The sequence below is a fragment of the Paramisgurnus dabryanus genome, chromosome 5, assembly GCF_030506205.2.
Source record: "Paramisgurnus dabryanus chromosome 5, PD_genome_1.1, whole genome shotgun sequence".
Classification (NCBI taxonomy): domain Eukaryota; kingdom Metazoa; phylum Chordata; class Actinopteri; order Cypriniformes; family Cobitidae; genus Paramisgurnus; species Paramisgurnus dabryanus.
The window spans coordinates 46,015,590-46,159,768 of NC_133341.1; the positions used below are offsets into that span (position 1 = coordinate 46,015,590).

At 37.4% G+C, this 144,179-nt stretch overlaps 7 protein-coding genes across 8 annotated transcripts; 6 read left to right on the top strand and 1 right to left on the bottom strand.

The window, feature by feature from the left end:
* Positions 1 to 7,791: 7,791 nt before the first annotated feature.
* Positions 7,792 to 48,427, top strand: LOC135774378 (voltage-gated potassium channel subunit beta-2). 2 transcript variants are annotated; one of them, XM_065284437.1, is made up of 14 exons: positions 7,792 to 8,931; positions 22,809 to 22,852; positions 24,407 to 24,444; positions 24,566 to 24,645; positions 28,124 to 28,168; positions 28,825 to 28,869; positions 36,420 to 36,463; positions 36,540 to 36,626; positions 36,717 to 36,802; positions 36,888 to 37,008; positions 39,962 to 40,056; positions 40,131 to 40,251; positions 41,622 to 41,710; positions 43,337 to 48,427. In XM_065284437.1, exons 1-14 carry the CDS (start codon positions 8,669 to 8,671, stop codon positions 43,424 to 43,426), a joined length of 1,248 nt encoding a protein of 415 aa, XP_065140509.1. In that variant the 5' UTR covers positions 7,792 to 8,668; the 3' UTR covers positions 43,427 to 48,427. The 2 variants fall into 2 exon arrangements, with proteins under 2 accessions (XP_065140509.1, XP_065140508.1); XM_065284436.1 differs by having other exon boundaries at positions 36,540 to 36,802.
* Positions 48,428 to 50,669: 2,242 nt separating this feature from the next.
* On the top strand, positions 50,670 to 58,466 carry slc25a11 (solute carrier family 25 member 11). The gene is made up of 8 exons (XM_065284438.1): positions 50,670 to 50,880; positions 52,579 to 52,731; positions 52,932 to 53,138; positions 53,274 to 53,364; positions 54,536 to 54,626; positions 54,776 to 54,875; positions 55,044 to 55,095; positions 57,570 to 58,466. The coding sequence occupies exons 1-8, from the start codon at positions 50,804 to 50,806 to the stop codon at positions 57,723 to 57,725; spliced, it is 927 nt and encodes a 308-aa protein (XP_065140510.1). The 5' UTR covers positions 50,670 to 50,803; the 3' UTR covers positions 57,726 to 58,466.
* A 709-nt stretch (positions 58,467 to 59,175) lies between these two features.
* On the top strand, positions 59,176 to 65,652 carry spag7 (sperm associated antigen 7). Its single transcript, XM_065284439.2, has 7 exons — positions 59,176 to 59,312; positions 61,285 to 61,352; positions 61,995 to 62,083; positions 64,422 to 64,506; positions 64,634 to 64,723; positions 64,827 to 64,983; positions 65,077 to 65,652. Exons 1-7 carry the CDS (start codon positions 59,228 to 59,230, stop codon positions 65,193 to 65,195), a joined length of 693 nt encoding a protein of 230 aa, XP_065140511.1. The 5' UTR covers positions 59,176 to 59,227; the 3' UTR covers positions 65,196 to 65,652.
* Positions 65,653 to 65,966: 314 nt separating this feature from the next.
* On the top strand, positions 65,967 to 77,911 carry rnf167 (ring finger protein 167). The gene is made up of 10 exons (XM_065284441.2): positions 65,967 to 66,217; positions 70,231 to 70,343; positions 70,635 to 70,712; positions 70,816 to 70,956; positions 71,144 to 71,231; positions 73,211 to 73,301; positions 74,021 to 74,126; positions 74,635 to 74,728; positions 76,130 to 76,210; positions 76,320 to 77,911. The coding sequence occupies exons 2-10, from the start codon at positions 70,254 to 70,256 to the stop codon at positions 76,748 to 76,750; spliced, it is 1,200 nt and encodes a 399-aa protein (XP_065140513.1). The 5' UTR covers positions 65,967 to 66,217; positions 70,231 to 70,253; the 3' UTR covers positions 76,751 to 77,911.
* Positions 77,912 to 80,759: 2,848 nt separating this feature from the next.
* On the top strand, positions 80,760 to 95,014 carry wasf3a (WASP family member 3a). The gene is made up of 8 exons (XM_065284682.1): positions 80,760 to 80,899; positions 88,939 to 89,073; positions 89,288 to 89,441; positions 89,536 to 89,653; positions 91,938 to 92,107; positions 92,246 to 92,500; positions 92,685 to 92,941; positions 94,138 to 95,014. Exons 1-8 carry the CDS (start codon positions 80,767 to 80,769, stop codon positions 94,293 to 94,295), a joined length of 1,380 nt encoding a protein of 459 aa, XP_065140754.1. The 5' UTR covers positions 80,760 to 80,766; the 3' UTR covers positions 94,296 to 95,014.
* Positions 95,015 to 113,574: 18,560 nt separating this feature from the next.
* Positions 113,575 to 119,968, top strand: gtf3aa (general transcription factor IIIAa). The gene is made up of 9 exons (XM_065284442.2): positions 113,575 to 113,784; positions 114,130 to 114,230; positions 114,313 to 114,409; positions 115,646 to 115,734; positions 115,839 to 115,912; positions 115,997 to 116,077; positions 116,169 to 116,398; positions 119,511 to 119,561; positions 119,645 to 119,968. Exons 1-9 carry the CDS (start codon positions 113,647 to 113,649, stop codon positions 119,966 to 119,968), a joined length of 1,185 nt encoding a protein of 394 aa, XP_065140514.1. The 5' UTR covers positions 113,575 to 113,646.
* A 92-nt stretch (positions 119,969 to 120,060) lies between these two features.
* mtif3 (mitochondrial translational initiation factor 3) lies at positions 120,061 to 122,436 on the bottom strand. The gene is made up of 4 exons (XM_065284443.2): positions 122,263 to 122,436; positions 121,089 to 121,537; positions 120,653 to 120,801; positions 120,061 to 120,276 (listed from the first exon to the last, which is right to left on the bottom strand). Exons 2-4 carry the CDS (start codon positions 121,534 to 121,536, stop codon positions 120,061 to 120,063), a joined length of 813 nt encoding a protein of 270 aa, XP_065140515.1. The 5' UTR covers position 121,537; positions 122,263 to 122,436.
* Positions 122,437 to 144,179: the final 21,743 nt, after the last annotated feature.

A 144,179-nucleotide genomic window follows, 5' to 3' on the forward strand; every position in this document is an offset into this window, starting at 1 on the left:
TTTCATCCAAGGTTTTTTAATAATCAGGTCCAATCCAAGCTGTTTATGCATTAATCCAAGTGTGTATGTGTGTGTATTTTAATCCAAGTGACATCATTGCAAATCCCTTGCTGTCTGTCATTCCAAGAGAAATCGACAGGGAGAAGAAAGGAAATTTTTAATAAAATTTTGGATTTCAGTTTTGTCCGGGCCGTACGATTATCTCAGATAACTTCTTCAAACATTGTGTTTGTGTTTTTATTTTTTTTTTGACATGTGCAGATTTTTTCAGCATTGATAAAAGTAACCTTTTTTCTTTCTTCTATATTTCAGTGCTTATTTTGCTCTCTAAATGACATATTTTTGTTCTTACCTGCATTAGGTTTATTTTTATTTTCTTTTAATCTTTTTATTTTTAGTCTTGTCAGTTGAAGCGTCTCTAAACACTCTCAATTGGGAGCGCAAATCGAAGACACGTTATCTGCAGCAGACCAAGTCGTGTTGGTTCTCAATAATGGCCATGTTTGGGGGTCGCGGGGGGAAGGGGGGTAAATTCTCTGTGGAGGATCTGTATGGGATCAACAAGAAGCCTAAAGCCTCATCAGGGGCAGGGGGCAACTTGGGGAACCGAGGGGTTGTGCAGGGCCGTGGGAAGGCACAGAAACAAGAAACGGATGCCCTGGCCTCGCAGATTTTAGAGGCGGCACACCGATTGGTCGAGCGACGGCGACTCGAGCTTTACCTGAGAGAGTATGGCCTCAGCATCAATGACTGTCAGTCAGAGAAACAAGCCATGCTATACCGGTGAGTGCGAGTATGCATAGTGCATTTTTCATACAATCAAAAAATACACAAGACATTACTTTATTCACACACATTTGGCAGACACTCATTTAAAGTGAAAGTGCGTTGATGCTATACATTTTTATGCATATGTGCAATTCCTATGAATTAAACACATGAACTTGGTGTTGCGAGTGCATGTAATCTGTACATAATCTCATGGCCTTCTTATCTCAGAAATAAAATGTTTTTAACCAAGATTTTGCAGTTTAATCAAATAGCAATGGAAAAAATAGATGTTAAAATCAGAGTTTGATGTTGCTTTTTGGTTCCTTCATCACCCTGGAGGGCCGAATCGGGCACAATGCATAATGGGATGTATAGTAGCTCACAGAATGCTGTGGTTATATACTCCATATACTATTGGCAAATGTAGTTGGTCATCTGTTTACTAAAATACCGCTGGATTAGCATTACACTAAATGATCTTTGTGTGTAATGAGCATCACCAAAGGTATGGTACATAAATATAGGCAATTTTTATGTTTGTTACACTTTCAGATCTAAAACTGTTATAATTTCACAATAGTTCCCATAAGGACCAGGTGTCCCCAGGTAAATCTATTCATGCAGGTTGCTATGGGAACTGCTGGCCGTGCTTGAGGTTCACTGACTTAAGGGCTGCAATGTCCTCATGTAGCCCGAAAGAACTGTGTGTGTGTGAGGTCCTCTATGACTTTGCTGGTGTCAGGTGTGAAAGATTTTTGACAACTTATTTTAGTAGGCTACAGATAAGTGCAGATATACTTTCTTTAAAAAAAGATTCTTTGTCAGACTGTATGGTACCAAAAAAGATCCTTTAAAGGAGCTGTATGTAGGTTTTTGACTGTACAAAATAAAAAACTTTATTTAGAGCACCAATTATCCACTTGATGATTTTACATTTCCTTTGGTGTGTGAGTATTCATACATGTTAACACACATCAAAAGGTACAAACCCCAAAGTAAACAATCATGCGAGTTATCGTCTTCAACGTAAATCTCTTTTCTTGGTACTACAACAACACACGGATTTTAGGCAAGAGTTTAGATTGATGATGTAGACCGACATTATCATAATACCTCGCCCTTGGACTCAGTTCGTAAGTTAACTCCTGTTAGCACTGCATTATGAGCGAATCTTTCAAACATGGTAAGGAGCGTCACAGTTCCGGCTGACATCAGAGGTTTTCAGGCCAATCACAACATACAGATTATCTGGCCAATCAGGGACACCGATATTTTCACAGATAGTTAAAGGAAGAGATTGATATCTGGAGCTACAAAAATGTACGGTATGTGGAAAATATTTTTTTTTACCATAAATCACGCAAAAACACTGTATTTTACCGAATACACAAAAAAAACTTGTTTTGTAGCAATGAAATAGGTGCACTTTAATTGTAGATTTTTTAAAAAACATACTAATTTCACGTATCCGTTTTTCTGAAAACAATGCTGTTGCCGGTCAGGATTGACTGTTTTTGTTTTGATCTGTGTGATCCTGCCCACTGGCAATTTACCCAATAGTGTATTTTTGACAGCTCGGTTGCCAGTTACCTGATTGCTTAAAGGTGCCAAAGAATGCATTGAAATAAATTGTTCTTTAATATTTACATAGAAGTTATGTAACTTTATTAACATGTACTAATACACATCAAAGTGAATCAAAAATATGTGAACCACTTTTTCTTTGGGCAAAATTCAAATTTCAGCTTAAAATTGTATCAGTTTTGATATTTCTCATTATTTCAGTTTATAACTGTGTTGCCGTTGGTGTGCGACTCATACTGCATTGTTTCTGCTACAGATAGGAATGATGTAAAATCTATGTAATGTGAGATTTCTTACTTAAACTCTAGAGATCAGTGAGCCATTAAAAAAATCTAAAAATAAAACGTAAAAGTTCCTGCACTCTTAGAAAAAAGGTACAAGAAGGTATAAAAGTTGTCACTGGGGCGGTACCCTTTCAAAATTTACACTTTTGTACCTAAAAGGTATAAAGACATAAAGACATTAGGACCTTTTTCCAAGGTACCAAATCAGAGACATTTTTTTTACCTTTTTTCTGAAAGTGTTATAAAATGAGAAATGATAAAAGGATAAATAAGCATAAATTACTTTACATCTAAAATCCTTAAAGACTCAGCCGGTTCAAACTTTTTAATTCCCATGACTCTTAAAAGGATAGTTTACCCAAAAATGAAATTTCTGTCATCATTTACTCATTATTTGATAAATAATGGTAAGCACACAGTTGACGGTCCCTATTGGCTTCCATATTATTTGTTTTTCCCGCTATGGAAGTCAATGGGTATCAAAGAATGTGTAGTAATTTTTGTAAAATGTCTAACTCAACTACTGTACACTCCTAAAAATAAAGGTGCTAAAAAGGTTCTTTACAGCGATGCCACAGAAGAACTTTTTTTGGTTGAACAAAGAACCATTTAGTCAAAGGTTCTTTAAAGAACCATTTCTATTAGAAATTTTTGTAATCTGAAGAACTATTTTCACCTTAAAGAACCTTTGGGAAACAGAAACATTATTCAGATGTTAAAGGTGCTTAAAGAACCATTTAGACAGAAAAGCTTCTTCGATGGCATCGTGAAGCACCTTTATTTTTAAGAGTGTAAATACCAAACAATGTGCAGTTTTATTATGAATAAAGTTATGTTGAGTGTTTTACGTACATTTGTCCATCTATTCCTTTGTCTATCTCTAATCTTCTAAATAAGATTTTGTCTATGCATTTCATGTGGACCCGTGTGAATGTGCTCCTTTGAATTATGGGACATTTTCAGAGCTGCTCTGGATATTATAACAAATAAGAGTAAATGAATACACAGTGCGAATTACTGAGCTCATTTAAGATGGACAAAGGAGTCCATGTACAGTGATTTGAAGAAAAATAAATGTCCACAGACTATTTCAAACGAATACTGTAGGAACAAAAGACACTCTTTAGTTTTGTCTGAATACTACTGTAAGAGCGACTGTGTGGACGTGTGCATGTGCTTTTATTGCGTTTTCTCCAGATGGAGGCACTTAAAAGCTTTGTCTCTCCAGGGGGAGGACAGATCTGTTTCCAGGTTTCCTCTGTTGAAATACATATCCTTACTTCTATAAATAATTAAGCTGCAGTTCTCATTCTGAACACTAGAGGCAGTGCAACCGATCTACTGCAAGCAAATGTGAAATTAAATGTTTTCCAATCTCTTGAATCTTAATGAAATTAGAACAGGGCTTCTATTGTGCTCGGATAAATCCCTAAACGCTATCTTTCCAGACCTACTTTATACGTTTTTCATCAATGAATTAATTTCTGCGCTTATGACTCAATTATGCGTTTAGTAGGACACACCTTTCAGGCAAATAAGAGGGCAGACTCTCTTTTTAACCGCCTTTAACCGCCATATGGCCTAAATCAAAAACCAGGTGGTTCATGATCTGATTCTACATAACACACATTCAAGCTAAACACGCTGTACATTCAATCTGATAAAACTAGAGTAGAAGAAATGAATCGCTTTCACTTGAGAAGATTATTTTTAAAGGGACACGCCATTTTTTTGAAAATAGGCTCTTTTTCCACCTTCCCTAGAGGTAAACATTAGAATTTTACCGTTGTAGAATCCATTCTGGCGTAATAATCAAGGACTTTGCTGCTGTACCATGGCTGCAGCAGGCGCAATGATATTACCCAGTGCCCTTTGGTTACTTTCAATAGCAGGGGACTATTTTCAGGCACTGCGTAATATCATTGCGCCTGCTGCAACCATGGGACGGCAACAAAGTTCTTGATTATTACGCCCGAATGAGAATATAGTTCCTAGCCATATCAGCCTAGAAAATCGCAACTATAAATTGTTCGTCGGTCTTCTTAGTACACGATGTAACTACAGAAGAGTCAAGTTTTAAATCGGAAAAATATTGAAAATCTTTGGTTATTTTTAAGTGCAATGCTAATGGTCTAATCAGATTCAATGGATTATGCTAAGCTATGCTAAAAGTGGTACCGGAGATAAGCGGAGTGTCCCTTTAATGGATTGTGTAGCTTAATTGGTAGAGCATTGCGTCAGGTCATTGGTTCGATCCCAGAGAACACTCATACTGATAAAAAATGTATACCTTAAATGCACAGGAAGTTACTTTGGATAAAAGCAGCTTAAACATTTTGCTTACCCCCGAGAATGTTTCACTTACGCTAGGAATGTAAAAATTCCTTTGACATCATGATTTATTTATATAGTATTTATCACCTTATTATATGGTTCCCTTGTGCACAGAAGCATAAATGCAACCATTTTCAAGATCAACAACCTTGTGGATTCTCTTGGACAACATTCAAATCAACCAGCTGGGTATCAGGGTTATAAACTACATTTCCCAAAATCCATATTTATAATTTCCTGTTCAGGGCTTACGTTTACTTATATAAGGAAGGAGTCGTTAAACTCATAAATGTGCTTATAATATATTTTTTAAATAATTTATGAAAATCTGGTAACATTAAAGAAAACTTAAAAATATTTATTCCATTTTACTTTTCTTTGTATAGCACTTACAATACAAAATACAGGTTTAACATTTATGTATTTGGCAGACGCTTTAAAAGTCCAGTGTGGGTTTTTAACAGCGAGATTGGGAATTGCAACCAATGTCAATTTCAATACACAAAGAGAAGCTACGGTAGCCACCACATGACAAACACGGCATCGTCTGACACAACGTTGGGATGAAGTGCATTTTTAGAACAGTTTATCTGTTTAGTGCTACTGAAGAAACATGACGTGACTTCCATGTAAGGGGACCTGCGGTCGTGTATGTAGATAAAAATGGCTAATTTTAAGATAATAAAACAATACAGTTCAATATGTTAGGTATTTATTCACCTCTGATTATATAGTTATGTATATTATATTGTATTTCTTTCAAAAGATCCTTCAAAACTTATTGCACCTTTACTGTAACCTATACATTTTCAGTATGCGTGTCCTAGGAGTAGAGTAAACAAACAAGTCGAACGGCTCGTCTAACTGTAAGGCGGGACTTACTTTCCCAGCTCTGATATTTTCCATTGGCATGACTGTATGAAAATAGGAGATTGGCTCTTGTAATCATATTGACGGTATATGGTATCATCTTATGGTGTGCTGTGTCAAGGCTTATTGAGTCTCATACAGTTTAATTTATGCTGACCAGCGATTCTTTTAATGCTTTCAGCACCATGGACAGCAATCATTGTATTTATATGCATTTCATCTCTCTCTCTCTCTCTCTCTCTCTCTCTCTCTCTCTCTCTCTCTCTCTCTCTCTCTCTCTCTCTCTCTCTCTCTCTCTCTCTCTCTCTGGCTCGGTATTGTGTACAGATGTTCTCTGATGAGAGCAGATTTGTTCATTCCCCCCCATGTTCACCACACAGCAAGGCTGCACCGTCACTGGCTGCCTCCTCTGCATTGCCTCGTTCTGATTGGCTGGCTGTAGTCTCTGTGCACCCTGATGCATCCAGTACAGCTTGGAAAAATATGTTAGCTGCATGACAGCGTACAAATGCAAGTCCACTTCCAGTGTGAGTCAATTAGGTATCATTTGTCATCGAAACGATTCAAAATGTAGAAAGACTTACAAGTTATATTATGCAGTGAGTAAAGCTCTTCGTTCTGAAACAACTGATGCTGTGCATATGTTTACATTAGGAATAAATAAGCGGCATAAACGAGGATGTTTAAAGTGTTCACTAAATAGTATTTTGTGTTTTTGCTTTAGACGGTTTCATAAACAACTGGCTTTTGTGGATTAAACGCAACTTCCGGTAGACCTGCACATAGAGTCCTTTTACAGTATTTTTTTTTTTTTATAAAAATTGAGTAAATTACCGTCGGTCATATGTCATATATAATGCCTATCAACTATTACACTGATCTAATGTTGCTGTGTAAAATTAATGTATACAATATTAGCTACAGGTCCTTGAATTCTTGCCTGGCAAACCAAAACATTTTATTTTTGAAGTTATTTGTTTCAGGGATCAGTTTAGCCACTAGCCAGACCAATAAATAAACGCAGACCGGAAGTTCATTCGGTTCAGCAGCGTAACCGCGGCAACACACGTGTATCAGATGAAACAGTCTATAGGACTTTAGTACAGAGGTTACAGCAGAAGCACAACTTTGGCGTTAACATGTGGTTTTTGATTGACATAGCAAAAATGTCTTGCAGTTTGGTGTGTCTTGGATATTGCATGTTTGTGTGTTAGATACAGCAGGGCCCCGTTGCGAGAAACCCCTTTGAAGGGATAGTAACCAAAAAATGAAAATCCTGTCATCATTTACTAACCCTCAAGTTGTTTTAAACCTGTATAAATTGTTTTGCTGAACACAAATAAAGATATTTTGTATATTTTGTTAGGTATTAAGATATTTAATAACTAAAAAGATTTGGGGCACCATTCACTTCCATATATTTATTTATATAAAATGATATAAAATATGTTCATTTGTATTCAGAAGATCAAAGAAGGTTAGTAACAACTTGAGGGTGAGTAATTTTTGAGGATGACAGAATTTCCATTTTCAGTGAACTATCCCTTTAAGTTACGAAAACCTATTGTTCTAATTGGCATAGTATTTTTGCTGAATGTTTTGTATGTTAAAGGGGTTTCTTGCAACCATCTAATTGGATTAAAAATTCAAAAACGGATTCTTAAGGATCCTTTTTAGAGCATCCACAACCTTTGAAATTACAGGAATCTCTATCATTGCACAGCATGCTAAGTACCGCAAATGTGGTCTAGATGAAGTCACATACCCAATGTACAAAACATATTTTATAATAAAAAAATCTGCAACGTAATTATTCCGCAGTGGTCCTGCTCAATTCACACATTAATCACAATGGAAATTCGAGAGAGAGAGAGAGAGAGAGAGAGAGAGAGAGAGGGAGAGAGCGAGATAGAGAGAGAGGGTGGGTGGGGGTTCACATTAGGTTTCATTGGGTTTTGAGTTGGCAGCATTTCGTTTGATGGCTCTGTCGCACTGACAGGATTCTCTCTTAAACTTCGCATTTCCATCGACGGCATGTCGTCGTGGACGCGTAAAAATATGCGACATTTTGCCAACTGCATGTAATGTGACCCAACCCACACAGCGTGACTATGGAATATGGGCGATGCGGAGCTGTCAAACTCTTCTTTGATCGCCTGCGATGGTCACCATGGCAATAATTACGCGTCAGGAGAACAGCGCCTTGTGGAGATCGCGTAAAAGCGCACTGTCTGTCAGATAGTGACCGTTTGCAGAACAGGTGCGTGCATGTGTGTGTATCGCTCTCAGTCCGGCTATAGACCGACGGGGATGGCACGGCGCGGGTGAACGCTAGATCGCCCGGCTCGGGTGTTATTTGGTGAAGCGGCACCGGCTGTTGCGCATCACGTTGGTGGAAACCCGGCGTGGATGGGTGGTGGTTCCGCATCGCAAGGAGATCCCCCCGCCTCGCGCAGAGAGACCACCCGGATTCTGCAGAGGAATGCCGCGACGCGCCGAGAGCGAGCGTCTTCACATTGCGTCCATCAGGGTATTGGAGAAGTACAGTGGGCGAAGGCATAGGCTGACTCTGCGCGCAACAAACCGCGGCCAGTCGTGACTTTCACCTGGCGACACAAACACGGACCCTATCGCGTTTGGACGCGTGCCCTCAGCGCAACAGCTGCGCGTTAATGCCAGCAGGTGCAAGACCTGACTTTAGTGCTGGTTTGCCCTGTGCATCACTCTACCTATCTATCTATCTGTTACATTCTCTTGGCATTCCTGGCATTCATTGTGATAAACTCAAGCACACAGTGGCAGCAGTTGTGTGAACACTGGTCAGGATGCAGGTATCATTTGCCTGTACAGAGCACAATCTAAAGAGCCGCAGCGAGGATCGGCTGTGTGGCCTGCGAACTGCCCCTCCACCAGGGGGCAGCAGCAGTGGAGGGGGCGGAGGGGAAAGAGGGAGCGGACAAGGAGGAAACGGCAACTATGGCCCTCAGAGCTCCGTCAAATTACGGGATACGATGGGGCCCCGCCCTTTACCTCATGGCCATGCCCACATGAAAGAGGCTATTGGACGACACAGTAGCATGAAATACAGGTAAGGAGGAAGGGCGGGGCTAGACAGATGGAGGTGTGTGAGGTTATGCGGTGTTGCAAAATTATTTAAAGGGACTTTTATTTTTTTTATAATCAATCCAGATAGATAATACATATACAAGTCATTAATTTGTGTATTTGGTGTAATGCAATGTGTTTACTCGGTTTAAGGTTCAAAAAATATTATTTTCCACACACGGTGCATTATTGTTTTGCTGCTGCTCTATGCCCCACCTTTAAACGCATCAATATTTACAAAGCTCAGCAATTGATTGACCAGCTATCCAGTGGGTTGTGATTGGCGAATATCTCAACCATGCGACGGAAATGTGAGCGCATACTACATCAAGAATAAAAGTTGCGCTTTCTTTCTTTGCGTATATATTTGTGCGGTGTTATGCAAATCTTCCTACACAGTGATGTAGATATCTGGGGGGGTGTGAATGAAGCGTTTTAGGAAGGCGTGGATGAGCTTTCACTTTAGAAAGAATATCTTTTTGGGTTTGAGATTTTACAGATCTTCTATATGCACAAACAGCTTTTAACACTCCAGAGACAAAGGAAACATGAAATCACATCATATGACCCCTTTAAAGATTCATAAGGGCCCACTGACAGCCACTTAAAAAAACTGAGTGTGTGTGCATTTGATGCGAGTTGAATGTGTGTCAAACGGGATCTTAAGAGAGGCAGACCGTGAATCAGCTCCTTTGAGGATACTGTATCTGTATGCGTGTTTGCTCGCAACTCTGCCTGGTTCACATTATTGCCCTAATGGCAGGTATGCTTTATATATTATAAACACATATGATACAGTAGCTGTCATTCTGTTCCATGTGGATTTATTTCTTACCGGCAAACACTGATCATGCTAGCTTAATTTATTTGACAGCATTATTCTCCACTGAAATATTTTTGTTAGGTTCAATACTTTCTCATGTCCCAAGACAACTATAATTCATAGGTGGACTGTCTGAAGATGCTGGAGGGGTTGAAATTGTATATATATATATATATATATATATATATATATATATATATATATGTGTGTGTGTGTGTGTGTGTGTGTGTGTGTGTATATATATATATATATACAGTATATATATATATATATATATATATATATATATATATATATACACACACACACATACACACAAGTGGCAGGTTTATTCTGCGGACTGCGATTATGTAACACACATAATGCCTGTTGTCCATTAATGTTTAAACACTGTGACTAATGGACCCAATGTCTATTAGTCTTTAAAGGTCATATTTTACTGTCCAAGAGCTGTTATTTTGAAAACATTGCTCATTGCACACTTTAGCAATTAAAACATTTGTATACATTTTGTGTGGATGTGTGTGTGTGGATGTTGTACTAGTCTAATTTACAGACAACAACAGATTTAGGATATTTCCCACTTCAAACCGGAAATAATGCCTGGATCCAGTGCTCTTTAAATGTTACTTACTAAATGTTTTAATGTTACTTAATTAATTAAGAGTTGACTGGAACGCAGCATGACTTCATTTTTTTCTACTTAGTGTTAACATTCTGTTTAAAACAGATTTATATCAGCCATCATATTGCTTTTTAACCATAATGAAAAAAAAAATCTTTTCACATCGGTACATCCTTACGTATTCACATATCAGAGAGATGTGAGAGAAGTAACATTCAGATGGAGTGGAAAACTCAAGGCAAGTTTAATAGTAGTTTAAAGGTCACGTTCTTTCTGGTCCCATTTTCTAAACCCTAGTTAGTGTGTAATGTTGCTATAATAGCATAAATAATACCTGTAAAATAGTAAAGCTTAAAGTTCACTGCCAGGCGATATATTTTCTTTAACAGAATTCGCTTTTCAAAGCCTACAGCGAACGGCCGGTTTGGACTACAGCCCTCTACTTCCTGCTTTAATGACGTCAGTAGAACAGTTTTTTGACAAAACTCCGCCCACAGGAATACACCAGTCGCCCGCTAAGCTAACGGCAAGCTGAGCTGCTATCGAATCACAACCAAGCGTGCCGCACAAGCCAAGAAAAGTGAATCCAAAATGTCTCGATCGCCCCCCAGTGACTGGTCCCAGTATAGGTCATAAACCCCGCCTCCCCATGTTATTCAATGTGACTTGAGACCAACAAAAAAATTTAATTACACTTCAATTATCTTTTTTATGAAGCTGGTTTCTGCCATTTACTGTAGTTTGTATCACGCTGATGTAAATTCAAATGTTTGTTTTAAAAATAAGTTTGTGTTTAGTTAGTTATTTAATGATACAAAAACGGTGGTGTCACGTCATGATTGACAGCTGTGATATCGTGTGATATGCGCATTCTGCGAGAGCGAGGGCGGGGTCTTGATTTCAGGGCTTTAATTCCTGCTCACTACTGCGCAGGACTGGTCCCAAAATCTCTACTGCGCAGACTCAAGACCCAAGATGTCAGCACCGTATCGGGACACTGGCGGCTTCACTTTTCACCAATGGAAGAGAGCGAACAGGCGTGGTCCATCTTTTTTTACAGTCTATGATCACAACACACTAAACAAACTACACAATCAGAACTTGATACGCATTTCTGAAGGAGGGACTTCATAGAACAAGGAAGACATCAGCCCGTTTTGAGGACAGTGGAAACAGCGCTATACAGAGTAAAGTAAATTGTGTGAAAAAACAGGCGTTTTTTACATGTGAAACATGAACACATTTTATATTGTGCACTGTAAACACAATCAAAGCTTCAAAAACACAGAACGAACGGGACCTTTAACAGTATGTAATGATATACCGTTGTGTGGTAGTGTGATATACTGTTGTCCTAGGACCTCATTATCAGCAATGACATTTAGTTAAAGAAAAAAATATCTATTTTAGTGTATTTAACATTTGTTCAATTTTTGAAAATAGTTTGAAAAGGGAAGAGACAAAAATCTCAAGAACAAGATACAAATGTTAAAAAATGTCTTAATTTTTAAATCCTAAAATGTTACTTTAGGACTTAACTGTAAATGTCATTATCTTACTTTTCAATTTTTTCCCTCCAAAAATAAAAAGGTTATTAATATGGCAGCTCATTACGATGTACAGTTGCGTGTTAGGAATAAGCGCCCTCTAGAGGCCAGCAGCTTATCCAACCTGTGGTTATGTTTCAAGAGTGTTTGCCTTATTCGTCAGATTAGACAAATTAAATTGTATGCATTTGTAAAAGTAGAAATAAACATTTACAGGTTAAAGATATTTTAGCGCATCTAACCCCACCCCTACCCTTTGCTCAACCACTTCAACCATATAAAATGCAAATAAAAATACAGTCACATGTTTTCATTAGGGCTGGGTATCGATTCAGATGTTCCAGATCGATTCGATTTCGATTCACAAGCTATCAAATCGATTCGATTCCGATTCTCGATAAAATTTTAGATTCCGGTTCTCAGGTAGGTTTTTGTACTCGATTCTCGATTCAACTCAATGAATATAGATATAATACACATACTATATTAATAAAAAAGAACAGTGAACAGCAGTTAACAAGTGGGTAATTAATAAAAAGAAATTAAAAGCCACAACATGTCTTGCTTGCGAAATCTAAAATGCTTCCATTCCTCCGTTCAATGTTTGCGGAAATAAATATGAAAAAAAAAATCGATTCTGCTCTTTGAGAATTGATTTTTAATCGACCACGTTTTAAAAAACGATTAATCAAAAAATGCCCAGCCCTAGTTTTCATTGCATAAATTTAGCAATAAACAACAGTATAACAAGTATTACAAACAACTTGCGTTGCAATCCTTGCAAAATGATGTATTTTTGTAGGCAAAACCCTGGAAGCAAGTTTGCATTTTAGCACCTTTGGTTCCATGGTCCCGAACCTGATGGTTTTTTATATATATAATGGGGTTTTGGTTAAATTTCTTAAATAGGATTCTGGGTTAACACAATCACATATGAAATAAAAAACACACCAGTAACACACGCCCACTTATGCCTTTTTAAAGCTTGAATGTGTCTCAAAAAGGGTGGTTGCTAACATGTTGCTACATGGGATACAGACTTTGTCGGGGACTTTAAAGGTGACATAGAATGATTGAACAGGGTATTTATCCTTGTTCTGTGATGTGACATATAGACAAAAACATTTTTGCTTGGGTCTGTAATGCCTTAGAAGCTTCCTAAAAACCTCTCTCAGATAGCTCTATTAGGGTGGGGGATTTTAAACAAGTGGTTTTGAACCTATTTGGCTCCCCCTACTGGCTTAACTTGCAATCTCATTACTGATTGGCTGACTTTGCTGCCACTCAAAAATGTAGCCAATTATTTTAAAGTGGAGGGGCAGTGAGATGCCTGTGATGTCATAAGCATCAGTTTTTCAGATTGGGCCGTTTTCTGGCTGACATTTCAAATAGAGGAATTTCTATGAGACTGAGATGTTTAGCATGTCTAGCACTTTTTGTATGTTCGTAAATGTGGGTAGACTACCATTATTCAACAAAGACAAGGTAAAAATGTTTTTTCATTCTCTGTCCCCTTTAAACATCATCACACATGAAAATCTCAAAAGCAATGCAACATGGGCACAATACCCAACAAATATTCATCCACAGAGTATTTCCTAATCAGTGAACATGTTTTGAAATGAGTTTAATAAAGTTTGAAATAGCTGTCAGAAGCTTGGTGGTGATAACGTTGATGTGGAGAGACCGTGGTTTAGTTCGCTTATAGCCTATAGGGTTAGCTTTATATTTCTAGTAAACGCATTTAGACTTCAAAATTCATAAGAGTTGTGTTCATATGTGAAGCAAAAATCCCAAAGATTAATGGCTTTTTTGTCAAGGGAACCAGTGTCCCGCTAACTTCCGGGTCAGCCTACAAAAATATGTCATCCCTGTGGCACTCTATGGATAAACAGTTGTATGGGTTGGAGGATAGGTTGAACTGAAGGTGTTAAACTGATGTCACTGATATTGATTCTGCTTTATTTTTCACACATTGCACTGCAGGATTCACTGTTAGGAACCAAGTTCTCCTACGGCATAGAGACAAGTCACATACTGTTCTCAATATACTTACTGTGCTGCAGTAGTTGTCTGTTTTGTGTGTGTACTGCAGTCTCACTAATGAGAAAAGGCTATAAACACACACACTCAAATTCAGTTTTTCATATGTAATGCATGTATACACACCCACAGGAGCACACTTACTGTGTAACAGCACTCAGAATAGCAACATAATGACAATGATAATGATGTTAATGATTCTTAATTGTCATGTTTTAATAACTGCTACTTCTTTCCTATGCATTATTAAAGAGGCTATTAGGAAACATATGCATGTAATGTTTCATCATCCGTGAATGTGGCAGTTGTGCTTGTCATAGACAGAGGTTACACAGCTACGTCCTTTCAAATTTGCCTAAATATGCCAGATAATTATTCATACACCATATGTTAGATCAGTTTCAGGAACTGTTTATGGAGGTTTGCGCACGTTCGTCAGTGTTTTGAATGAGGGTAAATGTAACTGATGTGGCTGTACAAATGTAAGATAAATTGCATTTTCATATTTTTATTCACTTTGAGCTGAACTTGAAATATTTTTGTTAAGTTGACTTGTCGTGCATTGTGCAAAATTATGAATAATATAAATAATGACCAGGCACAAAACTTAACAAACATGCATTTAAATATATTTCAACCTCTTTAAAATCCCACATGTAAAATAAGAGAGTGAAACGGTGCATTTTAAGCAAGAGTAAGCAAACGTTTGAAAGCCAACGTCACATTGTATTTTGGGATTGACATTGGTGAGGAAAATAACATCAAAGCTAAAGATCTGAGGTAAAAAGTATAAAAAATTAATACCTGTAAGATACTTGAATGCATTAAGATTCATCACAAATGCTTCTATATGCTCTTCTATACAGTGGCAGCCAATTACTTCTTTTTTTTTGAGGGCGCTCGATGCGAAGTTCGTCACAACATGTATGTATCCCTTCATGTGTGTGGTTCATTTTTTCAAAAATGTGTTCTGCACTTCAAGAGATCTTGTGTGCAAAATAAGTGCCTGCTGTAGATGCGTCTAAAGGGTTTATGATAAAAGAGACGCTCGCGTTTGCCAGATTCTCGCATAATCTCATGCGTAATCAGAGTTTACTGTTAAGGGAGTGTCTTGCGTGTATTTTGTGAACGTGAGCATCTCTTTTATCATAAATGGTTTTGATGCGTGTGCAACAGGCGCTTATTTTAACAAAACACGTGATGCACACGGTTCACATGACGCAACAAATACATATTTTGAAAACGCAAGCAACACACACGACACTCCGAACACTTATTTTGAATTAGCGCCCCTCGGATGAGCAGTCACGAGCCGCCACTGCTTCCATAGTGTGGTGGTTATGGGCGTCTTTCATAAGGTTGAGCTCATACCACAAATATGCATTTTCAGCAGTATTTGCGCATACGATAAACTTCCTGCTGCATCTCATATCTGATTTTATTGCTGATTTGAAATATGTTATTATAAAATGCGAGTTTGGCAAGCAGTTACTCAACATCGTCATAAACAGCCAGTGGTCCAGACCAGGTCGGGCTGAGAGCCAATAATAAATCGACTGGGTCAGAGAGACTGGCGTTCTGCTCCTACTCATGCTGCTTAAATAAGATTAACATTAAACCTTGAACACTTATCCAAGACAACTGAATCGTTTGGCCAACATGTCTGAATTCTAGATGATTAAAGAAAACAGAGAGAGAGAAAGCTGGATAGCAAGCCGTTTGTATGTTAATGCATTCTTCTGTACAGATACTATTAGAAGTAGGGATTTATTTGGGTTTATTTATGAAAGTATACACTGTGACTTTAGATTCAATTTTGGTTTGTGTTGCTGTATGAAGTAGTTTTAGGGAATTAAAGCTTCTTGGATTTTTCCCTGAAGCAATGGAAATGTTATCTTAAAGCAACCCTGTATCACAAAATGTACCTATAGTCACGTAAATTTGTGAATTTTTTTTTTTGTGACACTGACACGTTTTTCTGCCTTTGTACGTGAATGTATCACATATTTCTGTTTAGGTGTGATTGTCACATATTTGTTACTCAACTGTTTTGTCCTATTTTCAAACCATTGATTCCTCGGTTTAGGGTTAGATTTGGTGTTTGCATTAGGATGTCACATTAAGTATTGGTTTATACCTTTTTTCATGATTTATTTTTTATATTTTAAACCATTGTTGCCTGGCATTAGGGTTAGAGTTGGCTTTGGGTAAGGATGTCATTTTATGTAAATCTTATGTAATATGTTTGTTTTACAAATATTAAAATGTGTTCTTTTTGTTATGTGTTATGGGTTGAAATCCTGTAGAAACACATAAGCCTCCAGTGAGAGTCAACATCACAGTTAGTCATCCATTACTGATGTATCATCGCAGTAGAAATGCCATTATTAACTGGGTTAACCATGTGAGTGTTATACTGTACAAGTGTACTGACATACATGTCACAGTAAGATACACAGATCAAAATCATGAAGAGAAAGCAGTTAATGGTATGGTTCCTAAAAAAACACTGTTTACTCTTTCTTTCTTTCTTTCTTTTAGACTATACATTTTGGAGCCTTTTGGGATATTTGGATAAATAAATTAAAAGTAAAGGGGGTTTGGAACAACATCAAGTGGTCAGGTAGTTGACAAGCATTAATGATACTTTTTCACAAAATTCTAATGTTTTGAAAGATCTCAAAATTGATTTGTATGATGTCATTTGAAATTATGCAAAATAGTACGTGAAGAGTAATTTCTAACTGTATGCTTCTTATTTTGTTACTCTTACTTTGCATTTTTATATCAAAATGTTTCATGACACCTCATAAGTCTAATTTCGCAAGAATCACCCTACTCTACTGTTATTAAGATATAAGACTATACAGTACAAATCTTTTTATGTCAGTGGGGAAATTCAGTCCCTAATGCAGACAGGCCAAGTGTGAATGATATCTAGCCTAGATAATACGAATGAAGGACATTTACATTTGCAGTTTCACACTCATAGTCCACTGGGTAAAACTACATTTAGCAATTCTGTATCTCTCTTTTTCTCTGGTTATGATCAGAATAAAAGACTAACATACATTTACTAGAAGTATGCTACACTGCTGTCATTGAATCAATACCCTGTAGACAACAATAATGCTAAAATGTGTTTATGAACTTTAAAAGAGACACGTGTGAGATTACTGGGATGATATTTATCAGGAGAAAAAAGTAAAAAGCATGACACTTAAGCAAAAGTCTTCATTTAATATGACTGCTGAGTAGGATATTAAAAAGATCATAACAGAGATATTTCCTCAATTTTATGAGTTCACCTGTTCATAAAATGTTTGAGTGTAATAAAGGGAAGCAGATTTGGCTTTGCTGTCTGAGATAGAGGGTTGAGCTCTAAACACCCTGCTGGGACACTTAGTAATAAAGTTAGTAAGAAATGAGTCGAAATCAAAGTACGGAGTCGGGCTGGCGGTGGGATGCTGGAGGATTTGTCATGGTTGTTGGGTAAACAGCTGTTGTAAAGTCTTTCCTTTAGGCTACAGTAGAAAAGCTTAGACCTTTATTTTGTACTTTATTTTGTAAATCTTATAATATTATTACAAAAAAGCTATAATTAAGCTCTACCGTAAGCAAAACGTCACAGGGTAAAGCCAGCCTGATCTCACAAGAATTCATACATATTTTACGGGGCTAATTTGTAGAAATTCGTACAAAGTGAATCGTACATTTAGGCGTAATAATCCAAGGACTTTGCTGCCGTAACATGGCTGCAGGAGGCGCAATGATACTACGCAGCAGCCAAAAATAGTCCCCTTAGTATGTTTCAATAGTGGGGGACTATTTTCTGGCACTACGTAATATCATTGCGCCTTCTGCAGCCATGTTACGGCAGCAAAGTCCTTGATTATTACGCCTAAATGAGAGTATAGTTCCTAACAATATCTGCCTAGAAAATCGCAACTTTTAATTTTCCGTCGGTCTTAGTACACGATGTAACTACAGAAGAGTCAATTTAGAATTAGGAAAAATATCAAAACTCTTTGGTTATTTTTAGCGCGATTCTAATGGTCTAATCAGATTCAATGGATTGTGCTAAGCTATGCTAAAAGTGCTAGCGCCAGACCCGGAGATCAGCTGAATGGATTCCAAAACAGTAAAAATCAAATGTTTAACTCTAGGGGAGCTGGGAAATTAGAATATTTTCGAAAAAACCGTGTAGTGTCCCTTTAATACAAATTAGTTACGTCGTTAAATACATTGCATTGTGTTAGCAAAAGACTAATGAAATTATACTAAATCATATGCATTAGCCAGCTTGTAAAATACATAAATTGCCATGAGATTGCATTGGCAAAAGCAGATTGTACTAAAACAAAGGATTGTGAGTGAACGAAATCATACGAATAAGCTAGCTTGTAAATTACATACTAATTGCCATGAGATTGCATTGGCAAAAGCAGATTGCACTTAAAGGTGCCAAAAAATGCATTGAATTAATATGTTAAATTGTTCTTTGATTTTCCATAGAAGGTATGTAACTTTATTTAAGTGCAAAAATTATCCAGAAACATTTTACATCCCTATTTTTTGTCCTTTGAATGAAATGCAAAATGTTACTGTAAAGTCAATAGTAGAACTTCAGCATATAGCATTAATTAGCATGTAGCTAACTTTGTTTTTCGTTTTTTTTACAACATTGTAATTAATTTAATGTGTAATTTAATGTTAAGGGTGCACACCTTGACTGTCACGTCACAGTCGGTGTTATGTTGAGATTGGCCTGTTTTTCAGCAGTCTTTTGCGTGCACAAGGTTTACATAAAAATAGGGAAACAAATGCGTTTGAGGCACACGATATGACATTACCATGTACAGAGCTCTTATTTTTCATCTATTCCTAAATACAGTTTTTTATTCTATGGCACCTTTTAACAGACTAATGACATGAGAGTACAAAGTTAGCCACCTCATAATTTAGTTACGAATTACTGTGTCACATTGTCACGTGTTTAAATATGTGTAGTTGTATAAATATGATCATGAGGCATGATGTCAATGTTGCTATTATTTCAGCTTCATTAAAATGAAAGGTCAAGTCAAAGGTTGCATTGCATTGTAGGATCAAGTAATGCATATGACACTAGCTCATCTGGTTACTCCCACCCCAAGGGACTCGAACCAACGATCGGTCCCTAATGAGAGCCGGACGCTCTATCAAGGAGGCTAAAGGCCATGACCTTTAGCATCTGTCGCACCTCTTAAGGTGGAGTGAGGTTTACTTACTGCACAGCTCTCACTCACTGGCCTCCGTTACACATGCATATTTGCAAAGTACTACTATACCTGCTGCAAGAATAGTACTGTACATAAATAGAATTAGTATGATCGATTACCATTTCAAACATAACTCTCGCCCCTCCTTGCTCTTTTTTTACTCTCTCAGCATGTGCAGTAATTGTCTGTACAAACTCATTATAAAGTACATTAATCAGAATGGGCTTTTAAAAGCCCACAGACAGACACACTGTAGAGATATGCGCTGATCTCGGTCATCATTTTGTTCTCTCTCGCTATTCAATATTGTTCTTTCTTTCTTCACATTTCCCTCTTTGTTCTTCTTCTGTTTGTTTTCTCAATTTCTTCTGTGGTTGTCATTATTTTGTTCTGGTTCTATATCTGTCTTGAATCAAATTTCCACATCTCTCTCTCTTTCTCTCTATCTCGCTCTCTCTCTCTCTCTCCACCCTGTTGTGGTGCACTGCAGTATTCTGAGAGCGGTGTCTCTGGATGGTGTTGTGCTCTGCATTTCTGAATTTTTTTAATCTGTGCTGATCATATATTTATCTCAAACTGCATTATGATAGAAACCGATCAGTATCATTATTATTATCACTATGCACAGTTAAAAAATGTTCTGTATATAGTGAGGATCATTAGAGACAAGAGCTCTGTACCAAAATCCAGTGAGCTCCCTACATAGGGTGCTGCCTTCTAAGGCAACATGCTGACTGTCATTGAAAGGGATAGTTCACCAAAATGAAAAAACATTTCATCATTTACTCACCCTCAAGTTGTTCCAAACCTGTATAAATGTCTTTGTTTTGCTAAATACAAATAAATAAACTTTGAAAAATGTCTGATCTGGGGCACCATTGACTTACATAGTAGAAAAAATTATACTATGAAAGTGAATGGTGCCCCAGATCTGTTTTTTTTTTCAAAATATCCTCTTTTGTGTTAAGCAAAACAAAGACATTTACACAAGTTTGGAACAACTTGACAGTGAGTAAATTATGACAGAATTTTCATTTTTTTGGTGAACTATCCCTTGAACTTCAGCAAGTGTCTGATTTTGAATATTCTACCTAAACATCAAATCTGTGTGTTACACAACACACGAGACTCACAACTGATTTTAATACAATTTTAGGTCAGTGTTGCCAAGGTAACAGCCTGATGCTGAAATAAAGCACACAAATATTGTTGGTTATGTTTAGCTAAATATGATTATATTTACATTTCTGTCAAATCATCTTAGATTTTTGATTTGTTTTCATTGATCTACAATACATTCTTTGATTGCCATCTCTAGGAAGTAGTTACACATCTTAGAATTTGTCTTAAACAAAGAACCTGGAGGCAACATCGTTAAATTATAAAAAATAGTGCTGGGAAAAGATTAATCGCGATTAATCGCCTACAAAATAAAAGTGATTTTTTTGCATAATATATGAGTCTGTGCTGTGTGTAATTATTATGTATATATAAATTTACACACACACATGCATGTATGTATTTAAGAAATTATTGTATGTGTGTGTGGTTGAATATACATAATAATTACACTCAGTACACACAAACATATTGTGCAAAAAAATCACTTTTATTTTGAATGCGATTAATCGCGATTAATCTATTCCCAGCACTAATAAAAAATGATCCCACTGTAGACAGTTCACTAGGTTTCGATGTGTGTTCCCTGCAGTAATATTTTGAGGTTGCTCAAATTGAGTCGTACTCATTTATTTCTCATTACTCATCAATTCGCAAATATTTTAAGAGTTGGTTAATTTGTATGAAATCGTACAAAGTTAATCGTGTAAAATTGTACAAGGTCAAGGCAAATCGTACAAAAATTTACGAATTTGGTCGTACAAATTAAACAAATTAGCCACCTCGTAAAATACGTACAAATTGCCATGAGATAATATAAAAAATAAAAATGCACTTAGCGGGTTTTGTACCTGAACTCTTCAAATATAAAAGATATGACAAATTGTTTAAATACAATTAATAAAATACAAAAATAAACAATAATAAAACATTACACAGTACAATGAATCATATATGGATTTCATTCGCATGGAAATTTGTAAACATGAAGCAGCAATATTCATGTTGAGCTTTGAAGCAGCATCTCATTGATTCATATGAGTACACAATTCAGAGCTGTAATGCAGTAGATGGCAAAAGATTAAAATGAAAGATGACTGAGAAAGTGAAGAAAATATTTGTGTGTCAGCAAGGATGAGCTTTGCTTTTTTGCTTTGCTTTGCTCTGTCTCTCTCTCTCTCTCTCTCTCTCTCTCTCTCTCTCTATGATATATAGATTTTTGCTCTGCTTTTTTAGATAACATGAATGATTCATGGCTGTAATTTAACAAATCTTCATGGTTTTGGCTCGTAATATGTCTATGTCAGTGTAATAAGTAGCCCGTTCCACATCTTCACACATCGCACACACATACCGGACACAAACAAATGCACAGTTGCATTGCTAAAAATAGACCGGCTGGGCACACAGAAATAGATGTGGAGAAGAAACAGCGCGGCAAAGATTCACAGATCTAAAGATGCTGACAATCCACCTCATTGTCACAGTTTGGGTTGGACACATACAGTAGTAGTTGTTCAGATGAGTCTTTGCTGTATAAACCTGTAAACCTTTATAAATCTTTTTGGCTTTTATCATATTTTTAGTTATTATTAGCCATAAGTTTAGGTTAGAAGTGATGATGGAGTCACTTGCATAAATGTAGGATATGATCATTAAAAAAAAGTCAGTTAAGTAACATATTATAAACTATTCAGGGTACCTTGGCAACCACACACAGTAGCAACACCCTAGCAACCGTATCGCATTCTCTGGTTACCCTCAACATCAGAGCATCATGGTGATGACAAGTCATTATTTGTGTCTTTTATCATATTGCTGCTGTGCTTGTTTCAAGACGATAAAGCTCTTAAATATGCCCGTGAGTGAAATAACCGTAACACACATCCAATTATTGCTGCTTCATTGTCTTGTTGGTTCGTGGATGAAGCTGAAATGGGATTCAGTGGATTACTTGGACTTGATGACCTTGGTAGATGTTGTAGTGGGATATCATCAGAAAGCTGTTTTTATTTAAAGTGAATAAATGTAGGAGTTGGTACAACACGAGCATGATGTGCTGCCTGCCAGTCAGTGGTGAGCGATGTGGGCAAAAAGCTACTAAGTGCGCGATGAGTCATTAAGATTTTTATCCGTTTTCCTCTAAGAGAAAAAATGCGTACGTCTTCTATAAGTTAATTTTGTTAACATGTGAGTGCAGTCGTATATTGATTAACTTAAATCTTACAGACGTGAACTAAAAGCTCCTGTAAAAATCAATCATTTTAATTTAATGGGGTTATTAAACTGATTAAAGTGAGAGCTTTAGCTCGGTTTGGTGGCACCGGTGACAATTAGGATGAATGACTGTGCGGGTGAACAGAGCAGAACAAATATACTTAGTATTGTTATCAGTAAATATGAAAAAAAATTCACTGCACTTTCTTTCTCTCTCTTTCTCAGAAACCTTGGGAAATCAGGTTTGCGTGTTTCCTGCTTGGGTCTCGGTGAGTAATTCGATCATCTCTGTCTTATAATACCAGAGGATTACATTAAAGCTCAAATATTTCATAGCTCACCTGATGGAAGTTCTCAGTTATGTTTCATTTTCTATAAGCTTTGTCTCCGATCTTTCTCCTTCAATATCCTGGGATGAATACAAAGAGAAACACAACTATATTGTTGACATACTTTTATAGAGCTAAAAAGTGGTCCTTAGCTGTCACTGGAGCGGTACCCTTACAAAAAGTAAAGAGTTCATATTAGTACTCAAATGTAGTACATAGGCTATTGATACCAAATGTATTTCTAACTGTACCTAAATGGTACATATTAGGGGCTTTTTAAAGGGTAGTGCCCTAGTGAGAGATAGGGAGCATGTTTACACCATTTTTCATCATGTAGTAATTTAGTCTTTACATAGAATTGACATTTGATTGCAGATTATTGGTATTGGCTTAGCCTTCGTTATATTGATTAAAGTAATTTAATTTTACATACATACACATTGGCATTGTAGGCTGTATTAACGTATCACGCTTTTAAGCTATTAAGAATTGAAAAACAAGTTGTTATTTTGGCGGAAAGGTTGTTCTATTTTTACCTGATGATAAACGTTGTTCAATGGCTGACTGTGTGTTGTCAACATTGCCACCTGCAGGCCGGAACATATACTGTATCAGGGTTGCCAAGTCCTTTTGGGATACTTTAAAACTGTTGGTTGGCGAGTCGAAGCGACACAATAATAATGTGATATTTAGCCCTTGAAATGCGAATTTTAGCAGATTAACTCAAAAACGCAGAAGTTGACATGAACGTAGATTTTACCCACGAAACAACGTGATTTTTACAGGTGAACTCCCCTGAAACGCGATTGGGATAGTTTTAGGTATAGCAAGTGGGCGGGTTTACTGTGAAAACCTGGCAACCCTGGACTGTTTAACAACTCAATACGTAACGACGAGCTTCCAGCGAGCTGCACATCTTCGTTTAGCTGAATAAATCACGCGTAAAGTAAGCGCTAATCTAATCTATCGCTAACAGACGGAAAGTGTGTGATAGAAAAACAAATTAGAAGTAATAATGAAAACGCTTAAATTTGTGAACTAAACTTTTCAAATCCTCAGAAGATCAGGAGCTTTTGACAAAACATAAGGGACTCAAGCTCAGAAGTTTTTGACCGAATGGTTCTTTGAGGAAACAAAATGTTTCTTCTATCACTGTGAAGAACATTTAACCCTCCTGTTATGTTTGGGGTAAAATTGACCCCAAGCTATTTTGACATCTCTGAAAAATATGCTAATTGTATTTTTAAACCTACTTTTTGACTTTTACTTGATACTTTTTGACTTATATATAAAAAATTCCTACAATTTTATTTTAAATTTCAAGTTATTTAGCATATATTAAACAATTTAAGGTCAATTTGACCCCAAACATTAAAAGTGTTGCTAAAATTTGAACATAACAGGAGGGTTAAGCGTCTTTATTTTATAAAAGTGTATGTTTTCACCTGATTTCTTCATCCACCAGTTTACAGCATAACCTTTTTCTGTTTACAGGCACCTGGGTGACATTTGGCTCTCAGATCTCTGATGAGGTGAACTGTTGATTTGACATTGTTGCTTTACAATACATGATTGTTTCATTCTCTGTCATTTCACAATGAAGATCTTAGCTGTCATCTTATGCATGCGTGTCTTTGTGTATGCTTGTTTCAGATGGCAGAGAGTTTAATGACGATAGCATATGAGAATGGAGTGAATCTGTTTGACACAGCAGAAGTATATGCTTCAGGCAGGTAGGAATCCCATCGCTTGTACTTTTTTACATTTTACAGTTGTAAAATAATAAGTTGTCACAAGCCTCTACAATGTTCTTTCTTTCATAAAACACAAAATACAAAGGCTTTCAGACAACAACTTTATAACAAAAATGCTATACGTTTTATAGCTGTAAAACCATAATAATGCTACGATTAAATGTTGCTTCAGCATCTATTTAACCCTTATGGGCTGCTGAGGCCATTTTTGTTTTTTTATGTCTTAATTTGGCCACAACTTTCTCTGCGTTTCAGCAAATGGAATGATTTTTGTTGACAAATCTTATGTTGACACATATTTTGAGAAAATGCTTTGAAAAAAAAAAAATCATAAATCTGTTAATCACCCTCAGTACTGATCAAAACTACCAAATGCTTACAAAATGTCCATGATTTTTACTCTGTAATGGCCAAATTCATAAGTGGTGTCACTGATTTGATGAAAAAACACACACAAAATGACAAAACGTGATAAAAAGTGATTGTGGACTGGATTTTTAAAACCTTTTTCACAGTGTTTGGCTTGTCAAAGATGGGTAAAAACATTGCTTTGATGCATTTTTAGTTTTTGTGCAGCATCAGTTTTTTTTCTCCCTAATAAGTTGTTAGTGGCTTTTTTTGCCAAATTGACGTCCATTATCACAACATTTTTTGATTGCAAAGCTATGACACCTTATTATCATGCATTCTTGATTGCTGGTGTTCATTTTTATTTGGTGATATGTTGTTATACTTCATATAACTCAATGTACAAGCCAGAAATTAAGCTCTGTTTTTTGCACAGGCCTACTAAAGGGTTAATGGTGCCACATGGTGATCAACAGTAAAAATGACAAATTTTACCTCTTTGCAAAAGGAAAAACCACAAAGAATCAAGAATGCATGATGATAAGGTGTCATGGCTTTGCAATCAAAAAATGTTGTTATAATGGAAGTCAATAGGGCAAAAAAGCCACTTGCAACCAATTAGGGAGAAAAAAATAAAAACTGATGCTGCACAAAAATTTAAAATGCATTAAAGCCAGTGTTTTTACCCATCTCTGGCATGCCCAAGAAAAATCCAGTCTACAATCACTTTTTGGGCTCTATCTTACACCCGGCGCAATGCGCAAGTGTCTTTTTCTAGTTTCCACCCTGCGCAATTATAATTTTCACGTTTAGCGCCATGTTGTTTAAATAGCAAATGCATTTGCGCCCCCTTTTGCGCCCATGGGCGTTCTGGTCTGAAAACGAGGTGTGTTCAGGCGCATTGTTGGCGCGTTGCTATTTTGAGGCAACTAAAATAGACTACGCCATTGACCAACAAAAACCTGGTCTAAAGTCTAAAGTCAATGGCGCAATATGTTTTTTGTTATTTAAAGAGCGCATTAGTAATATGCGCCTATAAACGGGACGACAATGCAGGTTTGCTTATCACACATGGATGCGCAGCAGCACAAAACACTTTTAAATATGAAAGATTAAAGGATTGAATGTAAAAGATTATTTTTGAGTCTCTTGGACATAAATGAGGACTAATTATGAGATGTTAGAAGAGCTGCTTCACCCGCAGCCTAGTAAGTAAATAAATCCTTTGCTTTAAACAAATGCATCTGTTTATAAATGTTTTTTTTTTATGTAACCTCACGGATTTATTGTATATGATGACTCTGTACCTGTGGATATGATGAGATGAAAAATATTTGTAAGTAATGTAAAAAAAAAATGACGCTGTCCAAGTGCTGAAATGTGCGGAGAGCCGTTTGTAAATTCTTTATCTCCTGTTTGTTACAAATACAGTATTTTTAGAGTACAAACCTTTTCTTACATACTTGTAAATTATTTTTTGGTGATTTTGGATAGCCATACATTTAAAGCAATTAAAAGGCTGCTTTTTTACTTCCATGACTAAAAGATAACGGGTTTTAAAGGTTTTAATAAAAAAAAAAATTCAATATAAGTAAAAAACAACACAATTATTTAACATTAATCTTAGACTGTGGGTCTTCTTTCTCCACTTAGTTTTTCAGTTTACAAAGTCCGTCATCTAAATAGGGATTAGACATAGCACCAGCGCAACTGGCTTTTAAAGGGGATGAGAGCTGAGACTCTCATTGGTTTATTGCAAGTTACGCCCAAAATACTCCCATTACTCATTAAAAAAATAGGACCAACCCTTTTCGACCATGCGCTCGGTGCACAAACCATTTTTCCCGTCCCTAAATTAGCAAAAGTGGATTCGGACACACCCATTTAGACGTTGCGCTGTGCGCTTTAGGCAATGCGCTCAGATCATTAAAATAGGGCCCATTGTATTGAAAATCTGTTAATTTATGTGTTTTTTCCCAAATCAGTGACATCACTTATGAACTTGGCAATTAAATCATGGAAATTTTGTAAACATTTGGTAGTTTTGATCAGTACTGAGGGTGATCAACAGATTTATGAAAAAAATAAGAAAAAAATATTAATCTGATAGATTTTTACAGCCGTTTAATTCAGTGGCCTTTTTTGTACACGAACAACCCGAAAGGGTAGTGAATTGGAACAACCCACAAGGGTTAAACATTTTTTTGAATAACGTATTAATACCATGTATTAACAGTGAGACCAGGCTGCCTTAGCGAAACATGAAGACAATAAAGTCATCTCAATAAAAGGTCACAATAAATGTGACTTAATGACAACATGAATAAATGTAGGCATCAAGAGCCATCCCAAGAGCTCAGATCAGTCTGATTTCAGCCGTTATGTCTGTCATAGCTGTCTTCATTAATGTCTTCAGTGAGATGGGGCTTGTTGTAATTCGAGATGAGCGATAACTTCACTCATGCCATTGTTTGCCCCCTACAGGGTATTTATTTTCATGCTGTTGCCCTTCTCTTATGCTGCACTCTCAGGTTTCTCTCTCCTCATTTTACTTGCATTAAACGTGTTGCAATCTAAGTGAGGTTTGCTGAACAAACTAACAATGCACCGAGACAGGGTCTTTCACTTTTTTCAATAAGTGGTCAGTGAAATGAGGTGCTGGAAATCCCATCTAATCCTCTAATTACCCTGAAGAGTACATAAGCATCCACTTGCATCACCATGCTGTCAATCATTGCAGCATCCCTCAACCTCCTTAACCTTTTAATGATTATTAACTGTTACCTTTGAAAAGCACTTTATAATGTGTATCTGTGTAAACGACAGTTCAGCACAAAATTGTACACGTCTTCTCAGAATCACACCTTGCACGAGTTACAGTACGGCCTTTTTTGCAAACATAGCCATGGTTTTCATTTTTTTTATTGTTGTGGAACTACAAAGAAAATTATCAAAAAAAATTGACTTCAAAATAAAACATTCATTTAGGTGTGGATTCATTTCATTTCGACTTTACAGATATAACTGGACAGAAATATAGAGATGTTAATTAACACAATGACTTTTGTACTAATTAAATAAACTGATTTTATGTCTTTATGTCCCGTAGGGCTGAAATCACTCTGGGGAACATCATTAAAAAGAAAGGCTGGAGGTGACCTGTTTTTATTCTAATGTCTTACTTTATGAGAAATCAATTTTAATATATGAAGGAATTATTCAGCTGCCTACACATTTACCTAATTTTCAGTCTGATGAATGATTGCACATTCAATAGTAGTTATTTAGTCGTTTTTTCTTTATTAACATTAACAGTAGGCCTGTACACTATGTGGAGGTTACATTCAGTTTTGCAGGGGCTTTCTCAAAGTTCTTAAAGCTTAGTAAGGGGTCCATCAAATAATTTGTTATAAATTATTTAATTGTGCTGTATTATTAAGAACTATATATTTGCATATAGGGATCATCAAAGAGCCATGTCAGTCTTGCTACTGTTAATTTTATGAAAGCTTTTAAGATAATTGAAATGTCCAAATGTCATTTGAACAAAACAACCCTACTAAAAAGGGTAAATTGAATTAACATGATTTAGAAGAGAATGTGTATTTGTTTATCACTGGAGAAAATGCAAAATCATGCTTTAAGGTAAGAGTATGCTTAGTAACTGTTCGAATTTTAAGGGGGTCCTTGGATATTTTTCTCCCTTGTAAGGCCACAAAAAAAGTTTAAAACTCCCTGCAGTAGTGAATAAAAGAGGATCAAACTTGTCCTCTGTATAATAACCAGTCTTTCTCAAAATATGTGTTCCAGGCGGTCCAGTTTCGTTGTAACGACTAAGATCTACTGGGGTGGACAGTGAGTATGCAGTAATAATGTGCAAAACATTCAGACAAAACAACAAATTAATCTGTCAGTGTCAAAAGAAACTATTTCTGATTTAAAGATTTAAATGTACAGTTGTGAAAAAAAAGTAAATATGGTAAATATAAAATAAATTCACAATGTTTCTCCTTTTGAGCTTCAATTAAAAATGTATTGATGAAAAATTTAAGAGTAGGGGGGAGCCACATCTTTTTTTCTCAAATACATGTTGGCCACAATTATTGGCACCGTTCATTTTATACTCTTTGAATATTCTTTTATAATGTCTGATGAGGTTAAATAATTCATGGCAGATGATCTTAGATTATTCCTCCATACAGAATTTCTCCAGACCCTTCATCATTTTCTGTATGGTTCAGGTTAGGGAACTGAGATGGCTCTGGCAAAACCTTGATTTTGTGCTTAGTGAATTAAATTTTTGTTGAATTTGATGTTTGTTTTGAACCAATGTCTTGATAAGATTTCTAGCAGAGCAAGTCAGGTTTTGACTTTTTTATCTGTTGGTATTTGATATAATCCTTGACGCCATGTATCTTAATAAGATGTTTAGGACCTCTATAAAAATAGGTTCACGACAATAAAGATTAGGAGACATGGAGCACTTTTTAATCCCTGTGTGCACCAAAGCCATTCTGTGTTCCTGCTTCCAAAAAACTATTTTTCGTTTCATATTGCCGCAGAACCCAGTCCTGTTTAAAGTTCCAGTACGGCAAATTAATATGCTGGAATTTGTTTTTGCATGAGAGCAGAGGATTTGTTTCTTAAAGGGGCCATGGCATGAAAATCGGACTTTTTCCATGTTTAAGTGCTATAATTGGGTTCCCGGTGCTTCTATCAACCTAGAAAATGTGAAGCAGATCAACCCAGTAACTAAGAGGCTGTTTACACTTTGTATTAACATGTGTTTTCATCGATCGGCTCACAAGTGGACGACGTTAATGCCAGGTGTAAACGGTGTTCAAAACGTTTTAAGCTCGTCCACTTTCGACCACTTTCAACCACATTCAGAGGTAGTCGAAACCCCTTTCGATCGGATCGCTTTTGTAGTGTAAACGCACATGTGGTTGAATGTGTTCGAACAGCCACACGCGACCGCCTTCCCTCCGCCCATTTATCTAATCTGAGGTACTAAACACAAGTTTTACGTCTTTTCTGACTTCTGGCGTGAACAGACGGTGAACAGCGCTATTTTAGCCTTTCATTGATAAAACTACTGCGGGTGATCTCCGTAGTTTCATTTTGAAAGCGTGTGAAAGTTGCGCGATCCTATTTCATCAATTGCGCTGAAAATTCAGGGAAAGCTCCAACATATTAACGTACAAAACACTGTGCAGCATGTATACTTGCTAAACAAGCAGCGGACTCCGACATAATATTAGTTCGCGACTTCGCGTCCATATAAACTCATAATTACTCCCGCTCGCATTTGAATGACAGCAGAGAGACTCGCCCACCGTCTCACGGACCGTCCCCTCACAGTATTCAGGACAGAAGCGGTCGAAAGTGGACAAAAGAGACGGATTTAAATACCAGGTGTAAACGTGATGTGTTTCTCTTGTCCACTTGTGATCCGATCGATGAAAACACATCTTAATACCAAGTGTAAACAGCCACTTAGTTTTGGTAAACCATTCTCTGCAAGCACGTAAAAAATTAGGTAATTGAAATTTGGCTCTCGTTATGATGTCATAAGGAGATCCTATTATAATAATACCGCCCCTTAATCTGCACTATCCAACCACAGCACAGCCATTTAGTGCAGAGAGAAAGAGAGAGAAAGAAAATAATTGAAAGCACAATTGAGTTTGAATTTCAACAAACAACCATCATTGTGATCAGTGTTTGCACTTAATCCGCTCATTTGCATTTTAAAGGACACACCCAAAACGGCACATTTTTGAACACACCTACAAAGTGGCAATTTTAATATGTTATAATAAATGATGAATATGGTATTTTGAGTTTAAACTTTAGATGTGTGCTCTGGGGACACAAAAGATTTATTTAACATCTTAAAAAAATAATGTGACATGGCCCCTTTAAACTGTCTCTCAAACAACTTGTGCGTATGGTGGTGCTATTTCCCTTTAGTTTTTTAAAGTCGCCATGAAATGGAAGTATCAATTGCCTAATTTTCCCCGTGGTGACGTGTATCCGAGTAAAACCCGCCTCTGAAATGAAATAAGGCAGGGCTGGATTTGAATTTGTCCATCGAGATCTGATTGGATCATTTGAAGTTGGGTCATGTTGCTAATTGCTAATCGCAGCGATATTCTCCCGAACCCCGCCCACCTGCCATACATTATGACCGGAAGTAAAGAGAGATCGTTTTTAGGAGGGGAGGAGATTTGCATTTTTGATTAAAGATTATGAGGGCACATGAATTTTTTTAAATTAATAAAACTCACAGATAAATAATTTGTAAAAAAAATACCACAATATTACAAAACAAATTACAGGTTTTTTTTTTTACTTTCATTGCGACTTTAAGATTTCTGACCCCATGAGTCAACTGATTTCTGAAGTTCTCCATCTGTGATCCTTGGAGAGTCTTTGGCCACTCAAATTATTCTCCTTGCTTAGCATTAAGACGATATAGAAACACATCCTCTTTCAGCAGATTTGCAACATCTCCAGTCGATTAAATCGTCTACATTATTGCCCTAATTGTGGAAATCGATTTTTTCTTTATGGTTTTAACTATTTCTCCTGACCTTGAAGCCAGTCTACTTTGTGTAGCTGAACAATCTTTAGCTGACCATCAGAACTATAGTCTTTAGGTTTACTCATTGTGATGAATGTATAAGGGGATTTAGGTTTTGTGTTACTTAATATTTATATTCCTCTGAAAATTTTAATATCAGTGGAAATATACTTCAGAGATATTTTACTCATAAAAATGTCTAGAGGTCCCAATATTTGTGTCCAGAGACAAAAAACATTATTTAATAATGTAACCCCCCCCCATTCCAATTGTTTAACTTCAATAAAACATTGTATTCTTTGCTTATATTTAAATCTCAAAAAGAAAAACATTGTAGATGCATAGTGCTCATATTTACTAAGGGTGCAAATATTTTTGTCCACAAATGTATGTGTAAATCAAAACATTTCAGAAAAGTGTCAAAATACCCCCACACACAGCACACAAACACATTCTCTATAAATGGCTGGGTTATTTTTGACCCATAATGGGTTAATATTGGACAGAACATGTGCTGGGTTAAAAATTCCCTCATCCTGGGTTAAAAATGCCCCAAATGTTGGGTTGTTGTTATGCAACCATGGGGTTAACAACCCAGCAGTTGGGTCAATTTTTAACCCAGCACGTGTTCTGTCCAATATTTACCCATTATGGGTCAAAAATAACCCAGCCATTTTTAGAGTGCACATATTCAGATCACAGATTTAACATTGCATGCATTCCAGACATTTCTGGAATTATCCTGGAATGCTTTTGAAACAGGAATTTTTAACTGTTAACTGGTTAATTTTCATAAGGGATTGTTGAGTGTTTATATCAATTATTTTAATATTAAAGGCGCTCTAAGCGAATTGACGCGTTTTAGACCATAAAACATTTTTTGTTACATACCGGAAACATCTCCTCACTATCTGCTTGCTGCCTGTCCGCTGATCAAACTGTAAAAAAAACTTGATCTCTGTAGACAGCCCAGGCTTCACAAACGGCAATATCAACATAGTGGCCAAACCTAGCATCACAAAACAAAGTATTCCAGCCAATAAACGACAAAAAGGATTTGGAGGTGGGGGTTGGGCGCGTTCATGAAAGCACGGAAGGGAGGGGGAGGAGTTAGCTACGCTCCGTTTGTTTGAAAACAGTTCAAACGTCAACAATAACTGTCTCGCAGATTCGCTTAGAGAGCCTTTAAACATGAGCTTTTAGATCATGTGAATTTGTAGTTTTTTTTAATACACAAGACAGTGTTCAGACTCCATCATTAAAGGGCATTCATAATGCAAAATCCACTTTTGTTTGGACATAAATGTGTGTTGGCAGTGTGTGAACACAACAATCCTCCAATTTAAAATTTCCTCCTATAAAACCTAAGCAAATTCTCTTGTTAATGTGATGTCACCAGTGGCGGCTCGTGACTGCTTTTCGAGGGGCGCAAATTCAAAATATGTGTTCGGAGTGTCATGTGTGTTGCTCGTGTTTTCAAAATATGTGTTTGTTGTGTCATGTGAACCATGTGCATCACGTGTTTTGTCAAAATAATTCAATTCAATTCAATTCAATTTTATTTATATAGCGCTTTTCACAAAAGTCAATTGTTTCAAAGCAGCTTTACATAAATAGAAGCAGTGAAAAGCACAGAAAACGACAGATAGCACAACAGAATACATGATAGCATGAGCAGTTAAATTTGCTGCGGCTATGACTCAATATTATAATTGCACGTATTACTAAAGCAACGTATTGAAGAGGAAGCTAGGTAAAGCCCAAAAAGGCTGCCTCCCCGGGGTGAAAAACCCCCTAGGAGAAAAAAAACCCCGGGCTTTTATCCGAGGAAAAATAAGTCCTAGGAGGGAAAAACCCTTGGGAGAACGGAAATGGAGATTTAGCGGAGATTAAGCGGTTCTGCCGGTGATCGTTGGTCAGGTATCAGCTGGGCATAACGTTGAAGGACGGCCAGTAGATCAGAGGTGTGCCGACTTTCACATCTACCGGGACTGGGTCTGTTTGTCTCGTCCTCGGGTCGAGGACGAGACAGGGAGAGAAAAACAAAATCGTATTAGCGTAGCAGCCGTTCATATGTATTGAAGTGTCACACAGTGATGTGGTTTAACTCAGCTTAGTTCCAGACAGACTAAATATTGCGGCATAATTATGTTATCCACAGTTGAGGATTTAGCAAATTGGGGGCCCAATGCGAGGGTATATATGGTAAATAAGGGTCACCTTCCGATCTTTAAGAGAAAATGAAACCTGACGACCCGTTTGACTAAGGCCTAAAGCCCCACTGTCGTCGTTAATGCAGGTTCAGTGGCAAACGGGTCTATATTGTATACCATTTACAGGACCAGGAGAAGACGCCAAAAAAAACATCGCAACCCGACCATACGTGTTAACCCGTTTGACTAAGGCCAGAAGCCCCACTGTCGTCGTTAATGCAGGTTCAGTGGCAAACGGGTCTGTATGGCATACTATTCATAAGACTTACGATAGCGCCAAAATCGCAACCCGACCATACGTGCCAACCCGTTTGACTAAGGCTGGAGGCCCCACTGTCGTCGTTAATGCAGGTTCAGTGGCAAACGGGTCTGTATGGCATACTATTCACAAGACACACGAAAGCGCGAAAAACGCAACCCGACCATACATACCAACCCGTTTGACTAAGGCTGGAGGCCCCACTGTCGTCGTTAATGCAGGTTCAGTGGCAAACGGGTCTGTATGGCATACTATTCATAAGACTTACGATAGCGCCAAAATCGCAACCCGACCATACGTGCCAACCCGTTTGACTAAGGCTGGAGGCCCCACTGTCGTCGTTAATGCAGGTTCAGTGGCAAACGGGTCTGTATGGCATACTATTCACAAGACACACGAAAGCGCGAAAAACGCAACCCGACCATACATACCAACCCGTTTGACTAAGGCTGGAGGCCCCACTGTCGTCGTTAATGCAGGTTCAGTGGCAAACGGGTCTGTATGGCATACTATTCATAAGACTTACGATAGCGCCAAAATCGCAACCCGACCATACGTGCCAACCCGTTTGACTAAGGCTGGAGGCCCCACTGTCGTCGTTAATGCAGGTTCAGTGGCAAACGGGTATGTATGGCATACTATTCACAAGACACACGAAAGCGCGAAAAACGCAACCCGACCATACATACCAACCCGTTTGACTAAGGCTGGAGGCCCCACTGTCGTCGTTAATGCAGGTTCAGTGGCAAACGGGTCTGTATGGCATACTATTCACAAGACACACGAAAGCACCAAAATCGCAACCCGACCATACGTGCCAAACCGTTTGACTAAGGCCGAAAGCCCCACTGTCGTCGTTAATGCAGGTTCAGTGGCAAACGGTGGCAAACTATTTAATGCAATTCATTTTAAGTGTTCATGTAGAAAAGGTTTTTATTTATTTATTTGGTTGGTCTGTGTTATGACCGTGAGTGCTTTGTTCCGTGAAAATAACTATTGCGAGTTAAGAACCTTTACTAGACAAATTATGCGAATGCTTTGTTGAAGAGAAAAGTTTTAAGTCTAGATTTAAAATGATCGACTGTGTCTGATTCTCGGACATCGGTTGGTAAATCATTCCAGAGCTTAGGGGCTAAGTAGGAAAAGGATCTTCCACTTTTAGACACTTTTGATAGTCTAGGGATAATCAATAGACCAGCATTTTGCGACCGTAGTGTGCGTGATGGAATGTATTCTGATAGTAATTCTCTAAGATATGAGGGTGCTAAGCCATTTAAAGCTTTGTAGGTGATTAATGATATTTTAAATTGGATGCGATATTTAACTGGTAGCCAGTGTAAAGATGCCAGAATTGGGCTTATGTGGTCATACTTCTTAGATCGAGTAAGTACCCTTGCAGAAGCGTTTTGAACTAGCTGAAGCTTGTTGACCTGATTTGAATGGCATCCCCCGAGTAGCGAGTTACAATAGTCTATTCTAGAGGTCATAAAAGCATGAATAAGCTTCTCTGCGTCAGATGTAGACAGTATATGGCGTATTTTTGAGATATTTCTAAGATGGAAGAATGCTGTGCGGCAGACGTTGGCGATATGACTATCAAAGGATAAGTTGCTGTCGAACATCACACCTAAGTTCCTAACCGTGGAAGATGGCACCACAGTACAGCCATCTATGTGCAATTTGTAATCTGACATATTATGTTTGTAGCGATTTGGTTCAATAATAAGTACCTCTGTCTTATTGGAGTTGAGCTTAAGAAAGTTATGTGCCATCCAGTCACTAACATCGCTAATGCAGTCTTTTAGCTTAGAAAACGTGTGTGTTTCGCTGGGATGCGAGGAGATGTAAAGCTGGGTATCATCCGCATAGCAGTGAAAACTTATGTTGTGTTTCCTGATAATGTCTCCTAGGGGTAACATGTAATAAGCGCTTGCTGAAAAAGCCCTGCCCACAGCCACTAACCGACTGGGTAATTTCACCCAAAAGCTTTTCTAGATGTGTTTGTTAGCACCATGTAACGCTAATGCGGCTAAAGATACTATCATCTCAGACTGTATTCACAGGAATCAGATCTATTTTTAACAGAAAGCGCTCACTGTCTTTTGTTAAGGGAGTTAGGAGCTGTAGCTCATTTGCATTTAAAGGTACACACATTAAAACAGCGCTTTTTGCTCCCACCCAAATAGGATCATTTTTGACATGCTATAATAAATTATCAGTGGGGTATTTTAAGCTAAAACTTCACAGACACATTCTAGGCACACATGAGACTTATATTGCATCTTTTAAAAATGGGCATAATATGTGACCTTTAACCCTATATGGCATTTCTACTGATAATCCATAGGGCGGAGACAGAAAGAGGCCTGTCAAGAAAACACATCATAGAAGGTAAAGTGCTGTGTTATATCTCAATACGACTCTGACAGTATTCAATATGCTGATGGTGACAGTGATGTATCCGCAGGGCTACGAGGTTCTCTGTCTCGACTGCAGCTGGATTACGTGGATATTGTCTTTGCTAATCGAAGTGATGTAAACAGTCCCATGGAAGGTCTTTCATTTCTTTCATGCCCGTTGTTACAGTACGAATGCAAAATGCGTTTCACATGCCTCATTGAGAGAATTATTGTGTGTTTCACAGAAGTGGTACGGGCAATGACATTTGTTATAAACCAGGGTATGGCCATGTACTGGGGTACGTCACGCTGGAGTGCCATGGAGATAATGGTGCGTTTGACTTAAAAATTCTAATGTGTCTAAGTTTTACGATTTTCATCCATTTGAATATGTGTTTGTGTTTTGGTGTGATTAGGAGGCGTACTCTGTAGCGAGACAGTTTAACCTGATCCCACCCGTATGCGAGCAGGCCGAGTATCATTACTTTCAGAGGGATAAAGTAGAGGTCCAGCTTCCGGAGCTTTACCACAAGATCGGTAAGTAAACAAAGTAACTCAAAGTTGAAAGATTGTTGGCTGTATTTAAAGCAGTGTGGTGCACTTATTAGCACTTTTTAGCTGCCTCGCTGTCTCATAGCAGCTAAATTGAAATGCATCACTGAACTTAAAGGCTCTACATGGGCAGCAATCCAAATACCTCACCTCGGTTGATTCCAGCGGCTTTGTTTTTTAGATACTTTTCATATTGAATGAATAGAGTCATAAGAAGATTTCTATAAACCCGTTGCATCATCTTGTTTAAACATGTGTATGGAGTTCAGTTCAATGCATTTTGGGATGGATGTGAACAGAATAAGTTACATATACACTGATCAGCCATAACACTAGGACCACCTGCCTAATATTGTGTAGGTCCCCCTTTTACCACAAAAACAGCCCTGACCCTTCGAGGCTTGTGTAGGACAAGTGTAGTTTATGTGTTAGATCGAAGCGACTTTGACAAGGGCCAGTTTGTGATGGCTAGACGACTGGGTCAGAGCATCTCCAAAACTGCAGGTCCTGTGGGGTGTTCCCGGTCTGCAGTGGTCAGTACCTATCAAAAGTGGTCCAAGAAAGTAAAAGCGCTGAACCAGCGACAGGGTCATGGGCGGCCAAGGCTCATTGATGCATGTGGGGAGCAAAGGCTGGCCCATGTGGTCCGATACAAAAGATGAGCTTCTGTAGCTGAAATTGCTTATAGAAAGGTCTAGTGGAGTCCATACCTCACAGGGCTGTTTTGGTGGCAAAGGGGGACATACACAATATAAGGCAGGTGGTCATAATGTTATGGCTGATCTTGTGATCATATATGGTGGATTATTTATTAAAATCAGTCAGTCTAGCATGCTTCTTAAGTTATTTTAGGAGTGTCTAAAACACCCAAAAGTTAAAAGTTTCTCTGTGGTGAAAATCAAGTTTTTATTGTTGTTTATATGTCTATGTCGGGTTTTTAATATGCTTTAAAGGTATAGCGAAAGATTTTCCCGAATTTATAAAAAAATGCACATGCGCAACACTATACCTCTCCCGAGAGGGAACGCCTATTAACTCTTTCACCGCCAGCGTTTTTAAAAAAAGTTGCCAGCCAGCGCCAGCTTTTTTCATGATTTTCACCAAAGTTTAATGCCTTCCAGAAAATGTTCTTCTTTAAATATATAAACATACATATACCAAATGAAAGAACAGACCCTCTGCTTTCAAAAAAAAAAAACGTTTCATCTTACCTTCAGTGGTTCTTTTGTAATCAGCTTTTAAATATGGGTAGGTTTCTGCAAAAACACCACATTTTGAGCAAAAAGAAGAGATAATTCCATTTTTGTGATGGACTTTTCATAGAGATCCCATTCAGAGCGATCTTTAAAACAGACACGGACATGCAGCCGCTTGCCATAGGGCAAAACTGCCGGATTTAAAAAGTTACGGAATCCACCTGGTGGATAATAGCGGTATTGCGGAAAGATCTCGTCATTGACGGGGAAGCGTTTTCTCTTAATTGACGAGATATCTCGTCAATGGCGGTGAAAGAGATAAACGTTTGCACAAGCCTAGTTCATCTCTTTGCTCTGTTTACAAGTTGTTGCCAGCATGGTTCATACATTGAGATGTTTACCGTGTCTGCGCGGTTCTTGACTAGTGCCAAGGCTAGCATAGCTAATCATAACTTACCTCAACTTTTACTAGAAGTAATTTTAAATGGATTTCTCCAAATCGCAAACTTTACCTGTCAAGTAGAAACTTTGCGACTGAGACATCAGCGCACGCCAGTGTGTGAAATATTCTCCCAAAAACACTCTGGTCTTGTTTCTTTCTTTAGAGGCCTTTCTCTTCTTGTCATACAATTTGTAGACACTTTTTATCTTGCGACCCTCAGACATTTTGAAAAATCACAGTGAGAATGCGAGCTTCAATGAACGGCTAAAACCGTATCCCACCACACATATACACCTGAAAGTTAGGGTGACCATTCGTGTCAGTTCCGCCGGACATGTCCCAAACATGTCCCGGAAGTCGCGTTGGTTGACCGCATACGTCATCAAGGTTCTCACATTTCAGTTAAAATACATTAAAAAAATTACGATTTATTTATTTTAAGATATACAATCATTGTAGTTTAATTCTTACCTTGAAATGTAACGGTTGCTTTTCTGAAAGTGAACCAGAAACATTAAACCTTGATGACGTATGCGGTCGACCAACGTGACTTCCGGAGAACGCACCCAAAAACCAGTTCGGGACATGTCCGGCGGAACTGGCATGAATGGCCACCCTACTGAAAGTGCGCATGCGCAGAAAGCGAACTTAGGGATGAGCACGTACGAAGGCCTTACGTAAACATATCACTAGAATGATTGACAACTGGGATGACCAATAGTCTTGATGATCCACCTGGAAAAAGAAAATCTTCCGCTATACCTTTAAGAAAGACCATGTGCAAATTCATCATTCAACACCACAGCTGAGTATGTCCTCCATAAAATTGTCTCCGTTTCAAAACTGCGATTTGAAATCGGCTCGGTTGTCCTACGTCACAAACTTGCAAACTTCACAAACTACTCACAAACTTCACGTATGCATTGCCTAAAACCGGATTGAGCAGTAATGTTTCTGAAACTTCCAAATGTAGCATCTATTTACATGTATATCTATGGTCCAAGGTTGTGCGAAACAGTGGAGGTGGGGACTATTTTCCATATTCATATCTTTGTCCGAGCTGTGGATTGAGTAGAGCCGGGGACTAATTCGCATATTTAAAAATCAGCAAAAATGAGGCAAGGGTGTAGAGTTACATTCAAGCTGTTTTAAAGCATGAATAAATTAGTTTTAAGTAATAAAATTATCAGAAGCAAATCTGCAAAAGAAGCCTGAACCGTGGCTTTGTGGTTAGTGCTACAGAAACTTTGACCTGGTGTATCTGGATTTATTTATTGAATTATTCACTTGTGTATGTCAGGTGTCGGTGCAATGACCTGGTCTCCTCTCGCATGTGGACTCATCACAGGAAAATACAGCGATGGCGTCCCAGACTGTTCACGGGCTGCAATAAAAGTGAGTTAGAGGAGTCTGTAAACATTCCCTACGCGTACAGTCACATGCATAATATGAATGTGTGTGTGTGTCAGGGTTATCAGTGGCTGAAAGAGCGAGTACACAGTGAAGAAGGACGCAGACAACTGGCAAAAATTAAAGAGCTCCACCTGGTGGCCGACAGGCTCGGCTGCACTCCTGCTCAGCTTGCGATTGGTGAGAATTTTTAAGTTACACATTCAGACTTTACATGCTTTACAGAAGATTATCTTTACAGACTTTCTGTATACAATACACATAGTAGTGTTATCTTTGATGCTTGGACTGCAGTCTTGTTCACGCTTTACAGGGCTGACAACTTTTTCAGCTTGGACTGATTTACTGGGGCGGGGTGCATAGATGGTTGGCATCTATTCAATTAATATTAATAATATTAATTACTAAATGATTATTAATGAGTAAAAACATTATATATGTTCTTTACTAAAGTAACCATTTGCCAAACAACTTGTTTTATAATAGTGTTTATTTTTTGCTATTTCTGTGTTGAATTGTTGGAATTGTCGCTATGTGAAGGAAGGTTTGGCCGCCGCTTTGTATACATTATATAGTACACATTTTATACTGTAACTTTAGCTCAGTTTAGTTTTTGATACGCTTTAGCTATCATTTGAACTAAGGTAATCTACTTGTTTATTTAGCTTTTTATTAGAAATAATACTGCTCTTAATGACTCTATTGTTATTGATTCTTTGCATTGGATTACCGGAAGTTACATTTGTTCCACGAAAGCCGTTTGTTTATGTGGTTACTGCTGAAACCGTCTGTAGTTATGGTTAAAGTGTGAATGGCCCTTAACTCCACCCTCTATGATTTGATTGGCCATTGCATTATTTTGATTTGACATTGACAGCGGTTTTATCTGCTGATTGAGATAGGTGTTGTACAGTATTTACAGTTAGGCATATTAGGCTATCATTTCATGACTTTTACACACCACCACAGGGATCTCAATGGTGAGCACGAGCCTGCGTGAGAAATGGATGTGTGGTGTGAAAATGGGGTCAATTGTGTGAGTCTCACGCTGAATGCGTGAGTGTTGGCAGCCCTGGTGGCTTGCCATCTGCACCATGCTAACCTCTATAGAAAGCATAAATGTGTGAGAATCAAATTTAATCAATTAAGCTATAATAATGCAAATATCCAAAGTAAATTAAAAGTCAATGTGCAGGCGTTAAAGTGCATGCTTTGTCTAGAATCTCTGCTTCTTAACCCATTTACTCCTAAAACACCTAAAACCTATGTTATTCTAGGATAAATACCCTTATCTACTGAGGGTTTTCAGAAAAAAGACTAAGAATTGTCAACGTCTACCAAAAACGTAATATCTAAGCCTCTGTAGCACTTTAGAAACATGAAATAAAAGTAACCGGTGGTAATTGTAATGTTTCTTCATGCAGGATCAGGTGCAAATGGGTTAAGGCCAATTTACAGTGTACATATTTTCTGCTTTGTTTTTGCATAAATTAATATTACCATGACACTTGCTTGTGCAATATGAAAATAATGTGATATCTCTCAAACAGCATGGTGCTTACGTAGTGAGGGTGTCAGTTCTGTACTTCTTGGTGTATCCAACACAGACCAACTTCTTGAAAACCTTGGAGCCATGCGGGTAACAAACAAACAAGCATATATTCATATACAGTTGCTGGTCATATAATTAGAATATCGTCAAAAAGTTGATTTATTTCACTAATTCCATTCAAAAAGTGAAACTTGTATATTATATTCATTCATTACACACAGACTGATATATTGCAAATGTTTATTTCTTTTAATTTTGATGATTATAACTGACGACTAAGGAAAATCCAAAATTCAGTATCTCAGAAAGTTTGAATATTGTGAAAAGGTTCAATTTTGAAGACACCTGGTGCCACACTCTAATCAGCTTATTAACTCAACACACCTGCAAAGGTATCTCATTCTAGTTCTGTACGCTACCCAATCATGGGGAAGACTGCTGACTTGACAGTTGTCCAAAAGACGACCATTGACACCTTGCACAAGGAGGGCAAGACACAAAAGGTCATTGCAAAAGAGGCTGGCTGTTCACAGAGCTTGTGTCCAAGCACATTAATAGAGGGGCGAAGGGAAGGAAAAGATGTGGTACAAAAAAGGGTACAAGCAATAGGGATAACTGCACCCTTGCAGGATTGTCAAACAAAACCCATTCAAAAATTTGGGGGAGATTCATTGCAAGAGACCTGGGTCTCAGCCGTCACCATCCTTATGTCAAGCCATGTTTGAACAACAGACAGCGTCAGAAGAATCTCGCCTTCAAAAAAGACTGGACTGCTCCTGAGTGGGCCAAAGTTATGTTCTTGATGAAAGTTAATTTTGCATTTCCTTTGGAAATCAGGGTCCCAGACTCTGGAAAAAGAGAGGAGAGGCACACATTTCACGTTGCTTGAGGTCCAGTGTAAAGTTTCCACAGTTAGTGATGGTTTGGGTTGCCATATCATCTGCTGGTGTTGGTCCACTGTGTTTTCTGAGGTCCAAGGTCAACGCAGCCGTATACCAGGAAGTTTTAAAGCACTTCATGCTTCCTGCTGCTGACCAACTATATGAAGATGCAGATTTAATTTTCCAACAGAACTTGGCACCTGCACACAGTACCAAAGCTACCAGTACCTGGTTTAAGGACCATGGTATCCCTGTTCTTAAATGGCCAGCAAACTCGCCTGAACTTAACCTCATAGAAAATCTATGGGGTTTTGTGAAGAGGAAGATGCTATATGCCAGACCCAACAATGCAGAAGAGCTGAAGGCCAGCACCTGAGCAGTGCCATAGACTGATCGACTTCATGCCACGGGGCATTGCTGCAGTAATTCAGGCAAAAGGAGCCCCAACAAAGTATTGAGTGCTGTACATGCTCATACTTTTCAGTTGGCCCAGACTTCTAAAAATCCTTTCTTTGTATTGGTCTTAAGTTATATTCAAATTTTCTGAGATACTGAATTTGTGATTTTCCTTAGTTGTCAGTTATAATCATCAAAATTAAAAGAAATAAACATTTGAAATATAGTCTGTCTGTGTGTAATGAATGAATATAATATACAAGTTTCACTTTTTGAATGGAATTAGTAAAAAAAAATCAACTTTTTGACGATATTGTAATTATATGACCAGCACCTGTACACACTTACATGCATGCCATATGTGTACATATTCACTATTATATACACACATGCACACAAACACAAATATACACTCATTATTGTCTGTCGTCCATAGATTCTGTCTCAGATGAATCCTCAGACCATAGGTGAGATCGACGCACTCCTGGGCAACAAGCCTCACTCCAAGAAAGAGTCACGCGCGTGAAGGAACGAGACGATTACCGAACCACATACAGCCAGAAAAGCAAGCGATGGAGAAAAGACTGAACGCGGCGTCCCATGGCTTCTCTGCTATCCCGTATATTACAACACCTGCATGCCTTCTGCAAACATGCTTCCAGCCCATACCGCACTGCTCTCTGTAACCCTACTCAAATATCTGAACATACCGACAAATAAGACGTGCAAACTCTGAAACGGCCACATAAAAACTTCATCTTTCTTTATTTGGAGACGCTGACGTTTCCGTCTTGCAGGAGAAAGTCTTGCAAAACCAGGAAATGAAAGAGGCAAGGAAAGTTTCCATGACCCCTCTCGTCCCTGTCCTTGTTTTTCACCAGGTTTTCATCGGACGAGCTGTTATGAGACAGTGCGTGTGACGTGAGGCATGAACGAATGTTTGTATGCGTGCATGCGGTGACACAAACTCTTTATCGCTGGTGTTGCACCTGAGCTACTCAGAACTCGGACGGCACATCTCGTCGGGTGGACGGCGTGTCAGCCGCTCATCGTAGCCAGATGTTTACGAAAAGTGCTCGACACATTCGTGAGGACGTCGCGGTAACCGTCAAAGTGCGGAGGAGTATGGAGGACACATCGGCGTGTGACAGGAACAAGTCTCAACATCAAAAGTCTTCCTCCGTTTCTCTCCTTTCCATCTCTCCTTGTGTTTACAATGGTGCACCTGTCCCTTTAAGAGAATCTGTGCAGTTGTAGGAGGGAAGTGCGAGTGTGTATATGATGCCTCACAGACAGGTTCAAAGCCAATTCTCTATTTATTAAAAAAGCATGTGTCATGTGTTTAATTTGATACAACAGTTAGTTGCAGTCCTTGATTCTGATTGGTCAATAGCTGTTGCTTACCTAAAGGGATAGTTCAGTCAAAAATTAAAATTACCCCACAGTTTACTCACCCTCAAGCCGTCCTCAATGTATATAAGACGAACATAATCTGAGTTATATTAGAAAATGTCTTGGCTATTCCAAGCTTTATAATGGTAGTAAATGGTGCTTCTGATTTGAAACCCAAAAAAGTGCATCCATCCTTCACTGAAGTAATAATATACACGGTGCCAGGGTTTAATAACAATGTCACAAATAATGATTTGACATTTCAGTGTTTAGTCAAAAAATAGTTTACCGGAAAATAAGAGAACTGGGTTTGAATACTTTTGCGAGGCATCATGTGTTTGCGTGTGAAGCTTGGCTTCTGTGTTCAGCATCCTTTGCACTAAGTGGACAGAGTCATAATTTTTGAGATCATAGGTCACTAATAGTCATGATGGTTAACATGACCAGAGAACTGTGCTAGTATTGCTGTGTATTTGACACACACACATACACACACTTTCACGGTTCTGTCATGTGTTTATTGTTCTGTTCATTGTTCATGTCTTTTATTATGTAGTTCTGTTTCATGTCCAAACATGAGATAAGGCAGGATCTAAATGCAGATAAGACTTTAATAAAACAAAATATGAAGCATAATCTGTCTCATGAAAAAAGGAGCAAGAACATGAAACAACCCATACAACAAACAATAAAAAGTGAGGGCTTTATATACAGACAAGGAACCAATCAGAACATGACACATCAGGGAAGACGAAAAAAGAGGCAACCATGACAATGAACGCTTTCAAAATAAAAGACGTTAGCATGAAACAGAACTACATAATAAAAAACATGAACAATGAAAACATGACAGAACCGTGACACACACACTGCGTCTGTGACAATGAAAAGTGAAGCACTTCACATTTGGGTGTTTGTGCCGTTCCATGATTTCAGACAGGCACAGATGAGACTCCTCACTGGATTGAATGAATCCCTTCTGAAAATTTCATTTAGCGAATGATGTATATCACAAATGTGCAGTGCCACAAAACAAAGTTGACCAATTTACAGTGTTACATACAGATAAACATCAGCTTAGACTTTGTTTAGACGAGCATCAAAAATCTGTTTTTTTTGTGTGTGTGTGTTCTGTTTAGTTAAAGATGCATAGTCCTAAACAATGAGATATTTAGATACACTAGAGATTTACTGCATTGTCTAAAGCCTGGGATACGTGCACGATTTTTGCCATCCTATAAGATCATTACCTCATAACACTGTGCGACATGAGGCATTTAAACTTGGGTATGACAAGCATGTACGATGATGAAACCTATTAAATCGTAGGCTGGAACATCATCAGAACGCACTACTGGTTAACAAATACCGGTCAGCAGGTCGTAGCAGCAAACATACTGTGCTTAGATCATGCTGCATTTCAGACACTGTCAGAAAACTATCAACTTTGGCTAAAGAGCCACAATCACAGAAATCGCGACGATTGTTTCACAATGGCAATCTTTCGTCTGGGACAGCTAAAAATCGTGCAGTGTATCCCGGGGCTTAAAAAATAGAGTTCAGATTTCATCAGATATTAAATGAAGTGGGGAAAATTTCTAAAAAGCAAAATCAGATTTATGTGCTGTGTGAACAAAGACTAGGACTAGACAAAAACAAACACAGTTGAACACAGTAAGCAGGTACACTGTAAAAAAAAAAAGATTTGTTGTTTCAACTTAAAAAAAGCAAGTGTTTGTGCGTTCTTAAAAATTGTTGGTAATTTAACATTTTTACACTGGTAACTAACATAATAAGAAGTTAAAATTAACCAAAAAATTTAATTGAAATTCTGTCATCATTTTCTCATCCTCTAAATCTGTATGAATTTCTTTTTTTTATGAACACAAAAGAAGATATTTTAATAAATGATAATAAGCACACAGCTGATTGTAGCCATTGACTTCCATAGTAGCAACAAAAAAAACAATGGAATTCAATGGGTACCATCAACTGTGTGCTTACATCATTTATCAAAATATTATTTTTAATCATTTATCACAATACTTCCAAAATATATTTTCCTACAATGGGAGTCAATGGGTACCATCAACTGTGTGCTTACATCATTTATCAAAATATTATTTTTAATCATTTATCACAATACTATCAAAATATTTTTTCCTACTTTGTCAAAAATAAAGGTACAAAGCTGTCACTGGGGCAGTACCCTTTAAAAGAGGTCCTAATATGTACCACTTTAAAGATGGGATCCATTGACTTTTCATAGTAGGAAAAAAATGAAATGGCATATTCAAGTCAATGGGCCCCATCTTAAAAGTGGACTACTCCTTTAAGTACTAATATGGGTACAAAGCTACCTTTTTGAAAGGGTACTGTCCCAGTGACAACTTTTGTACCTTTATTTCTGGGAGTGTACTATGGAATTCAATGGGTACTGTGTGCTTACCATCATTTATCAAAATATATTTTTCATCATTTATCAAAATACTTCCAAAATATTTTTTCCTACTATGGAATTCAATAGGTACCATCAACTGTGTGCTTACATCATTTATCAAAATATATTTTTCATCATTTATCAAAATACTTCCAAAATACAAAATATCTTCTTTTGTGTTCATTAAAATAAAAAACTAATACAGGTTTAGAACAAGATGAGGGTAAGTAATAGATGACAGAATTTTTTTTTTTTGGGTGAACTGTCCCTTTAAGGCAGCACAAACACTTACTTTTTCAATCATTTTTTACAGACAGTATTAGACCTTCATTGAACTGAGATCAGTTCTGCCATCATCAGGCTGATCTCACGGCAATTTGTGAGTATTTTACGAGTTTGCTAATTTGTATGAATTAGTACAAAGTGATTAGGTACAATTATTAGATAACCCCTCCCCTAACCCCAACATCACGGGGGAACAGCAAATAAAAAAACATATGAATGTGGTCGTACGAAATAATATGAATCAGCCACCTCATACTTACGAATTACCATGAGATTGTGTTGTCCATTTCTGTTCAATGTGCACTGGAAAAAAATCTTTGTTGCACTTAAATTTTAAAATGTAATCATCTTAAATTTATAATTAATTTCAGCTTTATTGACTAGTGAGGAGTTGCTATAAATTATACAAATAAAGTTGAAATAGCTTAGAAGTTATTTCAACTCCTCAGTCACTAGTCAAGAAAGTTGAAGCTAATTGTAGTTTCAAATTGATTAAAATTAAAAATGTAAGTGCAACGAGGAATTTTTACAGTGTGGATTTGAGATAAATTTGTCAACTACGCATTACCAGCCTGATCTCACGAGATATTCGTACATATTTTACGATTTGGCTAATTTTTCGTGTGAATTCGCATGAAGTTAATCATGCAAAAACGTCACAGAGGTCAAGGCAAATCATACAAAAATGTACAAATGTGGTCGTACGATTTAATACGATTTAGCCACCTTGTAAAATACACATGAATTGCCATAAGATGGTGTTGGTTTCACTCTCAGTTATATGAATTCGATTTTATGCAGTCTGAATGATAGACACAGGTTTTAGACAGAAATTCTGATTTTTTTGTAATGGTCAAACTGCTCCTGGGTCAGAAGGAGGACCACTTTTACATGGGCTAACATAAGTCCCTTTACTTGTAATTCAAGCTCATTATTCTTTCTTCTCTTTACGACACTGATTCTGATGTATCTTTCTATTTATATGGCTCAATGAACTTATGTAAGTATTGTATCTGAGTTGGTTATTGAAATATTTTGGTAATAGTTTAACCTGTTAGAAAGGAAAGGCTTTAAAATGATCTTTTTTATCAACATGTATAATCATTAGCAAGACTAAACTATCATTAGTTATACTGAACTAATGTATATATACATTTAGTGCACTCCCTCATATGGTAATTTTGCCTGAATATGTTAAAATTTACTGTCATGCAACTTTGAAAAAGAAAAAAACAACAAACAAACAAGAATCAAGCCCTGTACTGAATGTATCTTGCTTGCCTTTAAAATGTGTGAAGAAAACTGTTGTCCAAAGTGTAATTTATGTTACACACACAATTTCACAAACACATATTTGTTCAGTAATGCTGTTAAATAACCTACGACATACTTGCATACTTTACAGACTTAGAGTCTGTGCAGCAGTAAGAATAACAAAGCATATATGCCTAGTGCATTGCAGTGTTGGTTGTGTAGTTGGACTGCTGGGACTTTATCTGATAAAACAAATATATTACACACCACTCCTACATTTCTCACAGATCAGATAGTTACACACAGTTGAATGGTATTTAGATTAACTGTACAGTATATATGTATTTGGTTTGAATGTGAGCTTGTGACATCAGCCTCTGGGTGACATGGCTTGACCCAATTCTTTCGCACGGTTTGGAAATAGCTGTGCTGTCAAATGCAAATGTGCTATGGATTGTATATGTGTGGCTCTTTTGCACCAGGGTCATAATACACACATGAAAAAACACATTACACCCAAATCTAGGTTTAGAGACACTAATAAAATCTTACTGTTTAGTCACTACACAGTTGATGCCATGTCACAGGACTCTGTCAATCATGTGATTTGATCTGGGAAGGCAGGTATGTAGGATGTGAAGGAAACATTAAAGAGTAACTAAACCCCTGGTCAGAGCCTGACTCCACCCACTGCAATATTTGAAAAATGCAAGAAAAGTGGGCAGATCCCAACGGAGATAGAGGGGACGAACTAAGTGTGTGGTGAGATCGTAACAAGGGCGTGGTAAGCTTGAACCTGCTTACGTCACGAGTTATTTCTTGGACCCAACATCCAATAGAAAAATTCAACTGCAGTAGCCACCGTTCAACCTGAAGAGGGCAGCACTCAGACGTTTTTACACCATATATTGTAGTATTGAAACACTTTATATCCAAATGTCAAAAAACTTACTAAAATCAATGAACAGCACTAATAAAGCATCATTCTTACAGATCATTAACTAAAAAAGGTTGGTTAAGGGTTTAGTTACTTTAAAGTTTTTGTGGACTCTTTATAATGATTTATTTGTCACTGTAGAAAATATTGTTACTAAATCATAGAAAGTGCTTTGGGTCTAAGAAAACCGCATTTTAAATAAAATGCATTATTATTTATTAAACATTTGAGACAAGACATGTAGCTTCATCAGCGTTCTGGAAAACGATTTATACCTAATACTAATAGGGCTTAAAGGAAAAATACACTCGAAAATTAAAATTCTGTCATCATTTACCCTTTCTCAAGTTGTGTTGTATCCTGTATACATTTCTTTGTTCTGCTGAACACAAAGGAAGATAGTTTGAGCAATGAGCACCATTTACTTACATAGTATTTTTTCCTACTATAGTAGTCAATGGTGCTCATTGCTTATTTTTTGATACAATTATGAATTTATACAGATTTAGAATAACTTGTGGGTAAGTAAATGATGACAAAAATATGTTGAATTAGAAAAGTTGACTACAAATAAGATCCATCAATAAATGTGAGGTATTTTATCCAAAAAATATGAATAGGTTATTAATTTGTTATTATACTATAATATGTTATTAATATAGAAATATCTAATAAATACACACATTTTGTTGTTGAAATTAATTCACAAATAAAACAAGGTTTTTGCTTTAAAGAAGACCATTAGTATTAAAGGGATAGTTCGGCCAAAAATGATATTAAACCCATGTTTTACTCACCCCGAAGCCGTCCGAGATGTCCATAATTTTTCAGTCAAACACATTTTCAGTTATTTTAGGAACCATGTTCCCTATACACAGAATGTTAACTACAGAAAAACAATGCGTTTCGCTTCACTGTTTTTCAAACGGAGAAATTATATAACTTTCTTTTTTTTATTGGAATGTCAAATGTACATACAAAAACAGCCTTGCAATAGGAAAAAACAAACTATAATTCTCAAAGGCAGACACATTGCACAATAACAGTTACAGTTCAAATATGAAAATACAAAGAAATTAATTAAATAATATAAATAATGTAAAAAAAAACCGGATAACTAATGGTAAAATAAATAAATAAATAATACTTTTTAACAATGTTGACAATACTAGGGGTTACAAATAATTATTGAGCACAAAGATCTTTGAAAAAATGGGCAATAACATTAGATTTTTCATTTGAAAGGATATGAAGAGAGTTTCCAAGCGTCTCAAGTTCTCTGATAAAGTGAGGAAAGGATGGAGGAGTTTTAAGGATTCTACACTTGTGAATGAAAAATTTAGCAAAATCATTATGTAACTTTAATGACATTTGATTTTTACCTTACGAGAGATACGTCATATTACGCGTCATCTACGTGCTCGACCTCGCGAGTAAAAGCTTACATGCTATTGGTCCAAGGGGGTCGCGTTTGACGTGCGCGGCCCCGGTGAGTCACCTTGCTGTAGTGAGTTGCTGCGGTGTCTGCCGCGTCGCATCGGAACGAAGCGGTGAATTGAAGGTGTCCTACAGAAAACGCGACAAATCCCGCAGCCATGGCAGCCGCAGCGGGCACGAGTAGACCCAAGACATCGCCCAAATCTGTTAAATTCCTCTTCGGCGGCTTGGCCGGGTACGTATGCAGCTGCGCGTGCGTTCATACAGCGGTGCTTTCTGATGCATGATGGGATTAAATTAAAGTGTTATTTTTAAGGGGTTTATTACTGGATAAGATGTTTAACGTGTGGAGTTTGCCATGCGGTATGGCGATGTTTTTTCTGTAAATGTCAGTTTTGTTGTGAATGAAACTGAAGGCCCGGGGAAAGCCTCGCGTCAATCTGAACTTCTGCCTAAATGTCACGGACGCGCACAGCTTTGTGTGTGATATTCTTGTCTATTTGACTTAAAAAAAAAAAAACTCATTTGTAAACCATTTTTGATTATTAAAAGATTCATACATTAACACAAAACTATTTATTTTATCAGTATAACGGTTCTTGTTTGATGCTATAAAATGGATCCTTCCTTCTCAAATCAATGTCACTGATGTCAAAGGACTTTATTTTTAGGATTTTTCGTTGTCTTATGTGAAGGCCACATTAAAACTGTCTTTCTTACCACTGCATTTATTGTTTGTTTTTGTTGCATTTTAATTATACTGTAGGTAAATAACTTCAGGTAAATAGGGTAAGTTTTTGACAGTCATGTCAATGTGTCCCAATCCAACCTACTTTGTGTCACAGAGAATTGCTAGAAGACTAGTAGATTATACCTTGATGTGAAATCTCTGTGACGCAATAACATATGTGAAGAAAATGTAAGCTAGCTATTATTAGCGCTAGCTATTATTAGCACTAGCAGGTATCATAATTTAAGAAATAATATCTAGGAAGACAAAATAGTCCGACACATAGTAGGACACAGGAAGATATTTTGAGGAATATTTGTAACCAAAATGATCAGAGGCCCCATTGACTTTCATAGAATTATTTTTGTCAATGGGGCCTCCGATCGGTTTTGTAACAAACATTCATTAAAATATCTTCTTTCGTGTTCATTAGAACACAGACATTTATAAATGTTTGTAACAACGTGAAAGTGAGTAAATGATGACAGAATTTTCATTTTTGGGTGAGCTATCCCTTTAAATACAGACACAGATTCTGAATCCTGAAAGAGTGTTTTGACTATACCTGACGGATGTTTTTACGTGTGTTTTGATAAAAAAAAAAATCTGCATCCAAACACATTGACTCTTAGAAGCATTTGTAGGTGTTTCCTTTTAGATGCAAAATTATGGAAGGAAAGTATTTAAATAAATCACACACAGTGATTTGCTAAGGTTTGCGCTCATCAATTTATTGGTATTTGCGGCACTATTTAACACCCAATAAAACATGTCTTATGCTGCGTGCACACTGCCATCGACTAGCAACGGTGGTGCGGCCCAATTACTTTCATTTCAAGTTGGCAACTTCCGACAACATAAGTGACAGTAGATTTTTGCTAAACTTTTATGTTATTTTCTAAACAACAAAAAAACTATTGCGAAATAACAGCATTTCCATTAACAGATGTTATGCGACTACAACATAATTTTGTTGTCTTGTGATAAGTCATGATGTGTGCCGAAATTTCACTTCCATCAGTGCTTTTTTAAATATGCGCACTCACGCTAATTTCCCCATAGTCTTTAAATATATTGGTAATCCTAACAGCTTTTTGTCTTCTTTTATCAGGCAATTTATCTTTTGCCTTATCTTGTAAGAAGTTAATTTGAAATCTTTATTAATATTTGTTGGATTATGACAACATTGTTTCTGATTCTTAGGATGGGGGCGACTGTGTTTGTGCAGCCGTTAGATCTCGTAAAGAATCGGATGCAGCTCAGCGGTCAGGGATCCAAGGCTCGCGAGTACAAGACAAGTTTTCATGCCGTGGGCAGCATCCTTCGCAACGAGGGTGTCCGTGGCATCTACACTGGGTAAGAAACTGAGACAGTGATATGAAAACTATAGATGGGGTGATGGAAGGCAAGACTGGTACAGATGAATGAATTTACAAATACAAATTGTATTATTTTTCAAAGATAGATTTTATGTGGAGTGGATGTGGAAAAACTAGTTTTTCACTACATGTTATTTTTGTTCTCGTGTCTTTTTGATCACACATGTTCTGGTGAAGACTTTCAGCGGGTTTGTTGAGACAGGCCACCTACACCACCACTCGCTTGGGCATCTACACAGTCCTGTTTGAGCGCATGTCTAAAGCAGATGGGACACCTCCTAACTTCTTAATGAAGGCTTTGATTGGCATGACCGCAGGTGCGACGGGGGCGTTTGTTGGGACTCCGGCTGAGGTGGCGCTTATTCGGATGACAGCCGATGGACGGTATGAATGAAACTGGATTCTGGAGTATTGAATTAAGGATCTTTTATTTAACAGTTTTTGATCACAAGAAAGTTTTAACATGTTTTTTTTTTTTACTAATGTTCTGGAGTAAAATATCAAAAAATCCTTTCCCAGATTGCCTCCAGATCAAAGGAGGGGTTACACAAATGTCTTCAATGCCCTCATTAGGATCACCAGAGAGGAAGGAGTCACCACACTTTGGAGGGTATGTGTGTTTGTGATGGGGATATATTTGTATGTATAGTCATGGGTTATTGAAAAAAAATGTATACAATGGGTTATTTTTTTATTATTTATTATATTGTTTTATTTACTCTAAGGGATTATTTTAACTCTTTCCCCACCATTGATGAGTTATCTTGTCAATTAAAAGAAAACGCTTCCCTGCCAATGCATAGTTTTTATGGCAATCTATATTTCCACTATTATCCACTAGGTCACTCTTTTTCAAATTATAAAACAATGTAGCATCCACTGATCCAAAAACAGTAAAAACTCTGTGTATGTTTTGATCATAGCTCTGAGTCTGATCTCTAACAAAAGTCCTTTACAAAAATGCAAATATTTTAGCTTTTTGCTCAAAATTTGGTATTTTTAAAACTACCCATATTTGAGAGATAATAAAAAGAGAACAAATGAATGTTTTTGTTGTTGTTGTTGTTGTTGTTTGAAAGCAAAGGGTCTTTTTATAGGGCTGACGATTAATCGTGCAAATGCTTGTTTTCTCAATGAATGAGCTGTGCATGAAACACAGAATCGGAGCCCTGCGATTCAGAATCAATTTCAGGCAGGTCTTTTTAATGGGGAACGCAATGTATCGTCACAACCATACTTTTTTATTTGATATATTGTATGTTTATATATTTAAAGAAAAAAGATTTCTGAAACTTTTGTAAAAATCATAAAAAATGCTGGGACTGGCTGACAACTTTTTTTTAAATGCTGGTGGGGAAAGAGTTAAACAATAGTAGTCCATGATATGACATCATTTAAATACCAAAGTAAATGTGCATTTGTGCTGGTTTGTGTTTTTAAAGCACAGAGTATGGATCATAATATAAGAGTATATTATAATTGCATGCTGCACAGTATTTCCCAAAAATAGTATGCAAGTATGCAGCAATATGCAACATTAGTATACTGCCGTTCTAATGGTGTGGTCACATGACCTTGCTGTGTTAGCTTACATGTTTTATTTACTTCTAATGTAAGATAAACTTATGATCTTGTTTTAGTTTATGTGTGATGCCATTTATTAAGATTATATGTTTGGAGATTTATTTGTATACACAAGTTTGTTAAAATAAGGCACTGGGACGTCCTGTGCACGTTATGTTCTGTGTGTAGTATTGTGAAACTGTTTGTTTCTGATCAAGGGTTGCATACCCACCATGGCCAGAGCCGTTGTAGTGAACGCAGCACAACTTGCTTCATACTCCCAGTCCAAACAAGGTCTCCTGGACACCGGTACAAACTCTCTTTTATCTTATCAGTTAGTCTTGCTGTATCAGGCCTGTTGTAAAATCCAGCTCACATGTCCACTGTTGTACACTAATGATTAAATCAGTTTCATTGATTCACTATCTCTCTCTCTCTCTCTGTGTGTGTCTTTGCAGGTTATTTCAGAGATGATATCTTGTGTCATTTCTGTGCCAGTATGATCAGTGGACTGGTCACCACAGCTGCATCCATGCCAGTTGACATTGTAAAGACCAGGTACCCTTAACGTTCTCATTTACATTTAATCATTCGGTAGATGCTTTTACCCAAATGAACTTAAAGTGCATTCAAGGCATTGGCCTATCACTAATGCATACTGATGTCACAAATGGCCAATATGCAGCACTAAAAATGTTAATTCTAATGTATTTCTCTTTTCGGAAGAATTCAGAACATGAGAATGATTGACGGCAAACCCGAGTACAAGAATGGATTGGTATGTTCTTTTTAACGTTCTCCACTTTCCCGATACTGACCATTTTAAGAAACTGATCTCAGACAGCTGAGTTGTGACCTTTCTGAGCCGTTACCCTAACATAGGGATTGAGTTTCAAACCTTCTACCTAGGAGAAGGCCCATAGACATTTATAAATGTACTTCATTTGCACTGACATTTGGTATTGTAAATTATATTTGAATTATATTTTTGGGCCATGTGTAAATATGATACAATACAATCATCTAAAATGCTTTTTATTAATATTATTGGGAAAGTATTGTGCATTTTTATCGTTGATCCCACTGAAGTGCCTGCATTGCTAAGCGATAAGACGGGTTTGGCTCACGAATGTTTAAAGGTGCCATAGAATGTAAAACTGTATTTACCTAGGCATAGATAAATAATAGGACTTCTGTACATGGTAATGACATATTGTGATCCTTAAAGGTGATTGTTTCTTCGTCCTTATGCAAACCTTGTGCATGCAAAAAAGACAACTGGAAAACAGGCCAATCTAAAAATAACATTGAATGTGACGTTACAGTCGCGATGTACGCCCCAACATTAATTTACTCATTAAATAATTACAATGTTGTTATAATGCTAAAAACAAAGTTTTGACTGCAAAGTTAGCATTGTATGCTAGTTAATGCTATATGCTAACTGAGACTTACGTTTTGCAGGTCCATACTGAACAAAACACAAACGTACCACTCAGAAACGTCCATTAACAATCTCCAAACAATTGATTTTTCCTCAAATTCTGTATCTTCGTCTGATATAAGCTCAAACATAAAGTCTGTTTATACACACAGCTATTCTAAAGAGCTGCTCTGAGAAACAGCGCAACAGAGCCAATCAGAGCAGAGCTCAACATTATTATTCATGATTCTTTCAAATAAGGTAATAATAGACCATTTCATTCTAAGGGAAAATCCTAGGGTTGTAAATGGACATGTAAAAACGTCTCTGGATCATTTTTGCACTTTATAAAGCCACATATGTTCTATGTAGATATCAGAGAACAATTTAACATATTATTTCAATGTATTCTTTGGCACCTTTAAAAAGTCCCATATATCCCTTATATTCAAGATGACAGATGGACCAGAATATTAAATAATCGTAGGTGGGGCTCTTTTAACCTGGATAAGCCCAGCTAGCATTTCTATTATCAAAATATTTGATAAGTTCATATGCAAAACCCTCTAAAGCACTATTTGGATGGGATTAGTTTTCTAATTAACGTTTGAGTTTCAGCGTGTCCCCCACAATGACGTATGTGATTTTATGTACCGATTCTGACGGGACTAAAATTCGCAGGCTATTCCAGAGGTGGGATTGTCTGATGCATTTGGGTGTTGCAGAAGATCACATGCTTTGGATACATGTATTTGTGATGTTTGAAATTTTGCTTTAAATTCGAAATGATTACAGAACATGTAGTTCATGAATTCAATTTTAAGTAATCAAAATAACTTGTACAAATCCTACTAAAGTAGCCTACATGTTTTATTTAACTGGCTGCTTATAATAAACCCATACAAATGAAGAAATCATGATTGATAACAATTTATTATTTTCATAAATTAACATTAACATTCTGGAGTGGACAAAAATAAGGTTGAGTTTAATAACTGATAATAAAGTGGCATTTTCAAAACATAGAATATTTTTAACTGGAGTGGCGCAGATGGGCTTACAAGCAAATTCAGTCTTAACATGCCATGCACCACAAGAAAATTTAAAAAGATAATCAGTACAACCACAAAGACGATCGGGGCTATACCCCAACTAGAGGTCTTCTCGGGTCCAAAGGAATGTACCGACCCGAAATGACCTAAATCACTTTTCACCTGAAAATGCTTTTTTTTATAAAGACCCGACTCAAGACATACCCGAGAAAATTTGACCGGAGCCTGATCCGACCAAATAAAAAAACACATTAATTTTAAATTACCCGATGCCGCTTATATTATACACGACCCATGTTCGAGGCACACATGAAACTTTTAGACCCAGGTGGACCTGTGAAGACCTCTAACCCCAAGCCCCCAATTCCGTCCAATTATCTTTTAGTGTGTGGAGCGGCCTTTATGAGATGCTTTAATGCATGTGGTTGCCGCTTGCTGGTTGTATTTAGGTTCAAGTACTTTAAAGGGATAAAAGTTTTAATGTAATCCACAATTTCACATTTGTCTTCTGTGCACTTTGAAGACTTTGCTGAAAAATCGAGGATTGTTCCGTGAACAAACAAGTATTTCCGAATGGCCTGAGGTCATTAAATGGGATGATGAGCCAAAGCATTTGATGATGAACGTGTAATACATGCCGAGAGCGTTCGGTTAATATCAGGATCTCATTTTTAGCAGTAGTGGGTTCTGAATCTGAGCTCTTCATTTGTTATAGTCTGCATATTGATCAACATTGTGTTATCAGTTTTCTTCACGTCTCTCTCTGTTTCTGTGTAGGATGTGTTGGTGAAGGTCATCAGGAATGAAGGATTCTTCAGCCTGTGGAAGGGTTTCACTCCGTATTACGCTCGCCTGGGGCCGCACACAGTCCTGACCTTCATCTTCCTGGAGCAGATGAACAAGTTCTACAAGATCTATTTCCTCGATTCATAGGAGCCACCTGTGGATGGCACAAAAAGGATCCATTTCTCCAGAGCCAGTGTGTAGCTCGTCTGCAAACGTCATTTCTCCTTGTGCTGTTTTACCTCACATCTTTAGTAGAGTTTGTGGTAATACACACTGGCTCAGGTGCACTGTCGTAGTGGCAACTGTGATGGACTCCTGTATTACAGACTGTAACTGACCGACCTAAACCCTAAACTGGCCCTTCTGTCATCATGGTGTGGGAGAGGATCATTCACACCAGTTGTAAACCTCATTTTGTTTTTAAAGAATTATTTATATAATTCCACTTCCAAACATTATCCTTAAAAGCTTTAAATTTTCCAGCTGATCCAGGATTGATGACTGAATCATGAAACATGTCTTTAATTCTTTTTTTGATTTGAACTGTTACAGCCACTTGGTTTGAAGCAAATGTTTTTATACATTGCCAGATGAATGTATGGTCAGATATTCACCGGTTAACAAATGGGATAATGAAACAGCGGAGGTCCAAAAGATTTCCCATCACAAACTGTAGACTCTTATTTAGCTCTGTAGACCCTCAAATCGGCAAATCCACTATACTGTATGTTCTCCCATAGAGGACGGAGGCTTTTCAGTTAATAATTGTTAATGTTTTCCATTGTTGAGCACAATGAACAGGTCAATGCGGTATATTAAAGAAATTTAAGAGTGTAAAGGCCAAGGCTCTTTCTAATGTTGTTTTAAAGATTGAATTTAAGAACTTTATGATATTTGGTGTTATGATAATAATTGGAAACAAACGGGTGTATCGAAAGCTGTTTATTTCAGCATAACTGATGTTGATGAATCACAAAACCATCATAGTACAGGGTTCAGCCATGGGATTTTTGATTTATTTCACAGTTATTCCTTTTCTTAATTACTCAACGATTTTAAGAATATTACATTTGCCTAAAGTAGACAATTGACCAAATATTGAGAATATTGAGAGATAAATGTAACCTAACAAATTATTTAAAAAAAAAAAAGAAATCTGAAAAGTAAAAAAATATAATTGAGCTATATCCAAAGCACAGTAAGGATAGTTCAAAAATAAATGAAAATATTTTAATATAAATATTTATGGGTAATATTCCCTGATATGCTGGTTTGTTGAGTTTGTATTATTCTTAGCACAAAAATGAGCCGAAATGTACATAGTTAAAATGACTTCAAGGCAAAACTGTAATTGAATAATCGTAAATATATATATATATATATATAAAAACTTCATACAGGTTGCCTACCTAAATTAAGTGGCTATTAACATTAAAATTGTCACTTATTTTTTTTGTTTCGTTATTATTAATACGTCCTCTGACAGTCTGAGAATGAAACGCAATAAATTATATTTTTATAGTGAATATGTCCATAGTAATAAACAAACAGCAAACGTCGTAATGACGTCATTTTGGTGGCGATCTGACGACATTTCCCACAATGCAATTTGAGGAGTGAATTTCCGGTGAGGTTCAGTCAGTCCAAAGATGGCGGACCTCCTGGGCTCGATCTTGAGCTCGATGGAAAAACCACCAACCGTCCACAACCAGGAAAGCAGGCGGAAAGCCAGAGGTAGATAAATCCTAACTTTAAAATCAACAAATACAACGCATTGCGGTTTTAAACGAGAATTCGGGCAAACGCGAAGATATTTTACTGAAACTTGACGATTATCCGAGCGCCCTCTGCGGCACAAAATGTGTAATGAAAACAACCAATCACGGCACGAGAAATAATATATGCACGCATTTACGTAATCTAGCTGACCATTTGCTGTTAAAAATCCCCATGACGTCACAGCTGGTTTGTTGATTTGTCTTTTATACAGCTAAAGGCGCAATTAATATTTTTTAGAATATAAACTTCAAAATAAGTATTATCACCTAATTTAGATATTAAAATATTCAGCAATAAATGTAGTGCTACAATAGAATAAGCTTGTAATAAAGATGACAATTCATAATACATTATGAAGATTTTTTTTCTTCTTTCAATCAATATATTTTATTTCCATACCTGTATGCGATACATCAGCTATATGTCACACTCTTCAAACTGCATTGCTGCTGCTAGGACTGTTATCAGGGCCGCCTTAACCTAATGTGAGGCCCTGGGGCTGAGAGGTTTTGGAGGCCCCCCATCCCCTCAATTTATAGTCTCATTTAAAAAAAAAGTGTAATATCTAGGTAATCTTCATCACAAAATGCATTAGTTTCTTTCAATACATACAACAGTGAGTTTTCCCTCTTTGACCCAGAAAACACCATAATATCATTATTAACATATCACTGAGCCCACTTGAGCATAAACACAAAACACTTTATTTAACAACCACACACAGCAACTTGTGGTGAAAATAAAACCAAAATGTATGAGAGTATATGTTTATATATCTTTATGTTTATTATAGTTTTTGGAATATACAAATTTGCAGAAAATTGCACACTAACTAAATGCTCACCACAGTTTTAAAAATATAAGAAGTTAAAGTTAGTTTTAAAGTGAAAATGCATTAATGTTAACAAAAGATAAGTCTTTATAGACAGAATCTTGTTTTTTAATCAGTTATTTATTTTGTAGGCTATTGAAGATATAGTATGCATTGTATTTAGTATTTATGCATACTACGCATGTAAAACGAACACGTATGAATACGCACAAAACAGACAGGGAACATACCTGTATATAAGATCTTTAGATACGGAGATTATAAATATGAATGGTGCGATCAGGGGATGATCATTTGAGATGGTCTTGTCGCGCTTTGACTTGCACATTTACCGTTGCGTTGTCTTTCTAAACCAACAGATGTGTGTACTGTGAGCTTACATCGCGTCAAACTACATTGCTCCAGCTGCGCACGCGTCACTGATATAAACGCGAGTAAACTTAAACTTTATTACAACGAACAGCATTAATATGTTCGGGAACTCCTTTCTATATTTGGCGGCACAGTATCTTGCGCAGAGTTGGAGAGGCTTCTGCATGCCAGAAACTCAGCTGCACGAGCACAGAGAGAGCGAGCGCGCGCGCGAAAGAGAGAGAGACCTGCACCTCACTAGTGCTTATTATGAAATTTTAGAAATTACTCTTTCATTTCATGGTGGATTATGTCCCGTTTCTCTGTCACACTCAGTCTAACATGCAGGAATGCCAAGTTGACAACGCGCACTTAATTACATTACGCGGAATAAAAAAATCTGTTACGTCTGATATTTTATTTCACGGTAAGTTAACCACAGACCAATCAGCAGCCATGTAACGTGCAGTTAGAGTGATTGACAGATAACCTGACAAGTTACAAAACAATATGAACGTGAACTTGGGAGGCCCCTGAACTTGGGAGGCCCCTGGGCTTCAGCCCAGGTAAGCCCGTGCATTAAGGCGGCCTTGACTGTTATACACACAAAATGTTCACTCCTTGAGTGAAATGATGTGACCTGTGTCAATAATGTGACAATAAATTAAAAAATTAAGATTATTAACATTTTGTGGCTGTTAGGAATAAATAGTGTTCACCCTTGACTTACCTTTTATAATACAGAACAAGCAGCCAGGCTGAAGAAGATGGAGGAGCATGAGAAGAGAAAAAAAGCAGAGTTTCGGAAAAAGGTTTGACTTTCTCTCCCACCCACTTTGTTTTACAGTACAGAAAGGAGAATGTTTCCATTTTTTTGTTTGTTTCATTTATGTTTCTTCCTGAATATCCTCAATGTGTTTACATGTGATGATAATTATAGGGAAGTTTACACTCTCGCTCTGAATAGGGCTGGGTATTGATTCAGATGTTCCAGATCGATTCAATTTCGATTCACAAGCTATCAAATCGATTCCGATTCTCGATTCAATTTTCGATTCCGGTTCTCGGGATGCTTCCATACCTCTTACTTTTTATGTTTAGGTGGCATCAACGTCGATGAAGCACCTAAAACCGCCATTTTAAGCACTGAATGAAAGAATGACAGGCTCCTTGGTAACATCGCGCAAGGCAAAAAAGAGGGTGACATCTAGTGAAGAAGACTAGTAATTTGATTAATGTTAATCTTACATTCATTTTTTGCAGGAAAAAAATCTATTCTGCTCTTTGAGAATTGATTCTGAATCGACCACGTATAAAAAAACGATTAATTGAAAAATCGATATTTTTTTGCCCAGCCCTAGCTCTGAATTAAATTTTATTGGAAAGTAGTTTATTATACGATTGCCATTCGACATAGTAAATTTTCATTTATGAAAAGAAGTATGCATTTTTAGATGGAGAAGGAGGTGTCGGACTTCATTCAGGACAGCACAATGCAGAAGAAGAAGTATGACCCAATGGGCAAGATTGAGCGAAGCATACTGTAAGTTCATAGTCTATTACCAATCTCATATTTAACCTCCTAAAACCTGGATGTCCACATATGTGGACCAGAATTTTTTTATGTTTGCACCGCAATACTTCATTCTGTGTGACTGGTACCTGTACACAAACATGGACAATTACACTGCTTCATGTTCTTAGAAAACAATTTGGTTATTATATTTATTGCTTCTTCCTAACCCCAAAATAGCTGGTAGAAATCTGAAAAAAAAGACAAACCAAAACCCGGGTTTAGGAGGTTAAAGAAAATATGTGTGTCATTTTCTCAATAAAAATACTTTTCCGATATCATACGCAGTAGAGACGCAACAAAACAATGTAAAGTATCGGTTTGGCCTATTAAAGTGTTTTTACATTATTCTATGCTTAGGCATCAGAAACAATGAGATTTTAACAATGAGTTAATTGCAATTATTTTTATTTGATGTAAATGCAAAGATCTAATTTGATACATTTGGAAAACAAGCATGTATGAAAAGACAAATTGGCCATTTTGAATAAATATAACTGAACTTAAGTAAATTAAACTTAACAGTACTGTATTACAGTAGATTTCATTTATAATGCAAAGTGCAACATCACTTTATGCTGTGTTATACAGTTGTGAGCTGGGCACAAACCAACGCAGGGTTAATTTTAACACGGCTACTTCACATATCTGTGCTTTTGGTCTTTTTCTCTTACTGTCAGAAGATGATTTTCTGTGAATTTGTGACAAGTTTTGATGTGTTTTGGTAAAGATGTTAAGAGTGTTTTGAAGGCATAAAACTAAATTTCTTCATCTTATGTTTTGTTTTCAATTTCTAAGTTGGGTGTATAAGTCAACAAATCCAACCTTATATTATTTTAATGAATGTCTTTTTAACTTAAACATAACACCATTTTTAAACATGTCAGCAATTTTACAAAGCGGGGTTAGTTGTAACACAGTGTTACAATTAAGTTTCAGGTATACAATGATAATAAAATGAAAACAATTTAAATACTATTAATGAAAATTATAACTGTTAACACAATATCAGGGGAAATAACTGACAATTATTATTTTTTTGTCTTAATTGTGCAGCCCTTTCAAAAAATCTATTTATATGCATTGATGCATAATACAAGGAAGGTTAGATTATTGATGCGTTTGAGGCAAAATGCGTTTCATTGCATTGACTTACTGGATGTATGTAATATATACAATAAATTTGTATGTAATTTACTTGCGCACATAATTAACCCACACTACGTAAAAATGGTGGGGGCGGCACAGTGGCTCAGTGGGTAGCACTGTTGCCTCACAGCAAGAAGGGCCCTGTCCTTAATGAGGCACTTCATTTGGATCTTCATTCGATTTCGTGGCCTTAAATTGCGCTTCCTCGCTTAGTCTATGAGTCCCATCTGTCATTTTTACCCTCACCAGTGCCCCCTTTGCACCCTTGATGCGGTCTTCGGCAAAGCCTGCACTGCAGCAGGCTTTGCCCACTTTACTAACCCAGAAGTCCTTGCGAAAGAGCAATCTGACCAATAATACGACGGAAGGGAGTAGTTAACACTGATGGGCAACTTCTCTTCCTATTTCCGGCATGACGCTCGAGTCTGTCCCAAAATACGACTTCGATGGCCCTCTTGGACTCGCGTCAAGGGTCCCTAAGGTCTGCACTACATGATGTCATCAAAGTGTGGACCCTGAGGAGGTCCACAAGTCCGGAGTGTGCCATTTGGGACAGGGCCAGGTCCCTGATTCGAGCCCTGAAAACTGTTTGAAGTTTGCATGTTCTTCCTGTGTCAGCGTGGGATACTCCGGTTTCCTCCCACAGGCCAAAAACATGCAAGTTAGGTGAATTGGAGATCCCAAATTGCCCCTCCTCTAACCTGTTTATAGATTAGCCAGTTCTCACCATGAATATTGCCATAGATGCTGGAATGCCATGAAGAATAAATAAATAAAGATAGTCGAGCAACCTTGCATTGGTCTCCCTTCTCCACTCACCATGGTAGTGTGTCAAATCTGGCACCAGCATCGCAAGCACAGTTAGCCGTCTGTAGCCGAAAGTGACTTGATATTGCGGGAAGGCACACACAAACAGTTTGCCAGGGAATGATTAAATGGATGGATTTGGACACACAATCCAGAAAATCCCAATTTATATGCATGTATTCATTGAGGTCGTAGCAAACGGTTCAATATTATATTGATAAATATGCCACCCCTTATACACAGAGCAATGTGCTGCTGCTAATGTTGCAAAATGACACACTTGACTTTTCCACATATGCATATTTATTCATATTTATTGTACAATTCATGCTAACCTCTTCCTCTGTCCTAGGCATGATGTGGCAGAGGTAGCTGGCCTGACCTCTTTCTCCTTTGGCGAGGAAGAAGAAAGCAGATATGTCATGCTGTTTAAAAAGGTAGAGACCACCTCCTGTCAGAAGTAAACAAGTTTACAGTTTTAGCATTGTACCGTTTTACCGTTGTATTTTTTTCTCTGTATTATTGCTTTATTGGAAGTTTGATTGTGTGTGTCTGGTTATGAAGGAGTTTGCACCATTAGATGAGGAACTGGAGGCGTATCGTAAAGGCGAGGAGTGGAATCCACAGAAAGCCGAAGAGAGACGCAGGCTTAAGGTTAGAGATTAAATGCTCATTTACTAGAAAACATGTCAGAGGGTATTGGTTCTGAGCTCTTCGATTATAACACTTATAATACTTTTTTTGGCTCCTTCCACAGGAGCAAGCTGCATTGGAGATGGAATCAGCCAGTCATGCTCAGAAAAGGCCTGTCTCACCTAATTCAAACTACAGAGACAAGTACAGCCATCTGATTGGTACATCTGCCGCTAAAGACGCTGCACACACGCTTCAAGCGAACAGCACATACGGCTGTGGTACGTATTTAACATCCGGTCTTCACTACCACAGTTGTCAGGCATACATTTGCCTTCACTTTTCATCTCATTTGTTTTCTCTTATCCCTAAAGTTCCTGTGGCCAATAAGAGGGACACCCGCTCCATCGAGGAAGCCATGAACGAGATCAGAGCCAAAAAACGGCTAAAGAAAGGTGAAGAAGAGGCAGCGGGCAGTAGCAGCAATGTGTGAATGAGGTGTGCGTGTGTCGCAGAGACTGCACTGTAGAAGAAGGTTAACTTGACAGTGTTTATGTGAACAAAACTTTACCTGTGGTGTCTGGTAAAGGTGAATAATTATGCACATAACTGTATAACTGTATACGTCTACTGTGTATAAGGCTTTTGACTCTATCCTTGATTTAGAGATTATTATTATTAGCATATATAGAAATTTAGGGTTTGTAGTTGTATGAATTCCCCTGTATTTTGGCCTGGTTTCTACTGGTTTTATGTTTAAATGCAATCCTTCATCAGAATGTTTTCGTTTCGTTTATATCGCCGTTGTTTTCCTTTGGTTTTTATTGTCAAGATATTTATTGTCTTCCCATAACTGTGGTAGTTATGATGTAACTCCATTGCTATTTTAATCTGTGTCTTGTGCATTTTAAATTATGAAATTGTTTCAATAAACTAGCAGTTTCATTTAACCGATGTGTAACTTTATTTTGGGTCACAGTTTTTATCGGAAAACCATTGGGAGGATGGTCAAAATTGTTCATGTGAAATTTGAATTTTGAAAATTTGAAGACTTAGAACGTTCCCATCTTCTTGTATCCTTAACCTTTATCCATTGTATTGGTTGTTAACTAAATCATTTTTATTATATTTAAAAGTATACATTTCAATATGTGTAATGTTTTTACCTCTTTCTTCTCATTAACATTCTTTAAAAAAAAATCCCTATATGATTTGCGGTTCCATCATGAACCTCTAGGTGGCTCACGCGTGGCATCGCGATAACAGCTATTCTCGCGATTCTCGACGGCCTCACAGAACCGTAAACAAACAGATGGTCGTTATTTCAGGAAGGGCCAAATCAGACCATCTCAGTGAGCGGTTTCCGACACAGATCGATAAGTTACAGGAATCGAGGAGAAACTAAAGTAATCGCCGTGTTACAGTGAGCACGCTTGTAATAAAGCGAGACGCGGGCAACTTACGGTACATTAGCATTGCAAGTGCTAATCCAGCTAGCAGACTTTCCTGTGTACAGTGAGTAAAGACAATTACAAAACACTTAAATTACATTTCTGCATTACAAAACAAACGACACCGTGGCATTTCAGCTATTGTGGGTTGTGTTGTCGTTTTAGAAACATTGTGATAAAGTTGAGTACGGAAAGCGTTGTTTTTAAGATAACGTTAGGATGATGGGTTTATGTGATGGATTGGGGTTTTATTTTTGGACTTACAAAATCCAGACGAAAGCTAATTATTATTAGTTATCGTGAAGTTTTATTTATGAATTTGTGAATTGTACAGCAACGCAGAGTGTTAAATAACACTACTTGTTTAGCTGGTTTATGAGGTGACTAACATTTATAGTGTACGTGCTGACAAAACCGCGTGCGTCAGCACCAACATACATAGATAATAATAACATCGATTTAACATCAAATGTACGTTTTTGGCCTTTTGTTTATATTAATTGTGTGTAAAATAAACAAAAATATGAATGAAGATGCACTTTCTTTCTGCCAACAAATAACTTGACAGGTGTAGTTAAGACTAACACACAGTATTGTGGTCGTGTGTTTTAGAAATCTTATTTTTAAATGGGAAAGTATTCAATGAAGTATACATAAAATTTGGTGTTTTAGCATCTACAAATTTGGATTTGTGTGGTGTTTTATGTAATTATAATGTGGTTAAATAGATGTAGTGCTGCAAATAACGATTATTTTCATAATCAATTAATCGGCCGATTATTTTTCGGTTAATTGACTAATAGGGTTAAAAACGTAAATATTTACAGGGTCGCAAACAAGGCACTAAATTACGGTAACTTATTCACCTGAAGAAGTGAACTTTTAAAAGTGCAAAAGCCACACACTACTATAAAGTTTTACTTATATTTTATGTTTTTATATTTTAAGCCTTAAATAAAAAAAAGTTTGTGCAGCTTTTAAATAGTAAAACATGTTCAAATGTCAAAATATAAATAAACAAAACAATTCTTCAGGGATGTGATTCTGAGGAAATTTTTCCACAGATTAATTAACTAATTTTAATCTTCAACTTTTGACCTTGATGAGAATTAACATTATTCATTATTAACAAAATAAATAAGCCATTATGATATGAAAGTGATATAAATGTGTTGTTACAGTAATAAAAACCTGGATTTCCCCCTTACTTTAAAACAGATGCTCAGTTTGTGGTTCAATACTATTTTTATGACAACCCAACAACAGTTATACATATAAAAACTCACTTATGCTTAAGGAAATTAAACCTTTATTAACCAGCATTTCTTTGCCCATTTAAAAGTATACTGATTTTTTTTACTTTATTATTGGTAACATTCACCGGCTGATGTTTACAGTACCACAATTGTAGTTTTATAAATAGAAATTTTATGTTTTAGTCTGATTTATTCAATGTTCAAGAACGTTACTTTTTGTATGATGATTGGAGGAGAGACAAGGTATCAGACAGTTTGACATGAGTCATGACAGTATCCTGAAGTGGTACAAAATCAGACTTGTTGGTGTCTGTTCAGCTGATGGAAATCTGAAAAGGTTTAAAACTGTGACACACCCCAGCAGCCTACAACATATCTTATCTAATTATGTTCTAAGGGTTTAAATCATACAGCACACACACATGTGTTAGTATTTGAGTTTGTGATGACACCCGTTTGGTGGTACATGGTGAACGTTGAGGCATACAAATAAAAAATTGAGATCGAAATGTTCCAGTTCTTCCACTAGTTCATTAGTTAGTGTTGGCACGATACCAAAATAACTTTGACTTCAATACTATACCCGAGTAAAGTATCTTGATACTGATTCTGTATCTATAACCTGGCAAAACCTAAAAAACTAAAGTAATTCTTTAATAGATAATTGAATTGATGTAACTTAAAAAAAAATTATTAATAAAAATACCAGTTTATACCAATAATACAATTGTTTGTTCCTGTTAGTTACAAATGTTAACAGATGTAACTTTTGATTTAAAGGGGTCAAATCATTTAACATCTTAAAAAAATCTCATAAGTCTTTGGTGTCCCCAGAGTGCATATGTGAAGTTTTAGCTCATCAAAACCCACAGATAATTTATTATAGCATGTTAAAATTGCCACTTTGTAGGTCAGTGCATTACCATGTTCCATTTTTGGGTGTGTCCTTTAAAATGCAAATGAGCCGATGAAAAGCAAACACTAATCACAGTGATGGTGGTTTGTTGAAATTGAAACTCGTTATTTTCTCTCTCTCTCTCTGTAGAAATACTAAAGTCATGTTCATTATTAAGTCATTATTAGTAAAGTGTTACCAAATACAGTATATGTTGTCACATGACTTATCAAAACAGGAATTACGGCTCTTATTTATAGGCAGTCATTCTTAAAGTGTCTACTAATAAAATGAGGAAAAGTATAATTCTTAAAAGCAGAGTATTGCGGCGCCTTTCTAGAATCGGTTTATTGTTCAACACTACTGGTTATTTTCACTTCCTTAAAGGGGCTCATGAATCATCGAAATAACAGTTTCCTATCAGTTTAGCAAGAATTAAAATCAGTTGTGCTTACAAGAGTCATGGTCAATTTCATCCGTTCTCCAGACATACTCAAAAAACACATAACACAATAAATAAATGAGGAGCTTAGATGCAAAAGCCACTAAACACCAACTCGAACACTTTAACTTGATATTAAACGAATGCTCTTGATGTGTGTTATATGTTAATCAAATGCTAAATTCAAATCTGCTTAATCCCGGCCATAGGCATTTTTAAAAAATTGGCAGAATCCGCTAAACACCAAGTCGATTTTTCACCAAAGTCCTCTAAGTGCACGGAAGATTAATAAGATGATGACAAACTTGTGTCCCTTGTAAGGAATTGGACTTAGAAATCTTGTCAGGTCCAATGAAATGTGCCCGATCTAGGGATGCTAAACAATTAATCGCGATTAGTCATTAGCAGAATAAAAGTTTTTGTTTACATCACATATGTGTGTGTAAACTGTGTATAATAAATATGTATATATATAAATATGAACACATTCATGTATAATTTTAAGGAAAAAAAATGTATATATTAAGTATTTATATTTATAATATATAATATAAATTATACATAAATATACAAACATATGTACACATGTAAACATTTCTAAAACATATACATGCATGTGTGTACATTTATTTATACACAGTTATTATACACAGTTCACACACATATATGATGTAAACAAAAACTTTTATTCTGCTAACGATTAATCGCGATTAATCGTTAAGCATCCCTAGCCCGATCCAAATCACTTTTTAAACAAACCCAACGTGCATATTTTTTTTTAAAGAGACCGACCCGAGACAAACCCGATAATAGTTTGGGTCTTCTCGGGTCCGTTTAGTCAAAACGTATTCATTTTAAATTACCAGAAAGCCGATGCCGCTAATATATTTCTCGAACTGTGTCCGAGGCACCTGTGATACTTTTAGACCCGAACTCGCTCGGGTCGGCCTCGGGTTTTGGATCTAAGTGGACCTGTGAAAACATAACTTGGACTAATTTTTTATCACTAACAATATTTGTAGTTGCATCTTTAGTGATTTTGCCAAAGAAAATTTGTCTTGTCCGAGGAAGTGGATTTTTTTAAGTGGTGTTTGCCAAAAAAGGCTTGCATGCACCTGGAGGGTTTTGCATAAAGACAGTCAAACGTATTAAATAACAATAAAAATGTAAGTTACACTTCCTAATACCCCTTTCCCACAAATGATAGGTTTTCCTTTAAGGAAGATATATGTAAACATCTGACAAAAACGTCAGACTGATAAGTAACAGGACAACAACTTAAACTAAGCCTTTGCAACAATCTCAAGTACAGTTATTAAGCAAATTGGTAATACAGATATAGACAGATTTATACCTTCCTTTTACATATATGATTTAACGCATTAAATATATTGATGAATTGTCTCAAAACGTTGTCTTTAGGGATTTGTTTGTTTTTGTAATTAGTGATAAAGCTTGTTAAACATGCTTTTTTTTGTCTGTAGGTCTTCAGCCAGTATAAATCATAATGATGTATATGGGGACTGGACTGGGTGTATTGGTCTTTGTCGTTTTCTGCTCTCTGACGCCCTCTCCTGGACATGCTTATATCTACGCTGTAAGTAGCTGCTTTCTGAGTTTAATAGTTTTCGTCTTTTTATAGTGGAAAACATTTGTTTTTTGACATGAAAAGACAGAAAGCACAATAAAACCAGTGTTAAAGTACCCTATAACTTTTAAAGCCCTGCAGTAGATTTTTATGGGAGTGGGGACACTGGGACAGTTAAAAACCTAAGTGCTCCACATTTGTTTTTTCACGTTTTAAGATGTGAATGGGTTGAAATATTTGTGTTTGTGTATGAATTGTCTGGCCATTGGATGCTGATTTCCTCTGTGTTGATCCATGCAGCATTACAGTAATGCCTCAATGCTGTTTGAAGATATGCCTGCTCTCTTTGGCCCTATTCTCCCAACGGATGGAGTTATGGTAATGATTGTCTACAACAAGATGATTATTTAAATTATAAAGAAAGTGCAATTTATATAACACTATTTCTTTGTTCCTCTCTCTATCTCGCTCTCTCTCTCAGGGTGTGCTCATTGAAGCTCATCCTCACAACGCCTGTACTCCCATAGATCCTCCTCCTGTGTCCCCAACACCCTCAGATCCTAACAGCACTACACATTACATCGTCCTCATTCGCCGCTTTGAATGTAACTTTGATATCAAGGTTAATATATTACCATATTACCTGTTATTAAAAACAAAAAATAAAAAATATAGCTATAGAAATGATTGAAACCTGATATAAAAATGTCAAATCAGACTTTGATGTGTTATAAAAATCATGTATATTTGACTGCAATATGTGTAATGAATAACAAATGGAGTGATTAAAGTTAATGTTTATCTCATAGGTACTACACGCACAGCAGGCCGGTTTTAGTGCAGCCATTGTGCACAACGTGAACTCCAATTCACTGCTTAGTATGAACTATAGCAATGGTAAGAGATGCACACACTGAAGCACATGTTGAGCACAGTTATGTTTCATTTATCTTCATTAAAAAGTCATAAGCTTGCACACACTGAATCTGTACATTACACTGTGAGGCACATCTGTGGGATTTACTCATGGAGATGAGTAATGAATAAAATATTGAATGAATGAATACAGATAAGCAGTAGATTTAGGGTGGTGCAGAACTTAACCTCTACCACACACTGTTGACATGTTGTTCCTGGAAAATTTCCACAGTGCGAAATTTTGTGTGAGTGCGAACATGTCCCATAATTGATCCCAGAATGGGGTATTAGTAACATTATTGGGATCAGTCCCAAAATGCCGCTTGTGTGAACAAATCAAGGGTAATTAATGCCAAAATTTTAATTCTGTGATGAACTGACCCTTTTATGGCGCCGTTGGCGATGCACTAGTTTATGATCGAAATCAATAAAATATGCACAAGTGTGGTTTCTTAAAGGATTAGTCCATTTTCTTAAAAACAAATCCAGATAATTTACTCACCACCATGTCATCCAAAATGTTGATGTCTTTTTTGTTCAGTCAAGAAGAAATTATGTTTTTTGAGGAAAACATTTCAGGATTTTTCTCATTTTAATGGACCCCAACACGTAACCGTTTTAATGCAGTTTAAAATTGCAGTTTCAACGGAGGACTCGAAACAATCCCAAACGAGGCATAACGATTGTCATTTTTGAGAATAAAAAAAGCACTTTTAAACCAACCACGACCTCACGCAATACATCATCACGTCAAGAGGTCACGGATGATGTATGCGAAACTACGCCCCAGTGTTTACCAGTGTGGAGAAAGAGGACCGTTCCGACGCTGTTGTATGTCGAATGATACTAATTAATGTCTTTGTGTCAGTTTATTGTTTAAAATGGTCTGCAAATGTGCGTTTCATATATGTAACACGTGACTTTTCCACAGCATTACACAATTACGTGAGGTCACGCTGGCGTGTCACAGGACCGAAGATAGACGAGAAGTTGTGGTCTAAAAGTGCAATTTTTTATTTTTCTTGTCAAAATGACAATCGTTTCGCTAGATAAGACCCTTATGACTCGTTTGGGATCATTTAGAGTCCTTAAAAACTGCAATTTTAAACTGCATTAAAACTGTTACATGTTGGGGTCCATTAAAGTCCATTAAAAGAAGAAATATCTTCACATTTTTTTCCCCAAAAAACATAATTTCTTCTCGACTAAACAAAGAAAGACATCAATATTTTAGATGACATGGCGGTGAGAAAATTATCTGGATTTTTTTTTAAGAAAATAGACTAATCCTTTAAGAAAAATCGCTGATCATAAGCTAATTTAAAAATGCATTGAATTACTTTTAGAAGGATCTCTTGATAGAAATCAAATATAATATACATAACTATTATCAGTGCTGTATAAAGACCTAACAAAATGAACTGTATTGTTTTTATTAGCTTAAAATGAGCCGTTTTTATTTACATAAACCGTGGGTCCCCTTACATGGAAGTTGCCATTTTGTGCCCCCATGTTTCTACAGTAGCCCTAAATTGACAAACTGCTCTATAGAGTGCGTTTTGTCACTACTTTGTCTCAGATGATGACATGTTTGTCCTGTGGTGGCTACTGTAGCTTCTCTGTGCATTTCAAAAGGGAGGGCTGAGCTGTGGACTGAGCCGTCGGTTGCAATCTTTTAGACGCTGCAAAAAAAACCAAGTGCACAATTATTTTTACAATATACCATGATGTCACGTGTCCTTACAGTATTTTTTGGGGATTTGTGTGGGGATCAGATTCTAGAAAATCACTGGCAGTGTAAATAAACCAAAATCAAACATTTCGTGACAAATCCCAGACACATTATCTGCATATTTTCTGGAATTTCTGGGCTGTAGAGTTACATATGTTTGAATTCTGCAGAGTTTTCATAAAAGTAGCAAACATTTGACCAGCATTGTCTGATATTTTTTTTTTAGACACTATTGCTGATGAGATCCATATTCCCTCTGTGTTCACGAGCTTCTACGCCTCTGAAATACTGCAAACCTTTATCGTGCCAGAGAAAGGGTGAGAATAACATGCACTCTTACAAAACAAAGAGAATTAATAATAAAGAAATAAATTCACAGACACAATATATAGTAGTTTACAAAATCATTTGTTTTGACGATCCAAGTATCCAGCTGGTGGTGTATACATTACATTTAAATTCAGTTAAAGGGCCCATATTATGCAAAATCCAATTTTACAAGGTGTTTGGACTTAAATGCGTGTTGGCAGTGTGTGAACACAACAACCCTACAATAAAAATAATCCACCTTCTCATTCTTTTTTCATCCCCATTAAACCAAAGCAGTTTTATTGGAAATGCTGTTTTGATTCTCTTGTTAATGTGATGTTACACTGATAAAGCCCCGCCCACAGCCACTTACTGGTTATTTTTACTTAATGTGTTTGTTGTCTAAAGATATTATTGTACAGACTGTATTCATAGGATAAAGATGTATTTTAACTGAAAGTGCTTGCTGTCTGTTGGTAAGGGAATGTGGAGCTGTAGCTCATTTGCATTTAAAGGTGCACACATGAAAACAGCGCTTTTTGTTCCCTTACACGTAGGGGCATATTAGCCATGCTATTATAAATGGTGTGTGGGGTATTTTGAGTTAAAACTTCACAGACACATTCAAGGCACACCTGAGACTTGTATTACATCTTGTAAAAATAGACATTATAGGTGCCCTTTAAAGAACATAATAAGCATTTTCAGGGCTTTCTCTCCGCTGCAGGGCTTACGTGATTCTCAAACCAGAGTTCTCCTTCCCTCTCTCATATTATCTCATTCCCTTCACCGGAGTGGTGGGCATGATCATCCTCGTCATGGTTATTATACTGGTCAGTACAAATGTGCATTAATTCATGTGCAAATTAATTAAATGGATGTCTTGAGCATTATTTTAGTTTTTAAGTAACAATAATGTTCCAGTCCACGTAACATATTTCTACTTTTCTGAATGGACCAGATTATTTTAAACAAGCTTTTAATTAGTGAATTTATTCTGTATAATGTCTTTGTTTATAAAAATATGACCCATGTCACACAACACACATTGTTATTTTCTGTGCCCGGTTCACTGAAGCATGTTGCAGATGTCATCACAACTTTGTTATAGAAGACCTCAGTATAAATAACATCCTTGTTCTGCCGAACATTGATACAGTTTGATGTCCCCTATACAAACTGTTTCAGTGAAGTTGAAAGCACAGATTTCTTTAGAAAGAATTTGGGAGATACAGGTTTATTTTGACTTGAGTCGCTGAAATTGGCAGATTCATTAAAAGTGTGTGTCTAAATACTGCAGGCTGTATGTTTAATGGGACTGATAATATTTGTGGTGTTCAGATCGTGAGGTGTGTTCAGCACAGGAAGAGACTCCGGAAAAACAGACTCTCCAAGGAGCAGCTGAAGAAGATTCCCACTCACAAGTTTGTTAAAGGTGAGCCTTTAATTAGAGCTTAAAGGAATATTCCATTTCTTAAAAGAAAAATCCAGATAATTTACTCACCACCATGTCATCCAAAATGTTGATGTCTTTCTTTGTTCAGTCGAGAAGAAATTATGTTTTTTGAGGAAAACATTGCAGGATTTTTCTAATTTTAATAGACTTTAATAGAGCCCAACAATTAACACTTAACTCACCACGTAACAGTTTTTTTCAACGGAGTTTCAAAAGACTATAAACGATCCCAAAAGAGGCTAAGGGTCTTATCTAGTAAAACGATTGTGCTTTAAAAGTGTATATTTGTTATTTTTATTGTCAAAAATGACAATCGTTTCGCTAGATAAGACCCTTATGCCTCGTTTGGGATCGTTTATAGTCTTTTGAAACTCCATTGAAAAAAACTGTTACGTGTTGAGTTAAGTGTTAATTGTCTGCGTCTATTAAAGTCTATTAAAATGAGAAAAATCCTGCAATGTTTTCCTCAAAATACATAAATTCTTCTCGACTGAACAAAGAAAGACATCAACATTTTGGATGACATGGTGGTGAGTAAATTATCTGGATTTTTCTTTTAAGAAAATTGAATATTCCTTTAATCTCTACATATCTAAAACATTCCTATTATCACAAAAAGCTCTTAAAAATATTGGCAGGATATTTGATTCATATTGACCCATGCATTACATATTTAAAGGGAAGGAATCAAATAAGTGCTCATAGGTGCATAGAAATATTTTTTGATGTTGGTAAAACAATACATGTGTTTAAAAATTGACAACCTGAGTTTTTGCTGCTTTTTTTGTATACAACACAAATGTGTGTGTTTGCAGTGTGTGAACACAACCTCCCTACAAAAAAAAATCCACCACTTCTTTTTAAACCCGGTTTAACCAAAGCAGTCTCATTACAGTCTCATGCCGTTTTGATTCTCTTGTTTATGTTATGTCACACTGATAAACCACCGCTCACAGACACTGACTGACAGTCCTGCATAGCCATAGTTTCCTTTCTCAGTAAGTTGTACGCTATCAGCCATATATCAATAGTGAGATACTTTTGTCTCAGACTGTATTGACACGATTCAAATCTGTTTCAACTAAAAGTGCTCACTGTCTATTGCTAAGGTAGTGAGGAGCTATAGCTCATTCACATTTAAAGGTACACACATGAAAACAGCTCTTTTTTTGCTCCCACCCAAATAAGAGCATTTTGGATATGCTATAATAAATGATCTGTGGAGTATTTTGAGCTAAAACCTCACAGACATGTTTTGGGCACACCTGAGACTTGTATTACATCTTGTTAAAATGAGCCCTTTAAGTACATTATAAATTATAACTAACAAATTCTAATTGATTGTTCTTTATCGTTGTTTTTCGGACCGTGTTATCTCAGGTGATAAGTATGACGTTTGTGCCATTTGCCTGGATGAATATGAAGAAGGGGACAAATTGAGAGTTCTGCCATGTTCACACGGTAACGGAGTGACTAGACCTTCTGTATATTTGATCACATGTGACATTTGTTTTCAACTATTTTTATATTGATGTTTACATATTTTTATCATTTTGCTCTCATTCTTTAGCTTACCACTGCAGGTGTGTGGACCCCTGGCTCACCCAAACGAAGAAAACCTGCCCCGTGTGTAAGCAGAGGGTAACCCGTTCCAACCCCGAGTACTCTGAATCTTCAGACTCCGAAGAAGAGACGGTGCCACGGCAAGCTGAAGAGGAAGGAACAATAAGCGAGGCAGATTCTGAACGCACGCCCCTGCTTCGTCCTTCTAACCCTGGGTCCCCTTCCTCCACCCCCAGCCCGCCTCCCAATTACTCCTCCACTGTAGCCACCTCTGCACAGTGCCTGCAGCAGACCCCGCAGAACGACTTGCCCGTCTTGGGCTATGATGGATGCTACTCACCTATAGAGGACACAGACATAGGTACCGAGAATGAGGAGGGTCACCCAACAGATAATGACACCACAGAGCTTATTGGAAGAGGCGCTGTGGAAGTTTAAGAGGTATTGGGGAGGAATTGATTAAATCCTTTATCTCGGCCGCTTTGGGTGTTACTGGGTTGTGTTTTTTTCCACAACGAATAAATGTTTTACGCAGTTAGGAGCTGAATCAATTCAATTTAACGCCCAGCTCTGATATCACTGTGACCGTAACACTTTTTAGGTAGCTAGTGTGACTGTGTGAGCGACACTACATTGCAGATGTGCAACAAATTTATAGTTTCTCACAAAAAAAAGTGTTTTTCCAAAATTGAGCCCATGTTCAAATAGAGGTTTAAGGCAATGTTAATCTAATACGTAGTTATAAAACTGTTTTATTTACTCATAATCGTGTTGTTTCAAATCTCAAACATAAAGGGAGACATTTTTTGCCCTTTATGTTTTTGCTATTTAAACATCGGCAGCATCTCGATCCTACACGGGACCAACCAATGATGTTTGGGATCATTGATTTTAAACCTACCATAATGTGACATGTCTAGTTTGAATATGCAGAAGTACGGCAAACATTTTGAGAAGGGGAAGATTATCAGTAAATCCACTTAATTTAATAATCATGCAGGGTTGAAACAATGTTGATGTGAGTAATAAGATTTGGTTTGATTTTTTTTTTTTTTTGGTGAGCCATTCCATTAAGTTGGTGGTGTTCTTGGTCACCATTAAGTGCAATACGGACAGGCTACCAGTTTGTAAGTCCAGAGTTGAATTTTCCTGTACATAAAAAGATCACACGAAGACCACTGCAGACGTCTGAGTTTAACCAATTTATTTTAATGGTCGTTTTTATTAACTTGTGCATTAGTCAGATCCTCACCGACGAAGTCACAGATCGTCACACTATGTTTCATATAGACGTTTACCATACTAGCTGCTTTTACTTTGCTTTATTCACACACTGACAATGTATAGACTTAATGGCAATGTTATACTCCTATTCATTCTTTTACAGTCCTGTTTGATTTTATGTTTTATCATAAGTGAATAAGAAAACTTTTTTTGTATGAACTAAATGAACCTGTGCCTATTTTTCCCCCAGTCATCATGTAAATCAGCTATATGTATTCATTGAGATAATGATAATACTAATAGACTTTATTCGAGATTGATTTAAGACTGTACTATTGATGCACTTTGTGCCATAAAGTCAATTTTACCTCTTTACCGTGTCCATTTGTTGTGTTATGTTCAATTTTGCTTCAGATTCTAAGCCTTTTTGTGAAAAAAGAAACTAAATTACAATTCTTCCACACAAGAGCTTGCATGTACCTTGTTAACATTTAGTTCTGCCCTTCATCTGAACGACATTGAGATATTGATCTGAATGTCTGTGTTATTATGGGACTATGAGGAGGAGGAGTCAGAGAATTTAGTCCAGACCGAAACAAAGATTATACATCTGTTATGACAGTGGTTTCCAAACTGGGGGCCAGGGAGATGGTGCCAGGGGGGGCCCAGTTTTATGACATTTTATGAAATACATTAATTTATCATGAATTCTGTGTAATTAAACCTAAAAAATAAGGCTACTAACCAAAAGCACTACTTTTTTGTATAATTTAATGTTTTTTTATTAAAATGTTGAGTTTTAGAACAGTTTTTTTGTCAAAAATTTTCTTTGGGGGGCCGCGAAGGAATGCACCGTACACAAGGGGGGGCCGCACGCTGAAAAGTTTGGGAACCACTGTGTTATGAGACCGTTCTGGGTGTAAATCACAGGACCAGTTGATGAAATATACTGGGTAAAGTAATATTGTTTATAACATTTGTGTATTAAGGCATTTTAAGTAGATACAATTTCAAGTAAATTAACCACATGGATTTATACTCTTTGTTTTTTGAAATACATGTAGCTGTATAGAGACAAAAATAACCAAAGAACAGATAATGTAACATAAGTATCACATTGCATTGTAACAAATGTGACAATACACCCTGACTTGACATTTATGAAATAAACCCACTTAGGACAAGTCCACAGTATTGTTATAAATGATTGTTTGCCAGTATGATTATATTGCCTTTATTTGCCTACATTAGAAGTATAAAAATGCTTTAAAATGTTTTATTTTACAGAATAAAAGTCATAGAATTCACAAAAAATAATTGACAAAAGTGAAAATCCAGCTAGTACAAAACCAGTCAGGAAACCGACGTTTGTACTTTATAGCAATTTTATCAATCATTCGTATTTTTTATTAATTTCTATATAGCACTGTTACCCTGTAACGTAACTGCGTGTCTACACTCATGAACAGAATTTATTGGTTCTCACCGTTATAATCCGAGAATAAAATCCCGGTTGCTGAGACCTGATTGGTTTACGGGCCTGTCCATCAACATTCTAATCCCACCCTAATACACATCAATAACGGCAGAGGAGCGCGACGGTGCGTCTCATCTTCTGCGTTTAAGCGACTTGTGGTAAGCAAAAGTGTTTTGATTTACATCGAAAAACTCTTGGAATGTTTTTACATTACGATTTCTTTTAGTGTTTATATGTCCGTCTACATTGTTTTTTAGTTTAGGTCCAAGGTTGAGAGATTAACGGTCTTTTATAGTAAACTCTTATACTGTAATCAATATATTTCATTGTATTTGCGTTTTAGAGTTTGGTGAATAGTCTGTTTCCTTATGTAGCCTACCACAGTACTAAATATTAATCTTATTTTTTTTACTTACGTGCTACTTTATTACTTAATAAAAATATAAAATTGACTATGACTGACTATTTTAGTTTATTTGTTTATCATATCTTCATACCAACATGCAGCGTTTCAAATTTCTGTAACATTTATTTGGACCAGAAAGTTCCTCATTTATTTACGCAGTAACACTTAGTTAGTATGACAGGACTGACAGTGTGTTTCTGTATGTGCAGTGTAGTTCATAATGAAATGAAAGATATTGATTTCCATTTGCTCTAATAGAGCTTTCCACATTCCTGCCTGCTGATTGGTTCCTAGCATAGACCAGTTAAACTTGCTCTCAAACATAACCCTAACCATTATAAAACAGGAATTCCGACCTCAGATCTGCTTAATTTATACAACATATGAAAACCTCAAATATTGGTTAAAATAAGACAAGACTCCTACAGATGTGTGTTATGGGAGTTAGTGTGACTGAGAGATCTGCTGTAAAACAGATCACAGTTCTCTCTGTATGTGGGTTTCTAATAACTTAATCCTGAGAGAAACTCCGCCCACATGTAATCTTCTGGTGACAGGAAGTCACCTAGCATGTGTGTGAATAGTACAGGATAAAACCAACATAACATGTAAGCTTTGAAGTAATCCTAAAAAATAAAATATATGTAACCCCTGTGATGGACTTGCCACCTGTGTTTCCAAGTGTTCAGGTCAGGATTATTTGGGAAAGTCTTAACTATTCCCTCCGAATCCCCAATGATTAGGCAGGGTTGAGAATAATTGTAACACCTCATGGTTTTTTAAAATTTATTCAGATAATAGATTTAACCGTTTAAATTGTGTCACGTAGACATGAACAAAGCTCTTTCTCAAGTGAGGCAGAGCTTAGCTCCAACCATAACCTCTCTGCAGGATTGTATAAATAGTTAAAAAAGATCAATATACTTCTACACCCTGTGATATTCTTTATACTGTACCCATTTACACAAGAGGGCACAGTAAGGGTGCATAGCACAATATAACTAACTAACTAACTAAAAAACACGGTATTTTCACACAATTTACTTATCTGTATAGCGCTGTTTTAAAAAATGGGATCATGAGGAACGTGACCTTTAAAGGCTTTTGCATCTGAACTCTCCATTTCCTGTTGCATCTCTCTCATCTTTCTGTCTCTCACAGGATTGAACTATATAAAAAAAAGAGAAATGCAATACATACTAAACTTCTGTCTGGAAACACACAGGGGAATTTAGTTCTGCTAAACATCATTGTACCCAAATGATGTTAGCATGCACCCAAACAGCAAACTTTTTACTTCTGCAGTCATGGGTTTATATGTTTGTTTACAGAGGCTCAGGCGAAGTCATGCCGATGATAAAGAGAAACATTGAACCACAGAACCTGTGTAAAGGATCTTTACCTGAAAACATCAGCAATGAGCTGGAGTGTGTGTCCAACAACACTCTCTCAACTATAATACGACAACTCAGCAGTCTCAGTAAGACCCTACCATATTATATTAGTGTGTCATTTACAGTGATTTCAGAAAACAAGAAATTTCAGCATGTAAATAAAAATGTATTTACAGAATTATTTATATATATGGACATATATTAATAGATTTACAACTCCACTGTTTGATCAAGGTATATATTAGGATCCTCAACCACCATCTCTTCTTTATACTCTTCCTCCTCATCCACCATCTCTTCCTCATACTCTTCCTCCTCATCCACCATCTCTTCTTCATACTCTTCCTCCGCATCCACCATCTTTTCCTCCTCATCCACCATCTCTTCCTCATACTCTTCCTTCTCATCCACCCTCTCTTCTTCATTCTCTTCATCCTCATCCACCTTTTCGTCGTCATACTCTTCCTCCTCATTAACCATCTCATCCACCATTTCTTCCTCATACTTTTCCTCCTCATCCACCATCTTGTCCTCATACTCTTCCTATTCATCCACCAACTCTTCCTCATTCTTTTCATCCTCATCCACCATCTCTCCTTCATACTCTTCCTCCTCATCCACCATCTCTTCTTCATACTCTTCCTCCTCGTTCACCATTTCTCCCCATACTCTTTCTCCTCATCCACCATCTCTTCCTCATACTCTTCCTCCTCATCCAACATCTCTTCCTCATACTCTTCCTCCTCATCCAACATCTCTTCCTCATACTCTTCCTCCTCATCCACCATCTCTCCTTCATACTCTTCCTCCTCATACTCTCCATCCTCATCCACCTTTTCGTCCTCATACTCTTCCTCCTCATTAACCATCTCATCCACCATTTCTTCCTCATACTTTTCCTCCTCATCAATCATCTCTTCCTCATACTCTTCCTCCTCAACCACCATGTCTTCCTCATACTCTTCCTCCTCATCCACCATCTCTTCCTCATATTCTTCCTCCTCATTCACCATCTCTTCCTCATACTCTTCCTCCTCATCCACCATCTCTTCCTCATACTCTTCCTCCTCATCCACCATCTCTTCCTCATACTCTTCCTCCTCATCCACCATCTCTCCTTCATACTCTTCCTCCTCATCCACCATCTCTTCCTCATACTCTTCCTCCTCATCCACCATCTCTTCTTCATACTCTTCCTCCTCGTTCACCATTTCTTCCCATACTCTTTCTCCTCATCCACCATCTCTTCCTCATACTCTTCCTCCTCATCCACCATCTCTTCCTCATACTCTTCCTCTTCATCCAACATCTCTTCCTCATACTCTTCCTCCTCATCCACCATCTCTCCTTCATACTCTTCCTCCTCATACTCTCCATCCTCATCCACCTTTTCGTCCTCATACTCTTCCTCCTCATTAACCATCTCATCCACCATTTCTTCCTCATACTTTTCCTCCTCATCCACCATCTTGTCCTCATACTCTTCCTATTTATCCACCAACTCTTCCTCATTCTCTTCATCCTCATCCACCATCTCTCCTTCATACTCTTCCTCCTCATCCACCATCTCTTCCTCATACTCTTCCTCCTCATCCACCATCTCTTCCTCATACTCTTCCTCCTCATCCACCATCTCTTCTTATACTCTTCCTCCTCATCCACCATCTCTTCCTCATACTCTTCCTCCTCATCCACCATCTCTTCCTCATACTCTTCCTCCTCATCCACCATCTCTTCTTCATACTCTTCCTCCTCGTTCACCATCTCTTCCTCATACTCTTCCTCCTCATCCACCATCTCTTCCTCATACTCTTCCTCCTCATCCACCATCTCTTCCTCATACTCTTCCTCCTCATCCACCATCTCTTCTTATACTCTTCCTCCTCATCCACCATCTCTTCCTCATACTCTTCCTCCTCATCCACCATCTCTTCCTCATACTCTTCCTCCTCATCCACCATCTCTTCTTCATACTCTTCCTCCTCGTTCACCTTCTCTTCCTCATACTCTTCCTCCTCATCCACCATCTCTTCCTCATACTCTTCCTCCTCATCCACCATCTCTTCCTCCTCCTCTTCATCCTCATCCACCATCTCTTCCTCATACTCTTCCTCCTCATCCACCATCTCTTTCTCCTCCTCTTCATCCTCATCCACCATCTCTTCCTCATACTCTTCCTCCAGATTCACCATTTCTCCCCCATACTCTTTCTCCTCATCCACCATCTCTTCCTCATACTCTTCCTCCTCATCCACCATCTCTTCCTCATACTCTTCCTCCTCATTCACCATTTCTCCCCCATACTCTTTCTCCTCATCCACCATCTCTTCCTCATACTCTTCCTCCTCATCCACCATCTCTTCCTCATAATCTTCCTCCTCATCCACCATCTTGTCCTCATACTCTTCCTATTCATCCACCATCTCTCCTTCATACTCTTCCTCCTCATCCACCATCTCTTCCTCATAATCTTCCTCCTCATCCACCATCTTGTCCTCATACTCTTCCTATTCATCCACCATCTCTCCTTCATACTCTTCCTCCTCATCCACCATCTCTTCCTCATACTCTTCCTCCTCATCCACCATCTCTTTCTCATACTCTTCCTCCTCATCCACCATCTCTTCCTCATACTCTTCCTCCTCATCCACCATCTCTTCCTCATACTCTTCATCCTCATCCACCATCTCTTCCTCATACTCTTCCTCCAGATTCACCATTTCTCCCCCATACTCTTTCTCCTCATCCACCGTCTCTTCCTCATACTCTTCCTCCTCATCCACCATCTCTTCCTCATACTCTTCCTCCTCATCCACCATCTTGTCCTCATACTCTTCCTATTCATCCACCATCTCTTCCTCATACTCTTTCTCCTCATCCACCATCTTTTCCTCATACTCTTCCTATTCATCCACCATCTCTTCCTCATACTCTTCCGCCTCATCCACCATCTTGTCCTCATACTCTTCCTATTCATCCACCATCTCTTCCTCATACTCTTTCTCCTCATCCACCATCTCTTCCTCATACTCTTCCTCCTCATCCACCATCTCTTCCTCATACTCTTCCTCCTCATCCACCATCTCTTCCTCATACTCTTCCTCCTCATCCACCATCTCTTCCTCATACTCTTCCTCCTCATCCACCATCTCTTCCTCATACTCTTCCTCCTCATCCACCATCTCTTCCTCATACTCTTCCTCCTCATCCACCATCTCTTCTTCCTCCTCTTCATCCTCATCCACCATCTCTTCCTCATACTCTTCCTCCAGATTCACCATTTCTCCCCCATACTCTTTCTCCTCATCCACCATCTCTTCCTCATACTCTTCCTCCTCATCCACCATCTCTTCCTCCTCCTCTTCATCCTCATCCACCATCTCTTCCTCATACTCTTCCTCCTCATCCACCATCTCTTCCTCCTCCTCTTCATCCTCATCCACCATCTCTTCCTCATACTCTTCTTCCAGATTCACCATTTCTCCCCCATACTCTTTCTCCTCATCCACCATCTCTTCCTCATACTCTTCCTTCTCATCCACCATCTCTTCCTCATACTCTTCCTCCTCATTCACCATTTCTCCCCCATACTCTTTCTCCTCATCCACCATCTCTTCCTCATACTCTTCCTCCTCATCCACCATCTCTTCCTCATAATCTTCCTCCTCATCCACCATCTTGTCCTCATACTCTTCCTATTCATCCACCATCTCTCCTTCATACTCTTCCTCCTCATCCACCATCTCTTCCTCATAATCTTCCTCCTCATCCACCATCTTGTCCTCATACTCTTTCTCCTCACCCACCATCTCTTCTTTATACTCTTCCTCCGCATCCACCATCTTTTCCTCCTCATCCACCATCTCTTCCTCAAACTCTTCCTCCTCATCCACCCTCTCTTCTTCATTCTCTTCATCCTCATCCACCATCTCTCCTTCATACTCTTCCTCCTCATACTCTCCATCCTCATCCACCTTTTCGTCCTCATACTCTTCCTCCTCATTAACCATCTCATCCACCATTTCTTCCTCATACTCTTCCTCCTCATCCACCATCTTGTCCTCATACTCTTCCTATTCATCCACCATCTCTTCCTTCATACTCTTCCTCCTCATCCACCATCTCTTCCTCATACTCTTCCTCCTCATCCACCATCTCTTCCTCATACTCTTCCTCCTCATCCACCATCTCTTCCTCATACTCTTCCTCCTCATCCACCATCTCTTCCTCATACTCTTCCTCCTCATCCACCGTCTTGTCCTCATACTCTTCCTATTCATCCACCATCTCTTCCTCATACTCTTCCTCCTCATCCACCATCTCTTCCTCATACTCTTCCTCCTCATCCACCGTCTTGTCCTCATACTCTTCCTATTCATCCACCATCTCTTCCTCATACTCTTCCTCCTCATCCACCATCTCTTCCTCATACTCTTCCTCCTCATCCACCATCTCTTCCTCATACTCTTCCTCCTCATCCACCATCTCTTCCTCATACTCTTCCTCCTCATCCACCATCTCTTCTTCCTCCTCTTCATCCTCATCCACCATCTCTTCCTCATACTCTTCCTCCAGATTCACCATTTCTCCCCCATACTCTTTCTCCTCATCCACCATCTCTTCCTCATACTCTTCCTCCTCATCCACCATCTCTTCCTCCTCCTCTTCATCCTCATCCACCATCTCTTCCTCATACTCTTCCTCCTCATCCACCATCTCTTCCTCCTCCTCTTCATCCTCATCCACCATCTCTTCCTCATACTCTTCTTCCAGATTCACCATTTCTCCCCCATACTCTTTCTCCTCATCCACCATCTCTTCCTCATACTCTTCTTCCAGATTCACCATTTCTCCCCCATACTCTTTCTCCTCATCCACCATCTCTTCCTCATACTCTTCCTTCTCATCCACCATCTCTTCCTCATACTCTTCCTCCTCATTCACCATTTCTCCCCCATACTCTTTCTCCTCATCCACCATCTCTTCCTCATACTCTTCCTCCTCATCCACCATCTCTTCCTCATAATCTTCCTCCTCATCCACCATCTTGTCCTCATACTCTTCCTATTCATCCACCATCTCTCCTTCATACTCTTCCTCCTCATCCACCATCTCTTCCTCATAATCTTCCTCCTCATCCACCATCTAGAGCTGTAATCGGGCCTTAAAAGTTAGGCCCGAAATGTCCGGAGCCCGACAGAATGCAGCCCGAACCCGAACGTACATTTAGATTGACAGCTTTTTAAAAGCCCGAACCCGTTTACAGCCCGACATTATTTAAATGTGCGCACACACACAGCTTTTGTCAAGAATGAGAAATTTACACAGGTTTTAACATTATTTATTCATGAATAATAATCTACACGCCACTTGGAAGTTGAAACAAAGAAATAAGTAATCTGTAACATTGTAACATCTCATTCTAAATAGGCTTATGCAATACACTATAAATATGCCAATAAAATTATTATTTCTTAACGAATTAAATTAAGATAATACATTCTGAATTAAGATGGGTATTTGGCAATAACGAAATTAAGAGGCAGGCTCCGCGGGATTTGCGTCGGCACTTCTCTACATTACTGCCAACATTAGTCTATATCCTCTGTCTAAATTATGTAAGACTCGATTCATATTTAGTTATACATTGAAAAACCTACTCACCAAGATTAGGCTACATGTTTTTGATGAGGAAAATCATTAAATCCACTGTAAATGAATTCAGCGCGATCCTGCGCTACTGATTTGAACTTGACCGCTCATTTACCTCACAAAGCCGGAGCGGAAGCCCGAGCCCGCCCCGAGCCCGTGTAAAATGTTAGAAATGAAGCCCGAACCCGCCCGAGCCCGTCGGGTCCCGACGGGTCCCGTCGGGTTCGGGCAAAGATCTTCAGCTCTACCACCATCTTGTCCTCATACTCTTCCTATTCATCCACCATCTCTCCTTCATACTCTTCCTCCTCATCCACCATCTCTTCCTCATACTCTTCCTCCTCATCCACCATCTCTTCCTCATACTCTTCCTCCTCATCCACCATCTCTTCCTCATACTCTTCCTCCTCATCCACCATCTCTTCCTCCTCCTCTTCATCCTCATCCACCATCTCTTCCTCATACTCTTCCTCCAGATTCACCATTTCTCCCCCATACTCTTTCTCCTCATCCACCGTCTCTTCCTCATACTCTTCCTCCTCATCCACCATCTCTTCCTCATACTCTTCCTCCTCATCCACCATCTTGTCCTCATACTCTTCCTATTCATCCACCATCTCTTCCTCATACTCTTTCTCCTCATCCACCATCTTTTCCTCATACTCTCCCTCCTCATCCACCTTTTCGTCCTCATACTCTTCCTCCTCAATAACCAACTCTTCCTCATACTCTTCCTTCTCATCCACCATCTCCTTCTTCATACTCTTCCTCCTTATCCACCATCTCTTCTTCATACTCTCCCTCCTCATCCACCTTTTCGTCCTCATACTCTTCCTCCTCAATAACCAACTCTTCCTCTTACTCTTCCTTGTCATCCACCATCTCTTCTTCATACTCTTCCTCCTTATCCACCGTCTCTTCCTCATTCTCTCCCTCCTCATCCACCTTCTTTTCTTCATACTTTTCTTTCGCATTCACCATCTTATCCTCATACTCTTTTATCTCATCCACCATCTCTTGTCTACACTCTTCCTACTAATTCACCATCTGTTCCTCATTCTCTCCCTCCTCATCCACTCTTCCTACTCATTCACCATCTCTTCCTCATCTCTTCCTCCTCATTCATCATCTCTTCCTCATACTTTTCCTCTTCATCCACCATCTTCTCATAATCTTCCTTCTCATTGTTGTGTTTATAAAGGCATTGTAGTTGTGTTTAACTTTTGCATACTATATTTAGCATTTTGCAAGTGTATTTCAGTCTTAAATGTAGTTTAGGGATTGAGAAGCTTGTGTTTAGAGTTATGAACAAATACCTCATCGAAAATAACAAATGTTTTTGTTTCCTAGGTAATCTACGTGTTGTTTATTTTGCTTTTTCAAATAAATAAACTACGTTTAATGTACTTGGTCGTTATTTATTCTTAGCGGAGTTTACAGGAAGCTATGTGTTGACCATGAAAGCCCCTTGTTTATGTTGTTACTGCTGAAACCGTCTATAGTGCATTAGTTTTGCAAGTACCAGAATGTATAAGATGCAACAACAATGCTTTTCTGTTCACTGCATCCCCAGCAAAGCTCAACAGCTTAATCCTGCAACCAGCGCAAACAGATAGGGGACAGATGTGGGCACTGTGTGTGTGTGTGTGTGTCTGTGTCTGTGTGTTGGTCCGTGTGTGTTTGTGTGTGTGTGTTCTCAGGGTCAAAGACAAGGACAAATTCTCAGACTTATTGCCTTCAAATACTTACGAAAGTGTGTTTGTAGATGTGTATTTGTTTATTTGTGTGTGTGTGTGTGTGTGTGTGTGTGTGTGTGTGTGTGTGTGTGTGTGTGTGTGTGTGTGTGTGTGTGTGTGTGTGTGTGTGTGTGTGTGTGTGTGTGTGTGTGTGTGTGTGTGTGTGTGTGTGTGTGTGTGTGTGTGTGTGTGTGTGTGTGTGTGCATGTGCATGCATGTAATGCACCAGCTGATTTTCAGGGAATATTGAATGAATGCTATCATTCATTTGTGTGTGTCTGTGTGTTTGTGTTAAAGTCGCACAGGATTTGTGGTTGTGCTGGGCTTAGTTTCTCTAAAGAAGATAAAAGCGTTATATAGTTTAATAGCTGAAGATTGTGCAGGAATGTTATAAGAGAAATTGTATATTAGTGTGGAGAATCGTAAGTATTTGTCTATTTAAAAGCCTTATGAATCCGATATATACTGTAGGGCAAACAAAAACTAAATAATGTTAACAGTTTTCTTATTGTATGTAAGAATGTAAACGGCAACTAAAGCAATCTGGAAAAGGCCTTTTGGTAGACATACCTATAGTTATAAGCAACATGGACTTTTTGAAGGCAGGATAAAGAGCTGCTGCACAAATATAGCCCTGTACAATCTGTCCCAATAGAGAGAGAGAGATTATAATGAAAGAGAATGAAGTAAACGAGAAGGATTTATCTCTGATCTTTTGTCTTTCTCATGTTCACAAGGTAAACATGCAGAGGATGTGTTCAGTGAACTCTTCAATGAAGCCAACACCTTTTACCTGCGTGCTAATGGCCTACAGGACCGCATCAATCGACTCGCTATCAAGGTCACTCAACTAGACTCCAGTGTGGAGGAAGGTCAGGTCAAATGTTGTGTCACGTACCTGTATGTCAGAACTGTACTATATGTAGGCAAACATGCTCTGTTAAAGGAATGTTCCAGGATGAATGGTGCATTAATGTCATTGACACTACAACAGTATAGGGCAGTTTCCCATACATGGCTTAGAATTAATACGAGTATCTTCTCTCTCTCACTCTCTCTGTATCTCTCTCTCACATACACACACAGTTTCCCTCCAGGACATTAACATGTGCAAAGCTTTTAAGAGCTCTACCGTTCAGGACCAACAGGTGGTGACAAAGAGCAGCGTTCCAAAGCCCATGGCAGAGATTTATGATAGCTGTGATAGACCCCCACCCCTCAACATCCTCACTGCCTACAGGTGTCTGCTTTCACTTCTACATTTTAAGACAAATGTTATAAAGGGGACCAACTGAATCAAAAACAAAAATATTGTTTTGTGTTGCCCTTCGTAGGGATGACAACATTGATGGACTGAAGTTCTACACCGATCCCTCATACTTCTTTGAGTTGTGGAAGGAAAAAATGCTTCAGGACACAGAGGACAAGAGAAAAGAGAAGCAAAAACAGAGGGTAAAATAACATGTTTGCTCTACAAATTTCAAATTCAAGATTTGTAAATGAAGTCTACATTTATCACCGCACGAGAGTGATTTTTTTTTAGTACCTTGATATCTTTATTACTGACTGAGTAAGATCATGTCAAAGATTGAAATTGAACTTTGATGCTCCTCATCCTTAGATTTTGAGACTTTAGTCCTTCACGAATTTTGTCTAGTTGTCATGATGATTTTGGTGGGTTATTAAGTCAGTAATTTCAAATACCGTATTGTCCCAAATGTAGTACAACCCTGATAGTAGTAAGATGAGCTCTACTTTTCAAAGTGTACCTGTTGGAAAAATGCTTTTTGAAAAACAACTCTTTTCCTTTATAAAGAAACCGCTTTAATTTGATAGTTTTCATAAATCAAAGGGGACCATTTTGGTTCCCCACATTCTTTATAGGAATACATTCCAGGATTCTTCTCCATATAATGGACTTTAGTGCAGTGTTTCTCAACCCTGGTCCTCAAGGACCCCCTTTCAGAATGTTTTGGATGTCTCCCTAATTAACACACCGGATTTCAATCATTAGCTTGTTAGGGTGACATTCTGGAAGGTGGCTGATGAGTTGGTACAGGTGTTTTAAATAAGGAGACATCTAAAACATTCTGGAAGGGGGTCCTTGAGGACCAGGGTTGAGAAACACATCAACAGTGGACCTCAACAGTTTGCAGTTTCAGTTCAGCTCAGCTCTTAAAGGGAACTTTTTTTGAAAATATGCTCAATTTAAACTCTTGACTCTTCTGTAGTTACGACATGTACTAAGACCAACGGAAAATTAAAAGTTGCGATTTTCTAGGCAGATATGGCTAGTATACTCTTATTCTGGTGTAATAATCAAGGACTTTGCTGTCGTAACAGGCTCCAGGAGTCGCAATGATATTTTGTAATGCCCGAAAATAGTCCCCTGCTATTGAAAGATACTAAGGGGACTATTTTCGGCTGCTGCGTAATATCACTACGCCTGCTGCAGCCATTTTACGACAGCAAAGTCCTTGATTATTACGCCAGAATGAGAGTATAGTTCCTAGCCATATCTGCCTAGAAAATCGCAACTTTTAATTGCCTGTCAGTCTTAGTACACGATGTAACTACAGAAGAGTCAAGTTTTAAATAGGAAAAATATAGAAACACTTTCGTTATTTTTGAGTGCGATGCTAATGGTCTAATCAGTCTAATCAATGGATTGTGCTAAGCTATGCTAAAAGTAGTAGCGCCAGATCCAGAGATCAGCTGAATGGATTCCAAAATGGTAAAAATCAAATGTTTAACTCTAGGGGAGCTGGAAAATGAGCATATTTTCAAAAAAAGTGGAGTGGCCCTTTAACAAACCCAACCGAAGCATAAAGGTCTTATCTAGCAAAACGATTGGCATTTTGCCAAAAAACAAGTACTTTTTAACCACAGCTTCTCGTTTTGCACTAGCCTTGTGATGCGCCAGCTTGACCTTAAGTATTTCGTATTCACATTGAAAGGTCTCGCTTGACAAATGCGAAACTACCACTCCAGTGTTTACAAGTGTAGAGAAAGAGGACTGTTCCGATGTTGTTGTATGTGGATTGATACTAATTAATGTCTTTGTGTCCATTTTGTTGTTTAAAATGGTCTGCAAGTGTGCGTTTCACATATGTAACCTTTCAACGTGACTGCATAATACGTAAGGTTGCGATGGTACTTTTAAACCAGAACAATAAGTTGTTGTATAAAAGTACATATTTTTTCATTTTTGGCGAAAATGACGATCATTTCGCTAGATAATACTCTTATGTAGTGGTGGGATCGTTTAGAGCCCTTTGCAGCTGCATTAAACCTGTAAACTGTTGAGGTCCACTAAAGTCCACTATATGGAGAAAAACTCCTGGCTGACATGCGGGTGAGGACATTTTTTGGATTTTTTTTATTAAAGTGGAGTAATCTTTTAATACTTTTCATATGGCATACAACTACTATATATAACCTGCAGTCCATCTGGATTTAATAACAATTAGCTTAGGCTGTCCATCTCATTGTGAAAGAACACGTAACCTATTAGTATTTCATTAACAGTAGAAGTCTGCCTTACTGTAAGCGACTGTAGTTTATCAGGTTGCATCAGTCCATATCAACTTGTTTATGTGTATTTATTTTTTATGGGGTTTACAGTATGATTGACATGTAATAGCTCGAATATACTTTATTAAGTATAAAAGATGTTGTCTTATATTCGGGACAATACAGTATTACTTCACCTCAGTCCGTTATTATCATTACACAGGAACAGAAGCGTTGTGTCGATGGGACGCTGCCACGAGAGATTAAAAATGTGCGTAAACCTCATAACCGTAGACAGGAATGGATCATGATGGGGCATGATAAAGAGCTACGTCCGAATCACCGTCATCAGCATCACAGAGTCAAATCATCCGAAGGGTCTATAGAGGGAAGGTTTGTTTACATGCTACACTTTACATTTATTGAATCCAGGCAAAAAATAACATTTTGTATTCTCAAAGTATTTGATAACATCCTGGGAGGTACCTAAAAATGTTAGATTACTACACAATCTTTCCTTCTTTATAACAGATCACATGATTCACACAACCTTGGCCATCCAGTTCCAGTAAGTCACGCTGGATCACGGACTGGTCATACCGATCCACGAGTGGAGACTGCGGCGTCCTCCATCGAGCATGAGTACCATAGCATCGGTGGTGCTGTCGGGGTGTGTACAGGTTCAGCTGTGAATCCGCTTGATCAAACACACCCGACTACTCAACAGCACCTGCCTTCTGAACATGGAGTCAATGGAAACATCTCTCTACCTCCATCAGATTATGGGTAATGGGACACTACACGACTTGTGTAAACAAACAAAAGTCTATTAAGATTATGTTTCAGAAGTTTTCAGATTTTTGTTGTATATTAAGTGCAGTAAGTGTACTTAAAGTGTGTTTTCGTGGAAGCTTATGGAAACATTTCCATACATTAGATCCTTGTTTCTCACTATCTGTCTCTTCTTTAGTCTGATGGAGTGTTATGCCAGTTCAGGGCCACTGTCTCCTCCGGTGGGTCCCATTATTCCACCTGCACCTCCTGCAGGTCCAGCTCCACCTCCTCCCAGACCAATCGCCACAACCGTACGTTATCCTTTTCCACCTGCCCCTCCTTCTGAAGGTCTATCACCGCCTCCAGCTCCTCCTGTACCTTCACATCCAAATACACTGACCGTGCAACCTCCTAATGAGGGTCGCAGTGACCTCCTCTCTGCAATACGAATGGGTAAGGGATGTGTTTTGTACATTTACAAATGTGACTTCTTTGCTGATTTATTTATGTTTAGTGTGTTTAGCAAATCATTGAAAGACTTTGCCATTTTGAATAATGATGTCCAAGCAACAGACTATTTTAATACGAACCAACTGCAGAAACGCTCAACCATACATCATTACAATCCTGAAACCACGTTACTATCAAGCAATTTATTAAAAAGATTTAATTGGAAGTATGACAATTGTTAAGGTTTTTTTTTTTAGTTAAATGTATAGTTTATTTTCTAAAAAAAACATAAAAACAAAAATAATTAATTATATATTAATAATAATTAAGTGTGTTTTTCCCTTTTAAATAGCAAAAGCATAACACACTAGCTGTACCTGCTTCAAATAAATACAATTAATAAAAAATATCAAACTAAGAAAAAATAATAAAAATCAAATGAATACTTAAGGGTATAGCGGAAGATTTTCCAGAATTTTCGAAAATAACCGCCCCTCCACTTAAAAAAAAAAAAAAAATGCACATGCGCAACACTGCTCCAGAGAGGGAACGCCTATTAAATGCTTGCACTAGAGAGAGCCTAGTTCCTCTCTTCGCTTTGTTTACAAGTTGCTGTCGGCATGTTTACCGTGTCTGCGCGGTTCGTGACTTTTTCCAGTGCTAGCATCGCTAATCATAGCTTACATCAACTTTTACTAGCAGCGATTGTAAATGGCCTTTCTCTTCTTGTCATACAATTTATCTCCTGCGACCCTCAGACATTTTGAAAAAAACACGGGGAGAATGCGAGCTTCAAACAATAGCTGAAACCGTAGCCCACCACACATATTCACCTAAAGGTGCGCATGTGCAGAAAGCGAACCTAGGGACGGGCACGTACGACGGCCTTACGTCAACATATCATCAGAATGATTGACAACTGGGATGACCAATAGTCTAAATGATCCACCCGGAAAAAGAAAATCTTCCGCTATACCTTTAAGTTATGCAGGCCTCCGCCCACTTCCAGTCTCAGACTGGATGACGTATGGTTCTGTGCTTCTGCAGTAACTCATATCTTGACTATTTGGCTTTTTTCTGACTTGCTGGTGACCTTCATCCACTTCTGTACAGTAATTAAATGTAATCATTGATGCTCATTGCATGTCTTTAATATCAAACAAGAGTGTGGTGTGTGTAATACATTTCTTTGTGATCAGGTATCCAGCTGAAAAAGGTCCAGGAACAGCAGAAACATTGGGCTGAAAGAGAGCCGGTGGGGAACGATGTGGCCATGATTCTGTCTCGTCGCATTGCCGTGGATTACAGCGACTCAGATGGCAACTCGGACCTCGATGAGCACGATTGGTCTGACTGACAACACTCACACAACAAATTTTATCATTTATTTTACCAATGCAAACTGTGTGTAATAACAGACAGAAATCCTTATTTTTTTTATATAAATGCATGTTCTCTCACACGTTGGCAATACATGTTTGTGCAATAGAAAGAGGAGTACAGACTAAGTGACCATCTGTATGGGCCAAATGTCCATGTTGCAGAAAGCTGATATTTTAAATACTGATCTTTTAAATGTAGCTCAACTGATAGAGCAATTTTAAGTAGGGATGCGCCGATACCACTTTTTTGGAATACGAGTACGAGTACGAGTACTTGCATTTCAGTACTTGCCGATACCGATACTGAGTAATAAAAAACATGATTCAAATTTACAGGTAACAGCTTTAGTCATATAATTTAACAAAAAAACAAGTGACTAGTTTTCCAGTTTGTTGTAAACTCTGCCTCTTTGGACAACACAAGAGGCATTAACCCCTTACACGCCACTCAAACATAGACATTTCTCAGACCGTGGTATCGATCCCTGGTATCGGGGGACTTTTAACGAGTACGAGTACTTTAGAAAATGTGGTATCGAGGCCGATACCCGATACCAGTATCGGTATCGATGCATCCCTAATTTTAAGCAATGGTCACAAGTTTGATTCCCAGGGAACACAAGTATATACTGATAAAAGTGTATAACTTGTATGTACTGTCACTCTTTAGCCAAAGTGACATAATGCATAAATGTAAAATTATCTGCAAAATTATTTACTTCAAATCTGCAAACCCTGAGTGTAGAAAACTTTAATTATTTAGAAATATATTCAGAAATAACTAAGAGCTGCAGGACTTTCATCTTTTATTATTCAAAGCCGCCATGAAATCAAAATGTAATTTTCTTATTTTTATATGTAAAATTGTAGTGTTTATTGATCTTTTTTTATTATTCATATGACATCATCAATTTATAGACGTACTCCCTGTGTGTCTTAACTTGATTAATTTGGCATTATTATTTCAACCATGGTAAGCCGTTGCTGTATTAATAATAAAGTAACACTTTACATTAAAAATGACAGATAAGGACAACACTTCATTATGTTTTATTCTATGCAGGAAACCAAATATTAACCTCAACCCCTCAGTAATGTGTATACTAGGGCTGTCAAAAGATTAATCGCGATTAATCGCATCCAACATAAAAGTTTGTGTTTACATAGCATATGTGTGTGTACTGTGTATAAATATTATGTATATATAAATACACACACATTCATGTATATATTTAAGAAATATTTGCATTTAAATACTGTATATACATTTCTATAATTTATATTATATATAAATATAAATATTTTATATATAAATATAACAATTTTTTCTTAAATATATACATGATTGGGTGTGTTTTTATATATAAATAATAATTATACACAGTACACACACATATGTTATGTAAACACAAACTTTTATTTTGGATGCGATTAATCGCGATTAATCTTTTGACAGCCCTAGTGTATACATGACATATAAATGACATTTATATATATGACAGTGAAGTATAACATCTGAATATTAATTTATATAGCTTAAGTCAACATTGAACATTGAAAATAAGGGACATTTTTTTTACTCGCCCAAAATATGGGAAAATTTCAACATTAATCTTTCTGTTGTTATCCCTCTGCTGACAGCAAAAATGTGTACAAGCGAGTAAGTCGTACGTGACTTTGCTTACAGATTTGTATAAAATTGTGCTGTCACAACTACCACACTGTTATCTTAAAAAGGCTTGTTTTCACTCTTTTTTCCATATGGATCCAAACCGTTAATAGTTCCGATTTTGTTCACATACCGGTCCCTGGCTTTCTATTCAGCATAACCTGGTAAATTCCACATCCTTTTCAAGATTTTATCAACTTTTTTCTTTCTTTTCATTCTCCCAACTCTGCTGCTTCTCCTCGTTCGACTTGCTGTATGTTTACATTCGCGAGGCCATCAACATGGCTGCCACGTCCCATAATGCATCGCGCACCTAAGCCCTATTAACAATGTGACCCAATGATCCAATTAGTACTCGCTGGACAAAATTAAGTCCCCCCCTACATTTTAGTCATTTTAGAGGCCATTTCACTTGGATTTACATCACGATAGCGAAAAGAAGACGATTACTACTTCCATGGTGACTTTAAAACCAAAGCACAATCATGATGTAATGATCTGGTTATGTAATTGATCATGATTTATTAACCTTAAATCAGTTTAGTCTTTGTTCGTCAGTACCAAGTGTTTGCTATGTTTATAAGCCAGAGAAGCATGTTGTGTTTGACCTTTTCTCTTTTCCTGTCTAATAAAACAAATGTTTTTGAAAGGACTGCAACTTAATTTCAGGCCACCTGAACATTACAAGTAAAGTGCATTACGTAATAATATTACTTTTCTGAAGTAACGAGTCAAGTAATGCATTACTTTTTAAATGTACACATTAATATTTAAATTACTTTTTCAAAAAAGTAATGCAAGTTACTTTTTTTGTTTAATTAATTTGATAAAAATTAATTATGTACTGAATTAAACTAAATATAGTCACATTGTGCACTCTATGCGTACACGCCTGTGTGGGAAAAGTTTGAGTCAGAAACTGAGATGGCAGGCCAGAGCTCGACATTTTTGTGATGAAATATGCAATTTCTGAATGCAGAACTTTTCAGTCATAAAAATCATCTCCAAGGCCTGAAAGAGATCAAGCCTCGGCCAAGAAAAAGTAACGCAAAAGTAACTAAAAAGTAATGTAAACATTACGTTCCAAGAAAAGTAACTAAGTAACGCAATTAGTTACTTTTTTGGGAGTAACTTAATATTGTAATGCATTACTTCTAAAAGTAACTTTTCCCAACACTGCACAACACATTTCGTCAAACTAACATAATAATAATAATAAGAAGAAGAAGAGTTTGTTGTCTTTGTCAACTCAACATAACTACTTTAAGACGTTTCGGATTAAAGTCTTCAAATGCAAATGCACTTTAAACACATGAGTCATACATACATTTACTTTAAAAACAGCACACAAAAGAAGTCGATACAGAAAATTTGAACATATGCACACCTAAATCACACATTTTTATGGATAGTTATGGTCACTGGGTCATCCTCTTTGTATGTTTCGTATATGTTTACAGAAATAGAAAATGGTATGTAAACAGGTATGTAAAGTAGTATTATTACCAACACAAGCCAAATATACAACGTATTACATATTTATAAATAAATATATTTTGGCATACCATAAATCAGTGGCTTTACTTATATTATTGCTGGTTATTTAGGACAAAGTCAAGCGTGTTTAGATATCCATTATCAGAGATCTTGCGGATCTGAGACTTGAAAGCTATGGGAGGCATTACAACCTTTTAAATTGCACCTATTTCATTGCTCAAAACAACATTATTTTGTGTATTTGGAATATTATAATGTGTTTGCGGGGTTTATGGTTAAAAACACATTATTTTCCACGTACCGTACATTTTTGAAGCTCCAGATTTTACTCTCTTCCTGAAACGCACAGATTTAAACAGCTCTGTGTCCCTAATTGGCCAGCTAATCTGTACGTTGTAATTGGCCTGAATACCTCTGATGTCAGACGGAAATGTGACGCTCCTTGCCATGTTTGAAAGATTTGGTTGCTAACATGAGTTAACTTACAGGTTGTGAGTCCAAAGTGGGAGGAATTATGATAATGTCGGTCTTGTCTACATCACCAATCCCAGGAAGTGAACTGTTGCCTACAATCCGTGTGTTTGTTGTAGTCCAAGAAAAGAGATTTATGTGGGAGACGATAACTTGCGTCATCATTTACTTTGGGGTATGTACCTTTTGCATATCGTTAACATGTAGGCTACTAATACACAATTACACACCAAAGGAAATGCAAAAACGTGAATCGGACAATAGGTGCTCTTTAATGCCATCAGGGACTTATGAATGGCATATTCGCAATACACAGTATTAATAATGATACTTTTTTTAAATCACACTGTTGTATGGTATTGCACATTGTCTCAGTAATATGGAAGTTTTCTGACAGTATTTTCGTGTGTTCTGCAAAATAATTTTGGTTATAAAATACATTTGTACATTAATTTCTTTTTTAAACAAAGTACTTGAAATTGTTACATATTGTTAAATAATAGAACGTTTCCATAGCCAAATGCCTGCAAAGAAGTTAATATGTCAAATGTCAAACTTCATTTGTGTTTAAAATTCCACTTCTTATTATGTTTATTGTCTTACATAATCAAAAAAATTTAAAAATATATTTTCATTCTACATTATTTTCACTGTTGTTTAATCTAACATTCATGTTTAATGTAATATTGTAGCATACACTGTAAAAAAAAGAGTTTGTTCAAAGTTAAATAAATTTTAAATATTAACAAGTCTTTGAGCTCTATCTTACACCCGGCGCAATGCAGCGCAATGCGCGACGCAAGTGTCTTTCGCTAGTTTCCACCCTAATTTTCACGTTTAGCGCCGCGTTGTTTAAATAGCAATTGCATTTGCGCCCCCTTTTGCGCCCATGGGCGTTCTGGTCTGAAAACGAGGTGTGTTCAGGCGCATTGTTGGCGCGTTGCTATTTTGAGGCAACTAAAATAGACTACGCCATTGACCAACAAAAACCTGGTCTAAAGTCTAAAGTCAATGGCGCAATGTGTTTTATGTTATTTAAAGAGCGCATTAGTAAAATGCGCCTAAACACGGGAGGACAACGCGGGTTTGCTTATCACAAGGTACATAATGCGCAGCAGCACAAAAATGCTTTTAAATATGAAAGATTAAAGGATTGAATGTAAAAGATTATTATTGAATCTCTTGGACATAAATGAGGACAGATTATGAGACGTTAGAAGGCGCAAAGAGCTGCTTCACCTGCAGCCTGCTAAGTAAATAAATGCTTTGCTTTAAACAAATGCGTCTGTTTTTAAATGTTTTTTTTTTAATGCTACCTCACGGATTTATTGTCTATGATGACTCTGTACCTGTGGATATGGTGAGATGAGAAACATTTTTAAGTAATGCTTAAAAAAACTCTTTGCTAAAAAAAAACGCTGTCCAAAGTGCTGAAACGTACGGTGGCTCATTGCTGCCACATACATATTATTTTTTTCACTCAGTTATGTCGTTATAACGACATCTTTTCTCGTTAAAACGAAATCTTTTCTTGTTATAACGAGATTATATGTCATTAAAACGAAATGTTTTTCTCGTTATAATGAGATATTATATCATTAAAACGACATATTTTCTCATAATAACGAGATATTATGTCATTGAAACGAAATGTTTTTCTCGTTATAACGACATCTTTTCTCGTTAAAACGACATCTTTTCTCGTTAAAACGAGATTATATGTCATTAAAACGAAATGTTTTTCTCGTTATAATGAGATATTATATCATTAAAACGACATATTTTCTCATAATAACGACATATTTTCTCAAAATAACGAAATATTATGTCATTAAAACGACATCTTTTTCTCGTTAAAATTACACTGTAATAAGGTCATTTTGCAGCAGCTCATTGGTGAACCACGCGGTCCTGCTGTACGGTAGTCTACATCAGCCACAGTCATCAGATCGAATGCATGTTATGATGATAAAGTGTGTTTAAAGAAATACAAAATAAGGTCAACATGGATTTCTGGACTTTTCTTCAGAATCGCGGGGTTTCAGGGGAACATATTCAAAAAATGAAACTGGACAAGGTAAGTTTTCTCATATTCATTCATGCAAAATCGAATAATTCCTATATATTTCAGGTATGAGGTTAGTTAGTTATGCGCGATTTACAGGCAAACTTTTTATACATTAGGTGAATTGCATAATTTAAAAAAAAATCTGAACATTTGAAATTTAGAAATGGAATGAATCGAAGTCAATTGTCACACAAGCCAAACTGTACTGTTTATGATGCACTCTACGTATAGTTTTATTGTGTATAGGCCTAAGTTACCGTAGCAACATAAAACGTAGCAATGTAAATTTCAATCAATCAGTCAACTTAAACAACAGCGCCCCCTTGAGTAGAAAATAACATCATGCAAATGCTACGGTTCTTAATGCTGCTGAATATAATATTTGCACTGAAAAATAAAAATCAGTATTCTGTAGAATGTGTGTAAACTAGTAAGTGATATGTTGAGGTTACACACAATTAATAGTGATGTGTGTATATGTCTATATGTCTATTGTCATATACAAAACAGCACTACAACATTGGCAAATTTAGTTAAAAGGTTACTTTAACTTAGATTACCATTGAAATATATTATTTAATGTGGTCTGACATTTATTTTCTGTGGATCTACACCCATTAAATCTTATTTTTTAAATATATATTTTTACAGATAGATGATAGCACTATAGAGGAGCTTGATGATGACAGCTTGTCAAGTTACATTCCCATCTATGGTGACAGGATTGCTGCAAGACGCTTCTGCAAGGAAAATGGGGGAAAAAGTGATTCAAATCGTACAAGACAGACTCTACTTGAAAAGTTAAAACAGAAGATGGGAATAAATAACAGAACAGAGGCTGGTTCATCTGAGGAATTTGAACCTAAACGTAGACAACACTTGAGGAACAACAAGATGGCTGAAAAAACAACAAGAAAAATTGAGATAGGATGGTTTCATGAAGGTAAACAAGTAAGAAAGCGTTCAGGTGGAGGAACTAGAACCATCAATATTTCTAAACAAGCAAAGAAATCTGACATTTTAAGTCAAGCTAAGGAACTGTTCTTTCCAAGAGGTGTGTCCAAAAAGGGACCATGGGAGAACTTTAGTCATGACGTTTATGATTTTCAAGAATCAGTGCTTGAAGATGATGTCAGTGTTGGAGAACTCTACACAGTACTTAAAATGGGAGTGCTAAGATTTTACCTGAATACAACATGTATCCCAAATGATGATGAACTTCCTGCAAGTGATACTGAGGGTCAAGCAGAAATACATAAACCACAAGAACAATGTGCCACTCCTGTCATTTCTGTTGATTCAATCAACTCTTTATCTCAGTCATCATCAGAAGTTATAATAGGCACATATTCAGGTGAACCTATGGCATGCAGTTTGGAAGACACTTTGGTGTATGAACCCATGCACTTGCCTGTCACACATGACTCTGACTTGATAATAACTAATGTCATTTATCCCTCAACAAATGATGCTATCAGTATGATTGATTTGAGTTTTCCAGAGGATTCTTTCAGTACTAACGTACATCAAGTAGATGTAACAGCTAATGAGGCCATGTCTTCAACTCCATATGAACTCCTACATGTAACACTAAAGCTGCATAGGATCACTCTTTTGGATGATATGATTCGCCAGTTTAAAGATTCAAGGCTCATGACATACAAATTGAAGTACAGCATCATAGATGAGAAAGGATCAGATGAAGATGGTGTGTCCAGAGATGTGTACGCAGGCTTCTGGTCTGAATTTTTGGATCGTGCAGCAGAAGGTGAGGACATGAGAGTGCCATCACTCTCTCCAAAATGGCAAGAGGAGGACTGGAAGTCAATTGGAAGGATCTTGGCCAAAGGATTTAAAGACCAAGGATATTTTCCAACTCGTCTGGCTGCAGCTTTCACAGTGGCACTCATTTTTGGAGAGCATTCAGTCACAGATGAAATTATGATTGATTCATTTCTCTTATATCTGAGTCAATCGGAGAGGGATCTGGTCTCCCTTGCTTTCAAAGAAAATCTCCTTGGTGATGACAAAGATGAACTGCTGGATCTTCTGGATCGTTTGGGTGTGACCACCATTCCAACACAACAAAACATTAAAGAACTGATGCTTAAAGCTGCCCACAAACAGATCATTCAACTGCCAAAATATGCCTTAGACAACATGTCTGGAGAAGCCAAATTGATTTTCACAGAAACCTTCAACAATCCAGTGGATGTGCTAGAAATGTATGAAGACAAAACACCCACAACAAGAAGGTTTTTGAAGTTACTGGATGTCTCACCTCAAAATCAAGCAGAGAGCAAGTGTTTGCGTTTTTTACAGCAGTACATCAGGGGATTGGATGGAGTGGGATTGCGGAAGATGCTTAGATTTGTTACAGGCTCTGATGTTGTCTGCGTCAACAAAATTCAAGTGATTTTTACATCTTTGGAAGGTCTGGCAAGACGGCCAGTCGCTCACACCTGTGGCCCAGTTCTAGAGCTTCCTTCCACCTACAGCTCTTACCCAGAGCTGCGCTCTGAATTGGAAAGTATATTGTCCAATGCACATGCACTTGTCATGGACATTGTTTAAATCATAATAAATACTATATGGTGTTTTATTATTGAATTTGCCAAAAAGAGAGTTACGATTTGTTATTGATTTCACAAAAAAACGCAGTATGAGAGTTAAGATGTGTTATTGATTTCACCAAAAAGAAATATGAGAATTAAGATTTATTTTTGATTTCACCAAAACAAAAATGCATTTTGAGAGTTAAGATCTGTTGTTGATTTCACCAAAAAGAAATATGAGAATTAAGATTTATTTTTGATTTCACTAAAACAAAAATGCATTTTGAGAGTTAAGATGTGTTATTGATTTCACCAAAAAGAAATATGAGAATTAAGATTTATTTTTGATTTCACCAAAACAAAAATGCATTTTGAGAGTTAAGATGTGTTATTGATTTCACCAAAAAGAAATATTTGAGTTAATTGTTTTAAGAATTGTTTAAAGCTCTTGTGTTCACTTACGTCCATGGTTAGAGGCAATTGAAAAATGGCTACAAAATTACATTAGTTTGTAAGTAACATGGCATTTTCATGGCATTTACATTTACTTTTTTTATACCTTCAAATGTAATATAACTATGTAATTTGGCTAAATCTGCAAACTAGTGTGCTTATACATTCAAATGTCTTTTAACAGTTCATATTTCTTTAAAAGATGCTGAATGGTCAGGGTTCAGTTTACTGTCACATAAATAAAAATTAATCAGTTCAATGAGTCAATTTGTCATTTTTTTCATTTATTACAGTTTGACTTTTTAATGTGTATAGTTTCATTACAATCCAAATGTTCTTATGCTTTACGTAAATAAATTAAAATGTGCATAAAAGTTGCTTCTTAAATTACTTATTTACAGATTGGGTAAACATTAATTGAAATGACCAAAAACCTTCCTTTGTACAGTAAAGTATGGTACTTTAGATTTATATATACAACAAATGCAAATTAGAAAAAAAAGAAAGATTAAAGCATGGATCATTCAAATTGTTGCTTACAAATGTGCAATTATACAGCTCCTAAGGAACAGATACAATTCAATAGCTTCATTTGGTGATGTGGGTGGATGAAGATGGTTCTCTTCCATGAGAAGACATGATAAACTAAAAACTGTCTCATCACATGAATATGGCCCTCTTTGAAGACATTCCTCTCTACAGGCTTCCACAGTCTCATGAGTAACCTGTTTCAGGTAATCTCTTGCTCCAAAAAGGTGTGGCAGGTGATACATCATGAGTGGACGGCCATTTGGAGCCACTGCATTTCGGCTCTGGCGAATTATGTGAGTGTTCCACAAATGCTGAACTTGCTGCAGCTCTTCCTATAACAGGAAATTACATTAACATACTTTATGATTTAGTAGTATAGAATGGGTCTGTGTACTTATGCATCTATTCATTTTTCCTTTTTAACCATGACAAGAAACATACATGTTATGCAATGTTAAAAGTTAACATTTAAAATAGAACTGTATTCAGAACATTCTAACAAAAAATATTGATGTATTTTCAGATTTTTGTTAATAGCTTTATGCACCTTTGTTATACATTTAAAAAAATCACAAATAAATATGGAATCCGCAAGCATGCTGCTTTATGCAAAACATCATCACATTCTATTTCATTATGATAAATTGGGCAATTCCATGCAAATGTCAACCTTATCACAAAAAGTAGAGTTTTTAACATTATTATACTATAATAATAATAATAATATACTATATAAAAGGCATATACTATAATAATAAATAATACAAAGGGTTGAAAACAATTTTATAGGAGTTAAGTTGTACAGGCCATGGCTTCTTCATACTGTACATTTATATTATTATTATTATTATTATTATTATTATTATTATTATTATTATTAGTATTTGTATTTGTATTTGTATTTGTATTTGTATTTGTTAAATTGTTTACTCATTTATACAGAATATTTTGATCATTTATTTCTTACAGTTAGTAAGAAGCTATACTCCGTAAACTCTGCCCGCAGTAGTGCTTGCTTATACTGACACCTACCGGCGTTACATGATGCTAAAATATAGGCTGCCATTCAATCGATTTTTCAAATTAAAAACAAAAATGATAAAACGAATAACGACTTGTTTTTCGATATAAGGATTGTGCATTCAGATCAAAAATACAAAATATGAATAGCGGGATTAGGACAAATTTAATACCTTAGCAGACATTTGCCAATAAAATCATTTTAAACAGATCAAGTAGGCCTACTATTGTGCAGGGCCGGCGCCACGAGGGGGCGTGAGGGGGCGTCGCCCCCTCACTGGCACTATCCCGCCCCCTCAGATCACCATTAATGTTGAATGGGATTTTAATGATAAAATGCGCTATTTAAAAATCACGTTTGCCTTGTGTATTGTCTTCCTAAAGGGAATTTTAAAGTCTAATTATTTAACAAAACAAAAAACAAGTGTGCATGTATTCTACCGTGACACACGCCCACTCATGTATAGCCTATAGGCTTGTTCGAATTCATCAGGCGAAGACGTCAAAATGCCGCGAGAGCGAGACGAAACGACACTTAGTATGATTTCTCGAATCGTTCTCGCGGTACTTTGACGTCATGTGGTTGTTGGTTCTTGCAGCCGCGCCTGAAGTTGAACAAGTTTGTGTTGACGGCTTGAGGCACGCCGACAATGAGCCCGCGTTCTGAGTCTCAGAGGGAAATCAAGATGTCGAAGTGGGAAATTATATAAAAATTTACAGACAGGAGTGTGAGAGTGACCTGGGCCTGCCCTGTAGCAATGGATATATGGAAAATAGCATTGGAAGTTCTACAAACCGGACTCCGGATTGTCACACATCAATTAATGCCGTGGCGTTGATGAATTATCGGAGCATTTCAGGTGCAAAGATCCAAATATTCGGCTGTCATTAAGTCAATTCGGGCACCATGAACTTCAGCAAGACTGTACATAGTTTTGAAAAGTTCAGATGTTCATGTTCTTCAGCATCCTTGCAAGTCAACGTACAACCGACAGCCTATTATTGTTCTGCATTTAACGTTAAAGGTAAGCCTGTACGATCTCTCTCTCACACACCTGTTTATCAGGAGTAAATAGATAAAAAACAGACATTGTTAAATTTATAATTAACGAATTTGAATTAGCCTATCCTACAGCATAGCTGTATATGTAAACGAGTTATTGTCATTTTGCTATTGTGGTTCTCTAGCTGCTTAATCGCTAGCTTGGTGCATTACTTGTGGCAGTTAAAATAACTACGTTATATAATCAAATTGAACCAAAATGTTGATAAAATGTTGCGTTTGGGCCGTTTTTGGGCTGAAAACCATCAACTCTATTTGCCAACACTGCCCCCCACCATTACGTAAAATTTATTTCTACCTCTGGGTCTGAACTTCTAATGAGTAGTGTTGTGCTAATATGTGACGTTAGGTATGCGTTTTTTTGTTGTTGTTTTATTGTTCAGAGCTCTGTACGTTGCTCACTATAGCTGTAGTTTTTGTGGTTGTATTACAGAGATGTTTGTTTATAACACTTTAAAACTTAATGTAATCTAGCTGGGGGAATTATATGCATTCATGTGATCGCCCCCTCTGGTATTTTAGACGCCCCCTCATCAGCGCTCGGCTGGCGCCGGCACTGTATTGTGGTAACAGATTACAGACATTTTAATAAGTTTGTGCAGAGCAACGAGCAATCATAAATTTAAGAGTATAAATACGGTAGCAGTCGGAACTCTGGGGTACCCATATTGGACAGGAACTTTGGTTGGGAACGGGCGGTCTGGGCTGTGTTGATAAAATTGAACTTAGCACTTAAGAGCGCTTTCTACGAGCGTTAGTTATTCTTTCACGTGCATTTCCCAAAAATGCACTTAAATATATCGCACACAGCAGTGGCTATCCGTTTGTCAAGTGCTGAAATGTCTGCCCAGTCTCCTGAAAATGCGTATAAATAGCACGAAGTGTAAAACTCGTGCAATAGGCTACATATGCCAAATTCCACTTTGGCGTGCATATGATACGCAAGTCTTTCCCATTCACTTAAACGGGGCATCTTTTTTTGTAGTTTTATTTATTGGTTTCTCAATTTTTTTGCTATTTTTTACCATTTTTGCCTGGGTTTAGGCACCCAAACCCCAACTCTAACCCCAACTCCAAGCGACCATGGCTTAAATATGGACAAAAACATGGAGGAACCTGTATATTAAATAACCTCATTAAGCAAATCTAAAATCTAACCCTAAACCCAAGCGAAAATGGTTTAAAAAACAGAAAAAAATTGAGAAACCAATAAATAAAACGACAAAAAAAGATGCCCCGTTTAAGTGAATGGGAAGGACTTGCGTATCATATGCACGCCAAAGTGGAATTTGGCGTATGTGTTGCACGAGTTTTACAATTCGTGCTATTTATACGCAACCTCAGGAGACTGTATTGCAAATGTCGCCTATAGAATGATTCTTGAAGCACACGCTTGTTAAAAGTTTAGCCTAATGATCTTCACCCAATGTGCATGTAATAATATTGTTAATAATATTGTTTGATATTGTTCAATGACTAATTGCACATTTTATTAATTTATGCTATGTGAAATCATCTTTTCCATATAGTTTGGACTCATACCACTGTGCATTGCCTTTTAAAGTTTATATTATTACTTATTATTGCTCTCGTTGCAATATTAATATCTAATAAATAATTTTAAACAGAACTATTTTAAACTAAGTACTATTGTTGTAACAGATTACAGGCATAATAAGGGTGTGAATTGCACTGTGCTCCCATGATCTCATTCGCTTACAGTCCGAGTTTTGAATTTTGTTTCTTTTTTATGATTATTATTTATACACACCTGGTTTAAAAAAGAGGTCTGCGCGAAATTGTTTTTTTTTTCGTCCCGCACCCACTTAAAATTCACTCTGTGTTTCGCACACTTCGTGCTACATTTATACGCATCTTCAGGAGACTGGTTTCGCTGTTCACCGCTTAGAATGCTTTTATCCAACCTTTTTCCCTACGACGTTTGTCAATTATTAGAAAAATATGAATGAAGGAAACGTAGGTTTGTATCTAGAGCTATGTAAAAAATTACTTTTTACTGAACTAGCTTAGCCGACATTTAGCCTATAAAGAATGTTCCTAAAGACACGTTTTAGCGTATCGCATTCAAAAACCGACAACGATGGCTGAATGCGCTCTCACTTAAGGTGCACTCGTGGCATCATCGGGATGCAAAGAAAAAACATTCACGGTCAACGCAAAATGTAACAGTGAAACATACATTAAATAGGGCAAAGCACGTCACTTAGCAACATATAAACATATCACTAAAAACCATATAAACCTATTTTCTGCCAAAGTATTACAAACATTCTTGCAGGTGTACATGTGATCAGAATTAAGTGCGGATACGCCAACGCTCACGCTGTCAAAAGATGTCGGGAGTGCGTAATTGTCAGTCGGGGCTGTATTTCCAAAAAGCATCGTAACTTAACACAGCTTTACCGTGATGATGTTTCGCCTTTCATCTATTCTTTAAAATGTAGAAGGCAATACTTGAGGGGACTGAAGATTTGAAGACACATTGTATTATAAAGCTCTTTTAATTTATTCCTTGATTGTGAAGTTAATAATGACCAAAGGTTGTGCTTAATATAATGTGTACAGTATGCATAGAACAGTGTACATCCGTGCTGGTAAAAGAATGTAAAATAAACATTACATAGAAAGGCATAAGATATGGGTACCCCAGAGTTCCGACTGCTACCGTATTTATACTCTTTAATTTAATCCCGCACCACAAGAATCCGACAAGAGTCGGACTGTATAAGAGAAAAAGACTACAGGAGAGCATGATTGCTCGTTGCTCATATGCACAACCTTATTAAAATGTCTGTAGCCTAATCTGTTACCACAATAGTACTTGATCTGTTTAAAATAATTTCATTGGCAAATGTCTGCTAAGGTATTTAATAATAAAAAAATTGTCCCAATCCCATTATTCATATTTTGATCTGAATGCACAATCCAAAAATCGAAAAACAAGTCTTCGTTTTATCATTTTTGTTTTTAATTTGAAAAATCGATTGAACGATACACGGATTCATTAACAAAAATCTGAAAATACGTCAATATTTTTGTTAGAATGTTCTGAATACAGCTGTAATTTAAATTTAACCTTTAACGTTGCATTTTAAAAATACAACAACCATTTAAATTATGCTTCTTGTCATGGAAAAAATGAAAAATGAATGGACGCAAAAGTAGCCTACACGGACCAGAATCAAACAGCTTCTGAAGTAGCTAACATCTTACCTCAATGATATTCAGGCAGGTGAATGATATTAATTGCGTGTCTAGGAAACTACCAGTGAAATGATCATTATCCTTCAAATCCTGGAAACGATTTATCCAGTACTGAGCATGATGTTTTCTCATGAATGCCCACCAGCTCTCAATGCGCTGGTTGTGGTTGCTTGAACCGTAAATGTAGCAGTTTGCAGAATATTCGTCACGGTGGTCATAGCGTAGAAACTTTTGCATTTGCTCCACATAACAGTTCTCTGTTCCCAGGTCTGACCTCACTCTGGCTGGTGTCCCCATTCTCAGTCCAACTTCATTAATAAAATATCCCGCGATAACCTTCGGGTTGGAATTAGTAGTATAGGCATGGAGCCAAATTATCATTCTAGAAAATCCATCAATCGCGCCGTTGATGCAGATACCAAAAGGTTTCAGTTTGTCATAGGAGTCCATGTGCCACATAAAATTTGGGCCAGGATTTAGATACATCCGACGTCTTAAGCGATTTCTCTTTCTCAATTGCACTCCATAGGGATCCAGGATATTTAATAAATGTCGAATTACACTTTGACTGACAACAAATCCAGCCTGAATACATTTCAGATGTTGCAGTTTATATCCATGTAGCTTCCCATAACGGGCAAGTTCATCCACAAGGAATAACGCAACTTCCAATAGGTCCGTGTGATTCTTACGTCTATACAGTCTCAGTTGTTTAAGATGCCGACGAAGAGTCCGCATGCTAATAACAATTCTGTCGATATGACTTAATGTCAATAAAATGTCTGCATGACTTAAACCCAGAATAAAGTAAAAGTAAATCAGGTCAGTTAAATGCGCCATGACTCTTGCCAAAAAGCTGCTCTGTATGGTTGAATAATGAAACAGCGTGAGAAAAATGACGTCGTTAACAAGGGGAAATATCTCGTTATAACGAGAAAAGATTTCGTTTTAATGATATGCTATCTCGTTATAACGAGAAAAACATTTCGTTTTAATGACATAATATCTCGTTAAAACGACATATTTTCTCGTTAAAACAACATCTTTTCTCGTTATAACGAGAAAAACATTCCGTTTTAATTACATAATATCTCGTTAAAACGACATATTTTCTCGTTAAAACGAGATATTATGTAATTAAAACGGAATGTTTTTCTCGTTATAACGAGAAAAGATGTTGTTTTAACGAGAAAATATGTCGTTTTAACGTCATAATATCTCGTTATAACCACATAATATCTCGTTATAACCACATAATATCTCGTTATAACGACATAACTGAGTGTAAAAAATAATATGTATGTGGCAGCAATGAGCCACCGTAGTAACGTGAGGAGAGCCGTTTGTAAATTCTTTATCTCCTGTTTATTACAAATAAAGTATTTTTAGAGTACAAACCTTATCTTACATGCTTGTAAATAATTTTTTGATGATATTGGATAGCCATACATTAAAAGCAATTACAAGCCTGCTTTTTACTTCCATGACTAAAAGAAAACGGGTTTTAAAGGTTTTGATAAAAAAAAAAAAATTTCAATACAAGTGAAAAACAACACAATTATTTAACATTAATCTTAAACTGGGGATCTTCTTCCTCCGCTTATTTTTTCAGTTTACAAAGTCCGTCATCTAAATAGGGATTAGACATAACGCCAGCGCAACTAGCTTTTAAAGGGGATGAGAGCAGAGACTCTCATTGGTTTATTGCACGTTACGCCCAAAATACTCCCATTACAATAGGACCTACCCTTTTCGACCATGCGCTCGGCGCAAAATCCATTTTTCCCGTCGTTAAATTAGCAAAAGTGGATTCGGACACGCCCATTTAGATGTTGCGCTGTGCGCTTTAGACAATGCGCTTAGATCGTTAAAATAGGGCCCTAAATCTTTACAGAATAAAACTATACAATAACAGCCTCATGCAAAGCATTCTGGGAACCAGAAATCATCATCAACCTTTTTCTGTTTTTTGCTTCAGATTTTGTTTTCCAGAATGTTTTTCTTGATGCTGTTTTTTAGTTTTACTCTGTAAAGACAAAGACTTGTAAATGTTTAATGTTCATTTAACTTTGAACAAAATGTTGCCAGTAAAAAACATAAATTTAAATCTACGGTAAATTACCGGCAACCCAGCTGCAATTTCTACGGAATTTTTTTACAGTGTACACTGTAAAAAGATTCCGTAAAAATTACAGTATTACTGGCAGCTGGATGCCAGTAACTTACTGTAAATTTAAATTAATGTTATTTACTGACAACAGTTTGTTCAAAGTTAAATGAACATTAAACATTAACAAGTCTTTGTCTTATAGAATAAGAATATAAAAGAAAAGCCTCATGCAAAGCATTCTGGGAACCAAAAATCCTCCTCAACCTTTTTCTGTTTTTTTTCTTTCAGATTTTGTTTCCCAGAATGCTTTGCATGAGGCTGTTATTTTAGTTTTATTCTGTAAAGATACAGACTTGCTAATGTTTAATTTTCATTTAACTTTGAACAAACTGTTGCAGGTAATTAACATAAATTTAAATCTACAGTAAGTTACTGGCAACCAGCTGCCAGTAATACTGTAATTTCTACGGAATCTTTTTACAGTGTAGCGTTGTTTATTTAAACAAAATTAGTCTAGTAAATGGATGCATTTCTTTCTTGTGTTGTTTTCTTTACTCTCTGTGTCATACACTCAGCACCTGGTGGTCCATCTGTTTTATCCAGAGCAGATTCTTTCTCACACTCTTTTATTTTCATGTATTCAAAATAGTTTTTTAGTGGAATTAAAAAACCCAAACCTCAAAAGCTCTCATTCCTGTTTCCACATGGCCCAGAAAATTTCCCATCGACCCTATTTGTTTGCGATAGCGGTTTAAGTGTGACATCCAGCCATGCAGAGTTCATTAAATCACTGTTTAACCACTCAGCTTAATCCCTACACCAATACAGCAGTACACTGAGACAAGAGACACGCAGAATGAACTAAAGGGCTTAAAGACTTGACTGATAAGATCTGACATTTTGTTTTCCCACCGTTGCCAGGGACACCAAGGCATCCTTATTCCGGGCACTAGTGATGAAGGAGACACTAAATCCCAACCTGTTGACCCGTGAAATGTCTTGTCATTTAAAACAGTCCATCTGCCAGTTTATTTAGAAAGACATTTGTTTTACAGAGTGCATCCTATTGTCCCAAACTTACTTAAGTTTGTAATAAGGTTGAACTCGGGACCAGGAGCCATAAACAGAGCTGATCCTGTATTTTGGAAATTGTGCCCCTCCCTTTTTCTTTCCACATAGTCCCACTGACTGGGGGGATGTCTTCACCATCAGGGAATTAAAGAGAATCTCATGGAATGTCTGTCCATTGTTTTGTTTATGCATTGACAAAACATAGGGTGTCGGGGAGGGTGGCATGATGAGTTGGTATGGCGCGGTGGTACGTGCCAAGTGCCAATTTTCTGCTTGTAAAATCAAAAGACCCAACTTTTCTGTGTTACCATACAGGTGAACTCACTCCTGGGAAAGCAGAGTTTTTCTCAGCCTCTGCGGAGAACCAGCGTCGCTCTTTTCTCTCCCGGCAGTAACTGGATTAGTCGTGCCATTGCACTCCAGGCTTTCACGCCACTGTCTATTTCCCATCTTCCGCTAATGTGATTATCCCAGCCCCTGTGGTCCTTGCAGAAGGATGAGGGTCTACTCTTCAGTCGCATGTTCGCAGTCCTCTCAGTCGACAAAAATAAACCTAGAGTGATCTTGGGGATTGCCCTGTTTCTTATAAATCTCTGTGTATTATGATTTACATCAATGTAGCAACAGCCACGTCCCATCAACGGGTGGATCTATTAAAGTTGTGGCCTTTCAATTTACTAGTTTATATTTTGACTTTATTTTTTGGGATAGGTTGCTGTAACTTTTATAAACGGTGAAATCACTTAATTAATTTTAATGAGTTAAAGTATCCTATAGTATAAACCATATGAGGTGCTTACTCTGTAAAAAAAAGTTTAGACTTGTTTTGGCAAGTCAATTCAACCTAATATTTTAAGTTGTGATAAGTTGACATAACTGATAAAAACAAGTTAAAATTGTTTAACTTAATTTGTTAATTTGTTTTCTACAAGAAAAAATGTCACTGGTGCACTTGGATGGTTTTTCATCTGAGTTCTTCATATATTGTCATTACTTAAAGGGATAGTTCACCCAAAAATGAATATTCTGTCATCGTTTACTCACTCTCATGTTGGTACGAAACTGTATAAATATCGTTGTTCTGATCAACACAAAGGACCCTATATACTTCCATAGTATTATTTTTTCCTACTATGTAAGTGAATGGTGTCCACAAACAGTTTGCTTACAAACATTTCTCAGAATATCTTCCTTTGTGTTCATCAGAACAAAGAAATTAATAGAGGTTTGTAACAACATGAGGGTGAGTAAACAATGATAGAATTTTCATTTTTGGGTGAACTATCCCTTTAATGATCACATCATTTTTTACAGTAATAGTGTCAGCAAGCATCAAGACACAGCAGACAGGTTTCTGTCGTTTCAGAACAAAGCCACAATTTTTAATTCAGTTTTATATAATATAATCAAACTACACAGCAGTTATTAAAATGAACCAGCCCTAAACATACATAGTAAAGCACCACTTGGTGAAATGGGACGCTTCATTGGCTTTTGTCCTCTTTGGCGTTCCATAACTGCACGCGTAGAGTGACGTCACCGGGCATCCATTGCTGCCGCATCGCACATGTGATCGTTCAGGCTCAGCTTTTTATGCAGTGTGTAGATTTGACAATGGATGAAACTAATAATAAACCTAGCGGATCGTTTATATGCTCGTTTCCTGACTGTCACGCGTCGTACAACAAAGTATGGAAACTAGAAGCGCATCTATGTAAACATACAGGAGTGGTGAGTTACAGGCCAGGCACGCGCCATGGGTGTGAGACTGTGTTGTGTGATAACTTGCATCACAAATGACAGATTCACGTTTTAATACTCAATATTTTATTATCTAAATGTACAATAGTTACATCAAATAGAAAAAGTCGCTGCTTGTGTTTGACAACATTTAATTTTATAACGCGATACATTTTGGTACGTTTACGTTATGACATTATGCATTGTTTTGGAGTTTGACAGGTTTTGACGTCAACGTCATTACATTGTTATTAATTTTATTATTATTATTTATTTTTTTGACGTGTTATGCATTGTTTAGTTTGCCACGTTTTGACCTAATATTTTGTTTTGCAGAGACCTTTTCATTGCGAGTTCAGTGGTTGCAGTAAATCATTCTGCACGAGTCACCATCTTGCTCGTCATACGCTGACACACACCGGAGAAAGACCTTACAAGTAAGCATCTGTGTTGTTCAGTGTGTAATGTTGACTCGAACTGTAAACCATAGCAATATTTATATTTACATGATGTCAACAGATGCGCAGAGGAAGGATGCAATGCAGGATTCACCACAAACGCCAACTTGAAGAAGCACATTTCACGTATTCACAGACAAGAGACAAAACAATACGTAGTAAGTTAATGGTAACACATTCACTATATTAAAAATAGGTAACAGAAGTTTCCATGCGTTTTCTCTCCTCTGACTGAACTAAAGACTTCACGCAGAAGCTTAACCAGTCAGATGCTCTCTGGAATGAGAATGCCCCGCCCCTTAAAGGATTAGTCCATTTTCTTAAAAGAAAAATCCAGATAATTTACTCACCACCATGTCATTCAAAATGTTGATGTCTTTCTTTGTTCAGTCGAGAAGAAGTTATGTTTTTTGAGGAAAACATTGCAGGATTTTTCTAATTTTAATGGACTTTTATAGAGCCCAACATTTAACACTTAACTCAACACCTAACGTTTTTTTTTCAACGGAGTTTCAAAGGACAATAAACAATCCCAATCTAGCAAAACGATTGTCATTTTTGACAATAAACATAACAAATATACACTTTTAAAGCACAACTTCTCGTCATGTAGATCCGGTCGTGATGCGCCAGCTAACCCCACGCAATACGTCATGACGTCAAGAGGTCACAGAGGACGAACGCGAAACTCCGCCCCAGTGTTTACAAGTGTTGAGAACGAGGACCGTTCCTACGTTGTTGTATGTCAACTGATACAAATTAATGTCTTTGTGGTAGTTTACTGTTTAAAATGGTCCGCAAATGTGCGTTTTATATATGTAACACGTGACCTCCCTACGTCACTACGCATTTACGTTAGGTCGCGCTGGACCGGACCTTGACGAAAGTTGTGGTTTAAAAGTACATATTTTTTATTTTTCTTGTCAAAAATGACAATCGTTTTGCTAGATAAGACCCTTATGCCTCGTTTGGGATCGTTTATAGTCTTTTGAAACTCCGTTGAAAAAAACTGTTAAGTGTTGAGTTATGTATTAAATGTTGGGCTCTATTAAAGTCCATTAAAATTAGAAAAATCCTGCAATGTTTTCCTCAAAAAACATAATTCCTTCTGGACTGAACAAAGAAAGACATCAACATTTTGGATGACATGGTGGTGAGTAAATTATCTGGATTTTTCTTTTAAGAAAATTGAATATTCCTTTAATACTACCTGCGATTGATTAACAAGCAGCAAATAATGTTATTACCTATTTAACACATCATTTGAGTATATTGGCTTGCCATATCGCATGATACATAATTTATCATTCGATACCGATACCGTCACTTTCCCATGGTACCACCATCATGTAATGTTTTTGAAAGGGTTACATGTAATTGATTTTTTCTTTCAGTGTACGTATGAAGGATGTGGCAAAACATTCAAGAAAAATAACCAGCTGAAGACCCACGAGTGTACGCACACCCTCCTCCTGCCGTACCTGTAAGACTCTTTACAGTTACATTGCTTATTATTTCACATTAGCACCCTTGAATTATAGACCAGTACGTCTGATTTTTTTGTCTGATGTCCTCTACATACTGCAGATGTTCGTATGAAGGATGCGAAAGACGCTTTTCACAGTCTGGTAAACTGAAGCGGCATGAGAAAGTGCACCAGGGTAAATGTTTTGCTTGTCCTTGCATACTGCAGTTGACACTCGAGTATATCTATCTACAGCTTAAAAAATGCATCAACTTTGCAGGTTATTCGTGTACGTCCGAGGGCTGCACGTTTGTGGCGAAGAACTGGACAGAGATGACGAAACACATGAAAGTTCATAAGGGTAAGCCTGAGGTTTTAGGAGGTAGACATCATAGATTTGTATGTGACCTCACACAGTGACACAATGAGAGTATTTATGTTTGTGTATTTAGTGAGGGTACAATGTGACGAGTGTAAGAAAACGTTTCGGGACATCTGGTTCTTGCGGCAACATCAGCAAGTTCATACTGGAGAGCGTCTGGTGTTCCACTGTCCCAGACAAGGATGCACGCGCTCCTACACGACTGCCTTTAACCTCCAAAGTCACATTTTGTCGTTTCACGAAGAGCAGCGTTCGTTCGTCTGCCCTCACCCTGACTGTGGCAAATCCTTTTCAATGAAGGTAAATACTCAACTTAAAGAGCAAACGATGATGGAGCTTTAAAAATGGGGCACTATCCAATGCCATTATAAAGCTGAAAAGAGCCAGATTATTATTTAAAATAACTTGTGTTTGACTTAAAAACGAAAGTCGTAAATATCTAAGATGGCTCAAGGGCGAGTAATATAATTTTCATTTTGGGGTGAACTTTTCCTTTAAGTGTCATTTTATTTGCTAGTATTTATAGTTTCAGGTGAACTGGTGCTTTACATTAAAGGTGTAAAATATGGCCAAAAATGTAGAAATGATAAACAAGTTTGTCTATTCCTGTAACTTGTTTTGGAACCAATTCTAATACTGTGCCATAAAATGGGAAAGATTTTTCTGTCCCTACATGACAAAGATAACTATTATATCTATCAATTTCTTTCTTAATCTTTATAAACTTCAGATTATTAGAGTGATAGTTCACCCAAAACTGAAAATTACCCTATGATTAACTCATCCTCAAGCGATCCTCAATGTAAATGATTATCTTTTATCAGATTAACACAACAATGTCCTGGCTGTTCCAAGCTTTATTGTAAATGGTGCTTCTGATTTAAAGCCCAAAACGTCCATCCTTCATAGACTTAATCCTCATGGCTCTAGGAGGTTAATAAAGGCCTTGTGAGGGCAAATATTTAAAACTTTATAAACAAGAATAAGTAACCAGCTTCTGGTAACGACCAATGCACGTTCACGAGAGCATGCCTTTCCAACGTAAGATGTAGCACAGCGTCTCTTCTCTACCATCTCATCTCCATTGAGTCTTGTACACTATGACGTCCTACGCTGAAAACGCACTCTCCTAAAATACTTTATAGTACTTGTTTGGGCTTCAAATGAGAAGCACCATTTACTTACATTATAAAGCTAGCCAGGACATTTTCTAATATAACTCCAATTGTGTTTATCTGAAAAGAAGATGCCTAGAGTGAGTAAATCATTGGGTAACTTTTATTTTTGGCTAAACCATCCCTTTAACATTATTTAACATATGCATAGGACTAATAAAAATGTATTGTACAGTATGGATGACATATGAATAAGCTGGTGGTGTGAGACAAGGTAATACTATTGTATTGAATAATTTTAATGTTTTTATTTGTGTAACAATAAGACTTTTTACAAGAATTAATGATTTGGCAGGCTAATAAATGTTAAATTGATGTACTGTTTGTCGTATATTTAAAGGAACACGCCAACTTTTTGGGACTTTAGCTTATTCACTGTATCTCCCATGGTTGGATAAGTCCATACATACCTTTTTTATCTCCGTGCGTGCCGTAACGCTGTCTGACACACCCACTGCTAGCCTAGCTTAGCACAAAGACTGGAAGTAAATGGCTCCAGCTAGCATACTGCTCACAATAAGTGACAAAATAATGCCAACACTTTCCAAAATTTACGGGATGCACAAAGATGACAAAGGTATGTATAGACTAACTCTGGGCAGGGAGCTACACTGCGACCAAAATGGTCGCATATGCGACCTTTTGAACTGCCGTTGCGACCCTAATTTTTAATGGGTCGCAAATGTGCTACCTAATGTTTTAGACAATATGCTATGATTTATGAGCATTTATTAAAACAGAAATGTGGATCTTAAGAATACGTTTTATAACGTGCTCTGAGCCATCAACACGTTGGCTTCATTTTGCGTGAAAGCACGTCGTGTCTCTCCCTATCAGTGTGCGTTTGCGTGCTCAGCTGTTTCTCAATGAATTGGGTGGGACGCGACGCAAGCGCAGTGTCTTCCTTGTTTTTGAACTTGAGCAGAGGTCTTTCTTCACTGAGGACGCGGGACCCGTATGGTTCCGGGTTTATATTTTAAATGGTCTGTCGGGTCCGGTTAGGTCCTAGTTTAATTACTTTGGGTCCCAAGTCTGATTAATGTTATTTTTATAACCCGAGTCGATCTGAAAATTTCCATGAGCGCTACCGCGCTAAAGCTCGAGTGCAGATTCAGCGTGCCTCCGGTTTCTATGGCGATGGTTCTTGTTACGACCACCCGCTGCATTTTCTTTCTCACATTTTTTTAATAATCTTATTATTAATTAACCATATATTTTCTAAAACCATATCCATATTAAGTTTGGACAGAGATTGTAGCAAAAAGCAATGCTAATGTCAAGCCCATGCACTGAACGAGCAAAGCAATGTAAAGTTTGTCACCGGGACAGCAAGTAGACTTTTAAATCTGAAATAATGAGTGGATTAAGCTTTTTAAGTCGGCAAGAGAGAAATAGAAAGATAACATCAGTCACATTTATAATCTATAGACCTGCACTGTCTATTAATATACTGTACATAGTATTGTATATATTGAGTTTGATAAAAGGGGTCTAATTGCTTCATATATCAGTGCAAAAACAGTAAGTCTTTTCGTGGTGCTTTGACAAACAGTGTCAGCTTTGTTAATGGCAAAGAAAGTTTGGGGTGGTTAGATTGATGAAATATGTGAAATTAATATTAATTTTCAATGAATCAAAGTATTGTGTTGTGTCACACATTATTAGTTCTTCGTCACATGTATAGTAGACCATTATTTGTCAGTGGGTAATAATTGCCCTTTTCACCGGCTACCACCACCAAGTAAATTTCAGATCTGTGGGAAACACTGCAACGTTTAAGAAAACAAGGCGGCATGTGGTTTAAAAGATGGCAAGTAAAATAAAAAGCATATCTGTATGCAATACAGTTTCATTATTGTTCATTATTATCCAGAGCGCCTTAATATAACTTGAAAAAAATATGTGCGACCAAATCATATTTTGCGCCAGTAACTGAAAAAGTTGGTAGCGCAAGTGCCACCAGTGGAAAAGGTTAGTGTAGTTCCCTGCTGGGGGATACGGTGAAAAAGCTAGAGTCCCAAAAAGTCGACGTGTTCCTTTAACACTGTATTAACCATTCAGTATGACCAACACTGTCTGTTTAAAATAAAGGGTATGGTCTGGTGTTGAGACTTAAAGCTTACATTAAATAGCAGAATGAAGATTGTTGAAGCTTTGCTCACATTTTTAATGCATAAACTGTTTTACTGGCGTAAAAAATGTCGCTTTACTAAGTTTTGGCACATTTTCACCCTCAGCAAAGTTTACTGCGCCATACTGTGGTTCATGACCCTGAAAAGAAGAAACAGGTATGAATATAATCATTTACCCTGCTATATTGATCTGATCATTGCTGAAATGTTTTAACAGAAATCTCTTTATTCTCTTTCAGAAAAAGCCCCACCCAAAACGCTCTCTGGCGTCCCGTCTAAGTGGTCACAAGCCAGCCAAGAAACATCCAACGGAAACATTAGAATCAGGCGAGACATCATTGTCACAGGCTGAACAGTCACTGGAGCTTCAAATAGTTCATGATTCAGATACGTCCGCATCCGAAAGTCATACAACCCAAAAACCAGACCTCACAGAATCAAAAAGTTGTGATTTACAGCCGGTTACATCTAAAAGTGTCATCAACCAATCAAAATCCATCTGTTCGGAATTCAGTGACACTGCACGTCCGGTGGTCCACTTTTTGGAGCCGTTCTTGTTATAGAGTCTGACGTCTTTATTTCAACCCATTACAAATTCCTTGCCAGTTAAAAGGAGCATACCTTTGCAAAATATGAAACTTTTATTTAAACATTTTCAGTCTTTTGATTTCTCTGTCGTTGAGGTTAAAGGTGGTTTTGGTTTCTCCGAGTCTTGCTTGTTTGAAGTCTCAGTCGCTTTCTGTCGCAGTTCTTTGGCAGAGGCGAGGCGAAGGACACACATGGCAGCCCGTCCTCCACGGACAACGGTGGGTTTCGATACGAAACCAACCGGTAGTGATATCTTCTCTACCATCTGAGTCAGCACTTTATCCTGTTAAAGGAAATAAACAAATAACAAAATTTGTTTGTTTATACCACTAATGCGATTGTGTAGTTGTTCAGTGTTAGGTTTCAAAGAACCATTTAACAGTATTTATTTTGTTAATAAATACCAAAATATTGCTGCCACTTATGTGTTTTGGACTTTTTTTTAATTGAGGTCAACCTCTGAATTTAGTAACCACATGTTTTTTGTTGCTGCTTATGTTGATGGATTTCAAGCACCAATCTCTTTTGGTTAGTCTGTACTGCCTGTACTGTAAATAATGACTCAATGTCTCAAAATATCTACCTGGCAACAACTGTATGTTAGGAGTTTTGTTCGATTTACGTCTATAAAGTAGAAACCATGTGAACTTATGTCATACCAGCGGTGTGTCGCTGCCACTTCCCGCTTTGATTGTGAGTCTGACGTGATTCTTCTTCTCCAACCAGCTGACAACCTGACGCAGTTTAGTGTCCAAATCATGATGGGAAATATCAGAGGAGAAATTCAGCTCCTTTGATTGGACAGGACCTGCAAATACACAAACAACATTAAAGTGGTGTATAGGAAGATGAACTGTACCACAAAAGATTAAACTGAACATTAGAAAGATTTTTATAAGTTAATGTGCCACAACTATTCTCCATTAGTTTTAAAAACTGCAACATTTCCAATCTAAAATGAATTACAGATGATCACTTGAATTTATATAAACACAACCACCTGTCCTTTCACAAAAAATCCAATCATATGACATTTGTATTCCAGGAATAAAACCGGATTGAAACAGGATGTGATGCGTGTGTGTATTTCTTTACCCGTCTTCGCCTTCTGCATCTCTCTGAGTTTCAGCTGCTCTTCGTGTATCTGTTTGCCTCTCATCAGTCTGTATACCGGAGGATCAGAACTGTCATTTACGGCAACAAGCTTCAGTCCCGTTTCGTCCATCATTCGAATCACTTCGGCACGGTGCAGTGTGCCCAGTTCCTCCCCCTCCTCACCCAATAATCGTATGTGGCGCTGATTGATCTTCCTACCCACGCTGCCAAAAGTCACCCGTGCTCGTGGGTCCAGCTTTTTAGTCTCCTTCGGGTGATCGGCCACGTCGAGACTTTCAGCATCTGTGCAGAAGGAGACGCGCAGCAGGGGTGAGAGAGCGCGATGATGACTCCATGCAGGTCTGACAGCCGATGAAGGGAAGATGATGTGGCTGATGGGTCGAAGAGGAACACGACCCAAAATAAACCTCAGGAAACCTAGAGACATCCTGAAAGACAGTGGCAGGTGTTTATGATGACTGTCATTCAATATGGATTACAATAATATAGAAACAATCACTGCGAATGTGAGGAAATAAAATGAACAATAAGAATACAAAATAATTTTCTCAATATTTACCCAAAGTAAAGTCTTAGTAACATTGTGTCTATACCATAACATACATATAATAGTACATTTTTGTTGTTTGTTCTAAGAAGCATTGCCCATTTAACTTAACGATTTGGTTATTAATTTGTTTTAAAAGATTACAAGAAAGTTTTTTGCATAACCACAAAAACATTGCTCAAATTCCCTTACGTCACGTTTTGTTAGAAGTCATTTGTTTTAATAATCATTCTATCTGTTTGGTCAATGCAAATAAATGAAACCTTTCTGGGATTTGTTTTTCATTGATCAAATGACTAGTAAATACACTTCATATCTATAAAGATGCACTTTATTATATATTTAATTTATACACAATGCCAAATAATAAAAATATATCAATTATCTTTTTTAAACCTTAACATGATTTTGACGTTTTGAGACTAATTTGTGACTATTAATACACAATATCTATGTATAAGATAACATACATGTGTATAAACAATGTGCAATTGGAATCATATACAATAACATCTAATAAAACCAATAAATTATTATTTTGCTGTCTTTGAACTTGAATCAAACTGAATTTATGCATAAAACAGCAAACTGAGCACAGATACTTACACGTTACAGAGAAACGGAACTGCTTATGAAGACAAAATAAACCAAGCAATATCAGTCAAAAGATTGCAACAATACAATCAAAATCAATCCCATATAAATTGTAGCTTTGAAAATAAACAATCCTTCAACGTGAAGTCAAGAGACTTTTCACAAAATACCCGACGCACGCGAATGACGTCATCCAAACCCGACGAATTTGTTGCGCAATATATCCAAAATAGGAAATCAATTTACGATCCGATCCTTCTCATCACTATTTTATGGTAGAAAACATTTTATTAAGATTTGTTTTTTTTGTTTGTTTTTTATACAAACTGGTCATATAATGTTATTATAATACTGAATAAATATTATAAGTGTATTGTATATTTTTTTAAGTATTTTTTTTAAAGTTTTTCCTGATTATTTAGCCTAGAATTGAATAAATCCGTTTTCAGGAGCTCTGGTCAGAATAAAAAAATTAAAAGGTATTGTTTCTTCCTAAAATATGTGTTAGTAAAATATTATTATAATATTTTTAAATTGTGTAAAAAAATATATTTCAGTTTGTTTTTTCAATGATAAATAAATAAATAAATAAACGTAGTCCTTTTAAATCGCATGGCATCTATATTAAGACTGAATTTAAAGATCACGTGGGTCAGTTTCAGTGCACTCGTCTGTGTTTAACTCGAGTTGACACAATTTGACATCGACCATAAAGCTCACCGCATCTCTTTATGCTGTGTCCCTTAGATATATAAAGCTTGCTGCTTTCACAAATCTCTATTTGGATAAAACACAGACACAATCACAAAAAGTTATTTTTCTTTATTCCCACTGTGTTTCTTTTCCACACGGGTATTATGTAGCAATTGACAAAATTAAAGCCAACATAATGTTCAAAGAAACAATACGGACAATTTGATTTACTCTGCTCATATGCATTTTGCAAACGTCTTTAAAAACCCACACAATTAAGCTCTTTCAATATACTTAATCCTAAAAAGCAGACAAAAACTTTGTAAAGGCTTTCTAATATGTGTTTTAGACATTGTGGGAAAGGCAGCGTGGGTCGACCCGGGCCGTAGCTGCATAGAAACAGTAATTCTAGAGATTTTACAGTCAGCTGAGCAGCAATAGATTAATTTGTTTAACTCTGACGGCTACAAAGAGCCTCTAATCTTTTGCTGTTCTCAATGGCTTTAACCTTCGTGTCAGGGAAAAGCTGCTACGTTTCTAAAAGAGTCCAGAATTCCTCTGTCACCTGCCCATCCGCGTGCAGGTGCACCGACAGCGCTCCTCCATCAGAGAGCTCGGCACAGGAAGTGCAAAGAGAGCGAGGTCACAGGTCACGGTGTGTCTTCACATCGACATGGTTTGAGTTTCAAAGAGAAGACAAGGATATAAAGAAAAGACAAAAATGAGAGGAAATATAAAAGAGAACAGTAATGGGACTATTCTTTAACTATTTATTGGGGGTTTAATGAGGGTTGGTGGGCTGAAGCTGTGACTATAATGTAAAAAAGACATTTTATTGTTTTATTCATTTATTAAATCATCTACTTTCACCTTAAAATGTAATACTAAATGTCTACATTAAAATAAAACTAACTTTAAAAGTTGCGAGGCCATCATCCCGAGACAAAATTAAACGAAGCTAAAGTGCATAATGATGAACTTCCAGTCCATTCAGAATGTGAGACCTTAGGGCACGAACCCCAATCGTTTGGAGAAAGAACTTTAGCTGCAAAGGAGATGGCTGACAAAAACGTGCGGTCTGTAAGCAGCAGGTGGATGATTGTACACGGTTGACTGCGCCTAGAGAAAGATGCGCTCGCAGAAAGAGCATTTATAAACCGACTAGTTTGCTCATTAGTGCAAAGATACTGTTTCTTCTAATGGTCACCCTGCGTGGTGGTCACACCTTCTCAATAAAGAAGACTGACTAGTCTGAACAGTGTCTTCTTTTTAAGGTTTATCTTTGTAGGTGTTGTGTAAAGAAGTCTTTTCATGGTGCATGTCTTTGTTGAACTATAAACAGTGGCTTGAGTGACATGTCTAAAGCTAAAGAGATTCACTTCTCAAGATATCCAAGGCAAGCATTCGTATTTATAGGGTTTTGAACTTCGGACATAAATGACACCTCATAAATGACACCTCAACTGTTTTTTTTTTTTTTTTTAAAGCGAATGTTTAGCATTTGGTATGTTTTCACTTTTTCAGTTATGCATCCTGAAATAAAAAAAGAAAAAGATGTTTTTATCTTGTGCCGCCCACTAGCGTCGCACTTTCGACACATTGTGATTTACCCCATCGCTCCATTGTCCCTCTAACTGTTTTAATCCAAATAAAATCAAAGGTAATGTTTCATTAGCTGTTATTTTTACATAATGATCCTTGTTCAGTGGGAGTGATTTTTTTTGTATTAACATAATTAGCCGGCTCTCGGCGGCTGTTTGGTCCGCGAGGTCTAATTGGCCCTGTGGCATGATGGGAAATGGCACGAGGTGTCGCATCGGGCAGGTGTTGATGATGGAGGTGAGTGGCAAACGTGGGGCAATGTGGAGGCGGGTAATTACAGGATGAATTTCACTTTAATAAATGTGGGCCTGTGTGTGTGGAGATGCAGATAGCGGGGCTTTCTACCTAATGGCTCCTGCTTCTGGAGCCACTTTAGACAGTGAATGATCTGAAAGAGTGATTAATTAGCACACGCTCTCTGATCGAGAGAGAGAGAGAGCGCGTGAGAGGATGAGAGAAAATGGTTGGTAAACAAATAAATAATTATGTGAATAAAACGTGTATCAGTGGCAGGAGTTAATAAAGAGAGGGTGGGTGCTTGATGTTAGGACGTTCAACAGTCATAGACTAGTTGCTTTGAGTTATAGGTTTGTCACACTGCTAACCAAAAACATGAACACCACTCAATTCATGACTCCGCATTCTAATACTCCACCATTACTTGTATTTAAACACTTCATTTACTGTTCTACATACTAGAGTTACATTTACGCATTTGGCACGCTTTTATTAAGCGACTTTACAAGGTATAAGCTATATTTTATCGGTGTGTGTTTACTGGGTTCAACTGAAAAACTGTTACAAAAAACTTTTTCACACAGGATTCACACAAAAATGTGACCACGTGTGTTTTGTAGATCTGAAATTTACAGCCCAACAAGCATACATTTAAATATCATCTTTAATACCACTGTAACATTATTGTTACAAGCCTGCTGAAAAACATCTAAAACCGACCTAAACTGGTTGGATGAACAAGTTTAGCAGGCTGGTTTTAAAGTGGCTTTGCCTTCTGGTCAGAAGACCAGCTGACCCACCACGAAAAACCAGTTAAAACCAGCTTAGAGAAAACAGTAATGTTATTTTCGAAACGCACTTTGACATACGTGCGCGTTTCGGAGGTCTGTGTGTAGGTAAGAGGTCCGAGTGCGCGCGTGTGTGCGTATCTGCGGGCGTGTGGAGAGCCCCGGGCCGCGTGCTCGCTCTCCCCACTCAGCGCTCGCTAAAAGCCCTGGAACGGGACGGTAATTGGCCAATTAGGCCTCTCGCTCAGCGGCCCGCGCCGCGCTCTCCGCGCCTCCGCGCCATCGCGCGCACCGATAATTGAGCTGAAAGCAAACGAGCGGCCGGCGGACAAACAAGCTACTAGAAAATAATTACTTGGAGTGTTTCTTTTCAGCAGCCGTACAGCGGATTTCATTATGGTGAATGGCCACTAAAGCTGCTCGAAACGCCGGTAGTTGTCATTTTCATAGGGACTTGATAATGACATTAATTTGTCTTAATGGCTGGTGCTATTGTTATAAATAGGAAAATGAGGCGAAATTGTCTCGCTGTGGCGAAGCGCACAGGAGCTCCCGGTGGACATAAGGAGTTAAATTGGTGTGCTTGTCAAATTTCAAATAATTTGTTATATGGAACACGAGTAATGCCACTGCCATTACGCTTCATTTTCCCCAAATTCATTACTGCCCTTGTTTCCCTTTTATGTTTCTAATGGCCAATCACATTTCTCTCTTCTTCAAGTGCTTGTGCAAAGACTGACAGACAAACACATGCACACGCGCGCCGCCTTCTTGTGCAGTTATGCGCTCACACACACACACACACATGCATTCTGACGCACACATCCACACACACAAGTATATGCTATTGCAGATGTTATCAGATATCTTTGCTGCAGTATATGTGGATGAGAACTGTCAAGTGTGTATTTCAGTGCTGTTAGCGCTCTGACGCGGCTGATTCGGGGATGTTGGACCTTTTTCCCCTATAATTTAAAATGACATTAGAGCACAAGAGAGCTTATGGGTCAGATTCATGTGTTGGAAATAGCGGTTGCTTTTATGCATCAACAGGGGGCGACGCAGCAACATTCACGGCAATGTATTTCAGTTACACCCAGAACAGATCAATTCAAGTCAACTATATATCTCTCTAGCGCTTTATAGGAATTGCAAAGCAGCTTTACAGTAAATGCGTAGTAAAGTAAAGACAGCAGAGACATACAGAAAAACAAAACATATGTAAATATAGAATTTTCAATTGGTAATGCATCTTATGTTTATAGCACATGCAAAATATTGTTGCAAGAACTGCTTGTATTTCATTATTTTTTGGTTTATTATAAGATTATAAAAAATTGACCTTAAATAATGTAAATTCTCCAATAATTCTTTGTTATCTTCGACCGCTTCTTTGATTATTGTCAAGCACAAAATGAAAACGCGTAAGTGTTTAATTAAACTAATTACCCATCCATTGAATCCTACTACAGATTCACTAATAGTGCTTATTATCTAGTTAATTCTGTATTCACAACGAGTGGAAACCAGCAACCACAAGACCCCAAATGAGGGGCAAAATGAGGTTAATCCTTACAGCATGAACAAAAATATTTCTGTTTTTTTTTTATGTTTAAATGCTGAGGTTAGTTACAGTGCTACAGGTTCCCTCTCATGTTACCTTTTTAAATCTTTGACTTTTTCAATTTATCAGGAATTTTATGGAAAATTGTTTTTGCATTGTAGAAATGACTCCCCTATACTCTATATTTCATTACTCACTGTAATGGCTATACACAGTTTACATTATTAGTAAATATAATTGCAAAGCCACCATTTAAAAATATTTTGTTAATATTCATTTATCACCAGCACTGGAATACATTTTGAAATATTTAATGTATTACTCAAGGATGAAATACACCCTACAGGTGGCAAGTCCATCACAAATTAATTTGTATGCACTTTTAAAATAGATAAAAATCATAATTTTATTTAAATCTGTCATTTTTTTTCAAATAAAACATTATTTTAATTTATTTTAATTGATTATATATTTAATATATAATGTTTTAAATGATGAATTATTGTTGAACTTTTGTAATAATATTTATTGAAAAATCTAAACTGTTCTTTTGGATATTGTACATTCTGTAATATTTTGTTTTAGTACTTGTATCACACCAACATTGTAAGTCGTTCAAAATTCAAATTTACAGACATCAGTATGATAAAAACCAACATAGCATTCTATATAAATAAGAATACTCTTTCGTCCTTAAAATAAAGCACAAGCATATAACTTGTTTTAAAAGTAGGTGCTGCGTAATATGTGTTACAATATAATATGCGACACAGGTCTTAAAAATTCTTTACACTGTGTTTGTTTTGTTATATGTCACAGTCCTGTCTGTTTTTTCCCCCTGAGTCTCTTATTTTGAAGTTCTGTTTTGTCATTTATGTTTTGTAGTCTTCTGTATTTGTTTAGATTTGTTTCATTGGTCTCTGTGTTGTTGTTTCCCAGGTGTACCTCATTTACCCTTGGGTTTAAATATCCCCAGTATTTTAGTTGTCCTTTGTCAGTCGTTGTTGGTCTGTGGTTAATTTAGTGCCTGTTATTTCTTCGTGTTCCTTGGTTTCTTTTTTGTATCTAGTTTTATGTTTATTAAAATATAAAAAATAGCTTGCTATGAATCTGTTGCCTCTGCATGCCTTGTTCCAATGTTACACCTATCAAGTCCAGTTAAACAATCAAGGTGTATTTCTAAGTTATATTAACTCTTTACAAGAAATTAAAAAAATGTAAAATAGCAAGTTGAAATGCTCTTGTATAACGTGGTAAAAAATTGTAATAGCAGCGCAAATATGTCAAGGGTTCGAACCCAAGGAAGACTGTACTGTAAGTTGCTTTGGATAAAAGCATCTGCCTATTGCATAAAAATGAAATGACTTGCACAGCCGATTAAATCTAAAAAACTAAAATTTACATTTTTACAATGCATATATTTCAGTTGTCAATCTTATACATTTTTTTTATTGATATACATTACAGTATACACAGGGAAACATGATTAAATATCTGAATTAATAACATAATATAAACCATTCAAACGGTTAGCATACAGCTTTAAAGTGAACATGAAAATAGCAAATAGCCAAATAGATTTTGAAATGACAGCATCATATCCTTAACTAATCCTTAACTTTCCACAGTTTGACTTTAACACAGCTAACAATTTACTATTTTAAACCCTCTCCCCTTTCATGCATCTGTACTTTTCAAATTATAAACACAGCTTTACACTGTGCTTCCTTAAGGCTAAATAAGAAGACAAATTCAACTAAAAATGTCTTGCTAAATAAAGAAGTGTAATGTCAAACGTAAACGACAGGTGACGTCAAACAAAAGGAAAGCTATTTTGCATCATGTTCTGCAATAAGATTGTGAAGTATTGATCATGTATGTGTCTCTGTGTATCTCTTTGTGTGTGTGTGTGTGTGTGTGTGTGTGTGTGTGTGTGTGTGTGTGTGCACGTGAGTTGCTTTATAGTGGTGTGAAAAAGTGTTGGCCCCCCTCCAGATTTCTTATGTTTTTGCATGTTTATCACACTTTAATGTTTCAGATAATCAAACAAATTTAAATATTAAACAAAAATAACACAAGTCAACACATTATGCAGTTATCAAATTAAGGTTTTTATTATTAACGGAAAACAAAATTCAAAACTACATGGACCTTGGTGAAGAAGTGCCCCCTCTGATAAAACACAACTTAACTGTGGTTTATCACACCTGAGTTCAGTTTCTCTAGCCACACCCTGGCCTGATTACTGCCACACCTGTTTGTAATCAAGAAATTACTTAAAGGAGTAGTCCACTTTAAAGATGGGGTCCATTGACTTTTTATAGTAGGAAAAAAATACTATGGTAAGTCAATGGGCCCCATCTATAGAGTGGACTACTCCTTTAAATAGGACCTGCCTAACAAAGTGAAGTAGACCAAAAGATCCTAAAAGCTACACATCATGCCGAGATCCAAAGAAATTCAAAAACAAATGAGAAAGAAAGTAATTGAGATCTATCAGTCCGGAAAATGTTATAAAGCCATTTCTAAAACTTTGGGACTTCAGCGAACCAGAGTAAGAGCCATTATCCACAAGTGACGAAAACATGAAACAGTGGAGAACCTAACCCAGGAGTGGCCGGCCGACAAAAATTATCCCAAGCGCGCAGCAACGACTTATCCAAGAGGTCACAAAGGACCGCACAACAACATCTGAAGAACTGTAGACCTCACTTGCCTCAGTTAAGGTCAGTGTTTATGACACCCTAAGGGGCTAATCACACCAAATGCGCTTTAAACGCTTGGAAACGCAAGGGGCGACGCACTGCCTTTTTTTAAAAAAGAGCAGTGCGATGCGGATTTTTATATTGCTAAGCAACCACCGAGTCAGCTCTCTTGTCAATCAAATATTGAAGCGTGAGCGCTCTTTTGCTGTGAACTGTCATATTAGCAGAAACTTTAAAAAGAGGACGCTTGCTCTGACCTTGTTTGAGGGTGAGAGGTGCACAAACACACAGGAGAGAGTGAGCGAGTGAAGTCCGGTTCTTCAAAGCAACTGTAAACTTCCCTCACCACAACGTAAGGCCCGCCTTTCCTCTCATTCGATTGGACAATGGAAAGACGTGAATGATGTCGGGCGCTTCTCCGCTCTCAGCGCTCCTTCAAAAGCGCGTGCTGCGGCTGGCGGCAAAAACAGCAAGGTGCTCGGTGCGCATAAACAGCACGCAAGCACTCCCTGCGCATATAATATCATTCAAAAAGGTGCCTGCAACTGCCATAAACGCTTTTGGTGTGATCAGCCCCTAATGCTGCGTTTACACCCGTCGCGTTTGACCACCTACCGTGCCTATTTTGCAGCTTGAACAATTTGAAAGCATTCGCGCGTCTAGAGCGAAGTAGATGCGCGGAGAAGCAAACATTCGACACGCGTCACAGGAGAAATCCACTTCTTGTGAAAGGGGCAAGTGCTATGCAGTTGTCTGTTTGCAAGATGGCTGATGTTGATTGTGCATTTATCGAGAGAGTTACCGGTTTGTATTTGGTCACCTTACTATAGGGGGAAAATAGTTTAAAAAACGACGGGAATGTCGATAAACCTCACGTGACTCAAAAGTAAAATGTGTATTTACAACCTACCAGGTTGCCCAATGTCCTCACTGACACTCTTCCAAGCGAGGTGCATTTTATTCCTGTTTCTATAGAAATAAGAACTTGTGTCGAATAGCTCTGTGTGACTGCTCACAAACACTATCAAGTGTTCCTTCATGTTGAATGAGTGACTCTGTGGGCGGGGCTGCCGCCACAGCAGCAAGCAGGATCCTGATTGGTTAACGCAGCGCGAAAATCCGCCAAAGTTCAAATTTTTCAACTCGGGCGTCAGCCGCAAATTCGCCTCAAATGCAAAATGCACAAAAAGCACCATTCGCGGCAGACGCTCAATTCGCGCAAACTAGATGCGAGAATAATGCTGAGTTTACACCAACCGCGTTTCGGGCGTCAAAATCGCGTCTACGCGCATGGTTTGCCGCTTGATTAATTTGGATGCATTCGCGAGTGTAGAGCGGAGTAGACACGCGGAAAAAGGAAGCATTTGAAGCGCGTCAGAGGCAAACTCCGCTTCTTGTGGGAGGGGCAAGTGCTATGCGGTTGTCTGTTTGCAAAATGACTGATGTTGATTGTGCATTTATCGAGAGAGTTACCAGTTTGTATTTGGTAACCTTACTATAGGGGGAAAATAAACGGTGCGGGTCGATAAACGTCACGTGACTCAAAAGTGAAGTGTGTATTACAATTACCAGGTTGCCCAATGTCCTCACTGACACTCTTCCAAGTGAGGTCCTTTTTATTCCTGTCTCCTCTATAGAAATAAGAACTTGTGTCGTATAGCTCCGGGTGACTGCTATGGACAATATCAAGCGTTGGTTGGATGAGTTACTCCGGGCGGGGCTGCCACCACAGCAGCAAGCAGGCTCCTGATTGGTTAACGTGGCGCAAAATTCTGCCAAAGTTCAAATTTTCAACTCTGGCGTCAGCCGCAAATTCGCGTGAACCGCAAGATGCACAAAAAGCACCATTCGCCCTTACCGCGCACAACGCTCAATTCGCGCAAGCTTCACACGTGAAAGCCGCGCCGAACGCCTCTTCCGCACCGCGGGACATTCTGACGCGGGTCAACGCGTCTTCACATTGACTTAACATTGAAATCACTCGCGCTTTACGCCTCTACCGCGGTTGGTGTAAACGCAGCATAAGGCGGAATCGCGTCTACGGCGCCGCGCTAAACGTCTCATTCGGGCCGCGAGACCTCCAGATGCGTATCAACGTGTTTTCACATTGACTTAACATTGAAATCACTCGCGCTTGACGCCTCTATCGCGGCTGTTATAAACGCAGCATAAAAAAAGAGACTGGGCAAAAATGGCAGAAAAGCACTGCTGAGCAAAAAAAAAAAAGGCTCATCTCAGTTTTGCCACAAAACATCTTGATGATCCCCAAGACTTCTGGGACAATACTCTGTGAAGTGACGAGACAAAAGTTAAACTTTTTGGAAGGTGTGTGTCCCATAACGTCTGGTGAAAAAGTAACATAACATTTCATTAAAAGAACATCATACCAACAGTAAAATATGGTGGTGGTAGTGTGATGGTCTGGGGATGTTTTGCTACTTCAGTACGTGCAGACTTGCTGTGATAAATGTAACCATGAATTCTGCCGTCTACCAAATGTCCGGACAATGTCCGGACATCTGTTTGTGACCTCAAGCTGAAGCAAACTTGGGTTCTGCGGCAGGACAGTGAACCAAAACACACCAGCAAGTCCACCTCTGAATGGCTGAAGAAAAACAAAATGAAAACTTTGGAGTAGCCTAGTCAAAGTCCTGATCTCAATCCTATTGAGATGCCGTGGCACGACCTTAAAAAGGTGGTACATGCTCGAAAACCCTCCAATGTGGCTGAATTACAACAATTCCTCAAAGATGAGTGAGCCAAAAATCCTCTACAGTGCTGTAATAGACCCACTGCAAGTGACCATTTATTAGGTTTTAGAGGGCAAACATGTTTTCACACAGGGCCATGTAGTTTTGGATTATGTTTTCCCTTTATATAAAAATTGCATGTTGCGTTCACTTGTGTTAATTCTGACTAATATTTAAATTTGTTTAGTGATCTGAAACATTAAAGTGTGACAAATATGCAAAAACATAAGAAATCTGGAGGGGGCCAACACTTTTTCACACCACTGTATGTGGTTATGGGATAAGTGTTTAATGACATGTTTAAAATGCTAAACTGAACAGCTTAAAAAAAACATACTAAATGGTACTTTTTCAAAGATTCAAGACTGCCAACAGGTTTTTGTGATGGTTGGGGTTAGGGGAATAGAATACGCAGTTTTTACAGTATTAAATGCATTGTGTCTATGGAATTGTCTCCGTAAACCATGTATGTCTGACTGTGTGTGTTTAGTCAAGTACATAGGGACTGTTCATCCTTTATGACTCACTGATATGAGTGCTTTGCTAATGTTGGGACTCTTGTGAGCTGTGTGTTGTGTAACCATTCTCTAATAATACTTTTTAAACAACTCTATTTAAACTTCCCAAATGAAACTCTCAGTCAACAGCACTGACCTGCTACTTAACAAAACAGCATTTTAAAACCAAAGTGCTGCTCTAGTGTCACATTAAAGCAGAACAAAACCGATTCTAACATATTAATCGCCCACTGGACCAAAGCATTAGATTTGAATGTTATGACGATTTTACATAAAACCATTTAAAATCTAGTGAATTTAACATTTCAACCCTAGCTGCATTTAATTGCATGAACAATTTGAAGTTTATACAATTAATCTTGTCAAACCAAGCAAATGATACTAGACTTGTTCTCAGAGATCAAACTTTAACAAAAGCCTTTATTTGGAATTACAGTCGTATGCAAAAGTTTGGGCACCCCTGACAATTTCCATGACTTTTATTTTAAAATATTTGGGTGTTTGGATCAGCAATTTTATTTTGATCTATCAAATGAGGTTTTGCATCTTTTGCAGCAATTTTTGTGTGAGCATATCAGTGAACACCCCTGACCACTCGGTGAGTTTCACGTCTTTGTAAACGAAAGTTTAATGCATTTTAGAAAGGATTGTTCCAGTGTACCATTAAACCCATTATAGAGGTGTGAGGTGAAACACAAACACGCAAAAATTCTCAGGGCAGCCGCAAATGTCGAAATTTCAGTCAAAACCATTCTATTTCACCATAAACAATCTGAAAACAGGGCTTTAAGTCTAAAATACCGAACTTGTCCTTTAATGAGCTCACTTCACTTTAATTTGTATGTACTTTATGTATTAAGTACAGTAAATATAGTACTATATATATTTATATACTAGTATTTTAAGTTTATGAAAGTAAATCTAAGTTCACAACTAGAGCAATTGCATGCAAAGGTCAACCTTACCATGAAAAAATAAAGTTTCTGACATTGCAGATATCAATATTTGGTGGTTTAAATACCAATCCGAGGTCCCTGTCTAAGCTTTTTTGTAAACATGTTTGTATTTTTTCCTCATAGTTAAGTGCAGCTTTCAGAATTGTCACATCCATAACATTGTTTCTTCCTCATAAATGCACAAATAAAAATTTAAATAAATATTTTATATAAAATATGATTTTTTCTTTGAAAAACCATCCCTTCTCCATTTGTTGGGTATTATTGCTTCTGGTTTGTGCATTTATTTTACAATTTCACAGAATTCCTACAAAGTACAGTATTGTGCAAGTCTCAGGCCAACATTAGATTTGTTGTCTTTGCAATGGTATAGTGATCATATATAATTATTTCTCAGTTTATTTATTAGAATACAATGCAGGAAAAGTGTATGTAGTATTAAAAAAACAATATAAAAGTATAAGCTGAAGTGTCAAGTATTAAACTCCCCTTCCACTTGAGCAATAGCATGCAGGCAGCTGCAGGATCTCTTATACCTAAATGAAATTAAATACTTATTTCCTAAATTCTAATCGGATGACTTCAGGACTTCAGTCTCCTCAAAAAACCTCAAGATGTGTTTAGTGCCAAGAGAGGTCACACTAAATACTGACTGATGTCTGAAGAAGACATTTAGTTTAGAAAATTGTTTTGTGTTTAATTTTGTATACATATTTTCTGTAATTTCTATTTGTATCCTAATAAAAGAGTGAAAAATAAATACGGATGGACATTAAAACCTTGCTAAAACAACAAAGGTGGTGGTGGTGGCCTTAAGCGGACTTCATGCTTCTGTGATGATTGTACGACATAGCCTACGCAGAGACGCGAACCCTACACAGTAGCCTACGGCATAGCCTGACGTGCACATCTCCCAAAATGTAACAACACTATATATTGGTCTGCTAGAACCCCTCCCTTCAGGTTTAAAAATCTTTGTCGCATTTCTTTATATGTATTTCCGCTTACGAGAGTAAATTGAGATGTGATATTTTAACTCAAACTCCAACAACATTCGCTGTCTATTTACCTCAATCACTTCTTGTCTTCTCATACACAAGTAACATACACAAGTTTCTTCATTATTTGTGGGTTTACTAGGCAAGTTTCTTCTTCGGCTGTTGATCTACTATTGTGGGTTACATCAAAATGTCCCCACAAGGTCACAAAAACACTTGTATTCCTATCTTTGTGGGGACAATTGGTCCCCACAACGTGATAATTACCAGGTACACACACACACACACACACACACACACACACACACACACACACACACACACACACACACACACACACACACACGTCACTCACGCTGCGCAGTCGCAGACCGATTAATTGTGTATTGTCAAACACACAGGAACACTTATTTGTGATGCAATTATTAATAGAATTAAGATATTGTTACTTTTTTCGAAAACATCGATACCAAATTATTTGCTTCTAGGGAATGATTTTTCGATACTACAGCATCGATATTCACATCCCTAATATACAGTCAGACCCCTTCAGGTTCACGCATCCACAGTGGGAACTCGTGACTGCTCATCCGAGGGGCGCAAAAAATAAAAAATGTTTTCGGAGTGTCGTGTGTTGCTTGTTGTGTCATGTGAACCAGGTGCATCACGTGTTTTGTCAACATAAGTGCCTGCTGCACATGCGTCGAAGCCGTTTATGATAAAAGAGACGCTCACGTTCACAAAATACACGCAAGACACTCCCTTAACAGTAAACTCTGATTACACATAAGATTATGAGAGTATCTGGCAAACGCAAGCATCTCTTTTATCAAAAACCCTTTAGACGCATCTGCAGCAGGCACTTATTTTGACAAGACACGTGATGCACACAGGATCACTCGACACGCCGAACACATATTTTGAAATTACGAACCACACACATGACGGGCTACATACATGTTGTGACGAACTTCGCATTGAGCGCCCTCGAAAAAAGAAGTCACCGGCCGCCACTTTGCATCCCCCTTTTCACCAACTTGGTTTTTAGGGGTAAAGAAGTGTTTTTAGATTCTGAACACCAGCAGTTTTGGCTGCTAGCTATCATGTAAACCGTCACTTCAGCATTGGTAACTCAAATATGTCGAAGCACTGTTCAAGTTCCCAAAAGGAGCACCTGTTGAACACAAATCATGCGCTGGGCTTCGGCATGAGAAGCATTGTGGTGATAAATTTGGTCACAAAGTAATCACAGGTGTACAGTAGTTTATCACAATAACTACAGACACGTTCCACTATAACATCTGACAACAAAGCAGATCTTTGTTTTGAACAGTATAGCAATTGCAATCATTCTGTAAAACTGTTTGCTTGTCCTATCCTCTTTACAATAAATGTGACCCTTTTTGCATTTAAAGTGCACCTATTTCATTGTTAAAAACTATGTTATTTTGTGTATTTGGTCTTCCTTAAAAGCACAGATTTTGTACAAAACTCACTGATTTGAAAGGCACTGTGTCCTTGATTGGCCAGCTAATCTGTATGTTGTGATTGGCCTAAATACCTCTGACGTCAGCTGGAAATGTGACTCTCCTTACCATGTTTGAAAGATTCGGTCACAATGCAATGCTAACAGGAGTTAACTTACAGGCTGAAAGTGGGAGGAATTACGATATTGTCGGTCTTGTCTACGTCAACAATCCCAGTAAGTAAACTGTTGCCTACAATCCGTGTGTTTGTTGTTGTTCAAGAAAAGAGATTTACGTTGGAGACAATAACTCGCATCATCGTTTACTTTGGGGTTTGTACCTTTTGCATATCGTTTACATGTACTAATACATACTAACTCACCAAAGGAAATAAAAAATTGTGAATCGGACAATAGGAGCTTTTTAAGTCTATAGCACTGGTACATTTTTGGCCGGAGTGTCCGAATGCTTTTCATGGCCACTCTTTTCAAATTTCGACTTTCATGTGAATTTTTGGTTACACTTTATTTTGATAGTCCACTTTAGACATTCTACTAACTATAAACAACTTTGCAACTACATGTCAACTAACTTTCAATAATTTGCAACTATACGTCAACTAACTGTCATTAGTGTATTAGTAGACTGTAAAGGTTGGGGTTAGGGAAGAGGTTTGGGTTAGTGAAATAAGTTGACATGCACCTGCAAAGATACTTATAGTCAGTTGAAAGTTTGTTGAGATATCATCACAATAAAGTGTTAGTAGATATAAAGCAGACAGTCTACTAATTCTCTAAAGATTGGTAGTTGATAAGTAGTTGCAAAGTTACTTATAATTAGTAAAATGTTTAAAGTGGACTATCAAAATAAAGTGTTACCGAATTTTTCTGTGTGTGTGTGTGTGTGTGTGTGTGTGTGTTTGTATGCACATGACACACTCTCGCATCCAGTCCTCATCTCCAAGACACAACACACACAGACATTCAAATACTGAAAAAGTGAAGGATGGGTGACTTTTATTGGTGCGGCAATAAAAGACTCTAATGAAAGGATGGAGAGTCCAAAAGAGAGAAAGAGGCATTCAGAGGGAGGGGCAGAGGAGTGTGAAACAAGGTCTCATCCATCAGTGGTGTAGAGGAGCGACATTCCAGCACTGTTAAACGGGAGGACACACTCACTCACTGCCACAATGGAGGGGGGGCAGCTGGGCCGCAGCTGGGAGGAGCGAGGAGTCAATACACAACCTCCCTCGCCTCCTTCTTCAGCTTTCTGTTCTTCTCACAGCCGATTCAGCTGACTCTATGGCCATGACCAATGTAAATTTCGGACGCTCAAAGCATGCATACCAGCGACGGGCTCTTTGAAGACTTTGAAATTTGGCTTTTTCGCTGTTTTAGCTGAAGGTCTCGGTGAATGCTTTTGTGGGTTTGGCGTCGAGGTTCTGTTAGAAAGTTCAATTTAACGTTTTAGGGAGTTCCTTTGAAAAATAGCGTCTCATCTTTGCATCATTTGTCTTCACGACAAAGACTCCCTTAATTTTTCTCCTTTCTCACTCCTTTCCATTAATGAATGCAAGCTAAAGTGTTCATATCAGCAAGAAGACATTGGAGAACTTTGAAATTTGTGACCCAACATGTAAATCCCAGCTAAAGTCATCAGTTTGTCTGGTTTATTCTGCAATTATTTTTAATATTGACTGATGTCAAAGATTGAAATCAATGATTGAAAAAGATTATTAGACTTTAGCCTGGATTCCACAGACAGGGTCACATTTGGGTTTTGCCAAGCGTTAGTGATACTGCATGGGATAGGTAAGCTGGGAAGATTTTAGTTGAAGGACTGCACACTTATTTTGAGAAGTCTTATGAGTTATTGCATTTCCTCTCTAACCCTTATCCTATGCTCGGTATAGACAAAAGTGAATATCAGCTACAGGCTCACTAAAGAATTTGCCCTTCCGCTTTGTTATAACCGAAGAGTGTCCGTAGTTTCGTATTTTATTGGTCACATACACTGCCATACACAGTGTGACGTGCAGTGAAATGCTTGGTGCAACTACTATCTAAGATTTACAATTAGAAAAAAGTATAAAACACAATATAGAGATGAAGATACCTTGTTTGTTGTTTTCTAACTCTCGGCCATCGCGTGTGGGTCAGCGGGCTGCCGGGAGATCGCTCGGGGTCTGTTGGCTGTGTGTATGTGTGTAGGGAGAGTTTGGTCAGACTGGATGGAGCAGGTGATTTTGGCTTTTTGGAGAGCACCCTTTCACACCCCTCTTATTTTGCGCTTGAGCAGCGTGAAGAGGTGGGAGAGGCGAAGGGCCTCCAATCCTCTTTCGCAAGGGTTGCACCTGCCCAAAGTGAGAGAGAGAGAAAGAGAGAGGAAGAGAGAAAATGGTGAACTCTGACCAGCTGACCTCAGCCCTGCTCATGTTCACCTGCCCTGTATGATAGTAATAGACACTTGTGTAATTGTGTTACGGTGCTTAGCTATGACAGAACATGGAGCATCTAAAACCCACTAAACATTCACTGGCTTTATAAAACTATGGCTTTAAATAACTACATATTTATAAATAACATTAATCACAATTCTTTTGCTTTACCTACCTCTTATGCAATTAAAAACTCGATTTTAACTAAAAATTATTTGAAAACTATTTGTTTTATAAATGTTTTCAGGTTTCAAAGCAAAATAATAACTTATACAAAAAGTATACAAGTAAATGCTTTTGTGTTTAGGTTTGTAAACCATTCAAAAACTCAAGTTAGGCAATAAAATGAGAGAAAGTGAAAAATCTTGTCACCTTTGCACTGCAATGATATGATTGAATACTTCACTTGCATGCGTACGCACAAATTTGTTTGTAAAATGTGCGTACGGACGTACAAATCATGATTCAACAAAAACTTTAGTACTAAAATTTATTTTAAATGTATGCAAAAACGCAAGAACAACATAGACAACACGTACGCAATTTTTCCACCTGATAATATTCAATGCGGTATTGATCCAATAAGGTTTGTGCCTCATAGAAGGGGCTTTGCTTTTTAAACACATGATGTGCAGTTTTAAGTAAAAATCTGATTGTTTCAGCTTCATTAAATTCACAGTCATGCATTTAAACCTTAAAAGAGCTTGTGATATATGTCAGGGCTATGTAATATATTTTGCTTTCGTAAAATTATTTTCCTTTTTGTTGCTCGGGGCAACGGTGTGCAGTCAGGCACTCATGCATTGAATAAGTGCATAATTTCAAATAATGTGATGTTTGTTTTTCAAAAATGTGCACACAGGCATGGCACCCTTTACATAGCATTAAAACAAACTTTGGCTATTTTTAAATCGCGTTTCCTAAATGTTCATAATCTCATGTTGCCACTCAAAATGCTCATTTAACACGTTATCAGCACGTTGGAAGCGTATAAATTTTCCCTTAAATTGTACCAGATATAATTTAGCATTATCATTATATTTAACATAGCTTTGTTTTTGAAAAAAAAAACATATATTCTGCAACTAGAGCCATGCACAAAAATAATAAGATCAATAAGATAAGTTTTTGAAAAATGCTTGCTTCCATCACCATTTTTAACCCTGTACCACAAAACCAGTTATAAGTCACATGGGTATATTTGTAGCAATGGCCAACAATACATTGTATTTTTCAAATTATTTCCTACCATAAATATATTAATAGTAATATGTGTTGCTAAGGACTTCATCTGGACAACTTTGAGGCAGATTTCCTTAATATTTAGATTTTTTTGCACCCTCAGATTCAAGATTTTCAAATAATTGCATCTCAACCAAATACTGTCCTATCCTAACAAACCATACATCAATGGAAAGCTTATTTATCAGATGATGTTTAATCTCAATTTCAAATAATTGACCATTATGTTTGGTTTTGTGGTCCTACGCTGATGCAAACTTTGATGTTTTGTATGTATTGCAATGACATTCATACTTTTAAGTGTGCTTACTGTGACATTTTACTTTTTGGGACCCTTGTATGGGGTACCTACATTGTAAAATAATGCAAAAAGTTGACTTAACTTATAAAAACAAGTTTAAGTTAATATACTTAATTTGTTAACTTAAAGTAACATAAAAATATTTTTGGATATGTAATTTTTACAGTGTATGCAGTACAAATGCAGCATGAAGTTTTGCAAGTCAATTCAACTTACTATTTAAAATTTTGACTTAATAAATTAAATGATAAATTATAAAAACAAGTTGAATTTTTTTAAACTTGATTGGTTAAGTTAAAATAACATAAAATGTATTTAGATTTGACAAAAATACTGCATTTTTTACACTGTGAATCATTGAGCAATTATATTTACATTTTCGGCCAAGTTTGTCTGTTGCATACAAAAATAATCATTATGTAAACTTATATTTACTTGTTTAAACGTCTAATGTTATTCAGTAATTCTCTGTCATCACGCAAGTGTACGTTTTAATCATAAACCGGACAGATCTGTCTGTATATTGTTTCTCTGGTGTGGTCTATGCATGAGAACACCAGCCACGGGATACAATGCTCATTTATAATGTCTGTCGCTCTCATGACGGGCTGTCATGGGGATGCCGGCGGCTCTTGTTATGTCAGACAAACTGGGTACAAATGGGGCATTATTAACCACACGGAGGTCCGTTCGGGTTTCATCTGGATCTGGGTCTATGTCATAGAACCCCTGGCCTGCTCCGGTCAGCTGAAAGCTGGTTTCCAGGGTGACAGGGAGGGGGCGGGGGTCGTCAGTGGCCCCTCCTCAGGACTGCGTCCCGCCGCGTGTCGACCCCTAAACAGAGCGCATCTGCAGAAAGGCAGAGAGCCTCGGCTCCTGCCCACTGACCCGTTCACACTTCAGCCAAACAAAAACACACCCAACAAATTTTATACCCCAAGCACAGGCCTTCTCAGCTCCCCTCCCCTATGTCATAACTCAACACACATACACATTGAGAGAGAGAGAGAGAGAGAGAGAGAGAGAGAGAGAGAGAGTGAGAGTGAGAGTGAGAGTGAGAGTGAGAGTGAGAGTGAGAGTGAGAGTGAGAGTGAGAGTGAGAGTGAGAGAGAGAGAGAGAGAGAGAGAGAGAGAGAGAGAGAGAGAGTTAGAGAGAGAGAGTTAGAGAGAGCGAAAGAGAGAGCGAGAGAGTGTGAGAGAGAGAGAGAGAGGTTGCTCTGGTCATTAGTAAAAGGGGAAAAGTCAAATGCAAGAATGAAAGAAAGCAGAGGAAAAAATTCAAAGGAAAACCCAAACAAAGGCGACTCTAAAACACAAAACGGTTCATGGCGATTTGGGAAGAAAAGAGGATATTGGGTTATGAAAATGAATCAGGGGGCTTTTATTGCACATGCAAATTTCTCATTTATTACCCTGAGAGCCGAACTCTTTCCACACCACCTCTAATATATACACAGTTAACACATGACGCTAAACAGTTTGTTATGGTCAGTCTTTAACTTAAGTATATTTTAATCATAACTTCTATTTAAATAGATGCTTTTTGTTAAGAATTCTCATTGTTTAAAATTGGCTATTGTAAAAATTAAAATGTCTAGAGGAAGTTTGTTTGTTCAAGTCTCAAGTCAATGATACATCAATGTATCATAAATCTTTCAATGTTTAGCCAATTTTTGCGCACTATACACTGACTAATAATTGTCAATAGATTAACATTTTCTACAAAATGTATGCAACATTTTTACATTTTGAATGAATGTTTAAGAAAAGTGTATCTGTATTATGTAAGTTTGAATCAAATGTTATGTGATTGTTATTTCAGCTTTGAGGTTGCATGATGTTATATACGAAAGTCAAACTGTACAGCAATGTTCTGCATACATTTTTCATCGTATAATGTTCAATTTACACGAATTATCTTGAATACAGGTAAGGTAGGACCCTTCATGATCATTTTAATTATTTAATATGCCAAATCTTTCCTAGACAGTCACTTTTGGAAGTGGAAACTCGTACATATTTTGAAAGTTGGCTAATTCGTATGAATTCGTACGAAGTGAATCGTACAAAAAATACAATTATTGGAAAAACAAAACAAGAATGAAACTCCTCCCATAACCACACCGCTAATCCCAACGTCACGGAGCGAATGCAAATCGAACAAAAACGTACGAATGTGGTCGTACGAAGTAATACGAATCCTTGTACGAATTGCCAAAAGATTGTGTTGGTCTAAACAAGGTATAGTTCTCCCAAAAATGAAAAATCTGTCATCATTTACTCACTCTCATGTTGTTACAAACCTGTATAAATTTCATTGTTTTGATGAACAGAAAGGAAGATATTTTGAGCAATGTTTGTAAGCAAACCGTTCGTGGACCCCATTTACTTCCACAGTATTCTTTTTTCCTACTATAGAAATGAATGGGGTCCACAAACCGTTTGCTTACAAACATTGCTCAAATGTGACCCGCTCTGGCGAAATGAGTCGGAAGTCGCAATGTTTCATTTTTAGATATGGGCTGATAATGTGGAAAAACAATGAAATTATCAAAAAAATTATTTTTTATTTGCTAATTTCAAATAACAGACATTCAAAAATAATCTCACAAAGTTTGGTAGTCCAAATAATTGAGTAAAGGTATTTAAATGACTATTAAAGTTGAAAAAGTTTTACTAAATTCGCTGGAAATGAACATTGCTTTTCTCGAATCCTCTCGTCATCTCGGAGCATTTCCCGGGTATCCCCTGAAATGTCACTATCTCTCCAAATATGGTGTTAAATGTGGTATATAAGGCCAATCAAAAAGCTTAGAAATCTACATAAACACTGATCATTTGTTAATGGGAAGCCCCGGGGCACGCGATTGGTCCAGCAATCCTTCTGACAGACTCGCAGCGCTCTGTCTAAACAATTTAACCCAATATTTAACTGTTGGTATCTTCGTTATGAATTTGTTACACTGTTATTGTCAACTAGCCTACACAAAGATATGATTGCATAGGCTAGCATTATTTGTTTTCTTTTTGCTTGTCTCTCTGCTACTTTTAATTTCTCTCTCTATCTCTCACACATACATGCACACACACGCGAGCGCGCACACACACACTTTATCTCTCTAGCAAAAATGTAGCACATCTGTTCAATCTTTCTGATTTCAGTAAATCTTTGTAAAAGTGCCTTTTAAAATATTGATTCAAATAAATACTTTACAATAATTTGAGCTTCAGCCTGGTTTACTGTAATAGCATTTATACATATTAATGTCTTTGGTCAAATTAAGCAGTAAGATAGTTTATCCCTTTAAAAAGGAAATGGATTTTGAAAGATATCTACAAAAAAAATGGGCAAAAAATTTTAAAGGCGATTTTCTCAGGTCTTCAATTGGAAAAGAGGGCAGAAAACTATAATTCAAATGTATATATATCTTTTAAAACCTTTCAAGGTATGACTTTGACTAGGATATGATCTCCTCTTTCAATTGGGTCACTGTGACTCATTTTTCTGGATCAGGTCACAAATTTCTTCCTTTGTTTTCATCAAAATAACGAAATTTATACAGGTTTGTAACAACACAAGGCTGAGTAAATGACAACAGAATTTTCATTTTTGGGTGAACTATCCCTTTAAGCCCGGTATACACCAAAAGATAATCGGGCTGACTTTAGGCC

Coding starts and splice junctions, on each gene's coding strand:
- mtif3 (XM_065284443.2), bottom strand. CDS start 121,536: ATGTCTCTAGGTTTCCTGAGGTTTATTTTGGGTCGTGTTCCTCTTCGA. Junction 120,802..121,088: donor GATGCAGAAGGCGAAGACGG/GTAAAGAAATAC, acceptor GTGTATTTGCAG/GTCCTGTCCAATCAAAGGAG. Junction 120,277..120,652: donor GTGGCAGCGACACACCGCTG/GTATGACATAAG, acceptor TTCCTTTAACAG/GATAAAGTGCTGACTCAGAT.
- slc25a11 (XM_065284438.1), top strand. CDS start 50,804: ATGGCAGCCGCAGCGGGCACGAGTAGACCCAAGACATCGCCCAAATCT. Junction 50,881..52,578: donor CTCTTCGGCGGCTTGGCCGG/GTACGTATGCAG, acceptor TCTGATTCTTAG/GATGGGGGCGACTGTGTTTG. Junction 53,139..53,273: donor CGGATGACAGCCGATGGACG/GTATGAATGAAA, acceptor ATCCTTTCCCAG/ATTGCCTCCAGATCAAAGGA.
- spag7 (XM_065284439.2), top strand. CDS start 59,228: ATGGCGGACCTCCTGGGCTCGATCTTGAGCTCGATGGAAAAACCACCA. Junction 62,084..64,421: donor AAGATTGAGCGAAGCATACT/GTAAGTTCATAG, acceptor CCTCTGTCCTAG/GCATGATGTGGCAGAGGTAG. Junction 64,507..64,633: donor ATGTCATGCTGTTTAAAAAG/GTAGAGACCACC, acceptor CTGGTTATGAAG/GAGTTTGCACCATTAGATGA.
- wasf3a (XM_065284682.1), top strand. CDS start 80,767: ATGCCGATGATAAAGAGAAACATTGAACCACAGAACCTGTGTAAAGGA. Junction 89,442..89,535: donor AACATCCTCACTGCCTACAG/GTGTCTGCTTTC, acceptor TGCCCTTCGTAG/GGATGACAACATTGATGGAC. Junction 89,654..91,937: donor AAGAGAAGCAAAAACAGAGG/GTAAAATAACAT, acceptor ATCATTACACAG/GAACAGAAGCGTTGTGTCGA.
- rnf167 (XM_065284441.2), top strand. CDS start 70,254: ATGATGTATATGGGGACTGGACTGGGTGTATTGGTCTTTGTCGTTTTC. Junction 71,232..73,210: donor TAGTATGAACTATAGCAATG/GTAAGAGATGCA, acceptor TTTTTTTTTTAG/ACACTATTGCTGATGAGATC. Junction 76,211..76,319: donor AGTTCTGCCATGTTCACACG/GTAACGGAGTGA, acceptor CTCATTCTTTAG/CTTACCACTGCAGGTGTGTG.
- gtf3aa (XM_065284442.2), top strand. CDS start 113,647: ATGCAGTGTGTAGATTTGACAATGGATGAAACTAATAATAAACCTAGC. Junction 113,785..114,129: donor TATGTAAACATACAGGAGTG/GTGAGTTACAGG, acceptor TTTGTTTTGCAG/AGACCTTTTCATTGCGAGTT. Junction 114,410..115,645: donor AAGAGACAAAACAATACGTA/GTAAGTTAATGG, acceptor TTTTTCTTTCAG/TGTACGTATGAAGGATGTGG.
- LOC135774378 (XM_065284436.1), top strand. CDS start 8,669: ATGCAGGTATCATTTGCCTGTACAGAGCACAATCTAAAGAGCCGCAGC. Junction 37,009..39,961: donor GGAGCTTTACCACAAGATCG/GTAAGTAAACAA, acceptor TGTGTATGTCAG/GTGTCGGTGCAATGACCTGG. Junction 41,711..43,336: donor AAAACCTTGGAGCCATGCGG/GTAACAAACAAA, acceptor TGTCGTCCATAG/ATTCTGTCTCAGATGAATCC.